This window comes from Panicum virgatum, chromosome 1K (genome assembly GCF_016808335.1).
Source record: "Panicum virgatum strain AP13 chromosome 1K, P.virgatum_v5, whole genome shotgun sequence".
Taxonomy (NCBI): Eukaryota; Viridiplantae; Streptophyta; class Magnoliopsida; order Poales; family Poaceae; genus Panicum; species Panicum virgatum.
The window spans coordinates 27,397,125-27,541,303 of NC_053136.1; the positions used below are offsets into that span (position 1 = coordinate 27,397,125).

The 144,179-nt window shown below is 46.1% G+C and overlaps 2 protein-coding genes and 2 long non-coding RNA genes across 22 annotated transcripts; 1 reads left to right on the forward strand and 3 right to left on the reverse strand.

Moving 5' to 3' along the window:
- Positions 1-15,756: 15,756 nt before the first annotated feature.
- On the reverse strand, positions 15,757-23,279 carry LOC120700602 (alpha-terpineol synthase, chloroplastic-like). Of its 10 annotated transcripts, none has more exons than XM_039984865.1 (9): positions 22,933-23,269; positions 19,465-19,723; positions 18,394-18,757; positions 18,011-18,229; positions 17,345-17,480; positions 16,951-17,202; positions 16,494-16,859; positions 16,303-16,375; positions 15,757-15,938 (listed from the first exon to the last, which is right to left on the reverse strand). In XM_039984865.1, exons 1-8 carry the CDS (start codon positions 23,203-23,205, stop codon positions 16,334-16,336), a joined length of 1,911 nt encoding a protein of 636 aa, XP_039840799.1. In that variant the 5' UTR covers positions 23,206-23,269; the 3' UTR covers positions 15,757-15,938; positions 16,303-16,333. The 10 variants fall into 10 exon arrangements, 9 of the variants coding, with proteins under 9 accessions (XP_039840799.1, XP_039840804.1, XP_039840812.1 ...); XM_039984870.1 differs by having other exon boundaries at positions 15,757-15,933; positions 16,298-16,375; XR_005685935.1 differs by lacking the exon at positions 16,303-16,375 and adding an exon at positions 16,128-16,240 and having other exon boundaries at positions 15,761-16,011; positions 16,608-16,859; positions 22,933-23,278.
- A 1,371-nt stretch (positions 23,280-24,650) lies between these two features.
- LOC120700664 lies at positions 24,651-68,759 on the forward strand. 4 transcript variants are annotated; one of them, XR_005685937.1, is made up of 3 exons: positions 24,651-25,242; positions 47,626-47,731; positions 47,806-48,205. It is a non-coding gene; the product is annotated as an uncharacterized LOC120700664 (long non-coding RNA). The 4 variants fall into 4 exon arrangements; XR_005685938.1 differs by having other exon boundaries at positions 47,626-47,712; XR_005685939.1 differs by lacking the exons at positions 47,626-47,731; positions 47,806-48,205 and adding an exon at positions 68,532-68,759 and having other exon boundaries at positions 24,657-25,242.
- Positions 33,794-34,289, reverse strand: LOC120700681. The gene is made up of 2 exons (XR_005685940.1): positions 34,216-34,289; positions 33,794-34,135 (listed from the first exon to the last, which is right to left on the reverse strand). It is a non-coding gene; the product is annotated as an uncharacterized LOC120700681 (long non-coding RNA).
- Positions 68,760-121,343: 52,584 nt separating the features above from the next.
- Positions 121,344-138,615, reverse strand: LOC120700688 (serine carboxypeptidase 1-like). 7 transcript variants are annotated; one of them, XR_005685941.1, is made up of 15 exons: positions 138,293-138,615; positions 136,464-136,612; positions 136,106-136,185; positions 135,794-135,916; positions 135,607-135,709; positions 135,415-135,452; positions 132,867-132,968; positions 132,697-132,774; positions 132,472-132,615; positions 132,265-132,333; positions 129,264-129,385; positions 125,676-125,726; positions 122,767-122,821; positions 121,917-122,520; positions 121,344-121,660 (listed from the first exon to the last, which is right to left on the reverse strand). XR_005685941.1 is itself a non-coding variant. In XM_039984935.1 (14 exons), exons 1-14 carry the CDS (start codon positions 138,439-138,441, stop codon positions 126,642-126,644), a joined length of 1,404 nt encoding a protein of 467 aa, XP_039840869.1. In that variant the 5' UTR covers positions 138,442-138,615; the 3' UTR covers positions 126,416-126,641. The 7 variants fall into 7 exon arrangements, 1 of the variants encoding a protein (XP_039840869.1); XM_039984935.1 differs by lacking the exons at positions 121,344-121,660; positions 121,917-122,520; positions 122,767-122,821; positions 125,676-125,726 and adding exons at positions 126,416-126,728; positions 126,835-126,880; positions 127,229-127,342; XR_005685945.1 differs by lacking the exons at positions 125,676-125,726; positions 129,264-129,385; positions 132,265-132,333; ... (7 more) ...; positions 136,464-136,612; positions 138,293-138,615 and adding an exon at positions 124,417-124,971.
- Between the last annotated feature and the right edge of the window lie 5,564 nt (positions 138,616-144,179).

The window sequence follows — 144,179 nt, forward strand, 5'->3', positions numbered from 1 at the left end:
TTAAAATCCTTGTCAATAAATGTTTTTCTCCAAATCGTCCCAACCCCTTCAAACCTTCCAAAAAAGCGAGGAACGGGCAGACCAATGGATACTTTATCATTTAGGTAACCAAGGCAACACTCGATGACTTCCTCAGTACTATATCCCTCAATCATAGAACCCTCAGGATAAGCATGATTTAGTACGTACCGGTTTAGAATGGACATGAAATGCTCGTACGTCCACATTTTTTGTAGGTAAAGTGGACCCACTGCACGTATTTGGTCAACCATGTGAATCATTATGTGCTCTATTATATCAAAATAACCAGGAGGGAAGCACATCTCGAGTTGTGCCATAGTCTCCCCAATAAATTCTTGAAGATCGTTCAATTCATCTTCGTTGATCACCTTTTGAGAAATCTTGTTGAAGAAATAGCAAAGCCGAGTGATTACCATCTTCATGTATACTGGCTTGATCGCTCTAATTGCAATAGGGAGGAACACCGTCAACAACACATGACAATCGTGACAGTTATATCCGCATAGCGAGAGGTCTTTCATCGAGACTAGTTTCTTTATGTTGGATGAAAAATGACAAGGCACTCTGATCCCCCGTAAGCTCTCGCACATTGCCTTTTTCTCATCATGTGTCAAGTTGTAGGAAGCCGGAGGATATTCATATCTTCCATTTCCTTTTTCAATAGGGTGAAGATCCTTTCTTATCTCCATGACTACCAGGTCTTGACGTGACTTTAAGGTATTCTTTGTCTTTGATGATGTCTCTAAAAGGAGCCCAATCGTGTTACCAAACACATTCTTCTTCAGGTGCATCCCATCGATTGCATGGCGGACCTCAAGATCACACCAATACGGCAAGTACTTGTAGAATATAGACTATTTCTTAAATGGTATGCCTGCGATTGGTGCCTTATCTCTATTTTTCTTCTTCCCATCTTTTGTCACCTTCCCATAACTGACCTGGATGGCCCTCACCATTTTGAAAACATAGTGCCATCTCTTTTTCCTGGAGCAGAATGTAATTCAGGCTTGCCATCAAAAAAGTTGTGGAACTTCTTACTTCGGTAACGATGTCCTTCCACCAAGAAATGTCTATATCCAAGGTAAACTAACTTTCTAGAACCTTCCAGAAAAGATGATACAGTCTCATCCACGCAGACCGTGCAGCCCATCCTACCTTTGATCTATCCCGAAAGGACAAATAGAGCCTGGTAATCATGGATGGTGGTGAAGATAATAGCTCTGAGATTAAAGGTCTGCCGTGTAAAACCGCCAAACATATCGATACCCTCCTTCCATAGTGTTTCCACCTCTTGCATCAAAGGTTCAAGGAAAACATCAATATCGATGCCAAGATGCTTGGGTCCTTGTATAAGGATGGACAACAGAAGATATTTTCTCTTCTGGCACAACCATGTAGGCAGGTTTTACATCGTCAAGATCACCAGCCATGTGCTGTGCGTGCTAGTCCTTTCACCAAATGGATTCTATCCGTCCATACTCAACGCAAATCTAATGTTCCTCGGGTCCTTTCCAAATTCTAGATAATACTGCTCATCAAACTTCTTCCACTGGCGAGCATCAGCTGGATGTCGAAGCTTTCCGTCGCCCTTCTTGCGCTTATCTGAATCCCACCAGCGCATCAATTCAACATCCTTTGGGTTCGAGAAGAAGCATCTTAGACGGTCGGCAACCGGGAGGTACCACATAACCATAGCAGGAATTCACCTCTTCTTCTCGGATATGCCTAAAGTAGTGTCTGGTGGCTCCACTGAGGTGCCCTGCCTCTTCCTTTTGTTCCTGTCTGGTGGACCTTTGTTATCGCCACCACAATAACCAGCATTGTTTTTGTATCTATTTGTAGAACATACAGGGCATTTGTCCAAGTATTTGAAAGTATCCCCACGATACAAAATACAATGATTTGGGTATGCATGAATTCTTTCCACACCCCTTGTGAATGGGCTGACAAGCTTCTTTGCTCGATATGTGTTTGCAGGCACTTTATTTGGCTTCAGAAGCAACCAGGCCAACATAGCCAGGAGATCATTGAAACTACAATCTGACCAGCTGTGCTTAGCCTTTAGGGTCAATAGCTCAAGTACAAAACGAAGAACGGTCCTGTGTTTCGAACATCCTTTAGATCGCTCGTATATATTTTTCTCTGCTGATTTCTTCACCATCTTGAAATTTTCTATCCCCTTTGCACTACCGACCAACAGCTCTGCTTTGGTGTGCTGCAACAACTGGCTCAGGAAATCACCATCATCAATTTCATCGCTATCATCATCACTGCCAATATCGATTTGCCCCCCATCGAAACCATCACTATAGCCACCACCAATATCTTCATCATCACCGCACGCATCATCATAACCATCAAACAATATATTAAACTGGGGGTCTTGAAATATTTTTTCGAATTGATTTTCTCTCGGAGGTGGTGCTTCTTCACCATGTTTATTCCAGATCATGTAGTTGTCTATGAAACCACTAATCAAGACATGCGATCTAATTATAGTTGTATCGCTAAATACTCTCGTATTTTTGTAGGGCTTGCACGGGCAATGTATCAGATGTGCCTTCTCAATTCTTGCATGAGTTTCCGCAGCTTGAATAAATTTATTAAGTTGTTCACGGAAATATGCATCCGTCCTGCGTGTTGTGTACATCCATGTCCTATCCATCTCTAAATGCCAACAACATAAAATCAATACATAATTTCAACGGATTAAAACAAGCTCTTAAATAATATTGGAAATAAATGCTAAACAACTCAACAGCTAAGAGTAGATATTGGAAACAAATAAAAGGGGAAAAATTCAAACCCCAACCCATTACATTATGTGAAAAAAGGGGAAATCAACTCTTTTTCTCTCTCCTTTATATATCTAGTAATTTGTTTTCCTAGAAATGAGGCTAAAACAAGAAGATTGGTTACAAATAATTACATAATTATGCTCTCCATCTAATTTAGCATAACTTTATCTGAAAACATAAGGCAAATCGTGGCTTAGATGGTATATCCATCCAATGGAGATCTAGATCTAGCTAGGGAATGTGAGAGCAATTTAAGCCTTCAAATTAACCCTTAGGAAAACCATAGAGTTAGCATCTACTTACCTCCTAGAGCCCCCAACTCCAAGGAAATCAAGTTCAAAACCTTCCCTCCTCTATTTTTGATTTATGGCATTTTCGGACAGCACCTCCCCGAGAAGAGAGAGTTCTGTCACGAGGAAGAAGAAGGTCTCGCGCCTAGATATTTATGGTTTTTTCAGGAGCGTGTGACCCCACAAGCCGCCCCTAAGAACATATTTCCAAGGGCGGCTGATAGCACCAGCTGCCCCTGGAAATTAGATCTTTAGGGGCGGATGATGGCATCAGCCGCCCCTAAAGACCTGTTTCTAGGGGCAGTTCACCTACTACAGTACCCCCGCTCCTTTTGTAGGAGCGGGGTACATTTACACCCACCCCTGAAAAAAAGGGGGCGTTGCTAAAAATTATTTCTGTAGTAGTGTGTCCGAATACTCCGGACAGTCGTTCGAACATCCGAACGACAATTCGGAGACTTCGGGTATAAGCACGGATACTTTGGACTTTGTGCCCGAACATTCTGGATAGTGATCCGGACACTTTGGATTTCCGAGCCCACACCGCCGAGCCCGCTCCGGCAGCAGCGATTTGAGCTGAGGCGCTATTGCTACCACGGCCGCTGCTCCCGCACCGCTGGATCCGGCCCAGGCGCACCCACCCTGAGGGAGGTTGGGGAGGGGGCCACTGCCGAGGATGAAGTGGAGGGGGGTGCCTCCTGCCGCTGAGGATGATAGGGAGGGGAGGGAGCCACCGCGCCTGCCGGTGTGGATGAAGGTGAGGGGAGGGAGCCGTGATGCTTGCCGGCATCGTCCGCTGCTGCTGTGGAGAGAGAGTGGAGTGAGGGAGAGGGAGGGGAAGCTCGGAGAGGGAGGAGAGATATAAGGAGACATATCTGGCCGTGGAGCAGTGGTCGAAATATCTGGCCGAAATGGGCTGTCTGGGCTTCGAGATGGGCCAGTATTATCCGAGGCAGGCCTTATAGCATGTCCGCCTCGGTTAATGTATTAACTGAAGTGTTTACATTAAAACAACCACCTCGGTTAAAACGACTGAGGCGGATAATTTGAGACGCCCGCCTCAATTAATCGATTTTGCGAGGCGGTTTAAAATTTTTTGTATCCGCCTAATCGATTTTGCGAGGTGGTTTAAAATTTTTTTCTATCCACCTCATTTAATAAAAAATGACTGTCTCAGTTAATCGCAGGCAATAACCAAGGCGGTTAAATATCATGCCTGCCTCCGAGGTGGTTTTCAAAAGTCATGGTTAATCTATTTTTGTAGTAGTGATAAATTTTACCCAACTTACATGAGACCACCAATTTTGTACTTTTTCACTCCGTGTACAAACTATGCCATAACCGCGTGTGGTATTGATAATTGTCCAGGTTCCGAGTGGGATTCAGATTAATTTGTTCGAATTTCGATTAGGATTCTAATTAAGATTACGATTGACGGACCGTGGAAATTGCTTGCTTAAGAAATAGTAGAGATTTCCTCAACCGCTCAAACATAGAGTAGTTCTGTGAAATTTAGATTAATAATATGCCAGCTGCTATTGTTTTCCTTGGTCTTGAAAACTATGTTCCATCAAATTTTTGGTCAAACTAAAAAAAACACAATAAAACTTCCTTGTAGGTATAAAGATTACAATGAATGCAAATAAAATGGAAACCAACTTATTGGGGAAACTCTCCTGTTTCCAACTGCATGTTCATCAGTTCATTTGCAGCATGATGCAGTGGTGTCGGAACTTGCTCAATCTAGGACACATAATGGTATACCAACCATTTAATAAAATGTATATTCTTGTGAATAAATAAAGATGAAGCAGTTTTTACCTGTCCTGCTTATTAGGTTAAAGCGAGCATTGCCCAAGCAGTATTGACAGCATGAGCAGTCACCTTTGAAATTTACATAAACCTGCTTAGTCTTAAAAAAACTAAGATGTAAGTCTATATATGCAAATATATTTAAAGTTCCATGAAAACTAAGTTTTTTTGTTGCAAATAAGTAAATACATTTAATAATCGAGAGAAAAAATAAATTTTGCATTGCATCAATTTAATTGCAGCTGGAGCAAATCTTCTTGTGAATTAAACTCCATGAGATAGTTGACGAAAAAAAAGCTCCAAACATATACAATAAATCCAATTAGAAAGATATGATTCAAATCTAGGCTAACTATATGTCAACTTGTTGAAGAATTTTTAATATTAGTGGAGATGCACGTGCCCCAGGCACATGTTTAAAGTGGAGATGTTTAAAACTGATTGGATTGCATCGAACTACTACTGAAAAGTCTCATTTGTTATGCGATGGAATAACCAAGGAGGCGGCCGGCGAGATTTGAAACGGGCTGGCGCGGAGGTTGGCCTTATATAGAAAGCGATTAACCAAAGCGGGCAATTTACAATAACCGCCTCGGTTAATATTAACCGAGGCGGTCATCTTAAGTTGCCCGCCTCAATTAATATTAACCGAGGCGGTTACAATATGTTGCCCGCCTCGGTTAAGTTTCCCAGAATTTGATCCCAAGGCTTTGTTGCCTTGCATTTTTCTCCAAATTCTTGCACTGCACTTCATAATCCCCCAAAAGTAAAGCTGTAGGTTTCAAAATTCTTGACAACTTTTGTTTCAGTAACTTTTGCTGATTTGGCCTCTAACATTTTCAAACCTTATTTTGAAAAAATAGTGTTAAGTATGTTTTGATGATTATGTCCAGAATTGTTTCAATAACCTCTAATATTCAACGTTTAAACAAATAAACATGTCATTCTCGAGTCCAATTATCTCCGGAATTGATTACTTAACTTTGAATTCATCCATAATAATAATATGTTAGAAAAATCGACGGCTGGGAACCTCTAGTTCAATAACTCAGTACATTTATTACATTAATTATTAAATCAAACTCATTTTGGCTTAGACGATAGCATTGTCCTCTTCTCACCATCCGGGCAGCACCATGTCTTCATCTTGGTCTTGTTGACGCCGGACTCAACTTGCTTGATCTTGTGTGGATGATCGGTAAAGAGCGAGAACTCCGCGTAGTTGTTGTATTCCTCGGGGATCTGTACTCCATCAGCTCCCACTATCCTCCGCTTTTCTGATACAACCACATGTTTATTTGAATCTCTAGGCTTCGGGTAGTAGGCTACCTGAGCGACGCGATTTGCTAGTACCCACTGATCATGTTTATACCCGACACTTCCAAGTTCCACGGTGGTTAGCCCATACTCGTCTACGACAACCGCATTTGGATTGACCCACTGGCACTGGAAGATGGGTATCTGTAGTTCACCACTGTAGTCAAGTTCCCATGTCTGCTCAATCTGCCCAAAGTATGCCTTGGTGTCTCCAGTGGCCTCGTCGATGCCCCTATATCTAACCCTGTTGTTCTGTGCTTCGCTCTTCTTATCCTTCTCTTTCATGTGAAACGTGTATCCATTGATGTCATACCCTTGCCATGAGGTGATTTGGGAAGACAGGCCGTATGCAAGCCTCGACTCATCAGATTCGCCATAGCGAGGTATGCCCTGATGTTTGATCCACATCATGAAATTGATCTTGTGCTATCTCTGTACCCAAGCCTCTGTGCGTCCGTCACGACCACGACAGAGCTCTTCCATATGCTTCTCAACCCACTTATCCATGACAACTAACTGATTAAGGGCGTTGTGATGGGCTTCTTGCAGCATTTCTCCTTCCGCATCGGTGCGATCTTTCCTCCCCGTGCACCCCATCCCTGAGGTTCTGCCTTCATGCGGATGGACGGGCAACCCAATCGCATTTCCGTCCTGTATATATTTGGTGCAGCAATTAATGGCCTCCTCCGTTGTGTATGCTTCGATCATAGAGCCCTCTGGGTAAGCATAGTTATGGATGTATCTATTTAGTGTCGACATGAACCTCTCGTACGTCCACATTTGGTGCAGGTATACAGGCCCGAGGTCCTGAATCTGATCAACCATGTACATCATCAAGTGTGGCATAATATCAAAGTAAGACGGCGGGAAGCACATCTCGAGCTGGCAAATCATCTCTGCGATGAATTGTTTCATGCCTGGTAGCTCAGCTTCATCGATGACCTTTTGTGTGATCCAGTTGAAGAAGTAACTGAGCCGAGTGATGACCATCTTCACATACTCTGGACCAATTGCCCTGATCATAATTGGGAGGAACACCGTGAGCATGATGTGGCAGTCATGTGCGTTGAAGCTGGTTAGTGTGAGGTCCTTCATCGAGACCAGACTCTTGATGTTCGAAGAGAATCCGGTCGGCACCTTGACGGCCCTAAGCCACTGGCACAGAGCCCTCTTATCATCTGTTGTGAGGTTGTTGCTTGCACCTGGAAGGTCCATCTTCCCACTCTACGCCGCTGGGATTGGATGAAGTTCGGGCCTAATGTCCAAGTTCACAAGATCCTGACGTGACTTCAGACCATCCTTCGTCTTAGTCTTCATGTCTAGCAGGATCCCGGCAGTGCTTTCAAAAACATTCTTCGAAAGGTGCATGCAGTCGATGGCATGGGGTGTATCTAACTCCTTCCAGTACGACAGGTTCTTGAAGAAACACGACTGCTTCTTGAAAGGAACTGCGGTGACAGGCGGTTGTTCCTCCTCCATTATATCCCACTTCCTCTTCTTCATCTTTTCTGTGGTCCCATCTTCCTTAGCTTTCTTCTTCTTCCCGAACTCTATGTTTATGCCCTTCACCATTTCAAACACCTTTTGCCCATAACTTGTCTTCTCTGGCTTATCTGTTTGAGGCTCATCCACTTTGTCAAAGAACTGATTCATCGAAGGATGCCGGTACCTGTGCTTTTTGCTGAGGAATCGCTTATGCCTCATGTACACCAATTTGTTCGATCCAGTAAGATAAGTGTAGCAGGTACCATCAATGCAAACTACACAACCTGACTTGCCTTTGATCTGCCCCGATAGTGAAAAAAGACTAGGGTAATCGGTGATGGTGACAAAGATGATGGCTTTTAGAGTGAACTCCTTTACGAACGCATCCATCATTTTTACCCACTCTTCCCATAGCATCTTCATGTCCTCCATGAGTGGCTCCAGAAACACATCTATATCATTGCCTGGCTGCTTCGAGCCAGAAATAAGCATGGTTAGTAAAAGATACCTATGCTTCAAACATAGATAGGGAGGTAGGTTGTAGATGGTCAGGATGACCGGCAAAGTGCTGTGGGAGCTGCTGAGGTCACTGAACGTATTCATCCCATCGGTACTTAGTGCGAACCAGATGTTCCTTGCCTTGTCACCAAACTCCTTTGCGTACTTTGCATCGAATCTTTTCCACTAATTGCCATCGGAGGGGTGTTGTAGCCTGCCATTGCCCCTAATGTGTTTTGCCGATGCATGCCACGACATGTGCTTGGCATCCTCTGGGTTCCTGAATAACGCACGCAGACGATCGATCACAGGGAGGTACCACACTAACAGGGCATGACTTTTTCTCTGCACGTATCCCTCTTCTTCCTCATCCTCAGGAACCGTCAGGATTTGTTTGGTCGTCTTCTTCTTCTGCCTACTCTTGGGTCCCTCGTCATCCACGTCGGCGTGACCACCGACATTTCTCTTGTAGCGACTCGCGCCGCAGTGTGGATAGCTCTGTAAGTTCTCATACTTGCCCCGATACATGATACAAAGATTACTGCACGCATGGAACTTTTTAAGCTTCATCGACACTAGCCGGATCATTTTCTTCGCTCGATACGTGTTGGGCGACACCTTGTTACCCTTTGGGTATGTGTCATACTTGCCCCGATACAGGATATAATGATTACTGCATGCATGGAACTTTTTAAGCTTCATCGACACTGGCCGGATCATTTTTTTCGCTCGATACGTATTGGCCGGTACCTTATTACCCTCTGGGTATATGTTAGCAAGGATACGTAACAGGTTGTTGAAGCTAGTGACGGACCACCCATGGTGAGACTTCAGCATCAGCAATTGGAGATTAAAATGCAATGCCATCCATTGCTTCGGACAATCCTTATACAACGGATCAATTGCCTCCAGCTTCATCTCCTTAAAATTCTCGAGCCACTTTGGATTCCCAAACAAAACATCGTCTTGGTCCATTTAGCTAGGTTCTCGAAAATCTCTGCATCTTCGAGCCCCAAAAATCACTCTTCTCATCACAATCCCCATCACCATCATTGGCTGCCATGTCTTGGAGAAGTTCATTGATCTTGACTTAATCACAATTTCCCAGTATCGCCGCCCGCTCTTGCTGCCGGTGATGATGAGGGCTGTTGTCCTCATTCATTCACCGACGAGGTCGTTGTTGACGAGTTTCGTTCTGATGCACTGGTGGTGCTCGAATCCACTTTGCAATGAAACTTCCAGACGGTGTAATTGTCGACAAAACCATAGCGGATCAGGTGAGATTTCACCACGCTATCTTCGTAGACAAGATTGTTCTTGCATCTATTGCACGGACAAATGGTGCCCTCCCGACCCAGACTTGTACGATGCTTTTTCACAACGGCAACAAATTTTGTCACATGATGCAGGAAAGTCAGATCGTTGCCAGCCCTCAGTACCTTATACATCCACTCTGCCCTGTACATGAAGAGATCCTGCACACAGCGAGAAATAAGAGTCAGATCGATTGGGATCTAGTTTTCTCTCTCCTGCATTTAGAACTAGATCTAGATCCAAAACAAATAGAAAGAGAGGAGATGAGAGGGTGAGGAGTTAGAAATCAACCTTTTGCGGTGTCCTCCCCCACCAAATCCAAGTGTGAAACTTGCCCCCTCTAGAATGCTCAAGTTTGGGTGTTTTGACCTCAAAATACCTAAAAATGGAGGAGGAGCCATGGGGAGGAAGAAGAGGAGTGGCTGCTATATATAACAAACTTAACCGAGGTGGGCACTGTAACAGAAATGCCTCGGTTAATGACACTTAACCGAGATGGTTAAGTTATAAACAAACGCCTCGGTTAATCATTTAACCGAGGCGGTTGTCTTTACTCAACCGCCTCGGTTAAGTTTCTGTAACCGAGGCGGTTTTTCTTAAGCTACCGCCTCGGTTAATAGTAACCGAGGCGGATGTACGGCCGGCGGCCCGGCGTCTATTAACCGAGGTGGTCCGGGAGCCTGCCCGCCTCCGACGCCATTTGTAAGTGCCTCACAAAATAGAATTTTGTAGTAGTGAGAATTATAACTATAGAATCCGTGCCAGCAAACAACTCTAAATTATAGTAAACAATATTAACGCTTATTTGTTCAAATAAATTTATTATGAAAATATATTCAATAACTAATCTAATAATATTTATTTTGTGTTAGAATATTATAACTTTTTATATAACTTTAGTCAAAGTTCAACCCATTTAACTCATTGAAAATGAGAATTGAATTGTTTTATCATAATTTCTTATATATTATGAATAAAATTTGGCCACCACTTAGTTCTTGTTGGCATTTTAATATTATGACCAAAACCATAAGCAAATTTCTAGAAACTTCTTAAACTTTATAAAAAGGAAAATTATCAATTGTTGTAAAAGTATCAATTTTTATATTTTGGCACTAAATCAAATGAAAAATATCAATTGTTATAAAAGTATCAATTTTTATATTTTGACACTAAATCAAATGAGTAGCTAAATCATTTATCCATACATTGGAATACTCTAATTTTGGCATGTCAATATATTGGCTAGCTTTGATTTTGCCATAGTAAAACCAGGAAGCCAACCAATTAGGCTCAACAAGCCAGATCGGCCATCTTATTAAGATTTCGAGCTACTTTGTTAGAAAACAACAAAAACAAACGATTCAGCTCGGATTCTGAAAAGCTCGAGCTAACTCCGCCGGTACCACTGGCCTGCTTTTCTTTTTTTAATGAAAAGTGTACCTATATTAAGAGTTAAGGAACATGTACAAAGCCAGTGTAACTATAGATACACCATACAAGGATATAGAGGCCAGCTGTCCTACCCAACTTGCACCAAGGGCTCAACAAAATAAAAACTACAACTAGAACCTGAGACCCTTTGCAGGCCGAGAACTCTAGAAATCCCCGCCGCTAGAGACCGCCGGCTCCGGCCGTCGCCGCCCAGCTATAGATCTAAGGAATCTCCATCGCATGAACGCTTTGAAATTAATGAGCCACAGCAGATGAGGCCATCGCCAAAGTCCTTCAGTTAGGGTGGTACCCTCAATATTGGACTGAAACTCGTTGCCCGTAATGACCGCCGCTATGGGATCCCCGAGCTCGATCCAACCTCCCGGATTCCGCTACACCAGCAGCCCCTGATGAAGACCCCTGGGGGAATCTCAATCTTTTGGTGACGGCAAACTGGATAGCTTGATTAGGGGGAGGAAAGTTACATTCACGGCCTGACTACAACTTCCAGTGACGTTGCAATACACCACCATCCAAGGTCGCCACAACTTGTAGAGCGCGACCACAGCCACAAGGGAATAAGTCTTGCATGCAATCGAAGAACTAGTAAGAGCAAGTAAACAACCATGATCACTATGGTGGGGTTCCTGATGAGGACATCCTCCACTATTACCCGCTAGCAAAGACGCAACAAAAAAAATGGGCCAAGTGGCCCAGTTGTAGTCGGGCGGCGACAGTGTGAGCCTCTGAATAATCTCACCTTGCTTAGCTTGGGAGGAGGAAGCCACCTTAAAAGAGAGAGCCACCCTTCCTCTATTGGACTAGTCTTTTGGGGCGATTGGACCTTTTTCTGAGTGGGTGCGCCGGAGTGCGGTTCTAAGATTGCCGAGGCACAACACAAGAGGCCCTAGTGGTGTTGTAGGCCAGATCGGTGCGTCGTAATTTTGGATACCGGTGCTAAGGCCCTTATTTAAGGAGGTGGGAATGATGAGGACATCCTCCACTATTACCCAGTGGCAAAGACATAACAAAAAAAATGGGCGAAGTGGCCCAGTTGTAGTCGGGCGGTGACCGTGTGAGCCTCTGAATAATCCCATCTTGCTTAGCTTGGAAGGAGGAAGCCACCTTAAAAGGTAGAGCCACCCTTCCTCTATTGGACTAGTCTTTTGGGGTGATTGGGCATTTTCCTGAATGGGTGCGCCGGAGTGCGGTGCTAAGATTGCCAAGGCACAACGAGAGGCCCTAGTGGCGTTGTAGGCCGGATCGGTGCGTCGTAATTTCGGATGCCGGTGCTAAGATTGCGGGATTCAGGGAATCCGGATCGGTGTGTCGGGCTTTTCATCCAACCCCACCTGGGCTGGATGCATCAGTTCCGAAAGCAAGAAGACAAGCGGCTGGATCAGCATGCGCGCTTCATGGAAGTAGTGATAGATATCTTGCAAAAACAAAACCCAACCACTCAGTTGCGGTTGCTGATGGTTTATATATGTGGGAGAGTAGATAAGAGGCATGGAGGGGTGTAAAACTTAATTTAGGAAGGCCCCTAGTGGATTGAACAAGATACAAAGGCCTCAACCCAAGACTGAAGTTCCGAATATCTTTCTGCAGTTTCTGGTCGGCCCCGATGGGTATCCCTTATATTTATACCCGACAAAAAGAATAACATTAAGGTTAGCAGGAGCATAGGCATAGAACAGTATCTATTCAAGTTAGCAAGGGCTATACTACACACAAGGTTAGGGCTACAGGTGCCACGAATTCTAGACATCATGGTGAATGTCCTGTGCTAGGTCCTACTAGGCCCATTACATCTTTGAGAACTCCTACATAGTACCTGAATGTGGGTGACTTCGCAAGACCTGCTGAAGTGTGTTGGACGGATAGGGCTATCACCACCTATTGCCCACCCGTTACCTGGACAAGTAAAGAGTTAGAGCAAACCTGAAAGCACAACGAACCGATATTCTTACCTGGATCGTCTAGCCTAACCACATAACCCATAATAAAACAAGGAATGGTATGATAAACTATCGAGATAGCATATCAACCACGGATAAACTTATATTATGAGGTTGGTTCCTGCCATCTCTTCATAAGGAAACTTGTCAAACCGACCTTGGGAGGGTAAGATTGAATCACCAGCCAAAGTTCACCTGGACGGGACGCTGTCTAGGTTCGGCCGAGCCCCAAGTGGTCCCTCTAGCCACCGATTTTCACCAGTGATTGACATGTTGGTCTTGATCTTATCCATTGGGTGATGCTCTCTTGGAACGTTGGTTTTTTCTGACATATGGGCCCTCTTTATATGTGTGATGCAGGACAAGATCTTTGTGTGTTTTAGCTGCATCTTCTGTGTGTTCTCTTGATATTCTGTACTTGTGAACCTAAAATGGCTAGATGGCATACAATTGTGGAGCTAGGTTATAGTGATAAAAATATGTGAGTAAGGTGTATATAGTTTTCCTTTATCATGAGTATATAGTTAACGGTCGGATTTCGCACTTAAGGACCATCAATAGAGGCCTACTGATAAGAAATCTTGAGCTTGTCAATAAAGGTATGCTCATCAACACTCCTTGGCGCTTGGTCCATAATTGAAATTCTTTTGTTGCAATGATAATCATATCTAAGTATTATCCTCATGCTTCTTTATGGACTGCTGCAACTTATGTTCCTAAATCAACCTTTTGGAGCTCTATTCTTAGCATTAGGTATCATCTTGAACAAAATGTCACCATCCAATTCATTGATGTGGCAACATATTTATTTGGAATCAGCCTTGGAGTCCTTTTTGGAGGCAAATGCATGAAAAACCAAACCTTGAGCAAGAAGTTTATCAAATATGGGATAGGGTTTCTCATCTATGGCGGTCAAACATGAAAACTTGGGATTCTGATAAAATTATCACCATATTTGGACAATGAACTTGGGACGCCCTTGTGTATGTTCCTATCATTGCAGGTACATGACTAGATAAGTTTTGCTGGGAGCTAACCTCTAATGGACAATGCACTTCCAAGAGTCCCTATAAGATGCTAGCAGTGGATGAGGCAACAAATTCACCACCCACTAATATTCCCATGCGGGTTCTGCAGATCTTACATCAAGTATGGGCAGACAAAATAATCTAGCCTCGGGTTTAAACGTTTGCTTGGAGGTTGCATAGATTAGCCTTGGTGGTTGCTTATATATGCCCATGTTGTGGATGCACTCAAAAAACTTGCTCATGTTGTGGAGGCGTAGAAAATGAGATTCACATGTTTTTTTAGTGTAGTTATATATGCCAAGATAGTGTGGTTTTCTTCCGTGATTGGAATTCAAGCTCATGCTCTGTCTTCTTCAAGTCATGGGCTTCACATGCAAGTTATGACAATATTGCAATAAGGACTATCACAAGCAACTACATGTATGATTTTTCCAGCTTGTGGTGCCTTTGGAAATCTTGTAATGATAGGTTCAACAATATTCATTGGTCGCCTGCAAGAGTGCTCCATGAGACCAGAGCTATAGATATGTCTTACAACGTGGCTCTGGTAAAAGATATGACTCCTCCGGATCCTTTAATACAGTCCAGTCACCATCACCCAAATTCACAAGGTACGTTACAAAGCTGATCCAATGTAGGTACATGATTGTCCAAGAGTGATGAGCACATGACACCTTCGGATATGAACATTGATTATAAAGTGAGTTTGTTCTTACATTTGCATAATGATTTCATATACAATTCACTTGGTTCCACATGTACATGTCATTATTTGCTTGTAGGTACAATCCACACATGGGAGCTAGGCACATGTTGGAGGATGTCTCGAACATGTGAAGAGGACTTCAAAGATGGCCAAGGACGTCCTTCCCCTTGGCCACCACCTTTGGAGACCAGCAAGGGCGCCCCAGCCAAGGTGGAGGGCCAAACCGATTCAACTTCGAGTCTGATTCGGAGTCCAAGAGCATTCAGTAATAAAACAGATGCCCAGGTCGTAAATGGAGTCGGATTTGGACGTTCTTTATATGGCTGGAAAGATAATTTGAAGTCGCTTCCAATGGCACCAGTTTTAGGCCCAAATTCATCTGGAGTTGATAGGAATCGTTCGAGGAATTCGATGTCCAGTTTCTGTCCCGGCGCTGCGACGCCGTCTTTCGGTCTTTGGGCCTTGTATCATGTTGGAGCCCATTAGGGGTGCGTCCAAGGGTCTCGCACGACCCTACGGAGTTTCTTAGCAGCCGCCACACCCTTGTTAGGGTTTGGGTATTGTTTAAGTTATTCTGTACAGAACAGTTCGCTGCTAGATCGGTTTGTGAGACCCCAACTCGTGAGTTTAATCATTCATCTGCAATTTGGTTGTGTTCTTCCTTGTTCTTGCTTGTGTTCTTCGATTCGCAGGCAAGGATTAGCCTTCGTGGCAAGGTCAACCGGGCAGTGCACGGTTGATAACCAAGAGACGACATGGTGGTTCGATTGCGGGCTCGGGTCTTGTTGATCTGAAGCCGGATCGCTTGTGTCGGATTGTCGACAAATCGATAGTTATCCTCCTGACGGAAGATTGGGACCCCTGTTCCCATCAAAGAGCGTGATTCTTCAGAACCAAACTGGGATCGGAGTCTTCATACTTTCTTCTCGGAGGCATACACTATCGTCTGGATACTTTTTTCAGGTTGCAATAACTCCATGCATCTTAGAACCATTGGAAGCAGAAGATTGGGCATTACTACTAGGTGCAAGGCTTGCTGCAGCACTAAACTTGTAGGTGCTGAACTTCCTCACAGACAACGAAATACATTAGGTGTAGCTAAAAGGAGATCATCACGCCATTACCCTCGTCATTGGTCATTGCAACCAATTCTTTCTAAGTTTGCACAAATCACTAAAGGGATGCAACATTCGATCATCAAAATCAACAGGGACTCAAACAATGTGGCTGACTGGCTCGCAAAGCAGGCAAGACAGGCAACAATTCCTAGTCCTTGCCTTTTCTCTTGCATAGCAAATGTGCATTCTACTAATCAATGTACTGTGCAAAGTGCCCATATTTATATTGTGCCTCTAAGTAATGCAATATACCATTTTTAAAAAAAATAGTTTCAAATACTAGTACACACCAAACACGCAATGACTAAAATAACAAAATATTGTACACGAAAGTGCGGAACATGGTGCCGGTTGATATGGGCTTCCTTCCCTCGGCATTAGACAACACACTTTATTTGTTGGAATTGTCTGTACTAGAAGGAGATAGCAAAGGGCTCCACAAACAACAAATGGATGGTATCCTTGAGGTTCCGACAGTTAGTGAAATTATCATCCTGGTTGTACATGAATTCCTAGTCCTTGCCTTTTCTCTTGCATAGCAAATGTGCATTCTACTAATCAATGTACTGTGCAAAGTGCCCATATTTATATTGTGCCTCTAAGTAATGCAATATACCATTTTTAAAAAAAAAATAGTTTCAAATACTAGTACACACCAAACACGCAATGACTAAAATAACAAAATATTGTACACGAAAGTGCGGAACATGGTGCCGGTTGATATGGGCTTCCTTCCCTCGGCATTAGACAACACACTTTATTTGTTGGAATTGTCTGTACTAGAAGGAGATAGCAAAGGGCTCCACAAAACAACAAATGGATGGTATCCTTGAGGTTCTGACAGTTAGTGAAATTATCATCCTGGTTGTACATGAATTCCATCGTCCTGGTCATGTTGAATATGCTCTCCAGTAGCTGCCTGGGCACTCCATTATCAGGGTTCAACCACTCATGGTTAAAATCTTTCCATGTATCCTCTTTAAGTTCCTCTATCTTCTTGCGTGCAATCTGAATTGAGACATTGTGCTCTTTCATGTAGCTTTTGATGGTTGAAGCAACATGAGGCGTCAGTTGCTCTCGCTGCATGCACAAGTTTGAATTTGTAGCCATATTGTTTGAGAATCTCATAAGCACCTGCTAGAAGAGCATAGACCCAAGAAATTAGCATTACCTCATATGACTGGAGATCATCCAATAGTCTCAATATTATGCAAAGATCCTTTACAATTTTAGGCATGGTAGAAACCCAATCAAAAGAGTCCTTCGTTGCTATGTCGTCCATTCCAACAAAGGAAGCGCATGCCAACAGGTGACATGCACCAGTCCTTAGTGAAACCTGTAGATGCTCATTGACCGTTCTTGGAATATATCCTTCTTCACGCATTTTTACCTCCTTGTTGTAGCCTCTAATCAGATCTATTGTCTGCAGATATATACCAGTTAGTACATAAGGAAATTCACATATATATATATATCATAATATCAAAATATACATTTTTTGTATAACTTTTAGTTGAAGATGTATATATAGATTTAATAGTAAGAAGGGAAATGTAATAACATACAAAGTTTTTCAGGTAGGCCATGCGATATTTCTCATCCCGCGCTAGCTCATGGTCCATGGCTTCATAGCTATCAAAAAATTTTCCAAGCGCATGCTTCATGCACTCCGGGAGTCCATCACCAAATTTTGTATCCCATCTGCGATTTATTATTTCCCACCAAATATATGAATGTTACATACTTACATGTGTCCACAAAACAATAGAAAGAGAGCTAACATACTAACAATGTATCCTTCACGGGATTCAAGTCATCCATAATTATATATTGTGCATGCAAAGTTCTTATTATGAGTACATTTAGAGTCACTCAAAACTGAGGTTGGTGATAATTTTTTTTAGTTATGTGCCTTATAGAAGATATAGGTTAAATGTGTTGCAATTATCTGACATGGAAACCCACTGCATAAAACACATGAGAAATTGATACAAAAATATAAAGATTCAGCAAAAGTTTAGTTCAGAATTTCAGAGAATGGATATCATTTTATTAAATTAGACATAAGCGGGTCCTGATTCATCTTTCATGGATGCAATACTTAAATACCTAAAAATGACATACCAATTTCACTTTAGTGATTCTTTGCATGGAACTTAGAAAATAAATTCAAAATTTTAATTTATTATGTAGCATAGAAAATATTTCTCATCAGGCAAGCAGGCACAAACCTTTCTACGCAGTTGGTGAGTAACTCACACTCTTCCATAGTTCCATAGGAATCAAAGATATCATCAAATATGCCGATTATAGCAATCATCATAGTCAATATGATTCGGCCTCGTGACTGGCATGGTTCAAAATATACTCCTACAATCCAAAAATAGCACTCAACGACTCTATCCCGGGCAAATGGAAGCTTTGACTCAATCTCTAGACCCTTCCACCATCTGCTTCGTTTTGAAAACCTTATTCATTAGTATAGGTGTTTAAGAACTCAAGTAAAAGAATAAAATTAGAATTATATATGAATCCATGTTCTTTATTAGTAATGATTTTCATTCTTTGAAATCGTAATATATGGGACAGATTTTAAACAATGGCAGTACTACACCTTGTAATGATTTCCAATTCCTGCTGATGACGCAACTGCATAATATTAGAATTTAACTTTGCAAGTTGCAGCACTGTGTCATGCACTGTAACATCTTTCTCCAATGTGGAGACATAATACTTTGACTCGTAAATTCTGACCCTTCTAGGGAGGGGAATCTCAAGTGCACATTTGATTTCATGTGCTAATGATCCTTCCAGCGAGGGTAATATTGCTTCTAAATGAGTTCTGGTAAATACTACGGCTTCATCTAGTATTATCTCTCCATGTGTTCCGAGGTGTGCAGCATTATACAGACTCAATAGCTCCACTGGATTGTTCGCAAGAAAGCTCCCCTCTTGATCTTTGAACCTCACAAACACATCTGAAATGATACAACATCAGATTCATGAAACAGTAGTTGTGAAATTAATATTTCACTTAGTCCATCAATATAAGGCTTATTTTATTTTCAGAAAGTAAATCCTATCAAGAATTATTAAAAATGTATCCATGTTTAGTGTACACAACTTGGATCAATGGATTCATATTTGAATTGCTTTTATGATAGCGCTGATTTAGTAGCAATTGAAAACATACTACAAGAGAAGTAAACAATAAAATAATCGAATCTTTCACTACATAGTTTCTCATTTCAAAATTTGCCTTACATGGGTAGACAGAGGAAGTAAGTAAAAATATAATAGAAGACCTAACTTAATGTGGACAAGTATAAAAAAGAACCACTACTACATAACAAATATCGGTATTAAAATTAATGTAATAGATGAATATAAACATTAAAGGAAATTAACAAAATAAACATAATTCCAAGTCGCCCTCATTTTCTATTAACTTTTATGATGAAAGGATTAATATAATTTATTTCATCCATCTATCCAGTAATTAGTGACATGAATTTCTACACAAGTTTATTGATTTTTGGTGACTTGTTTCTTTGACACGGAGATTAATTATCTTCAAATTCTAGATCTAAAACAGCTTGTACAACAACAGATACCTACAAAAGATCTAGAAAATCTATAGTGTTATTTATTTGAAACTTGATCCATACATGTATATCTTAATTACCTGGTGAAACTCTGTGTCCGTGCTTACGAAGCAGATAAAACCACATAGCTACCGTGTGAAGATCACAGTCAGTAAGATTAACTGTCCTAATTTGAGTCAGTGCAGCATTAATGTCATCTTCGAACAAATGATCCAAGCACAGACGCTCCAGCGCATCGATAAGTTGTAGCCTATGATGAAGGTCCCAAGCAACTGAACTTGCTACTATTTTTGCCACGTCTTGCTTCACTTCATCTGCTCGTTCTACCATCCACGTCTGCTAAAATAGTATTTAAACTGAGCATATATAACATATATTATTAATAATGGCTTAGATAGGAACACTATACATATTATTAGCTGTATCAATCATGAAAATGTTTTCAGTTATCTCCATTCGAATGATGCACAGAATGACAGAATCCACATCACTGACTGAAACAGTCACGCACACACATGGGACCCAGTTATGCATCAATAATTTGGAAAGACACCGTTGTGTTCTTGTTTCACTTCTGAAATCAACCAGAAAAATGAGACCACCTGCTCCACCATAGCCAACAGATGCCTATGTTGTCTGATCCTTGTGGGCCACACAATTGAATCCTGCTCTACCCTTCACGTGACACCATGTGCAAGATGTCCAATGCTCTCCAATGATTTATGTCCAATGTATTGCCAATACTGTTGACAAATCATTCTAAAAATAAATTGAACATATTCAGTAAATTTTGATTCTACCTCAAGCATTGAAATGATGTCAATGAGCAGATATTGCACATTACCTTTTTTCAGTTATGTGCTAACACATGCTACTGATTCTCTACGAAAGCTGATTTTCTATAAAGAGAATTGCGCTACAAAAATAATTTGTAGCAACAACCCATTTATTTTAGGGGCCGGTTAAAATATGACCCGCTCTTACAAATGAAATAGACCTACTGTAGCAGTTGATAGGTGATGATGTCATTTATCCCTGGAAATGGCCACTATTTTTAGGGGCAGGTGATGTCACCTGCCCCTAGAAATGACCATTATTTCTAGGGGTGGGTGGTGGAATCACCCACCCATAAAAATCCATTTCTAAGGGCGGGTGACGCCATGACCCGCCACTACAAATGTTCTCATACAAAAAAATTATAACTTTTCATTTGATCTCGGATGAAGATAATATAGAGCTCGACGAGATCTTAAATTTTGTAGTTGACAACTTTTTAATTTAAGATCATTTAATAGTCCAAAAAATTATTATATGTTCTCTACTTTTAAAACCTACATGTTTTGATTTGTTTTCAAACAACCTGGGATGTAGAATATAGAGTAGATCCATATCAAAGTTTTAGATGTAAGATCTAAAATTTTATAGTTAATACATTATTTATTTAACAACATTTAGTATCACAAGATCATTTGCTAGTTGTGCCCTATATATGGCTATGACTATATAGTATCTCATACAACTCAAGTCACATTTACAAGTTTCCACGATCTTAACCTTTATATACACTTAAATATATTTGACATTTTGGCATATTTTTTCTGTATCTATAGTTCACAATAACCATAGTGTAGAAGTTTCACTTTTTTATTTCTTCTACTATATTTTAAAATATTTGAATGAACTTTTGGAATAAAATAAAAAAAATTGTAGGGCGGGCAATGGCATGACCCGCCCAGGAAATAGATTTGTGGGGCCGGGCCATGGGCTCACTCGCTCCTACAAATTAATATTAGAGTTAATATAAAAGAATAGCATATTCCATAGAGTCACAAATGATTGTGTAGTATGATGAAAATGAGGGTACGCGTGAGGCTTCAACTAAGCCTTTCAAACCCAGTTTCTGCAAGCGTGCATATCTCATCAAAGAAATTGTAACGAGTTTTTTTTCTATTTTTTTTCAAATTCTGGAAATCGATTTGTGGGGGTGAGTGATCCTATGACCCGCCCCTACAAATGCATTTGTAGGGGCGGCCATGTTACATGTCCCTACAAATGGACTTTTAGCTACGCAAGCTAGAGGCTGGTATGACCCTCCCCTACAAATGGCGGCCACATTACTTGAATTGATTTTTAGCTACACAAACCAGAGACGGTATCACACCCACCCCTAAAAATTTTTTTACCCGTCCCTAAAAATGCTTTTTATGTGTCTGAAAGTAATTATCTATAATTCTCTACCATAAACTTTATGGGAAGGGGATTCTGTTTGAGATCGTGAATTAGAAGAAGCTAGTTTTTTTTGCTATCAGTTTATTTCAGAGAATTACGTCACATAACTATCATAGAATCACTTCTATCTAAAATACTATTTAACTATTTAGTAGAGGTACTTCTAGGTTCAACTTAGATGCTGCTCTAAGAGCTCTGCCAAATAAACACATAATATATTGAACTTTTAGTTGACTATATGGTTGTATTATGTCTAACTAAAATAATCTAGATATTTCTTTGCATATTACTAACTGAAGGGGGGAAATTTATTTCACATGTACATGTGCTGCGAACATATATTTCATAATAAGGAAGCATATGACTTAACAAACTATTGTATTTTTATTGTCACATGATGCAGATTTAAACTTGTCTGTTGAGGCATATTGCACGTGTAATCAATCTTTTTGACGAAACAGGAGGGGGAATCCCTACTGGTTATCTCTATCTTCACTATTTCTAAAGTAATGTTACTTGGTTCATCAATCGGAATCCTAATCGTAGTCCAGACAAATCAATATCTGAATCCTAAACAAAACTCGGGATTCCAATTGGAACACGGACAATCAATCTCTCACACAATCACGACACAGAGCGAACGAACACAAAGTTGACAGTAATATGTACGTCTATTATATTACCTGTAGCAACGCAAGGGCACTACTAAAAAGAAAGAAAAAACATTTATTTATATGGGAACAAAGAAAAAGGAAAAAGGATATCCATAGTGTTTCGAAAAGAACTATGAAACACTATGGATATCCTTATTTGCCCTATGGATATCCATGGAAAATTCATGAGTCCTTTCGAATTCTGAACCGATGGCTGTATTAGTTGCACCAATCTCGTCAAAATAAAGCAAAAGGAGACAAAAACTGACTTAATTAGCAATGGGTAATGGCCGTATGTGTAGTATTGTGTGAGGTAACATGCATTCAGATGGCCAGGGACATATGTGTTCATGCATGTGTAGAAAGGAGGGATTGTCTTCATGGCCAGGGACATCAAAAGGGATCGTGCAGAATGCGAACCATCACAGTAGCAATAAAACTGTAAAAGAGCATTGTAAACTGGGCTTTCATGGTGGTTGAAACCAGGGAGTTGGCCTGTAGAATGCAGAGGGCAGGAGCGACTGGAATAATGAAAATATAGAGCTACAGGGTCGCAGGGATAGATAACATCCCTGTTGGATTTATATCCAAAGTCAGGTCACTATTGTTCTAGAAAAACAAAGGATCCTGACAGCCCCAATATAAAAGATATGAAAGTCGATGAACCTGCTGTTTGGAGGAAGCTGCTGCGTCGTAGTAGTGTAGGAAGAAATCTCCCCATATAGAAGGATGAAAATTGCATGGATTCTTGCCCAAGCGATCGTCAACCTTATCATTGTGTAATGTTGCCACGGAACACTGTTGCATTTGCTGGCGATGCAGCGTGGTTTGCCTCTGCTGCCGACGCCACCAAGAAATACGTGGTTGCCGTGCTGTGGCAGGTGCGAGCAGGCAGCTTCCATTGCACTGCCCTGCAGGTCTCAGGGATAAGGTGGTCATCGTCACAGTGCCTTGCAACTCCTATCTTAGCGGCGCGGTGGTTCTATGGACTAAGGTAACATGCACCTGAGGTCCTGACCTTTCGTTGTTTATATAGAACTCCAGCATAGTCCATGCACACCCCCCCCCCTCTCCCCGGTCCCCCGGCCCCCTCGTTAGTGCAACATTGTAACTCAGTGAAAAATATAGGTTAAAATTACCTCACTCCCTCTAACTCACCTAGTATTATTCCCCAAATCCTCACAAATTTGCTCCAGCAAATCGTGTGGCCTGTATAATGACCGTGTTGCCTGTACAATTGCATCCCGAGAACTGCATTCAGAGATGCATCCTAAGCTTCAGGGAGCAATTATTAAATGGCAATGATAATTTCATCTACACCACCAAAGGTCCGTACGTGTTAATGACATGTAGGCCTAGACTTCGTGAAGCCAAAATCATCATTCATGAAGCAATGTAAAATCTTAAATTGAGCCCAAGTTTTGAATGGCAATGCTTCAATGAAGATCACTACTGGAAAGGCTCAATGATATGGAGATAGTCATTGGTAACGGGTATGGCCAACATTACCTTTGTTACATTGCTAATGACTCATCATTGATAAGGGGCATAAACCCATTACCAATAAATGACAGTCATAGGTAACGGGCATTATGTTACCAATGACAATCATATTGATGTCTGTTACCATAAGATATTAAAAGTTGCATTTCAAAAAAAAACAAATGGTTACAAAAAAATTGTATACCCAAGAGCAGCACCCCCGCTTGAGCAGCTTTATTTTCCTTCAAGGGACACGATTTTTCCTCCTCTAGGACCGAACTAGGACTTTTTGGTTCATGCGAGTCTCCTCTAACCACTACACCACACAATCACTTGTAGTTGAAAGACGAATGTGGTCATTTTATATTAACATTTTGAATCTTTTTTTAATTCCTATAGCTCACACCTTAAGTCCAATTAGTCCTGTTTTTATCATCATCAACTTATGTGCTCATAGCTCAAGGAAACATATTAGAAAATAATAGGTAAATAAATAAATTTATGTGCACCACATTGGTAACGGGTCAAACACCTGTTACCAATGTGGACCACACAATCACTTTGTTGTTTGTTCCAAATGTTTTGTTATCTATCTATACCATACGAAACTTGGGTCTATTCTTGGAAGATAAGATGGCCACGTAGCTCGCAAAAAAGGAACCATAGGATAGTATTTGAACGGTGCATCGTCACTCGTCAGCTTCTCTGGAATTTTCTCGGTGCCAAAGGATCTCTCTTCTCAGACTCCACCGTCCACCGATACTCGCTCTCCTCCACATAAAATCCGCATCAGTGTGATTTTCCACCGATACTCGCTCTCCTCCACATAAAATAATTTAGGGTCTATTCTTTGGAGGAGATGATGGCCACGTAGCTCGCAAAAAAAAGGAACAGTAGGATAGTGCTTGAACGATGCCTCGTCAGCTTCTCTGGAATTTTCTCGGTGCCAGAGGATCTCTGTTATCAGACTCCACCGTCCACCGATACTCGCTCTCCTCCACATAAAATCCGCATCAGCGTGATTTTCCACCGATACTCGCTCTCCTCTACACAGCCGGTCCGACCTCCACAACGCACAGAACAGCATTCATCGATCCTTCCGCAGGAAGACCTTCACAACGCACAAAGTAGTATCGATCCTTCCAGAACAGGAGAAGCTAGCGGCTCATTGCAGGTATGAATCACTTCCTCATCCTTCGATCAATCAGCTCCTCTGATTCTCCTCAGATCCCGCTTGGCTCTGTTGATCCCAAAATCTCAGATCCCGCTTGGCTCTGTTGATCCCAAAATCTCATCACAAACCAGCGCCAACTCCCCCCTCCAGATCCAGTCAGTCCAAACTCCCCTCCTCAAATCCGAAGATCAAAAATTGTCTGTTCTCATCCTCCGATCACTCACCTGCTCCGATCTTCCCTAAATCCTGCTTGGCTCTGCTCCTGCCAGCTCAAACGCCCCTCATCAAATCTGAAGAACGCCCCTCCTGAATTCTGAAAGGTATGTGGATTTTATGTTTCGTCAACCAGATTTCTTCTCTGATGTTCTATTCCTGTCCAGCGTAAACTGTTGCTTGCTTCCCATTATTTTTGATATGCACTGTTGCTTGCCCCTCCTCATCTTTCAGTATGCACTGTTGCTTGCTCCTTGTTTCAAGATGTGCCGGGTTCAGAATGTAAAACAAAATCACTTGAGCGTAGATGTAAGCGTTAGCCAGATAGACATTGGGAAAAGTATCTATGAAATATAACTCTTTTATGTGCAGTTCCAACTTGCTGCTTCATATTTTTCTCAAGCATTTCTCCCTACTCTATCTGCCTACTTGCGACATGATTATGATTTCCTTCTATCCCGAAATTGGTGGAATCTCACACCCCATTCTCATCCTCCGATCAATCAGCTCCTCTGATCCTCCCCAATTCCCACTTGGCTCTTGCTTTTTTTTTGAACGAATCTACTCTGATCCTCCTCAAATCCCACTTGGCTCTTTTTTTTCTCGCACGAATCTACTGCTTCAGATTTTTCTTAAACACTATGTGTATGCCCGTGCGTTGCTATGGAGTAAACATATTATGATATGATACATTGAGATGCAAAAGCATTAATTGTCGTCCTATGCTCTTGTTAGCATCTTTTAAAGGTTAGGAATGTTTACATACCTTAAAAGATGTATACTCCGCCATAAAAAGAAAACTATCACGAAACGTTTTTATGGATTTTATCTTCATTGATGTGCTTTAAGTATTAGGCTGTCTCCAACAGCTTACACATCCTATCACCTATCCAATCTCCCATTTCAAATTCCACTCTGTGAACGGTGCAAAACAGTGCTTTGCGCGACCAAATGCACGATCGACTGGAGATAGTCTTACAATATTAACTAATGTCGGCAGGGGGCAACGCGGTTGAGCTCCCCTTCCACTCCCTGCTATTCGCAAGTTCGCAGGGCCCCTTTCTCTCGCACGTCAACGAATGGGGAAGAAAGGAAGAGCAACAAATAGGCTGCCTATGCCATGGTCACTGCTAGCCTGTGCGGGAGACATGGACGCGACGTCAGTGCTCATCATGGCTAGTGTTATGCTTATGCGGTTTTGTTCTCAACAAAGATACATTGTTCAATTGTCTCACCATAATACATACTTTTACAAACATTCTCAACAAAGATACATTGCTTAGTCGTCTCACCATATTATATATTTCTACAAATATCAGCTCCTCCATAAGTGAACATACATAGCATAACTCGCGTTTTTTTATAATTCATAAGCCGATTGAAGCAAGAACCCCTACGCATCAAGGAAGAAATGCACAAAAAATCTTCCATGAACTGAACACTGACTCATATCATAAGCAGCCTTTCGAAAAGTCATTACCTCAAATATGAGTTCCTTCACCAGCGACGACGTCCATCGCGGCGTTCGTCAAGCTCACGTCCTGACAAATACATCGGCGGCCAAGGGCTGTTACAAACCAGTGACCAATCATTAGCCATGCACGCCCCTTATGTTCAACCCCGACCAGCAAAGACTCAAATGGCATTGAACAACTGAGCAGCGAGCAAGGCAGTGACCTACCCCGACGAGCAAAGACTCTCCCTAGCATGTGCGGGTTGTTTTGTGCTTTCATGACCTACCCCATCTATACCATTTCAAAAGTTTAAAATGCAGAACCTGGATTTGACAAATCTTGTGCAACAAGGACATGTATTACCTGACTCGGAGATCATCTGAGCCTCTCCTTGGAGATGAACCGACAAATCATAGGCAACTAAACAAATCTTATATTTCATTGCATAATAGTAGTAGTAGTAATAATAATGATGATGGTATGATCTTATACTCCATATTTTAGCAATAAGCAATTAAGCATTGGCATAGTACTATCCCAAATCTCTGGACATGATAATCAATGCACTTGGAACAAAATCCCTCACAAAAACCTACAAAAATTAATAATAAGGGAGCAGTCAACAGTAGCACGTCATGAGGCTTTAATTCTTTAAGGAGAAGTAATCAACAAGAAAAAAAACAAGAAAACTCCAGTTATATACCATACTGCTAATGTTCCACGATAACATATTACAAGAAGGCATTTTGATCAATTAATCTCAGAAAATACAGAGCAGAATGCAGTAACCTTGTTGCAAGTGCTAGTGAAGACAATGGAAGTCTTATTAATGATAAAACAAAGAAGATATAGTATGCAGTGTTTTCAAGGCGTCGCCTAGGCGTCGAGGCGCTCGGTTAATTCTAGACGCCTTGCTCGCCTTGCCCGCCTAGGCGTCGCCTAGGCGTTAAGGTGGTGGCCATGTTTACTTGCTCGCCTTACCGCCTTAAGAACACTGATAGTATGAGAAACAATGTTGAGCCTAAATAACTTATGATATATGTATCAAATTATAGGCTGAAAAGGACCAAAAATATAGTGGAAATAAGTAGAAACAGAGGAATAAAAATCACAATGTAAGAGCCAAGTAAACAAATTATGGGCTATTAGAAATTAATGTTTGATTTAGATAGTAGGGCCTACCATTACTTAAAAGAAGACATGTATTGATAAATACAAAAGTATCTCATTCCTGGATGTGAAGATGAGTTTTGACAAGTGCATTAATTAAATAAGTAACTCAAGAAATGAATTTTTAAGTAGAGTGAGCAATGGACTTGACTACAAGAGGGTGTCCAATGTATGCAAGGTGCATCCGTATTTAGTGAGGTTGTCCTAAATGAATTTCAACCTACATAAATGAAGAAAAGGAAACATCAAATATTAAAATGCCCAAGGCAGCAAAAGAAAACTTGCTATCATAGATATTCGCCATTCAAAAGCAAGTGATGCTGTTCAAATTTGTGAACATGTAAGAGCAGGAGCTAAAACATATATCTTGTTTATAGTCAATAGTCAACACACTCTACCTGGACCAGTGTGTGATTTTGGTGTGCAAGTCTCTCAAGAACACATACTTTGCTCATTGCTGGCTTTCCTGAAAATCGATGACACAAGATAATATAACAAACAAAGAGAACCAATGATAAAAATTTAATCAATATGAATAATACCAACAGTACTGTGATTACTCGACCCCAAGGACCTTCACCAGTTCCATGTTACAGTACTGAAATTGCCGAAATTGCAATACCTGAGGATCATGCTGCATAAAGTCCCTCTGCAGCTCCAGGATAATGAAGTAATGAACTAACCCTATGGGTTGCGTAACCACAACCTAATGTGTGATAGGGATAAATTACATGAGAGAGAGATGATGCATACAAAAAGATTACACACTGGTCCAGGTACAGTGGCTTTGGTCTGAGGTGAGTGCAAAGCGTCCATACCTTGTGAATACCTGATTATTTATTAAAAACCTAAGTGCTCCAAGGGAACTGAAATAATGCAAGATAATTAACCATCCTCTCATAGCAATCTTGCCAGATCCTTCAATGATCTAAACAAGTAAACATCTGCACGTCAATACTTGGTGTTGGCAGACATCTAAGTGGATACATTTTTTGTAAGTTTCATATTTCAGATTTCAGGTGACAGAAATAACTGCAGATGAAGTAAACATTATAAACTCTTGGCAAATAAATTGTGTAAGTAGCAGCTGTCCTCTCAGTTATCTTAGATAATTCATTTTTGATGGCAGAGGCATCAGTTAGGACTTGATACATCAGTCACTTATTTAGGTATGAAGAGATAAAGATATATATATGCTTCTAAATTTCTATTTTCTACCATATTTGTTGTAGTCTCCATAAAATGATTCTAAATTTCAATTTTGTGCATTCTTACTTGAGGTATGGCAGAGCCATTATCTTCATCAAGGAAGGATTTCTTGTTTTTGTTATTAAAATTTAGTACATTCCACGTTATAGCAAGTGCCCCTCCTAATTAATTCTTCCGAGGATGATAAATAGCATTTGTTCTAAAGGTTCTTTTTGCTATTGTAACAGGAAGTACTAGTTCAATTAAAGTTACATTCTAGATGCTGCGCCCATGTCCAAAATGTCAATTATTTTGTAAGTGGAGTGAATAATTCAAAGAAGTTTAGGCAAAGGTCATTTCACCAAATGGTTTCCTGATTGAATATCCCATTTGTTCCTAAATATGATGTTTCGGGACATCAACATGGTATCAAATACGAAACTTCAACCATAATATTTTACAGAACTACTCCATGCTTTATAACTTACGACGTAATTGTTGGCGCACAATCCGGGCCAACACGCGATCGCAGTAGCGCGTGCGACGTAAGGAGGAGTTTGATGCAGCACCTTCTGCACTGACCGGTCAGAGTAACCAGTCAGACCGGTTCGCCGGAGTTGACCAACGAATCTGACGAACGCTCGCCCGGGAGGGACCCCATTAGGGCAGGCACACGTAGGAGTGTTCTATGGTCGGCAGGCCACCTAGAACGCCTTCAAACGTCGCGGAGACGAAGGAAGAACAATGGATATGGGATAGGAGGAGCTAGGGTTTGGAGAATACAAAAAGTATTGCAAAATAAAGAAAAGTATGTATTAATATGTTTTTTGATCGATTGGATGTCTCAATTGGCCCTGGCCCTTTATATTTGTAGGGTGGGGAGGACTTGACCTACAAGAAATTCTAATACAGATCTAAATCTATGAAAAATCCTTAATTTCACTCGGACTCCTCGGTGGATCGGTCAGACCAGTTGGATCCACCAGTCAGACCGGTGGGTCATGCCAAACCGGCTATAAACACCTCGACCGGTCAGACTGCCTTCCTGCTCTCCAATTTCGAGTAGTTCATCCAAATCCTTTTCCAATTCCTGGGTAGATTTGGATTGGATTGGGTTTTCGATGTGGACGGGGAGTGGAACTTTGTCGAGTTGATCGACGAAGTCGTCGACACTGTTGCGTCGGGCCAGTGTTGGCGCCTCCAGTTCCTCGGGGTTGGCAAGGCGCCTAGTGAAGCCACCCGATACGTTGGCAGTGTAGACCCAGGAACCAATGACAATGGTTGTGCCGTCTGGCACGATGTTAGAGTCATCAAGTTCTCTTGGTGATCTTTGGCAGTAAAACACCGGCATACCGGCTGTCGGTGTTTTACTGCCAAGCCTACTACGGGTATCCCTAGAGTATTTGATTGTAGGCAGGGACTCGCCGAGATCAGAAACGTGATGGTGCAAGGAACACAAAGATCTATACAAGTTCGAGTTGCCGAGAGTATAATACCATACGTCCTGTGTGGTTGTCTATATTGCCTCTAGGATTGATGGTGAATCGTGTGTTTTGGAGGGGTCCTTGCCCGCCCTTATATAGTCCGGGGGGACAGGGTTACATGAAAAGTCCTAGTTGAGTATTATTGGAGTCCTTCCCATTTACTATCGGATAGTTTCCTTCAATTGACTAGTTCTACTTTTGTATAAGTAGTTACAATATGGTAAGGCATATCCCATGCGATACTCCTTATTCCAGAACATTCTACGCCTATAAGCTAACCCGTCGCCCCAGGTCTGACAGTCGCGGGCCTGGGACGAGACGACCGGCGGGTGCATAGGGCCTGCAGTGGCCCCAGATGATCCTGACCAGCTCGCCACCGGGGCGAGGCATGCACGCGGGAGTGGCCGGCCGTGGCGGAGTGGTTTGAGCCAGTGGCCGGCCGGCTGGCAATGAGCAGCTCCCACAATGGACACCCGTGAGGGCGGCACTGGTGTACACTGCCGGCCGACCAAAGATCGAGCGGCGGCGGACGTGTGGGGGCGTGAGGCGGGCGCACGGTAGCAGCACGGACATGGAAAGCAGCTGAAGCAGAAAGTGATCTGTCCGAGAGGAAAGGCTATAGGAGACACACAAGGTCAAGCAACATCTCGTTTCAACAAAATTATAGGAGATGGGTATTCCAAAGCCACGACACCTTTGATCTGAGTATATAGGAGACGGGGACAATAAACCGGGGTCTCATATTAAAAGAGGTACAGGAGACACGGATTATTATAGAAGACGTGGCTTCTATAGACGCACCTCCTTTAGTAGACATAAAGAAGACACGTGTTCCCAAAATGCATCTCCTTTATCACTGGAGATGCGGCTTATATACCTGCGTCCATTAGCGCTGGGAGCACAAATATAGGATACGTTTTGTGTCTGAACGCGTCTCCTAATATGCATAGGAGACGCTTTTTAATTCTGTGTCTTCGAATGTTGTGTCTCTTTTGTTTGTTTCTTACATAGTGAATAGTGATGTGAAGGCTGCTGCCTCCATGCATGATGAAAAACCCGGCCCGGAGGCACCAGTCGAACCAGCAGCATTTGCTTGCCGGTGATGCCCCAACGCCGGAGGCAGAGGCGCCAGCAGGAGGACAGCAGCCAAGGCTGTAGCGTTCACTCTGACTGCTAGCACCATGGTGGGGCGGAAGGCTGTGGACGTGGTGCATGTCATTTTCCAGCAACGTGTAGTGCTTGGAATCTGATCTGGTGGCGGGTTCAATAAGTTGGGCCACAATCCATGCCATGCACATGCCTTGTGTCAGTCATGTTCTCTGATAGTAGTTTTTTTTTGAATAACTCCAACAGTAGTTCAATGCATGTGCACATGCCATGCACTGATGCACATATGGTTTGTGGGAAAAGGCCGCATTCACGTGAACCACGAGCAGCTGGGGTTTCATAGATTTAACATGAGCTCGCCGGCGGCGGGCAGGCGGGCCTCCTCCTCCCCCCTCGCCCCTCCTCGTGGCCCAAGCTCCGGCGGAGGCCCAACCAATCCAGGCCCCGCAGCGGAGGCCCGACCAATCCGACTCCCCGCTGGGCCCCACTGGAAGGCGAGTGAAGGCAGTGCAGCAAAACCACGGCTCACGTCGCGCGTCTCTCGGGGGTGGGGCACGTAGCGTACTGTGGACATCGGGTGCCTCTCAGCGCCCCTTCTCTAGGGCCGATAGTATATACAGTATATCAGTGGTTAGGATGATCATGCTAACTAGGCCGACAAGTGATCTGGTCAAATCTTTGAAGCAAAAGACAGATAGATGATACTATAGCAGGCCAGAAGAGGGAATCACTACTGTTCTTGTACCCAAAAGGTGTTTTTGCTAGCAGACACTCAAGCCCATGAAATTTATTTTTGTCCATAAAGTTTTGTATTTTTTGACGAATGCCGTTGTGTTCTTAGCTTGTTGGAGGAACTTGGATGACCTCTAGTGCTTATGCAGACAACAATCTAGAATTGCTTTTGTTTTTCTGAATATTTAAACCCCACATGCCACCAGCAATTTGCGGTGGTGAATGTGATGGCAAACGTATATTACTGGTGGCATATTGCTGATCACTATGGAGAATATATATTTACATTGGCTGTTGGTCCCGTATGGTTAATTCACAGGATTCAGTAGAGTTAGCCACAATAATATCTTGAACACCCTGTTTCCTCTAGACACCTTATATGCATTCATATACCATGAAGATGGTTGTTTCATTCCTTCAATACGAATAGAGTAATTCTAAAAGCTACACTTATTATTTTATTTTTGTTCGGGGGGGGGGGGCCTTGAATCACGACTAATTTTTTGCAAAAAAACAACACTTCTATGGCCATTCTAAATCAGAAAACGACACTTCCAAGAACCAACATGCATAAGTAAAAGTTTTTTGCTTTGTGTCACAAACTACACTTTCTATGGCTAGACGGAATTGGAGTTTTGCGATGTGAGACAACAATAAATGCAGTTTTATGAGCGGTGATAGAATGTATTTTTAAGAATAAAAAAGTATTGTTTTGTGATTCTTATATCATTGTGAAACTATTTCTAAAAGCTTTTTACTTTTGCAATAACTTAACTAGCATAGTGCCCGTGCGCGTGGCTACAATAAACTATTATAATAATCTTTACCGAGGCGGTCTAAAAGCATTAACAACCGTTTTGGAGCCAAGGTCATGGTTAATCATGGCATTTACCGATGCAGTTGGACAACCGCCTCGATTAATATTTTAATTGAGGCGGGTGCTTTAGAGTAAATGCCTTGGTTAATACTTATTAACGGAGACGGATGCCCTGACATGCCCGCCTCGGTTAACCGATTTCCAAAATAAAAAAAACTTATTTCATTCTGGACACTCTGAATTTAGTGTCACTACTACAGAAACGGTTTGTAGGGGTGGGTAGAATAGCATTTTAAGGGCAGGCACGATACCCGCCCCTGTCTCTCGCTGCTACAAATCGAGATTTCTAGGGGTAGGTAAAGGGCCCGCCCCTGTAAATGAGTTTTCAGGGGGCGGGTCAAGGCATTAGCCGCCCTTGAAAAAGGATTTTCAGGGGCGGGCAATGCCCTGACCTGCCCATGAAAATGAGTTTTCCAGGGGCGACTTGTCCCTTTAGCCGCTCTTGAAAATCCTTTTCCAGGGGCAGCTTGTGGCACAACCCGCCCCTGGAAATTGGTTCCCGCCCACCCGTTTTTAAAATTTGTTTCCCGCCAATTTTTATAACTTTGTTTCCTACCAATTTTTACCAAATCTGTTTTCCACTTCTGGTTCGCGTGAATTTTCACATATCAAGCTAGTGCGCAATTGAGGATTTTCTGATCGATGATGCTTAAATATAACTAATTACAAATTCGAAACAAAATTATAAGGAAAGTATCAGTACAATGTATCATTATAGTACATACATTCATCATGAAATTGCACATAGAATTAATTGCATAGTTTTGTCCTATTTCTTCTAAATAATGCTACTATAGCCGGCTCGGAGTTGCTGATTGTCCCACTGATGGAGGCTTCTATATTTTGAGTCAGTTGATAGTTCATGGTCCGGGTGAACAAAATATCCATCTATATGGACCACTTCATGCAATATGAAACGACATAAATCATCAACTACATTGAGAAGTTGCCGCTCATGGAGTGGACCTTGGTGTTTTTCCCGTGAAGCCTGCAAATAAAACAACCATTAGATGCAAGCAGAATAATATGCAATTATGCTTCTATTCCAAGCAAAATGAAGACCCTTACACGTTGGGGATCTGTTGTGTATCTATCGAGCTCCCTCATGTGCTCGCACATGTAGTATCCACAGTACACAGAACCTGCAGGTTGCTTGTGGCATGGAAAGCATGTGCGTATCACCATTTCTTCTTGTCTATCTGGGGATGAATTCCTCCTTTGAAAATGCAGTGGTTGTAAGCCTTGTTATTTTATGGAAAAAATAAATAAGAAGTTATTTATATATGGAAGATTTAGTATGATGATCAATACAATATATGAAAAAAATAAATGTAGAGGATAACAATTTTGCTAATATTTTTAGGATGGATAGGAATTCTGCGTATATTTTTTTCTCAAAATCAGCAGAGTCAAATACAAGCATTTTTCCGAACTTCGGCTGTAACATAATTGCAATCCAGTAATTTCTGCAAAAATATCATATAGGCAATTAGTCGAAGCAAGTACATATTATATCAAATGATTGAAATTACACATACCGGAAGTGGAATGGTGCCCATATGACATCCCTGTCCTGCCACCGTTGCATCTGAAGCGATATGTATGCACCAACTTTCCTTACAATATCTTTGTGGAACTCTCTTCACTTTTCAGCTTTTGCTTTGTGCATTGAACACTTGTTCAGCTCATTGTGGTCGTCCTTCCACGACATTGGCCCGTAATGCCTTGCCTCACAAATAGTGAATTGGTAAAGGAACGCAACCTTACGATTTATAGCATCCGCTTGTCGTTGTTGCATCCTGGAGAATGAAATGTCCCAACTAATTAGATATGTATGCATATATAATTATAGGTCATTGCATATAAGGTATCAGTTTGGATGCAACACTTACATGCACCAGATTCTGACCATTTCTATATTGAGTTATTTGAGGCGGAACAAGTCATGGATATCTTCAAAATCGAACATGATATCATTGATACCCTCAGTTTTGTCTCCAAAAATATCGAGATCATACCGAGCCCAAATGGTTTTGAGCCCAAGTCTACATGCTCTCGTGTACCAACTATGCATCCTCTTCATAAAAGGAGGAACCCCTTCCATCGAAGAGTCGGGTAGAAATGGCTTACCATATTCAAATTTTAGCGGACATTCTGGTAAATCTGCTATGTCACCGACCCCAACATAATGATGGAAGTCGTAGTCAGTCCGGGGCAAGGAAAAGCCCGGTCGTCTGGTGACACTAGAATCCGAAATATCCTTTGATTTATCCTTGGACTTATCCTTTGAGCTCTGCTTGGTGTTTGCTACGTGCCATCTATTTACAATCTCTGAGTCATCCTTCTCATAAGACCGTATCACTCGTGGCCAAGTTGTGGTGGTGGAGTCGAGCCCTTGTGCGCTCATGGTGATTCTTGCCTAGGTGCTGTAACACCCGGTTTATAAAAGGACATAAACCGAGCAATCATATACGTGCTAGGATCAAGTCACACGTATATACCACAGAATGAATAGTATATCACAGCACATATCACGTAAAAAGATATAATAAAGCAAGTACGAATGTTATTTATTACAATAATGACAAAAATGTCTGATACAGCGGAAGCGAAGTACAAATACAATAAAAACTCTCCGAAGCTGAGCAGGGCGCCACAGGGACGTCGACTGGGAGACGAATGCCTAGAAGTCCTCGTAGTCCTGGTAGCGCTGAGCGAACTCCCTCGTGTCGGCAGGAACTGAGCAGTAGTAAAGTATCCAAGAGGAAAAAGTAGAGAAGAGGCAAGAGTGAGTACACAACTTGTACTCAACAAGTATAACACAAACTATGAGGCTCTAAGGTTGGCTGACTCAACTGCATTAGCTTTTAAGTCTTGGCAAAATTTTATTAAAGCTATTTACTACGAGTTGATGAATTACCATAAACCCAGTTACATAATAATTAATCAAAATTAATCATGTTACTACAGAGAACCAAACCGAAACCACCAAGGTAACCTCGAGAGGCACCTCCCTCGTCGGAAGGAGATAACCCCACTAATCAAAAGGAGGATCTGGGTCGCTCATGACCATGAGCACGGCTAGTATACTAGTTTTACACTCTGCAGAGGTTGCACATCTTTACCCACAAGTCGTGAGCTATGCTAGTTGTTCATCACACTTCCTTAGGTGAGATGACTAGCAAACTCACTACGAGGCCTTTACAAAGAATCTCGTTGGTAGGGAGTAACCGCGAGGGTGGCTCGGCGACTATGGAGCAGGTCTAGTGGGCGTCAAGACACGAAGCACAGACGAGGCCACTCAGCACGAGGGCCATAGAAGCTTACCGCCCCTGCCCCGCAGGTAAGTTACTCCAAACCAAAAAGATCTAATTATTACGCCAAGTCTATCCCATTCTAGCCTTGTGATAGCGCTGTTGTCCCAGGTTGTCGCTCTATGAACCGGTCCTTATGGAGAGTGGCCAACCAAGCACTAAGCACCGTGCTGGCCCCCTAAACCATGTTTCTAACAAAACATATTTTAACGAGACGTGAGCCACCCAAGCACGAAGCACAGAGGGCCACTCCCAGAATTAAGTTGCATAAACCATTAATCAAATTAATTAAAAAGGACCATTATGTGTTATAGCGCGGCACCTAGCACAACTAACCAAAATGCAACCCAAAGGATATATATAAAGGATATAAAGTGGCTAGGAAATCCTTATAGGCATACAATATTAAAATGCAGTATGAAAGTGTATTTAAAGTGATAGGTTGTTCATGTTATACTTGCCTTCCTCGTACTGCTCCTGCTGCTCAAACTGCTTAGAAGACGGCTGCTCCGGGTACTGGTACTGGGGCTCCTCGGATGGATCAACGTCTACTCACGAACACATGGCCAAAAACAATACACAACAATAAGCATACAAGCAAACACTAACAAAAACTAAGAAACAGTGCATCAATACATAAAAACAGCACACTAAACTAATCTAAAGCTATTCTACGCGTTACAACAATCGCGTGGACATAAAGAACGCTTAAAACGGAGTTAGAACGCAAAATCTAGGCAAAAAACAAGTTCTAGGGGCTTATCTGCGATAAAAACTAAGTTCCACGGGGTTTTCTGCAAAAACCGAGGGCCTAAACATAATTAAACCTTAACTCTGGGGTCTAACTCGTAAAAACAGCAGCCAAGGATAGCGGGTTCTATTCTGGGAAAGCTCAGGGGGGTCTGCGTAAAAGTATGGGCAGATCTGCAAATATTTTTACACTGCCATGGAGTGCGGGTTGATTACAAGGAAACGCAGGGTCTCTTTTGCAAAAACAACAGGGCGAAGGGGTATCTTCTAATCTGGACCGATGGTTTTGGATCGGATGGTTCAGATCTAACGAGATCCCGATCTAATCTAGAACGTGGGTTCCAGATCGGACGGTCGGGGTAACTCGCGGGCGGCGGCGGCGGCGGGACACACGGAGCGCGGCGGTGCGCGAGGGAGCTCGCCGGAGTTCGCCAAATCCGGCACTCAGGGGTTCAGTTTGAGCCGGAGATAGGCTGTGGAGCGCACCTGCGGTATGGGTAAGCCACTGGAGGCAACATCTGGGCACGGGGATGGCTGGAGCGTGAAGCTCGACGGTGGAAGCGGCTCGGCGTGGCGAGGTCTCGCCGGAGCAAGCCGTCCCGGGCTTTCCAGGGGACTACGGCATACCAAACCGAGTGCAAATGTGCGGGTGAAGGTGCTGAAACTCACCAGGAGTTCGTGGTGGCCGAAACTGTTGTGCAAGGTGGACGCCGGCGTGGTCGTGCGGCGGCGGTGGGGCGGAACTAGCGGTCCGGGCGATGCTGGGCTCTTCTGGGCTCCTGGGCCGCACGGATCGACGAGTGGTGGTGCTGCGAAGCCGAGCAAGCGGTTAGGAAGGGCCGTGGACCACAGGTGGCGAGAAATTTCAACGGCGGCCCAAAACTCACCGGAGTTGAAGTCCAATTCGATCCCGGCGATGGCGGGGTCCGGAATCGGGGCAACAAGTTCGAAGAGTATCCTGGGCTAGGGGCGAAGCTCTTGCGCGGCTCCGATGGAGCTTGGGCTCGGTAGAGTGTCGTGTCCGCGGCGGCGCAGGGTTCTAGCGCAGCGGAGCGGGGTGGTGGCATTGTGCTAGGGTTAGGGCGGCTAGGGCGTGGAGGATGGGGTACGGGAGAGGCTGGGGATCCCGTTTATAGGGCGGCTAAGGCCTAGGCGTGCGTGCCTGGGAAGGAAAGCCCGTCGGAAATCTCGGCGTGCCAGGCGCGGCCATTGCGCGAGGATGGGGACGAGGGCGAGCAGCGCGGGCGCTGATGCCTTTGGCCCAGGTGGCAGGGAGCGCGCGCGGGCTGAGGAGAGCGGAGGGGTGAGCAGAGCCGATGTGGGCCTGGGCCAGCGGAGGCGAGGGTCGCGCTCGGGAGTCGGATGACGTGCGGGGCGCGGGGAACTGGGCCAGCGCGGGACTGGACTGCGGGCCGAGCTGGGGTGTGGGAGCTGGGCTGAGGGTGAGAGTGGGTTGGGCTGCTCGCGAGCGGGCCCGGGGAGGGAAGGGAGCTGGGCCAGGAGGGGAGAGGGTGGGGCGACCAATAGGCTTTGGGTTGTGTTTGGATTTCCTCCTTCCTATTTCTATTCTATTTTCTATTTCTAAAACTAACAAACATGTTTGGATTCAAATTCAAATTTGAATCCAAACCACACTCACTCAACTAAAAACTATGCATCAGCATGAATGCAACAACAAAATTAAACCTATGATAAAATTTTAATTACTTAAGGAACAAAATTTTAGATTAAATGCAAGTCTAACACAATAAACCTTAGAAAATTAAATAAAGCCAATTAAATTTATTAGAAATTGCTGAAATTAAAATTAGGGTGTTACAGACCCTACCCCCTTAAAGAAATCTCGTCCCCGAGATTTAGCTGGGCTGGCTAGCAAAGAGATCTGGATATGTCTTCTTTAGCTCATCTTCTCGCTCCCAAGTAGCCTCAGCTTCACTGTGGTGACTCCACTGAACTCTGCACATCTTGATGCGCTTGTTCCGGGTAACCCTTTCTGATGTCTCCAGAATCTTCACCGGATGCTCAGTATAAGTCAGATCTTCCTGCACATCTACTCCATCCAGTGGTGCCTGGTCCTCGGGTACTCGCAGACACCTCTTCAGCTGAGATATATGGAAGACATCGTGAACTCCTGAGAGGCTGGTGGGCAACTCCAGGCGATAAGCAACTTCGCCTTTCCTCTCTAGCACCTTGAATGGACCAACATACCGAGGTGCTAACTTCCCCTTGACATTAAACCTGCGGATTCCTCTCATCGGAGACACCTTCAGGTATACATGATCACCAACACTGAAAGTCAAGTCTCTCCGTTTGCCATCTGCATAGCTCTTTTGCCTGCCCTGTGCAATCCCCAGATTTTCTCGCACAGCCTGAACCATCTGCTCTGCATCATCTATGATCTCAGGGCCAAAGAGCTGCTTCTCACCAATCTGATCCCAATAGAGAGGAGTCCTGCACTTTCTGCCATACAATGCCTCGAAGGGGGACTTCTTCAGACTGGCCTGATAGTTGTTGTTATATGAGAACTCAGCATAAGACAGGCACTTATCCCAACTAGTACCGTACTGAATGGCACAAGCTCTCAGCATATCCTCCAACACTTGGTTGGTTCTCTCTGTCTGCCCATCTGTCTGAGGGTGATAAGCCGTACTGAAATGCAGCTTCGTATCCAACGAATCATGGAGCTGCTCCCAGAACCGAGAAGTGAACTGAGACCCTCTGTCGGATATGATCTTCTTGGGCACACCATGCAAGCAGACAATCCGAGAGATGTACAACTCTGCAAGTCTAGCACCGGAGTAAGTAGTGTTCACTGCTATGAAGTGAGCAACTTTCGTCAGACGATCCACTACTACCCATATAGAGTTGTACCCCTTCTGAGTACGAGGCAATCCAACAATGAAGTCCATAATAATTTCCTCCCATTTCCACTCTGGAATCTTCAAAGGCTGTAACAGACCTGCTGGCCTCTGATGCTCAGCCTTGACACGCTGACAGGTGTCACAAATAGCCACGTACTCTGCCACCGAACGCTTCATCCCATACCACCAGAAATGTTCCTTGAGATCATAATCCATCTTCGTGCTGCCCGGATGAATAGAATAAGTTGTATCATGGGCCTCACTCAGAATCAACTTCCGGAGATCCTTCACATCTGGCACACAGATCCGGTTCTTGTACCACAAGGTACCCTGATCATCCTCTCTAAAGTGTGGAGCCTTGCCCTTCTTGAGCAACTCCCGGATCTCCTGTAACTTCTCATCTTCTTTCTGATGCTGCCTGATCTCTGCCTCTAGAGTGGGTACTGCCTCGAATGCTGCACTCGAAGTATGATGCAAGAAGCCCAGACTCAACCGCTCGAACTCCTCGCATAACTCTGGAGGCATCTGGAAAGCCACAGTGTGACACCCCGGCCTACAACTAGTACAAGAGAAGTTGAGAATCTCTCAGACGAAACCGAAGAGTTATGCTCTAGTTCCTAGTTCCCGGATTTATGTGACATTTATCTGGAGTTATCAGTAGTAATGCCTGAGCAGTGTTATCTAAATAGGATAGAACCTTAAATAATGGAGTTTTTCTCTCTTCCTTGACCTTACCCATCTGTGTTTCCTTTTGCCCCAGCTCAGATGTCGGCAGAACAAAAAGACCTTGGAGACAGTGCAATGGGTGATGGTGAGAAGACTTGCCAGTGTTGCCAATTCTATGGCGTCCCTTGTCGTCAAGTTCGTGCAACTGAAGATGAAGCCACAACTAGGAGGAACCAGAGGTTGTTCTCCGGTACAAAGAGAAAGAGGTCTCATCAAGAGCAGCTGGTAGAGAATTCCCTTTTCCTCGATAATCCATCGGTCGATGAGCTACAGACCATCCAGAAGAGAAAGGATCATGAATGCTCTAGAGATACACAGGTCAGGAACCAAGCACTCTATGATTATGTTGATGGGTTGACTATCACTATGAATGTGATCCAGCCACGCGGTCGCAAGGAGTCCAAGGAGCAAGCAGCAGAAATAATGCAAGATGTGAAGATAAGTTCACAGGGAGGTCAACGAAGTAGCGCCATTCACCGCCACCGCATGTGCTACAAATGCGGGCAAAAAGGCCATTATGCTAAAAGTTGTCCAGCACCTCAGGCTCCACGGCAGGCAGGACAGCAGGGGCGCCCAGCTCAAACCAGGGCGCCACGACAGGGGAAGGTGAACCACGTGACGGCCGAGTCAGCGGCCGAGGCTCCCAACGTGGTTATTGGTACATTCATGGTCAACTCTTATCCAGCTACAGTGCTTTTCGATACTGGTGCTACTCATTCATTCATCACCAAGTCATATGTTGAGCAGCATAGTTTCTTTACCACCCCATTAAAGAAGTATATGCTAGTCTCTTCACCAGGAGGGGAGTTGAGATCCCATATTGTTTGCCCTCGAGTCAGTATAGCCATAAGGAGGGCAACGTTCAGTGTTGCTCTGAGGGTGCTAGACACCAAGGGTATCGATGTGATTCTGGGAATGGATACTCTTGCCAAGTGGGGAGTCATAATTGATGGTGCTCATCAGGCAGTTCACTTGACAGCATCTGATGGCCAAGAGGTGATAGTCAGTGCTACAGAACCTTCTGGTTTTCTTCATCAGATGGAGGCTATACCACGGATGGTATTCGCGTGGTGTCTGAATTCCCGGATGTCTTTTCGGAGGACTTGCCAGAAAAAGGAAGAGTTGATGAAGACCTATCCTGATCTCTTTGCTAGCCAGCCCAGAATCTCGGGACGAGATTCCTGTAAGGGGGTAGGATTTGTAACACCCTAATTCAAATTTCAGTATTTAATAATAAATTTAATTGGTTTATTTAATTTTCTAAGGATTTAATTTGCTTAGCTTGCATCTAATCTAATTTTGTTGTATAAGTGATTAAAATTTATTTTAGGGCTAACTGTTTGTGCATTCATGCCGTTGCATAGTTTTACTTGTTTGAGTGCATAGGAGTTTGAATTCAAATTTGGTTTGAATTCAAATAGATAGTTTGAGTGAGTAAAAAAAAAGGAAAAGAAAAGGAAAAGAAACCCAAACCCAAACCCACTTCCTCACCCCGCCTTGGCCCAGTCCGTTCCCTCCTTCTCTCTCACCCCGCGGCCCGCTCCCCAGCTCAGCCCAGCCTCCCATCCCGTGCTCGGCGCAAGCGCGTTAAGCGCTCAGTCCCGGCCCACCTGCCAGCGCCCCGCCCTCGCTGACAGGGATGGCCTGCTTGCCAGGTCCGTTCCCCATCGCCCGCGCAGCGGCCCACAAGCCAGCGGCAGCAGCGGCTCACTGCACGCGCTCTCCTCTGCCGTTCACCCCGGTCCCACCTGCCAGCGTCGCGCTCGCCCCGTCTCGCTGCGCCGGGACCCCACCTGTCGGCCCCTTCTCCCTCCTCCCGCACCCTCCGCGTGCGCGTAACGCCCCGCCGTGATCTCCGGCCGAGATCCCCGGCGAGCCCCCGCGCCAGAACCCCGCCCGAGATCCCTGGCTTCCCCTTCTTTAAACCATCCCCAACCTCCTGCGCCCCATTCCAATCTCCACCCCCACCCCAGAACCCTAGGGCGCCGTCTCCCTCTCGCTCTGCTTTTCGCCGCCGAACAGAGCTTCCTGCGCCGCCGAGGAACCTCCGCCTCGCCATCCCCCTGCCCCTGAACTCCTCCGAAGGAGCTTTGCCGCGCACCCAGGCACCTTCTCGGGCCACTGCCGTCGACCCAGGCCTCTTCACGCCCCGGAATTGCCGCGAACTCGCCGCCGCAGGTGAACTCGGCTCCGATCGATTTCTCACCGTCGGCGACCCCCGAGTCTCCCTAATCCCCGTGTGTACCACCGCAGGAGCACAACGAACCGACCCGCGGAGTCCAGGCGCTCGGAGGCCAGCCACAGAACCCCGCCCGCGAGCACTGCCCCCGCTCCGCCGCCGGTCGGCGTCGCCATCGATTTCGCCCTGCCGTCCAGCCGCGCTGCACCTCGGTGAGCCACGCCTCAGTTCCGCTCTCCCTTTAGCGCTACATCTTGGAGCTGTAGTCCACCCCGTGGCCCCTGCACGCCGCACGCCGGCCATGCGCCGCCGCGCAGACCGCCCCTCGCCGTGGCGAGCTCGGTCCGAGCTCTAACTCTCTCCCCTGCGTGGCCAGGTGGATCACTCTTGACGCGTGGATCACCTCAGACTCAAGCGTGAGTCGATTTGACCCCCAGAGGGCCCAAAACGGCGAACTCCGGTGAGTTCTCCCCACGCGCCGCCGCGGGAACTCCAACTCCGGCGACTAGCGCCGCCGACCCGCGCTCTGCTGAATCCCAGCCACCCGATCTTCCTTGGACGCTTAGGATTAGATCAGCTTACCTCTTAGATCTGAACCGCTAGAACAGGATCCAACGGCCGAGATCTGGAGATACCGCTTCACCTGGCCATTTTGCTAAAGAGTCCCTGGACTCTCTGCTAATCAACCCGCAGTCCATGTGCTTTCAAAAATAATTACAATTGGGCCCAGTTTTTAGCAGATAACCCCCTGGCTTTTCTCAGAATAGAACCCGCAGTCCAGGTCTGTTGTTTAAATACTGAAATTTGAATTAGGGTGTTACACACAGCCATGTTGACATAGCTTCTTCTGCTCAAAGCATCTGCTACAACATTGGCCTTGCCGGATGATAGTGAATCTCCAGGTCATAGTCTTTGACCAACTCCAACCATCTTCTCTGCCGCATGTTCAGCTCATTCTGCGTGAAAATGTACTTGAGGCTCTTGTGATCAGTGTAGATATCACAATGTTGCCCATACAAGTAGTGCCTCCAAATCTTCAGAGCATGCACAACTGCGGCTAACTCAAGATCATGAGTGGGATAATTCAGCTCATGCCGATGTAACTGCCGTGAAGCATAAGCAATCACTCTGCCCTCCTGCATCAGAACACAACCAAGACTATCCTTCGAAGCATCACAGTACACCGTGAACCTCTTCGTCTGGTCTGGCAGAGTCAGGACTGGCGCCGTAGTCAACCTTTTCTTCAGCTCATCAAAGGCCCTCTGACGCTCATCAGTCCAAACGAAAGCCACATTTTTCTCCAGCAAAGAAGTCAAAGGCTTCGCGATCTTGGAGAAATTCTCAATGAACCTCCGATAATATCCAGCTAAGCTCAAGAATGACCTGACTTCCTTTACTGTCTGCGGTGTCTCCCACTCGAGCACATCCTTCACCTTGCTCGGATCAACAGCAATGCCTCCCTGAGAGATAACATGACCGAGGAATGGAACCTCGTCAATCCAGAACTCACACTTGCTGAACTTAGCATACAACTGATGCTCTCTCAATCTCTGCAACACGAGTCTCAGATGCTCCTCATGCTCTTCCTCTGTCTTGGAGAAGATCAGAATATCATCAATGAAAATCACCACGAAGACATCCAGATAATCCATGAAAACCATGTTCATCAAGTGCATGAAGAAGGCCGGGGCATTAGTCAAACCGAAGGACATGACCGTGTACTCATACAGGCCATACTTGCAAGTGAATGCCGTCTTCGGAATATCCCCAGGACGAAGATCAATCTTCGAGAATATACGAGCACCTCGAAGCAGATCGAAGAGATCCTCAATACGGGGCAGTGGATGCTTGTTCTTGATGGTAACTGCATTTAGCTCCCGATAATCGACACACATTCTCTTCGAGCCATCCTTCTTATCTACTAGCAACAATGGAAAAGCCCAAGGAAAGAAGCTGCGATGGATATAGCCCTTGGCTAGCAACTCATCAATAGTCTTCTTGACTTCTTCATGCTCTATAGGTGCCATGCGGTAGGGCCGCTTTGCAATAGGGGCTGTGCCAGGCAAGAGATCAATAGAAAACTCGATGTCGCGTTCAGGCGGCATACATGGCAAATCATCCGGAAAGACATCCGGGAATTCAGACACCACGCGAATAACATCCGTGGGTCTAGCCTCCATCTGATGAAGAAATCCAGAAGGCTCTGAAGCACTAACTGTCACCTCTTGGCCATCAGATGCTGACAAGTGAACTGTCCGCTGAGCACAATCAATACGGACTCCCCATCTGGTAAGGGTCTCCATGCCCAAAATCACATCTATCCCCGAGGAATCAATGACGATCAAACCAGTGCGGAATTCTACCCCCTTTATGACCATACTAACTCTGGAGCATATAGAACATGTATGTATCTGGCCCCCAGGTGAGGTAACTACCATAGCTGTCCTCATACAAGAAACTGGTATACCATGCTTCTCGGCAAATGACTTGGAAATGAAAGAATGAGTAGCACCGGTATCAAAAAGCACTGTAGCGGGGTGAGAGTTGACCATGAACGTACCAATAACCACGTTAGGAGCCTCAGCCGCTGACTCGGCCGTCACGTGGTTCACCCGACCCTGTGCTGGCGCCCTGGGCTGAGCTGGGCGCCCCTGCTGTCCCGCCTGCGCCTTCCGGGGGCAAGTGTTGGCGTAGTGCCCCGGCTGCCCGCAGTGATAGCACACGCGAGGAGGTGCTGGAGCCTGCTGTCCGGCAGGAGGAGCTGCCTCCGTGGAGCCTGGGGTGCTGGCGGAGCTGGTGGAGCAGCACGAGCCGGAGGTGGCTTCCCGCGGCGGGGCTCGCCGGACTTGGCCCAAATCGGCCGCTCCGGGGCTCAAATCGACGCGGCTTCGGGTCTAAGTCATCCTTCTCATAAGACCGTATCACTCGTGGCCAAGTTGTGGTGGTGGAGTCGAGCCCTTGTGCGCTTGTGGTGATTCTTGCCTAGGTGCTGATGATGCTTGAACTAGTAGACAAGCTGGTCCGGAAGCAGGAGCTGGTGGGGAAGGTGGAGCTGGAGGAGCTGGTGGCGATGGTGGAGCTGGTGGAGATGCTGGAGCTGGTGGCGAAGATGGAGCCGCAGGAGCTGGTGGCGATGGTGGAGCTGGTGGAGATGCTGGAGCTTGTGGTGATGTTGGCGGGGCCGGTATATATGGTAGAGCTGGTAGAGACTGTTGTGGTGATGGCGTGGTAAGATCTGCTGAAACAAGCAGAATAATATCTCGCTTGTGCCATAGTATGGTGATGCCAACACATTGTCCAAGCGTGGTCTTCCCATCTACATTGGGGATGTCTATATCGTTGTCTTGATAGCTTGATTTTAGGAGCTCCTGCACTCGCACACATGCATATAGGGGCGGGATTGGTTTTCCCTCAAATAAAGCCCCAGCAGGATCCACGTGGGCCTTGGCAACTTCTTTCGTCTTCTCAGCTCTACCGATCGGATACAGGAGCATGCATGGAGTAGTACTTGTTACAGAATCCACTGGGTATGGTTGTGCTGTCGTTGACGCAACACCGCTCTGAGCACATGTCGAATTCGATTCGGCTAATACCGGAGGGGGCATCGTCACAATCTGGCCGGACTGCTGCTCTACAATTTGTGCAAACATTTCCCTAAATTTTGATTCTGCTGCTTGCTCTGCCGCTTGTATAATCTATTCCTTGTAGCGGTCATGCCTCTTGTAGGTTGACCGGTGCTCTTGGAACCCATCCTTAAATGACAACTTAGAGGACATGTCTCTGACGCGACCTCCATGCTCTTTGGACCCAAGGGCTGTACTAAGCACATCCTTGTCCCTCTTGGCTTTGAACTTTCCTTGACTCTAAAGGTCGGTAAGTTCATAAATTTTTTGTGCGACGGCTTCGGTCTGTGGTTCGTCAAAATGTGGCTTGTCATCCACTATCTTAGGCTTCCTTGCTTCAAGCCAGAACCAGCCACGATCAGTAAGGCCTTGAAAAGGGTCAGGTAGCCCTGTGGTTATTATAGCTACTCTTTCACGCCGCCACTGATCGGCCTTTCTTTGGTATTCCCCCGGGCCAAGACAGACTTTTTGTACGTTGCTCAATGCTAGATCTCTATTTCTCTTGCTCAGAGCTAGAGATTCCTTAGAGTTTTTTTGCCGAACAAACTCTTCCCATTGTTGTGGTGTGATGTCCCCATAATCTGCAAAAGGTGTTAGGCCCTTCTGCACATACTTGGTATTTAGTTCACTCTTCCATCGGCGGAAAGTTTCACCCAACATCTTCTTAGCATAATGCTTCACTTTATCTTGAGTTCCTCTTGGCAAAATAAAAGTTCGGCTCAATAGTTGCCACATCGCCTCCTTCCTATCCTCTGCAACTGTTGGCCAATCGGGGATCATTGGATCCAAAACCATCTTTGTTCTTATTATAGAACCGATTGCGTTCCGAAATTTTGCACTTACATCAAGAGGCTCCATTGGCTCTCCTGCTGGACTAACTACATTGACCGTCCATTGGCCTTCGGGGTATTTGTTTCTTCCACGCTGACCCCGTTTCCTTTAATTTTGGCTGCCAGAGGAAATCGATTGAGGTTCTGGACTAGAGCTTTCATTCCCTTCAAGTTCTTCGTCTGTTGCGTTTGCAGGTTGGCGTCGGCGATCACCTCTTACTGTCGGAGGCTCCTACATGGACCATACAATTCGGCAACTCAGTATGCGTAGTCGTTGAAAATGTATATTTAATGCTCGCTAGTAAGTCTTTACCCGAATTGGACTCAGAACGTAATCCGGATCAAACTCCGACCTTGAACGTCTTTCTCTTTCAGGGAACAGATGTGGATCAAGAGGATCCTGCCACACTCCGCCTACGTAAGCCCCTCGTCCTATCTGCGGACCTTCGTCATCCCCAGATTTATCGGAGCATCGCCATGATCGTTCCAGTCCATCTGGGATACAATTTGCTCAATTTCCTTGTCTTGCGTCATCGCATTTTCCCCTTGTGGGGAAGGGGACAACGGATGAGACATTTACGACTTCTGAAAACATAAGCATAAATGTAGATGAGATATTTGTTTCTCTCTATATTATCACTCTCTCTATGTTTCTCTATATAAATGTGTCTATGTATTTGTCTCTCGCGAATGAGAGAGAGAAATAATGGAGACATTGCCGATTCCTTCTTATAATCAAATCAAGGACACATCATATGTTATCTTTAATAAACAAGACACATGTAATCCATTTTGACATCTACATCTAACAAAAAAATTATCTTCTGCCTAATAATTCATATAACAATAGTAATACATTTTTCAATATTTTTCATTGTTCTAAATAAAACTAGTTCCACACATTCAATAAAACAACTCCATAAATAATGTTTATGAAATTTATTTAACCTAGGAAATTACAAGCTCTAAATAAAACTAGTTCCACACATTCAATAAAACTAATCCATAAATAATAAACATTTATGAAATTTATTTAACCTAGGAAATTACAAGCTCTAAATAAAACTAGTTCCACAAATTCAATTCAGGCAAGAAATGGAACCTTGTTTCCATTGTTTCAAACACATTCAAACCAAGTTCATTGTTTTTTCATCTAGCAATTTTGGTATGAATTTTTTCTGCTATTTTTAATTATTTAAACAAATTTACAAGTTAACTGCTTAAAAAAATAACAAATTTACAGGGTTGACCTGCGGCGCCCACTGGTCAGTCGGCCCACAAGAAAAAAAAAGAAAAAACCTTTTACAGGGGCGGCCGGCTGGAGGAGGTGGCCAGGCAGGGAGGAGGTGCCGGCCCGCGGGCGCCGCTCTTGCCCGGAGGAGGGGCGTGTCGGAGGAGCTCGGCGCACTGTCCCAGGTCCCGGCGGTGCGGATCGACCGGGGGCGGCGGCGCTAGGACACCGGTGGAGTGGGGCACGGCGCACGGCGGAGAGGATGGCGCCAGTTGAGATGACGGCGCCGGCGTCGATCTGCGTGGACCCAGAGAGCTTGAGCACAGCGCCGGCGGCATGGGTCCCGACGGCACGGGGCTTGCACGAGCACTGGCGGCACGGTGCGCGGGGACGGTGGCGGCGCTTGTGCAGCTTGCGGCGGAGGACGCAGCGGCTCTCATGTGGGCGGAGGAGGGACAGGAGGCAGCTGCACGTGCGCGGGTAGCGAAGGACGCGGCGGCGCTGGCGTGGGCAGAGGAGAGGACGACGGCGGTGCGGGAGGAGGACTGTGGCGCCGAGATCCAGCAGCCTGGCGGCGTCGGATGCAGTCAATCGAAAAAATGGCTAAGTCCTAAACGCTACCCATATTTATAGCAGAGGGATTTTTAGGAGCGGGTGACATCACTACCCGCCCCTGAAAATGATTACTAAGGACGGGTGACATCACCACCCATCCCTGAAAACGATTACTAGGGGCGGGTGACATCACCACTCACACCTATAAATATTTTTCAAAATATCCTAAAACTTGTTTTATATCCAAAAAAATAGCAAATCATATAAAAAAACTCAAAACTTGACCCTAGCATTGTTGAGAGCCATTAAAAAAGGAAAATAATATTAGAATTAAATTTTTAGGATGTATTACATTTCATTGTGGGTAAATCACATTATAACCCTATCCTACTATATCACATAACTATATGGTTTTAGATTTTCACACCCTCAAGGCAAATATACAACGATTTTTTATTTTCATATATTTTTTCCTTGTTATATGTGTCACAATAATGGCAGGTGTAAAGTTTCACCTTTTTTTAGTTATTCTACTATTTTTCTAGAATTAATTGAATTTCAGAAGGTAATTGGAAATTATTAGCAGGGGCGGGTGGAGTTACCAGCCGCCCCTAAAAATTCTTTTGTAGGGGCGGTTTATGTTTTAACCCGCCCCTAAAAGATGATTTTATAGGGGCGGGGTGATATTATGACCCGGCTCTAGTAATATTTTTCAAAATATTCTAAAAATTACATTATGTCCAAAAAAATAGCAAATCATATTCAGAAAAATTGAAAATTTAACCCTACCATTGTGGAGACCCATAGAACAAGGGAAAAATAGGATAACTATATTTCAGTGTGTTTTATATTAGATAGTGTGCAAACTCCATTATACAGTCTCTCACTGCTATCTCATTACCCTATACTTGTAGATTTCCACTATCTCATTACCCTATACTAGTTTTCAAATTATAGTTTTATGTTATGGGTCAAAATAGGTTCAGGGTTAAATTTTGGCTTTTTTGGGGTCCTTTCCTATTTTTTATCAATTAATTGAATTTTTGAAGTTAATTGAAAAATGTTAGTAGGGGCGATTGACATCACCACCCGCCCCCACTAATGCATTTGGAGGGGCAGGTATTGATGTCACCCGCCCCTATTAATATTTTTAAAAGTTTTCTGAAAATGAGTTATATCATAAAAAATGCCAAATCATAGCAAAAAAATTTGAAAATTTAACCCTACCATTGTGGAGACCCATAGAACAAGGGAAAATTAGGAGAACTATATTTCATTGTGTTTTCTATTATATAGTGTGCAAATCGGAATATATTTTAGGTTCCCTATTTTTTAGAATTAATATTTTTAAAAATCTTTTGAAAATGAGTTATATCCTAAAAAATGGCAAATCATATCCAAAAAATTTGAAAATTTAACCCTACCATTGTGGAGACCCATAGAACAAGCGAAAATTAGAAGAACTATATTTCAGTGTGTTTTCTATTTTATAGTGTGCAAACCGGAATATATTTTATGTTCCCTATTTTTTAGAATTAATATTTTTAAAAGTCTTTTGAAAATGAGTTATATCCTAAAAAAATAGCAAATCATATCCAAAACATTTGAAAATTTAACCCTACCATTGTGGAGACCCATATAACAAGGGAAAATTAGGAGGCGGCGCGGCTGTGACGAGAAAGAAAGATATGAAACTCCATCAAATTTTCATCGCAATAAACGTTACAATCATTCCATCATTCAGAATGCAATGCCATACTGAACGCAAGGGAAATACAACGCAAGGGAAATGATATGAGTCCATACATTACATTAAATATCACAAGCAATCCATACAACTAGCTAGTAATCCATATTACCACAAGTCCATAGAGAAAGCAAGGGAAATGATACAAGCACACATAGCGCAACGAGTATTTCATGACGACGACGTTGCTCCAGTGGGCTGAATAGACTGGTACTCCGTGGGCAAGCCTGACGACACGTGCTCCTAGCATCTAGCACAGTTTTCTTAAGTGCTTGCCGCTTCCAGTGTCTCCTCATCTTTCGAATTATTATTCTTTGTCACTGTAAAGGAGTTGTGTTAGCAAACAAACGACTGGACAAGGTCTTCTGTTTTAGTTGGATAGTTGTATACATAAGGATTGAAGCTCAACTAAAAGTACCCTTGTGTGGAGACCATTTGGGTGGGACCTTCGTAGTTGCCGGTATCTTCGTCGTCGCCATATGCTTTGAGATCTAGTTCAGTGCCCTCCGATGGTGAGTCCGGTGGTGTCTCTTCCACAATGGTGGATCCACTTCCATGTTCACATGGAGAGGGGCTGCCTTCATATTCCTCAATCTGACATGCATGAGAATCCACATGAGGTAGCACAGTTTATGGATTGTTTGGGTGCTCAAGTATGTAATTAGGATGATGTATTGACTAGTTGAACCGTACATAATTGCACACGTTGTTGTCCTTGTTCACCTCCTTGTCCAGAAGGCCCCGCACCCTGGCAAGGGGCGGGTTTAGGGTAAAGACGTAATCGGACTCGAACTTCTCTCATATCTGCAATAAGAGCGACAATTGTTAGAAGGAATAGTGTATCATAAATGAAGCAAGGTTTTGTTATTACTGCAATTACCATTCTCGTGTTGCTCGACTGCCTGTGGGTCCGCCGGTGGCAGATGAAATGGTTGAATCCAAACTGCCCACAGCTGCACGTAGGGACCACTTTGTCCAACTTTCCGGACTCCTACATATACGAGTCTAGGTATAGATTCCAATTCTGCAAATGTGTTCGCCCAGAGTGAGTTATCACTTGTATCCCTCCCAACGTCGACGAGCTGACATATGTTTGCGAAGATTCTAGGTAATACCAATTGCGACTACGCAAATAGATGCAGTGGTAATCCAGATATGACCAGGTGCAGTCGTATGTGATTTTGTGGTGATCGTGGGCGTCTAGCTGGTGTCAAGGGTTGTTGTGGTAGTTGCTCATCACAGGGTATTTCAGTGGAACCAAAACCGGGTGTCCAGGGTGCGAGGGCAAGGACATGTTCCCCAATACGGATGAATGGTGCCGACAAGATGCGATTGTCCTCCTCGGGTGAAGGGCATAGCAGCAAGTAACCTATCATGTAACATGAGACACTCTCTAGCGGAAGCTCTACCCCAATGTTCTGTAACACTACATCACGTAGCGCACTGCAATGGATCTAACCGGGGGACTGTAGAGGAGCTTCTAGAGATGGAGCCGGGGTGACAAGTACTGCTCGGCTGAAAAAATGCCGGATATTGTACCCGACCTCTAGTTCGTCAATGACTATTAAGTGTTCACAGTAGACTACTCACTCTAGTGCCAGGCTAGCAGAGTTATATATGTCAGGAATCGTGTTTTTGCGTGGTGTGCCTAAGAATATAGTCTTTGATCGAGGTACTCAACTCCCTTCTCTCTTTTGACAGAAATCACATGAGAATTTGGATACACGGCTGAATTTCAACTCAGCTTATCACCCTTAGATTGATGGTCAGACAGAGAGGACAAAACAGATATTGGAAGACATGTTGAGAGCTTGTGCTCTGAAGTATGGTACTAGTTGGGACAAGGGTCTGCCGTATGTGGAGTTCTCATACAACAATAGTTATCAGGCCAGTCTGAAGATGTCAGCTTTTGAGGCTCTATATGGCAGAAAATGCAGAACACGATTGCATTGGAGTGAAACTTGTGAAAGTCAGTTATTTGGGCCAGAAAGTCTAAAAGATGTAGAGCAACAAGTTCAGATCATCAGAGAGAACTTGAGGACAGCACAGTCTAAACAAAAGAGTTATGCAGACACCAGACGTAGAGAACTAGAGTTTGAAGTTGGTGACTATGTCTGTTTGAAGGTTTCACCCATTCGAGGTCTCCGCAGGTTCAAAGTCAAGGGAAAACTGTCACCAAGGTATATTGGACCATTTCAGGTGCTTGAGAGGAGAGGTGTTAGTTGGAGTTGCTAGCTCGCCTTTTAGATGTGCATAATGTATTTCACATCTCTCAGTTGAAGAAGTGTTTGTGTTTACCTAAAGACCAGTTGCCTTTGGATGAACTCAATGTGGAGGATGATCTTACCTATATATAGTATCCAACTAGAATCATAGAGATAGCAGAGAGAATCACAAGGAATAAGGTTCTTAACATGTGTAAAGTTCAATGGAGGCAACTTGGGAAAGAGAGGATGAATTGAAGGCCGAATTTCCCGACTCTTCTCAAATCCATCCGAATATCGAGGACAACATTCACTTTAAGGGGGTAGGTTTGTAACACCCTAAAATTTACATTAGAAGAGTCTAGCTTAGTTCCACAATTTTCTAGCTTCAAAAAACATTATTTTTGCACTCATGAAAACTCACCGTAGGCTCTAAGTTGAATTCTTGCATTCATGCTGGTGCATATTTTATTTTTGTTTGATTGTGCTCGAGTTTCTAAACCTCCTAGAACTTTTCTAGATTTTTCTAGGCATTTCTTCTATTTTTCTATGAATTTCTTTAAATTTCTAGGCAATGGAAATACCTTTTTATTTTTGTTTCTTTTTTTTCCTTTTTTCTCTTTTTCTTTGCTAACAGGGCTGCCGGCCACCCTTTTCTTTTTCCGCCAGCCCGAACTCCCTTCCATCTACTCTTTCCGGCCCAAACCGGCCTAGCCAGCGCCCCTTCTTTTCTTTTTCCTTTTCTCCTACTGACGGGTGGGACCGAATGTTGGGTATTTTAGCGTCACGAATAAATCCACAAGTGCATAGATACTGTTGTGCTTTCACCTCAGAGTATTCCAAGGTTTATCGAATCCACAGGGAATGTGTGTGCACTAACTCCTATTCTAGTCGGTCTAAAGACCCACCAAGATAGGTTGAAAAGAAGAAAGGATTCCTAAGATAGCGCTATAGGTGAGTTAAAGGTCAATCTCTCGGACACAGGCTCACAACTGGTCTGCCAGTCGACTCCGGCCAACAGCTCTACACTACATTCGAACATGGAGGATTACGAAGGACCAATAGGGCTGTCACCACCTACGGCCTACCTCTAATAAACTGTGAGATATAAGGCAAACAAAGGATAACCCTTAGCCTAGATACCACGCTTACGCTAATGATTACTACTACAGTCTAACTATGTATGATATCTCACAGCAAACTACAGCACTCTGTATGAATATAGAGCGACGACCCCGCGAGTAAGAGAACTAATCTCACTCAACTACAAGCACTACTAGCATATACTATACCAAGTAGAATACTAGAGATAGGAACTACGAATACTTAGTAAACTCGAAGAATGTAGCAGCATCCGTAGAGGTACAAGCTGAGAGCAGAGTATCGACACCCCGGCACTTCCCAAACTACTCTTTCACTCTCGTAGAGGTACAAAATGGAGAAGAGCGCCGAAGATTGGCGCCCCTCCTGAGTACCTCTACCCTCTCCCTAGGCTACGACAACTCTAAACTCAAGAGAAGGCTTGGAGTTGCACGTGGTGGATGTCTTGATTCTTACCCCCCTCCTCTCATATATATAAGGGGTGCCATGGCCTCTTCAGCCTCGGGATTGGGCCCATGCCTCCTGGAACTGACCTTGGCATTGAATGAGGAGTTAACATGTGGAAGATAGCACCCAGGACGAACTGACCTATGGTCGGCCGACCATGTTGGTCGGCCGACCAGAAAAGGTGGCCGAACAGCCCAATTCTTGGTTTGGACACTGCTAGGTGGGGCCCCATGTCATGTATGTGGGTCATGGCTTGTCTTAAGGTAGTTTGGTAGCTATGGTGGGCCCGTGGATCCTCGTGAACGCGTCTGATTCATCGAGAAGGTGTTGCCTCAGATCAATGACGTGTCACCTTGCTTTTGGGCTGCATTCCTGCTCATGTGAGGCTGTCTAGTGGGCCATTTGATCTTTGTATGTAGTTGGACATTTGTACCTTGGATCATACTTCCTAGTTTCCTGCATTTTTGGCCCAAATTCATCTGCACATATTCTCAGACCAGCATCTATGGAATTTGTCAATAAATTACTCTACGCTGACATTTATTCCTTTCGACGCTCAACTTTTGCACGATAGTTGACGCTTGAAATGAGTCATTAGCGAGTGTCAAGAAGATCCCCCACACTTAGTTCTTTGCTCATCCTCGAGTAAAGGCTAGAACTAAGGCAGACCCAGCTTCTATATGATATGACACCTGCATACAGATTATTCTAAGCCTTATCTTCGCCTGTGAATTTTGATGTGTCTACCATAAATGTTTGGGAAGTTGAAGAGTGGAACTATGCTGACTTCAGTTTCCTCCACTTTCCTGCCATATGATTGGGATTTTGAAAATATTTTTTGCAAATACCAACCATAGGTTTACTTCTCCATAGGATCTCTCATGTCGCTCATTGTGTATATATATCCTCACCAAGGCTTATATGGAGCTCATGGTAGGTGAAAGTGGAGGTATGCACTTGTGTCACAAATATTGCAACTCAAATAATGCATCCATGGAGATGACAAATCATACAAGTTGATCAAGATTGTGCACGTGTGTGGAAGGTGGATGGTGGGAATGAAATACTCCTTATGGATCTCTCTCCCTTTTATTCGGATAATATGAGGTCATGGCTATACTATTATTTTCCTTTTTTTCTTTGGGCCTTCATGAGTCTAATTTTTTCCTTGTTTTGGGTCATGCTTATGGGGCACGCCATCTTTTTTCTTTTTTTTTGATAGCCCATGTCTCTTTTGGGGGATACTGATCATTAAACATGGAGTTTTAATTTTGTGGATGGATGAAAATGGTGTTGACGCCTACCAATGTCACCACTGAGAGTCAACGGTGACGCCCTATTGACACTCCTTAGAGCCCCAATTTACGTACCGCAAGCGCACAGATCGTGGTAGCTTTTCCCTTAGAGTACTCTCCCAAGGTTTATCAATCCGTGGATAAGAAGCGAACCGACTAGAGTTTACCATCTAATCTATCGAACCTATCCTAAACATGAAGCGAAGATTGCATATAAACTGAACACTTGATAGATATGAATGAAGCATAAGTGTTCATCACACCCACAACCGTAGATGAGATAACACAACCAAGGAGCTAGGGCCTATCATCTCTAGGTACAGTTCTAGTCAAAAAGATGATCAAAACATAGATTGCATCTCAACTAACGGTACACGAAATCATCTCTCAGAAAGGCGTCTCGCAAGCGGCCTACTTTCCCAAGGTCGCCGGTGCGAGGTGCATGTCGACGCCTAAGGTTTCCCAAAGCTTTACCCCAAATGCCCACCAAGTGCTCTTACTCGAAGCTCCTCCTCTTGGTGGCCGCGCAACGACTCCCATGGTACTCGCCATCGATCCTATTCTACATCATGCCGTCGCTAGAATTTTTCCATCCCCCATGCTGTCACCACACCGGGGTAATCAACCAACTACTAAAACACGCTACCTCAACGTATCCGCAAGATATAGACTAATCACCACGAATAGATCTAATCTTACTATGAACATATGGATGCATCACATATGAGAAAGAAAGCATGCATTGAAGTAGACCAAAGTCGAGACAACTAGAATAAAGAGTAGATTGATATCACCATCGTGTGTGTACATACCCCGATGAATGATGGGGATGACTCCCGAACTCCACCATGGCACAACCTCGCAAGGAGGCCATGGAGGCTAGGGGTGGCCTAAGCCATCTCCTAGGTACCTTCGAAGACTTGCGGTGGCCGTCGTCTCCCTCCGGCCTTGGCCCTAGGTTTTCGTCGAGTTCTGGGTGGATTGATTCCGCGAGTTGAATAAGGTGCGAGCTATTTATAAGCCGAGGAAGCCACCGGTCGAAGGGGAGGCCGAACCGCCTCGGAAACGGGCTAGGCCGGCCGGCCTCATGGGCCTAGGCCAGCCGGCCTACCCACTTTCGGGCCCGCCTCGGTCTCATCTTTCGCGTGTAGACTCCTCGCATCTTCTAGAGTTTATGTCCTTCACGATTGCACCCCTTTGGACGTCGTTATCTTGGAGATATCTTCAAGGAAAGGATAGGATAGGGAATCCTTCCTTAAATCTTTATTTGCTTTGCTTAATCCCGAAGTATCTTGATCTCATCTTTGTGGGCTTGGTCCATTGGGCTCTCTTGGAGGATGGATGTGCATGAATGGGCTTCGAATCAATATGGGCTTTGGTCCTTCCTTTGGGCTTTGGCCTTCGTCTTTCTCCGTGTTAGCGCTCGATCACGGGCCTTATCATTTCACGCTCCAAAATAGGCCAAAAACCTGCAAAAACGAAGTTCCTCCAAAATATATGTGCCAGTGTAAAAATGACCAATAATTAGGCCGGGGTTAGGATGGTTAGTGATTTTGATATTAAATTCATGCCATTATTAAGGATAAACAAGGGATAAAATGGGTACTTAAGGAGCGCCAACACGCCCACAGACGCCAAGGGGTGGCAGGTATTTCATGAACCACAAATAAATACGCAAGCACACGGAATACCGCTGCAGCATTTTACCCGAGAGTATACCGGGGTGTCATTTATATTTCTGTAGGGAAGATGGCGAATGAAGATACATAGGCTAGTTAATAAACTTAATCTAGATTGGATATTCAATTACATAAATAGGGGTAGGATAGATAACATGGTAGGAGGTAGTGCAACACACACACACACACAAACTACCTTCGAGATAAGTAAACAAAAGAATTGCTATAGGCAGGGAGAAAGGCAGAAGCTAGAGCTCAAGTCAGATGTGCTAAGCTAGCTATATCAATGCTATCTTATGGTTAGATTGTCAGATATTAAACAACACAACTGGTAGACCTGTATCTAAATGACGGGGGGAGCCCGCGCACCCTGGCAGCTTTATGTTCCACCTACCCCCCAATCCGAACGTGGAGGATTACTAGGGCTTGAATAGGGCTGTCACCACCTGCCGGCTACCACTACAAACTGTGGGAAAGGTTGATAGCCAGCAACACTTATCTAGTCTAGACACCATGTCTACACTAGTAAATGATACTCTAGTAACCCGCGCGGAGCCACCACCCTCCGGGTGGACAGACATCATACTAGAGAAAACATACGAATACTGGAGTAGTTGATAGAGTTCTAAGCCCAATATGTTAACCATCGCAAGCACAGGGCGATCATGCAATGCAAGCATCAAATGATAATGCAACCAGATCACGAAGCATATATCCGATAACTCAGAACATACTTCAAACAGATATCGGTAACCATAGTCTAATTCTATTACAAACGACCGAATATTACAAGAGAGAACTAGAGATGAACCCATACCAGAACTCCCAAGCAACTCCGGGGACTCGATGACTCCTAGACTTCTCCTAAACTCCACTAAGCCTATAGACTAAGCAAGAATGCCTTGAGATGAGAGGTGACGTGAGTGTCTGTGTGTGTTCATTCTCTACCCCGCACCCTTGTATTTATAGGAGGGAGCCACGGCCTGAAACCTGCAGAACCGACCTATGGGACCAGTGAGGAGGCGACACATGGCGAAGTTGAGGCGGTGGAGCCCACAGGCCTGGTCGGCCGACCAGGGTGGTCGGCCGATGGCCCAAGGGCGCCAACCACCCCAGCTTCGTCCAGGAGACTATCCTGCTCTCCTCTTGTCCTAGCTCTGGGGTATGGCTTGTCCTAAGCCAGTCTGGCGTAGTCTTTGGGCTTCACTTGGTCCATTTGAGCCTGAATCAACGCTCTGATATTTTCTGTGATCTTATATTGGGCCATAGTGTGCTTGCAACCTGCATATTAGCTGAAAAATACATCTTGCATATTCTAGAAGTAAAGTGTGATTTAGTTATTTATTTGGATAAAGATGCGTGTAAGAAATGCAAATTCTCATGATTTTCTGATCAAGTTGACGCCCAGAAATGGTCATTAGAACAAGGTTTGTTCGTACGACTTTATTTACCATATCTATACTCGCAACAACTTAGACTTAGATCAAGCATATGCAACCCACGAAACTTTTAGGTTCATGGCAAAGCGTTTGCATAGCCGGCAGACTTAAACTTAAGGGAACTCTTCTAGTCAAAAACTAGACACAACAGACAAGGTAGAACAAAGCAAAACTTATCTTTTCAACTTCCATAGGAAGTTAAAACATTCTTACCGCACATGATAAAGGAAAATAAAGCAGTAAATATTTATTTTGTTATGAAAGTTTTTTATCAAATTTATTCAAAAATAAATAAAGGGATACAGTTGACTTAGGGGAGGGGACCTCCCCCAAGCTAGCTCTTGGTTTAGGGTCTAAAAAGCAGGACCTTTCTCCATACCTGATTAGGTTGAGGTCGTTTCGTCCGTTCCTGGAGAAGTAGTAGCGGGCGATGACGTCTTCTTCTTGTGCCACACATTCTTGGTCTTCTTTAGTGGCGTAGATGGTGCAGGTGATGAAGAATAGGCCCGATCTTCCGAGATGTAGGGGTAACTTCGATTGGTGGAGACTCGACGTTGGCGATCCGGCTTCTAATCAGACACGATTCGAAGTCCTGCAACTGTTACACCACTACTCCGTTGGTTATCAACCAAAAACAATTTGATTGACCTCGCCAAGAAGGCTTTTCTTGCAAGCAAATCAAAGAACACATGCAAGAAAGGGTAAACACGCAATCTGAAATTGCAGATGTGTATGAAGCAAAGATCAAGATGGGTTTCAAGCTCTGATCACAAAAGGACTAATCGCCACAGAGGTGTATAAATAGAACGAGGGCCCTGGATCACTGTCAAAGGACTTGTCGCCACAGTTACAACGAATCAATCTCAGTTTCACGAGGAAAACTAGAACTAAACAAAATCTTAACCCTAATATGGCGGCAGCTGCTGATTATATGATGGTTGGGGCGTGCATAACCCCATAGCCACGTCCATAATGGACCCCAACATGATACATGGGCCAACAGCCCAAAAGATGGTGTTGCAGCACTATGACAGATTCTGGACGTCTTATTGTTTCGATGATTCCCGTCGAATCCAAATGAATTTGGGCCTGAGACCAGTTCCATTGGAAGAACCTTCAAATTATCTTTCCATCCATATAAAGAACATCCAAAACGGACTCTGTATGCGACCTGGGCATTGATTTTTGTGCGGGTTGCTCTTGGACTCCGAGATGAACTCAAACTTGATTTGGGCCTCCACCTTGGCGACTCAAATCGGATAAGTTTCGGGCCTCCATCTCTATTTGGATATCCATGCTGGTCTCTTGGGTCTCTATGCCATTCTCCAATTGTGGTCGTACCTATGGAGGACATGTCCTCATCATCCTTCCCTTCTTGAAAAAAAGCCATCCTCAGCATCGAGTGTGCTTGAAAGTGATTCTGCACAAAACAAAGGAGAGCAGGGTTGCAAAAATAAAGGGAACCAAAATTATTGTGAAGAGGGATGTGACCATGTTTCCAATTTGTTGGTGTGTCATCATGCACAAAAATTGCAGCAAGCATGTAGGCTCCTTGGTCGTAATGTACACAATGTTTGTCAATACTATCTTGCAAAACATTAGTACTAACAAGCAGTAGCATAGGAGTAGATGGCATATGAATATTAGCAGTGACTTTGGATCCATAGTTGATTACAAACTTGTACATCAAAAGAAGAATCCATATTGCTACTAATCTAAACGCGTTGAATTATGTATTGTCCGTTGTTATTATATTTGCCAATAGCATGATATGTATGTCGAGAAAACCATGGAAAATCAGCATATCCAAAAAGTTTCTCCTCCAAATAACTAAGATTACACAAAACATCAAGTTCAATGTAAGCCAAAGTACTTAAAGAAGATAACAATTTCGGCTCATCAACATCACTAGCAATGTGAAGAAAATGTCTATTTTCAGCACAAGTATTCGATCCCAATAAACATATTGCATGTTCTTGGATTAATGGTTGCATGGGTATAACATAAGTAGCATCACATACATCAAGAGAAGTCTCACCTTCCGTGAGTGTAGCACCATGGGCATTACCTATGTTCATATTTTCAGCATGAGTGATTGGTGCATTGTGAGATGATGGTTCTAAATTTGCGCATGAGGTTGTGAGCTCCTCATTTTGTTTTGCATCATCCTTGTCCACTTGCGTTTGTCCAGAATCCTACATAAGGTTAGGGATAGCAGGAGATACAACAATAGAATGATCCTCTAACTGAAACACCTTATCATAAGAGTTAACTATATGATATGGATTAGCAAAAGTTTCTCTCATAAGAAATTTCATGTCATCCCAAGTTTGAGGTTTATCTAATGGAGTTAAGCTCTCCCACCAAGTTAAAGCAGAAAGTCGTAAAACACTAGCTGCATTGTTTACCTTCCTCCTTGGACACATAAAGCGATTAGCAAATATGTTGTCTACTGCAATTTCCCATGCAATGTACTCATCAGCACTGATGCCATCATAAGTTGGTGGATACGAAGAACCTGACATTGAAGATAGCAAAAGACAACACGAAAGTATTATCCGTATCTACTAGAAACTACTGGGATGGGAAGATAGGAAAATGGACTACAATATCTCAAGCGACTTATCACTGTCTTGCAAGTATTCTTACCAAAGCTAACAAGATGGTACAATCTGCTGTCAAGCTTGAGTGTAACAGTTGCAAGATGAACCTGTGCGAACAGAAGTATTTGTGGAGCTTTAGGTTGGCACAATATGGTAGCAAGGAATATCAAAATTTCAATTCAGAATTGTAAAACTGAAAAGTAGTCCCAATCTAGTCTATGTCGCCGGCCTAAATGTGTCCTGGACTTATTTCAAGCAAGAAACAATATAACTCTGCACAGGGATACAAGGGTGCAAGCACTTCTGATTTTTTTTCTTCTTCTTTGCCTTTTCTTTTGTTCTTCTTGTTGGTGCTGCTTTTTTCTTTTTTTAGCACCTCTTTGCCTCTTTGTTTAGGTTTTTTTTCAGAATTGCAGCAATCAAATCTGGTGGTTGAAGAAATTCTTTTGTCTCTCACTTTATAACTTATGATGTGCGGAACAATCACATGCACCAGCAAAACTAAAAACAAGAGTTGACACTAAAGACCACGAACTAGATCTAGACACGACGAACACAACGACACAATGAGGGACTAAAATTCAGCAAAGCAAATTGAACTAAAAAATTATTGGGCACAAGGGGTTATAGGACAGCGGAATTATTTTTTATGGGGCTTTTTTTGGACTATAGGTAATGAAAATAAGATGAATCTAAAGGGCACATGATAATATACCTCACGATTAACCTGAATCTTGATACCACATGATGAAAGCTAGGCTCGATCTTCCGAGAAGTAGGGGTAAATTTGATTGATGGAGACTCGACGTTGGCGATCCGGCTTCTAATCAGACACGATTCGAAGTCCTGCAACCATTACACCACTGCTTCGTTGGTTATCAACCAAGCATAACTTGATTGACCTCGCCAAGAAGACTTTTCCTGTAAGCGAATCGAAACACAAGCAAGAAAGGGTAAACACGCAATTTGAAATTGCAGATGTATATGAAGCAAAGATCAAGATGGGGTTCAAGCTCTGATCACAAAAGGACTAATCACCACAGTGGTCTAGAACAAGAACGAGGGCCCTGGATCACTGTAAAAGGACTTGTTGCCACAGTTACAACGAATCAATCTCAGTTTCACGAGGAAAACTAGAACTAAATAAAACCCTAACCATAATATGGTGACGACTGCTGATTATATGATAGTTGGGGCGTGCATAACCCCTAGCCACGTCCATAATGGATCCCAACACGATACATGGGCCAACACCCCAAAAGATGGTCTCACAGCACCATGATAGATTCTAGATGTCCTATTGTTAAGATGATTCCTATTGACTCCCAATGAATTTGGGCCAGAGAGTGGTGCCATTGGAAGCTCCTTGAAATTATCTTTCCATCCATATAAAGAACGTCCAAAATAGACTCTGTATGCGACCTGGGCATTGATTTTTGTGCGTTCTACTCTTGGACTCCGAGATGAACTCGAACTTGATTTGGGCCTCCACCTTGGCGACTCAAATCGGATAAGCTTCGGGCCTCCATCTCTATTTGGATATCCATGCTGGTCTCTTGGGTCTCTATGCCATTCTCCAATTGTGGTTGTACCCATGGAGGACATGTCCTCATTAGCAGGAGTAGGATCCTTGGGTGTAGGGTAGGCGATCTTCTGATGTTCCCATACAGTATTGATGATGAAATCAGGAATCTTCTGGTCGTCTTTTACTGGCTCAGTTGGGGGATCATGAATCTCCCAATCTTCCCAGGCAAACTCGGAAGGAGAGTGATGAATATCCCAATTTTACCAACCGGACTCAACTCATAACCCTTGCTTCTCGCTATCTTCATGAATCAGAAACAATTCCCTCTTGTTCTGAAACTTGAATTTCATGCTTTTCCCATGATGCGAAGGCCGACTTTCCCCGATCCAACATCAATTCTGGCACTTGCATCTCTCAGGAATGGTCGCCCAAGTATGAGCGGAATCCCAAAATCTCCTTCCATATCGAGGACCACGAAGTCCGTGAATATGAAGGTGTTCCTGAATTTTACCAAGTGATTTTCCACGACTCCCTCAAAAAACCTCACGGTAGAGTCTACCAGTTGCACACAGATAGTGGTAGGGGAAAGTGCCGGATAGCTGAGTTTTTCAAATGTTACCTTGGGCATGATGTTGACACTATCTCAAAGGTCGCACAGAGCGTCATAAAAGTCGCAATCAAAGATTGAGCAACTGATCACTAGGGTTCCAGGATCCTCTTGTACTGTGGCTGCTAGTTCGCCCCATGCGCTTCGTCTTGGTCGCATGAGCTTCTCTGCATAGCTGGTGAAGGGTGTTCTGCTAAGTGGCTTTTCCCACTTGGCAGTCACGGCGTTGACACTCTCTAGAGTAGATTCGGTTTGCCCAGGAACATTCCCTAACTCAGCAGTAGGGGTAGCAGTAGCCAGCTGAGCTAATTAAGTTTCAAGCATCTTCTTGAAACTCAGCTGGTTCTTGATGGCGGTGGAGAAGCTGTCCATCTTGGCATGGATGGTCTCCACGGATTTGTCATTAGCGGTCAACTTCTTCTGAATGGACTCGTTGATCTTCGCTTGGCCATAGACAAGATCCCTCAAGGTAGGTTGGTTAGAATTAAAAAAAATTGAATTCCCGTTACCTCCTTGATAATATGGGCATGGTTGATTCCACCCCTGACCTCCTTGTGGACGAAACCCATTGTTGTTGTCATTGAGATATAAGGCTTCTTCTTGGGTTTCTGGGCAATTATCACCGGAATGGCCAACATTCCCAAAAACCTCGCATGTCATGCGAGCTTCCAAGGCTTAAAGTGTCTGCATTTAAGCCTTTGTCTTGGGAATAATCCTCGAACATCTTGAGGAGGAGATCAATTTTGCATGGTTGGAGACAATCATCGCTCCAACCTTGGTTGGACACCATCTTCTCGATTAATGCTGCAGCTCTTTCAATGGTTAGCGAGAAGAAAGCTCTACTCGCAGCGGCATCCACATGATCACGGGAAGATTGACTCAACCCGTTGTAGAAGTTCTGAAGAATGAGCCAATTGTCCAGCCCATGGTGCGGAAACACAAGAATGTATTCATGAAGTCTCTCCCAAGCTTCAGAAATTGACTCATTTGATGCCTGCTGAAAGCTCAAAATTCTTCAACGAAGAGCATTGGTCTTGCCCGTCGTGAAAAAATTTGCTTGGAACACCATGGCACATCTATCCTAGGTGTGCATAGCGGTCTCTTGTTACCATGGAACCATTGCTTCACTCTCTCCAGAAGAGATAATGGGAACAAATGGAGCTAGATCGCATCCTGAGATAGTTCCTTGATAACAAAGGTACTATGGAGTTCCAAGAACTGCTGGAGATGAGCACTGGCATCCTCATTGGCCTTGCCACAGAAATGGCTAGCCTACACCATCGTGATAAGACCCATCTTGATCTCAAAATTCTCCCCTCCGGTGTTAACCTCGGGCCCGGTGGGGATCTGGTTAGCAAACGGAGTGGAGTAATCGCGGAGTGTCTTCTGGGCCAAAACTTGAGAAGATGAGAGTGATTGATTCGACTGCCGAGAGTGATATCCGAGGAGGTACGACATGAGGACGAACTCTTCTCAATAGTGACTCTAGATTGGGCATGAAATTTTGCGACAAGTTGAAACCGGTCATACACTACGCTATTTTCATATCAACAAAAGATAGAAAACAAAGCCAAGTTAAGCGAATACCAATTTCTATTTTATTCATAACTTTTGCCTATGTAACTTCACTCTATGCCTTCCCCGGCAACAGTGCCAAAAATGCTTGTTGGAGCCAACCAATGTCACCACTAAGCAAGCAGCGATGATGCTTGCAGACGCCAAGAGGGTGGCAGGTATTTCATGAACCGTGAATAAATCCGCAAGCGCATGGAATACTATTGTAGCATTTTACCCGGGAGTATACCAGGGTGTCATTTATATTTTCGCAGAGAAGGCGGCGAATGGAAATACATAGGCTAGTTAATGAACTTGATCTAGATTGGATATTCAATTGCATAAACAGGGGTAAGATAGATAACATGGTAGGAGGTAGTGTGACACACACACACACACACACAAACTACCCTTAGAGATAAATAAACAAAATATGCTATACTCTAGGAGAAAGGCAGAAGCTAGAACTTGAGTCAGATGTACTACGCTAGCTATATCTATCCTATGTTATGGTTAGATTATTAAAGATTAAACTAAAACAACAGGGAGACCTCTTCTGTAGCTGACGGGAGAAGCCCGTTCATCTAGACAGCTTTATGTACCTCCTACCCCCCAATCTGAATGTGGAGGATTACTTGGGCTCAAACAAGGATGTCACCACCTGCCGGCTACCTCACAATCCGTGGGAAAGGGTGACATCCAGCAACACTTATCTAGTATAGACACTATGTCTACATTAGTAAGCGATACTCTAGCATCCCGCGCGGTGCCCCCACCCTTCGGATGGACAGACATCACACTAGAGCAAACATACGAATACTGGAGCAGTTGATAGAGTTCTAAGGCCAATATGTTAATCTTGGCAAGCACAGGGCAATCATGCAATGCAAGCATCGAATGTTCACTACTACAAATTCTGTAGCATCATATGCAATGCAACCGCCTCAGAGATACCGTCACGGTTAATCGGACATTAACCGAGGCAGTTTTGCTGCCCGCCTCAGTTCATCAAATTTTTTTTAAAAAAACGAAAAAGCCCGGCAGGCCCATCCTGGGCCTGCCAAGCCCGTCGCCGATGTGTCCCCGCTACTGCCACCACGAGCATCATGGGCTGCGGGTGCCCCCGCCTCGTGCTCCGCCTCGGGCCACGTGCTCCACCGCAATAGGCCGCAGGCGCCGCTGACCCGAAGAGCTCCACCACCACCGCCGGCACTGACCCCGCAGGCCACCGCTTCCACGAGCCGTAGCCGCTCCGGCCGCTGCCGACCCGGCGAGTTCCGCCTCTGCCGCCGGTGCTCCACCCTCATGGGCTCTGCTGCCGCGAGCCATGAGTGCCGCCCCTGCAAGCCGTGGCCGGCGGATCCGGGCGCCGCTACGAATCCGGCCAGAGCCTAGGATTGCCTGGAATCCACCGCATCAGGATCTGGGAGGGAGGGAGTAGAGAGAGATAGAGAGAGAGGGGGAGGAGAGAGATGGTGGCTGTGGGAGTGAGAGAGGGATTGAAGTAATTTAGGGTTTGATGTTGCTTTTATACATTGGAGGTGTTAGTGGGCTGATGTGGGCTTGGGCATTTGGGCCTGATTTATTGAGGCGGTTGTGTTGTAAAACAACCGTCTCGGTTAATCAATATTAACTGAGGCATTTATTTCTAAGCTGACAGACTCGGTTAATCTATTTTGCGAGGTGGTATTTCATAACCATCTCGATTAACAAAAAGTGAAAGCTTCAGTTAATCGATGGCATTAACCGAGGCGGTTTTTTATGTGCCCGCCTCCGAGGCAATTTTAAAGCGCCTCGATTAATAGAATTTTATAGTAGTGGATAACACAACCAGATCACGAAGCATATATCTGATAACTCAGAACATACTTCAAGCAGATATCGGTAACCATAGTCTAATTTTATTACAAATGACCGAATATTACAAGAGAGAACTAGAGATGAACCCATACCAGAACTCCCGAGCAACTCTAGGGACTCGATGACTCCTAGACTTCTCCTAAACTCCACTAAGCCTATATAATATACAAGAATGCTGAACTCCCGAGCAACCAGGGTGGTCGGCTGACGGCCCATGGTAGAGCCTGTCCTAGGTCGGTTTGGGTTGGTCGTTGGGCTTCACTTGGTCCATTTGAGCCTAAATCAGTGCTCTGATATTTTCTGTGATTTTATGTTGGGCCAAAATATGCTTGCAACCTACATATTAGGTCAAAAACACATCTTGCATATTCTAAAAATAAAGTGAGGTTTAGGGATTTATTTGGATAAAGATGTGTGTAAGAAATGCAAACTCATGATTTTCTGATCAAGTTGACGCTTAAAAATGATCGTTAGTGAGCCTCAACAGTGCCTCCACCTCCAGGCAATACTGTTCTTGCTGTCATATATATACTTGTTGTTCATTTTGTTCACGAAAATAATGTGCTTGCTAGAAATTTTACTGATACTTGTTGGAAAAGGATGATATTGGAGAGTGAAACATCTCAACCTCAACCTTTGCCAAATAACATCCACCTCAACCTCAACCTCAACCTCAACCTCAGTGTTCACTAGATAGATTGAGAGATCGATACGAGAGTACAAATGAAAGTAGATAGTTCTTATACAGTATTGTGTACTTGCCATGAACAGGTCGGCCTCGAAAGGTATGAAGCATATGGCATGTACACTCGCTGGAGTGCGCCATGTGCTTCTACCTTTCGAGGTTGAGGTCTTCATGAATTCTTGAGAGTGAGAGATTGAGAGATCGATACGAGAGTACAAATTAAACCAGATTGTTCTTATAAACTAGTGCGTACTTGCACATAAAAATATCAGCCTCAAAAGGCATGGACCACATGCGCCACATAGCGAGGCTGAGGTGTTTATGGCAAGTATACAGTAGCTTATTATGCCTTTGGAGGCCGAGGTCTTCATTGATTGTTATAATCCAAAGCCAACTCTCCCAGTTTTGTTGCTTTTTTTTGAAATGCTAAATATTGTTCCTACTGTCATATGTATTCTTGTTGTTCATGTTAAAATTTGCAAATAATGATTTAATTTGCTGCCTATTTTTTCACCTTTGTTTTCATATGCATTAATAATTTGACTCCTACTTCTTGGTAGGATATGCAGGATAATTAGGAAGAGATTGGAGAAGAAGCAGCTCTTTGCTATTACAGAAAAGGTTGCCTCCTTGCTGGTAGACGTTGAACTGATTCCTTTCATAGACTTTTTTATTTGTGCGATTATTGTACAGTTTGTTGTGGAAAGATACAATATATAGTTTATCATGTACAATTGGTGATTGTTTATGATCGATGTAACATTTGTGATATATGAATTGAGTTTTAATTGGTGGTTGTTTCTGATGTAACCTTTGTGATATATGAATTGAGTTCTATTTTGTGTGTTTGCTGGATCAAAGACGGCTGTCAAATCCTAGCGGTGCTCTAGGATGCAACCAGAACCAAAAATGAGCCTGCAAGGGGTCTAGCTCCAAGATGACGAGCAACAACCAAAGCCTGTCAGCTTTTCCTATTCATCAGGTGACGGCGCCTAGAAGCATAGCCCGTCTCCTTTAAAAACTACGAGTGACGGCATTGCCCTAAGCCCGTCACTCATGCATGAATCATAGATGATGAGCGCTGTCTTTTGCCTGTCACTTATCCTTCAATCACAGGTGACGGGTGTTGTTCTCAGCCCGTTACCTTTATAGGACAAATGTGACTATCTTAGATCTCATAAGGGGGCCCGTCATCAAGAAAGGTGACGTCCTGTGATGTCCGTCACCTTTTAAATAATTAAAGGTGACGGATGTTATGTTGTGCCAGTCACCTACATTGAACAAAGGTGACGGGCCTAGACCTCATAGGGGGGCCTCATCACCAACTAAGGTGACGGTTTTCTAGTGAAGACTATTACCTTTAACTAACATAGGTGACAGGCAAAGCCGGTCACCTTTTTCTGTTCTAAACAGTAACGTAGAAGAAGTGACGGGCGCGATGCCCGTCACTTTAGGGAGGTGACGCCCGTCACTATTGGCTTTTTCTTACATAGTGACCATTACCTATACGATAAAAGCTAACGGTCTTTAAGTAAAGTGCGTTACAGTAGCTGACCAGTGAGCCCGGATGGAAGCCTGGTAACAAATATCGGTAATGGTCGTCATTGGACGACCGTTACGAAATATGGGCTTTTGTAACAGTCTGTGGTCTGTGCCCATTACGAAATCTCTCCATGGGCCCACAGAAAAAGCAAGTTTAGGTTACTGGTTATTGCTTTTCATAATGGGCACAACTAAGTGCTCATTACAAATGTGTGCAATGGTTAACGGGCTTACGCCCGTTACCTTTATACTGTCATTAGTAACTCGATAATAGTAACGGTTGCTATGCCCATTACTAAAAGGCCACATGTGCTTGTTATAAATCTGTGGCTCCCACATAGTGGAATTCTTAGATTATCTAAGTCAAATTATAAGACCCTTTATGACATCTACATACAACACATATCTCCCACTTGATGAATTTATGCAGAGAAAAGAAAAAAAAAGTAGAGGGGTGAGGGAGAGGGAGAGGGAGACAAGAGAGTCGCTTGTTGTTGCCGGCCGACGTATATTATTGTTTCGACATCCCTATGGCTAACACACCTACACACTCCAAGACAGAGATATGAAGTCGCCATCAATACAAGCATATCCATTATGAATAAAGAGACTCGCACTTAGTTGGACAGGTTTCACCGCAATAAATAAAGAACACTAGGGAGGTTAGCGCGCTATGCTGCTCTCGGGATGTTCACGCGAAGAGGACGGCCTGCGGGTAGCTTGGCGGAGCGGCGGGAAGCAGGCTCGAGGCGGCGCCAGCGGCGGCAGACGAGCGCGCAGGCGTCGAGGTCGCGCTTGCTGGCGCCGGGCCCCGAGCCGACGCGGCCGAGCACGTCTTCAAGGAGCTCGTCCGGGAGCGCGACGTTGACGGCGCCGCCTTCAGAGCACAAGGGGCAGAGGTGCGTGGAACCCTAGCGCCTGCCCCTTGAAACGCTTCAGCATTAACTGGCGCAGCAGTAACCGACGCGGGAGGGACGCCGACGGACGGCGGAATCATCGCGGGATGCAATCCGACGGACGGGAACGATGATGCCACAGGTAGGCCGGGCTGCCGCTGTGACGCAGGCTGGGCCGATCCATCGCGGAGGAAGCTCGGGCCAAGTAATTGATGGCCGCGAGCCGACGAAAGAAGGCCACCGTAAGCCCAAAACCAGGCGATGGTGGACACGTGGCGCCTCCAGGTTTCCCCCGCGGGCGCGTTAAGCACGGAGGAGGTGCTTAGGCGCTTGACCGATAGGAGCTTTAGTATATAACTTGGTAGGCAAGGACATTTTTTTTGCATCCGGCTATTATTGCTTTTTTCTTTTACGAAACACAAATAAAGGACCTGGGTGGATGTGTGGGGGAAACATGACGTTGCCACACCTAGCATGCCCGTACGTGAGGCAAAAGGACACGCACATGGATATTGAACAGCTAGCTCAGCTCAATGAAACCTTTCACACAAAGAGCATCCACATTCTGCCGGCAGGGAGATGACGATGCCATGCTTAATTCACTGTCCCTGCCGGCATTGGTGCCGCATGAAGCCCATTACACAGGGCAACATTGGTAACAGGCTTGAAACAATGCCCAGTACCAATTAGCCTGGTAGGATTGAGCCCGACCTCGCCACCATAAAGCCCGTTACTGATAAGGTATCCCTGGTAACGGGTGATGTAAAGGGCCGTTACTAGTGTTATTCGTAACGGACGTTAAATACAGCCGTTACAAATGACACACTTATCTGTAACTGTCACTTAAAGACCGTTACTGATAGGGCATCCTGGTAACGGGAATTATGTGTGGCCATTTAACGAATGTTACTAGAGTCGGAGCTCAATAATTGAAGCTAGCAAGTGCTAGTAGTGTAGCAGCATCGTCGCCTCCCGAGCTGATTGCTGCAGGTGGAGAGCAGCAGCCGGCGAGTGTCCACCCGGCACCGCTGCCGCCTTTCCCCCTTCTTCCGCGCCGTCGCCGCGGATGCGACCGCTGCCTCCTCGGTGATTTTGGACCATTCCTTCGTCTCCGCCTAGTGACGTGTGTTGGCGCCTACCAACGTCACCACCAGAAAAGCAGCGATGACGCACGCAGATGCCAATTTTGGGTGGCAGTATTTCTTGAACCACGAATGAATCCGCAAGCGTATGGAATACCGCTGTAGCATTTTACTCGGAAGTATAACGGGGTGTCATTTATATTTCTGCAGGGATGGCGGTGACTGAAGAGATATAGACTAGTTGATGAACTTTAACTAGATTGGATATTCTCATGCATAAACAGGGTTAAGATATATAACATGGTAGGAGGTAGTGTGATACACACACAAACTACCCTCTAGATAAATAAAAGAAAGATAAAAGATGCTCTAGGCCGGGAGCAAGGCAGAAGTTAGAGCTCGAGTCAACTGTGCTAGGCTAGCTATATCAATACTATCTCATTGGTTAGATCGTCAGAGACTAAACTACACAACAGGGAGACCGCTATCAAAACAACGAGAGGAGCCCGTACACCCCGGCGGCTTTATGCATCTCCTACCCCCCATACCAAACGTGGAGGATTACTCGGGCTCGGACAGGGCTGTCACCACCTGCCGGCTACCTCTACAAACCGTGGGTATAGTCGATATCCAGTAACTCTTAGCTAATCTAGACACCACATATATACTAGTAAGGGATACTCTAGTGTCCCGCACGGAACCCCCACCCTCCGGATGGACAGACATCACACTAGAGCAAATATACGAATACTGGAGCAGTTGTTAGAGTTCTAAGCACGATACGATAACCATCTCAAGCACAGGGCGATCATGCAATGCAAGCATTGAACAATAATGCAACCATATCAAGAAGCATATATCAGATAACTCAGAACATACTTCGAGCAGATATCGGTAACCATAGTCTAATTCTATTACAAACAACCGAGTATTACAAGAGAGAGCTAGAGATGAACCCATACTAGACTCTCGAGCAGATCCAGCGACTCGAAGACTCCTAGACTTCTCCTAAACTCCACTAAGTCTAAAGACTATGCAAGATGAGTAAGAGAGGAGAGGAAATGTGGGGTGTGTGTGTGTGTGTGTGTGTGTCATAATCTCTACTCCCCTTGTATTTATAGCAGGGAGCCACGGGGTGAGACCCTTGCAACCGACCTAAGCAACCAGTGAGGAGGCGACACGTGGCGAAGTTGAGGCGGTGGGGCCCACGGGCCAGGTCGGTCGGCCAGCCCGGGCCGCCAACCGCCCCCAGCTTCTTCTAGCAGGCTGTCGTGGGCCTCCTTGTTTCGTCCACATTGGGTTTGGCCTGTCTTAGCTTGTCTGAATTGGGTTCTTGCATCACTTTTTTGGCCCATCTGAGCCTAAATTGGTGCTCTGATATTTTCTGTGATTTTATGTCAGGCCAAAGTGTGCTTGTAACCTGCATATTAGCTCTAAAATACAACTTGCATTTTCTAAAAGGTAAAGTGTGGTTTAGGGACTTTATTGGATAAGGATGCGTGTAAGAAATGCAAACTCTCATAATTTTCTGATCAAGTTGACTCCTGGAAATGATCGTTAGTGAGCGTCAACAAGATCCCCCAAGCTGTCATTTGCTCGTCCCGAGCAAAGTAGGACAAATCAGATTGTTGATCAGAAAATCACTTTGACTCGTACCTTACCTGTCATGTCATAGTCTAAAGCAGAGAGATTCATCTATAAGCATAAATAAGCTGGGTATCATACCTTTGCACAATTACCTTACTCCTTCATAGGGCTTTTTAGCTGTCTCCTTGTCTTGGGCTATTGAGAGTTAGAACGGTGAATAGAGTAGTACTTACTTGATCATAGATCCGCAATCCATCTGGATATACTTTAGGAAAGATTTTTGAAAACATGGCAAAGTTCTCAGGATAACTCTCTCGAGGCACTCAACTTGTATTTCCTTACCAGGGCAGTATTTGCCTTTGATCTTTCCTACTACTACAAAGCTTTTGTGGAGCTCAAAGTAGGATAAGAACAGGGCATACTTGCATTCCATATATTGTAAAGTCAAAGAGCTGATCCATGGAGAAACAAGTCATGCAATCTCGATCAAAAGGTGCAAGTGTATGAGTGGATGGATGGATGGATGGATGGATGGATGGATGTGGCTTACTCCTTGAGGCAATGGTTTTCTCTCTCGAATCATCCCTTGTCTCTTTTTTTTTTGAGACATGGCTACCCCTTTTCTCTTTCTCTTTTTTTTGGGGTCATGCTTCTTTGGCATGCCATCTTTTCTCTTTTGGGGCAACTATAATCTGACTTTATTTCATTGCAGGGATGTTCTATGAGAGAGATCACCAAGACATGGAGCATTTATTAATGTGGAATGGATGGATGGTGGTGCTAATTCCCAGTGTAGGAATGTAGCAAATGGATGGGACGTGTACGTGCTTATGATCGAGAAAGCATGAAGAGTATCGCACTAGGGTCACACAATTTGACAAAACTCAACAGAACGTCAAGCAGCGTATGTGTAAGGTTTTTCATGGAATATGACATATGGCTCTGGTAGGACATTGCATATCACTAGAGAACTTGCCTTTTTGAATTTTTTTGAAAACAACTCCAGATTTCAAGCATCACTAGATGTTGGGTATTTTATGGTCACGAATAAATCCGCAAGCGCACGGATACCATTGTAGCTTTCACCTCAGAGTATTCCAAGTTTTATCGAATCCACAGGGAACGTGTGTGCACTCTCTTCTATTCTAATCGGTCCAAGGACACACCAAAATAGGTAGAAGGATAGAGAGGATTCCTAAGATAGCACTACTGCTGAGTTAAAGGTCGATCTCTCGGGCACAATACTCGCTTCAGGCACCAGCTTACAACTGGTCTGCCAGTCGACTCCGGCCAACAGCTCTACGCTATATCCGAACGTGGAGGATTACGAAGGACCAATAGGGCTGTCACCACCTACGGCCTACCTCTAACAAACCGTGGGATATAAGGCGAACAAAGGATAACCCCTAGTCTAGACACCACGTCTATGCTATTGATTACTACTGCAGTCTAACTATGTATGTCGACCCGTAGCAAACTACAACACTCTGTATGAATACAAAGCGATGAACCAGCGAGTAAGAGAACTGATCTCACTCAACTACAAGCACTACTAGCATCTACTATACCAAGTAAAATACTAGAGATAGGAACCACGAATACTTACTAAATACCGAAGAATGTAGCAGCATCCGTAGAGGTACAAGCTGGGAGCAGAGAGCCGACACCCCGACACTTCTCCCGAACTAATCTCTCACTCTCGTAGAGGTACAAAATGGAGAAGAGCGCCGATTACCGGCGCCCCTTCTGAGTACCTCTACCCTCTCCCTATTCTAAGACAACTCTAAATGCAAGAGAAAGTGTGAAGCTCCAACTTGGTGGTGTGTCCCTATTCTCACCCCCTCCCCTTGTATTTATAGGAGGGAGCCACCAGCCATTCGTCTAAGAACTGCAGCTCTACCCCCTGGAACCAACCTTGGGAGCTAGTGAGGAGCTGCCACGCGTCAAAGATGAGGCTGTGGGACCCATGGGCTAGGTCGGCCGACCTTGCTGGTCGGCCGACCTGGCCGGGGCTCCAACCGCCCCCTAACTTGATATTTGGGCTATCCTGGTGTCCCTTGTCCTATGCCCATGGGGCATGGCCTATCCTATGCTTGTTTGCTTGGGTATTTGGGCTTGTTTTGATCCGTTTCAGCCTGAATCTCATGCTCTAATTGGTTGCGCCTTTTGCCTTGATCTATGGAGTGTGTTTTCCTGCTCATGTAGTGTATTTTCAGCCTTATTTCTCCTACATACAAATATTTACCAACACTCGTGGAAATGGTCAGTAATAAACCCCTACCACTATGTTGATGTTTACATTTTATGTATTTATGCAGGAGTTGACGGCCTAGATTTGGTACTTAAGAGTCATTAACAACTCCCCCACACTTATCCTTTGCTCGTCCTCTAGTAAAGCAGGAAGGACTAAGGTGAAACATGAATTCCAAAGGTATGAAGCGAGCATAAGTGATATTTCAAACCATACCTTGCACTTGTGAACTTTGAAGTGTCTATCATGCCATCTTGGGTAGTTGAGGAATAGAATGGTCGCGAATCAAATCACTTCTACTCCTCATGTCAAGTAGCTTGGGATTTTTCAATAAGTTTTCAAAATAAACCTTGCTTAGCTCCTCATTTGATTCTCTCAGATCACTCAATGTGTATATGTCCTTACCAAGGCATTTGACTTGCCTTTTCTTCATCCTACTTCTAGTGATGGCTATATGTGGAGCTCAAGGTAGGGTATGAAGGATAAGGCATACTTGTATCACATGTATTGCAAAGTCAAAAACCGGATCCAAAGAGAAAAACAAATCATACAATCAGATCAAGATGTGAACGTGTATGGATTGTGGTGGATGGACCGGAAACTCATTTTGTATGATCTCTCTCCCTATATAAATTCTTTTGAGATCATGGCTATCTTTTTTTTCCTTTTTTTCATGGACCTTCATGTGCCCACATTTTTTTTTCTTTCTTTTTTTCAATGCTTGGACCTTCATGTGTCCATTTTTTTTTGATAGCCCATGCCTCTCTTCTTCTTTTTTTAACAAAAACTGGAGAGAGAGAGAGAGAGAGACCAATACATCTAGTGGAGCATTTATTTTGTGGAATGAGTGGATGGTACAATGCTAACTTCTCAAAGAAGCATAGCAAGGGGGTATGAGGCGTGCACGTGAATCTTGATCACGAAAGCATGAAAAGAATTCTCTCAAGGGTCACAACAATTTGACAAAGCTCAATGCAAAAACAAGCAGCATATGTGTATATGGTTTTCAAGAAGTATCATCATATGGCTTTGGTAGGACTTTAGCAAATCAAAGAGGAGCTTCGCAAAGGGTTTTACTAATTTTTCAAATAAATTTTCCAAGCACTTAAACAATAAAGAGCGAAAATCATATCATCCAAACCATATCTCAAACATCAACTACTTAGATAAGCATGTTTTTCTAAGGATTTTTGTTCACAAGCATCAAGGTGATAAGCATGGAATAAAACATATGCAAGCCAACCATAGAAAACATGTAGAGCAGGCAGACACACTGATTCATTTTGAGTTTGATTTTACTAAGTCAGATTTACAAACCATTCAAACTCATGAATCAAAGAGAGTTGAGAGGTAGAGGATGCACATACTATCGCTCCCTAAGAAGGTGTGAATTAAGGCAATGGTGATTCTGCCAAACCATTAGGTGGCTAGCTGAATTTGGTGTCCATGCCTTGTCTCTTGTCATGTTGGTGCAGACGATGTTGTGCGATGCATCTGCGGGAGATCTCGAATGTGTATGACAATGATGATCTTGAGAGATCTCCCCAACACTTGTACTTGTACCTGGTGCTGTATTCAACAAGATGGTGGAAACAAAATAATGGCTCTGCTGGTTTTAAGAACCAGGGAGCTCTAGAATTTATTCAAACTAAGCTTTACTCTCACCATGAGACTTACTCTGGTGATCCTCGGGCAACCTCCCGGCAGGACTTTGTTTAATGTCAAAAACAGGACATTGAGAGTACTTACCATGGTGTTTTGTTGATGGGGACTCGATATTGCCACCATGGCAATTCTTCTCCTTTTTTTAATTTTTTTAGAGAGCAAGATGCAGGAACTAACACCAATTCAAAGACAAGATATGGATTGAGAGAGAACTTACTTCGGACACTCATATACCTCCTCCTTGTTTGCGAAACTTCAAGTGTATGGAATTCAAGTTTCCTTCTGTAGTTGTTTCTTCATCAAGGCATATTGAAGGGTTGTAGTGGTGTATCTCTCATGTTCGTAGGTGTTACATGTCCGTCATTCTTCTTGATCTTCCCCTGGAAAGGTTAGTGACCAAAAATACCCGAAGGAAAAACACATCCTAGAACATGCTCTTGCTTTTATTGAAGGGAAATAACTAAGTAAATAAATAAATGATAATCCGGGCTATCTCCCGGCAGTGCTTTGTTTTTGGTCATAAGCTCGACCATGGGGACATCCTCTTGCATCTATTGTTGATGGTGTGTTCCCTTTTTCATCACCAATTGTTGATGTGTCATGAAGGTCATAAGCTCGACCATGGGAACATCCTCTTGCAGCTATTGTTGATGATGTGTTCCCCTTTTCATCACCAATTGTTGATGTGTCATGAAGGTTTAGCTGCAAGGTCAGCACCACAGAGCATCCACGAAATTTGCAATGTTTACGGTAAACATATGTATCTACAACTAGCCTTCTAAAGGTTTTGCGAGAGAGGACCTTAAGGTAGTTATAGTTCTCGTGTGTGCTCTGGGCACAATGCGTCCCTGACTCTGGAGAGGCATGGAAAGAGCATGGTTTTTGAGGTATCACTAGTATGAAGCTCCCATGCTCATATATGGAATCCTTTTCTATGGACTCCAGAGTCAGCACCTCATAACATTCCGTGGCCCGTCGGTTCTTCATGTCAAGAGATTCATCATGGGAAATCATAGTTGAATCTTGATCGTGGTCGAGAACAACTTCCTTGGGGCCAGAGGAAAGAGGCTCAAACTCGCTCAAGTGGGATAATGATCGTTCATCTTCACAAAAGCGAAGGATTTCTTCCGAGTTGTTCTCTTCGGAAGTGGCAGATTTTGCAACCTCGAAGTGAATGAACTCAGATGGTATGAACGGAGATTCATGCATCATTTCCTCAAGAGGGTTTGGCTCGGGAAAATACTTTGCCATAGAATTTTCTAAGCAAGAGGTAGCAGTGGCAGAAGCGTTTTCCTAAGCGTTACATCTAGGCTTCCTTGAGATGCGAGAAGTTTTTCAAGCGGGAAGCCTAGGAGTAGATCAAAATCGAGGATATCGAAGATATGAAAATCTAAGTTAACCTCGATTTTGTCTATTATGAGCGGCACGGCACTTGCGACCCCCCCGACATTTAAGGATGTGTCCCGAGGGACAACTCTTTAAGAGTGTGTCGGATGGTCTTAGCATAACATTGCCCAGAAGAGTGTACGCTAAGTACCATGGCAAAACATTAACCTCCATGATGGGGTTAATGTGGGCTTCTACGGTGGTTCCCCTTATTAAGCAAGGAGTGATCGTGGAGGGTGAGCTAATCCAAATTGCTTCAGAAAAGTGTTTCTCTCCATCTGACCAATCCTCCTTCATGGCTTCCTTGAGAGGTGCTTCATTACGGGAATTAGGAGGAGAAGGAGGTACCGTAGACCTAAGCGAAGGTTCTGTCAAGAGATCTCTAGATTGATCGGTGTGGACAGAGGAAGTTTCCTTCCCTGAATGGGCATCTATGAGATTCGAGGTGTTTCTATGGTTTCCCGTTGATTCATCCTCGAATCTAGAAGAGAACTTCGGGGGGTGAATCTCTTCTCCCTCCGATGTTCCTGGTTCGGGTGAGGTTTCTAGAGCTGAATCAAAGGATGTGGAAGATGAAAGATTGGGTTCAGCCGCTAGAAGATCCTCATGGGTCAACTCACACTCCTCTTGGAGAGGATCAGACTCGGCTGACAAGGAGGTATACTCGGCAATATAATCTAGGATTTTATTAGCCTCAGCCGGGAACATATGGAGGGGTACTCCTCCGGTGATTGAGTTGAGATGATCGGCGGATTCCTTATCGAGACTCCTCTTAAATTTCGAAAGGACTAAAGGATAGAGTGTCGACATGGTAGGGTCGGACTTCGCTAGAAGCGAAAATCTGGCCCAGGCTGCGCTTAAAGTTTCCTTCTCATTCTGCTGAAAGAAGACGATAGAGAAACTCATCTTCAAGGAGTCCCAGCTGTCCTTACCGGTATATGTATAAGATGTGTACCATCGCTCTGCCTTCTCTTTAAGAAAGAAGGGAAACAACTTCCACCGGAGGACATCTTGTTCATGCTTGCAGAGGCAAAGCATGAACAAAGCTGCTCAAACTCTCGCAGATGGTGGTCTGGGTTCTCGCTACTTAACCCAGAGAAGGAAAGCTCCCGAACCATAGCGATAAGGTCGGGACAAGGTTCATAGCCGGATGTGGAAGAGGATGGTGGCTCATTGAACTCGCCCCTTGAGGCAGAGAGGCTGTGAAAGGATGGCTTCTCCATGGGTAGCAGGGTAAAGATAGCAGAAAGAAAATTGAAAATGATACGGGATAAATCCCGTGGGGTAGAGAAGCTTTTCAAGGATAGCTCCTCTATGGGTAGCGAGGGTCAAGGTAGAAGGAAAGAAAAGCAAAAGATACGAGGACGACTAGATTCGAAGAAAGATACAGCAACCGTTCCCCGGCAACGGCGTCAGAAAGCTTGTTGGGTATTTTAGCGTCATGAATAAATCCGCAAGCGCATGGATACCATTGTAGCTTTCACCTCAGAGTATTCCAAGGGTTATCGAATCCACAGGGAATGTGTGTGCACTCTCTTCTATTCTAATCGGTCCAAGGACACACCAAGATAGGTAGAAGGGTAGAGATGATTCCTAAGATAGCGCTACTGCTGAGTTAAAGGTCGATCTCTCGGGCACAATACTCACTTCGGGCACCGGCTTACAACAGGTCTGCCAGTCGACTCCGGCCAACAGCTCTACGCTATATCCGAATGTGGAGGATTACGAAGGACCAATAGGGCTGTCACCACCTACGGCCTACCTCTAACAAACCGTGGGATATAAGGCAAACGAAGGATAACCCCTAGTCTAGACACCACGTCTACGCTATTGATTACTACTGCAGTCTAACTACGTATGTCGACCCGTAGCAAACTACAGCACTCTGTATGAATACAGAGCGACGAACCCGCGAGTAAGAGAACTGATCTCACTCAACTACAAGCACTACTAGCATCTATTATACCAAGTAAAATACTAGAGATAGGAATGTTGGCGCTCCTTAAGTACACCTTTTATCCCTTGTTTAACCTTGATAATGGCATGAATTTAATATCAAAATCACTAACCGTCCTAACCCCGGCCTAATTATTGGTCATTTTCACACTTGCACATATATTTTGGAGGAACTTCGTTTTTGCAGGTTTTTGGCCTAATTTGAAGCATGAAATGACGAGGCCCGTGATCGAGTACTAACACGGAGAAAGACGAAGGCCAAAGCCCAAAGGAAGGACCAAGCCCACGAAGATGAGATCAAGATACTTTGGGATTAAGCAAAGCAAATGAAGATTTAAGGAAGGATTCCCTATCCTATCCTTTCCTCGAAGATATCTCCAAGATAATGACGTCCAAAGGGTGCAATTGTGAAGGACAGAAACTCTAGAAGATGCGAGGAGTCTACACGTGAAAAATGAGACCCAGGCGAGCCCGAAAAGGGGTAGGCCGGCCGGCCTAGGCCTATGGGGCCGGCTGGCCCAGCCCGTTTTCGAGTCGGTTTGGCCTCCCCTTCGACCGGTGGCTTCCTCGGCTTATAAATAGCTCCCACCTTATTCAACTCGAAACATCCATCCAACCAGAACTCGACGAAAACCTAGGCTTAGGCCATCCCTAGCCGCCATGGCCTCCCTGCGTGGTTGTGTCATGGTGGAGTTCATGAGCTAGTTGGAGTCGTCAATGGTGTATACGCGGTGGTGGCGATCCAAACAAATCTATTATGTGAGTAATGTCTTCATGTCATCCGATCTATTTAGCGATCATGTCTCTCCTCTTTCGATTTCGTTCTTGCTTTGGGTGCGCTTATTCCTAGATCTATTCTCGAGATAGATTGCATGGGGTGTTCTTGTAGCTATGGTGGCTAGGAGTTCATACCGGATCTACCCAAAGGGGGTTCGACTTGCTTCAGGGTATCCCGTTGAAAAGGGGGGCGTCGTGACATGCCGTCTCCACAGAGTAGGTTGGGTATCGAGGGATCGGATTGGAGGTTTTGATTTAAAGAGGCTTTGGATGAGATGCATGTTGATCTTACTCGTTTAGCTAGAACTACAACTAGAATGCGTGTGATAGGTTTAGTCATGCCTTCGGTCATGCTTTATCCTTACCGATGTTCATGGATGAGATCAACCTTCGTACATTACTCATATCTATCAAAGGTTCACCTTTTATATGCAATTAATGCTTCATGTTAGGATAGATCCGTTAGATTAGATGGAAAACCCTAGTAAGTTCATTGTCGATCCACGGATTGATAAACCTTGGGGGAATACTCTAAGGGAAAAGCTACCACGAACCGTGCGCTTGCGGTATACAAATCGGGGGCGTTAGTGAATGTCAACAAGCATTTCTGGCGCCGTTGCCGGGGATCGGCAACTCGAACCCTAGGGCGATCTATCTAATTTTTTGGGCTAACCCTAAATTTTATTATTGCATATACCCTTTTTTCTTGTTCGTGTCCTTGAAAGCAGTTGGAAAAAGCTAGACGCCAAACTTGGGCTTCGAGAAGTCCACAACGCTCCAACAAACTTCGACAATCGACGACAAGACGATCGAGGAGTTCTCGACATCAACATCAAAAACCCTAGATCCACTTCGACAAGATGTGAATAACATCAAGTTTCGCTCTTTAGTGGTAGGTGCTAACTTTTGTTAGTGGCCCAGCATCCGCTATCGAGTCCCCACTCCCTAAAGCAAAAGATGATAAATAAGGTATGCTGCCATATCAATTGATTTTAAAGACAAATGTTTTTGGGAAGATTTGTTTGCTCAAGCAATAGGTATGAAGCATGTCCGAAAAGAAAATCGTGCGATTGGATCATCATCATCTATGAAGTGTCGCTGTTGTGATGAGGTTTTCATCCAAGATCAGATATGTGCCATGAGGAAATAATAGATTATTATGTAGTTCCCTCAAGTCTTCTTTCCAACGCATCAAAAATCGTTAATTTTGGAGATCGGTGTGAAGAGTTATGGAAAGATCTTTCAATGCTGCGCGTTCTGAAATCTCTCGGGACGAAGCGTAGCGCCGGAGTAAAACAAGCATAACTTTTTCATCCGAGGTCCAATTTGGGTAAATGACCACTTGTTGGAAACATGATTTGATACACCTCACAATGAGCTTGGAGTTTGGTACATGTTCTGCACTGGACAAAGGAGCAATTCAACGAAGAAAGGTGCAGCAGCAAACAACGGAGAAAGTGATGACGATGTCAAAGGATGATTGGAAGGCCGAGTGCACAAAAGATGATGATTTGAAGTTGACCAAAGCTGGAGGCAACAAGATTAGAGGAATCATTACACCACCTATCTTCTCCAGTGGGATGCTCGATATACTTCTAGTCGAGTGATGCTATCAAGGAAGAAAACCGCTCAGATCATCAACACAAAGCACGGGAGCCTCCACTAATCCCGATACCTTGGGTAAAGCAAGAATCATGGAGAAGACACATCATTGAAGCCATGCTATGTGCTGGTAAATCAATGGTGATGACCTTGAAGCCAAGGACGCACGACAAGACGCTCCAAAGACCACATGATTGAGATCATTGACATCTTCGGATGAATTCACAAGAAGATACTGTTCTCATCAATATTCTGCTCGACCTCAGAAGAAAATTGCAGTATATTTTTGGATATTCAAAAGCTCCACGAAGTTCCCGTCCCAACGAATCAAGAACCAAGTCAATCGGAGATTCCTACAAGTAGGTATGGCCAAAATATTGAAGGTTGTGCACTCTGAAAATTTTCTGGACAGCACGCAGCGCTAAAGTAAAACGGTCATAACTCTCTCGTTTGGACTCCGTTTAAAGTGAATGACCACTCGTTGGAAAGGTAATTTCATATACATTTCAATAGATCTATATTTTGGTATATGTTTTGTTGAGTATACAGGAGAGATTCCACAAAGAAGAGGCAGGAGAAACATGATGAGAACAAGATAGAGAAGATGACGATGATAACAATGAAGGCGAGCTTGGGCAATGTTTTCATCAAGCGTACATGATAAAATTCAGAGGCTTGGAGTAGAGGAAGAACCCCAATGACATTGGCAAATGAAGACACAAGCGGTCGACTTTCGACAAACAAGGATGTTGCAAACAAACCACGTCAGATTACAAGAGTGCAACATTCAACACATGGAGACGTGAGAAGCAAATCACGACGGACCACGAGGAGTGCATCAAGATGACATCTCGCACAAAGCACCACGACTCCAATGAGTATGAAAAAGCTCCGAGGCTAAGGTATACAGTGAATTCTCAAGCTTCTATTGGTTTTGTTGATAATCGTTAAAAATCTCATGCTCGAACCAATAGTCGGAATGAAAGTTTAAATTCTATGCCTTGTTCTTTTCATGATGATAGGCTAGAGTTTCTTGAGAAGGTTGATTTCATGCTTAAAGAACCTCTGCCTAATAATGAGCTCCGCGCTATGCAAGAAACACATGCTGCATTTAATTACACCATGCCTTGTTGATGAAATTTAATTGAGGATGTGATTATGTTGCATATGTTTACAAATAATTGCAAATCTCGATCTTGCTTTGCGCTTGGTCAAGCTCATGACCCTAAAAGAGCACATGTCGGGAGAAGCCCCGAATTTCACTAACCATGTAGGACAAGAAACTCAAATGATGAGGAGGGAAACTGTGCCCAAAATTTTGAACACCATCATCAACATCTTCAAGTTTCAAGAACGGAGGTCGCTAAGCCTCATCAATTTTGTGCACAAGTCCAGAGATTTGCGATGCAAGAAAGTTGAATATTCAGGATCTCCATCAAGTCCTCGGTTCAACGCATCGATGATCAATACAATTGAAGACCCACGGGAGGAGCTATGTCTCAAATATCGGAGATGCACGTGCTGAAATCAGCACGGGGCAGATTGCAGTGACGGGAAAAAGGGGCATAACTCCCTCAATTGGAATGCGTTTTGGGTAAATGAAGACTTGTTGGAAAAAAAGATTTTGTGCACCTTGCATTTGACCAATTGGTTGGCGCAACTCCCAATCTGGACAGAGAGGAAAATTCATGAAAAGAAAGGTAGCGACGAAGGACAACAAAGAAGGAGGTGACGATGATGTGAGAGACGATTGGGCAAGTTTTCCATTAAGCGTGATTGATCATGTCCAACATGGGAAATGGAATAAGAGCTGCATGGAACACCTTCACCTCTTGCATGAAGGACCATGGCTTCGCATCAATGAGAAGGTATGTGAGAAAGTCGAGCTCTATGACTCTAAATGAAGCGCTTTGCGGGAGGCAACCCGATCTTTTATTTTGTATATTAATATGACCGTCTACATTGCACTCTTTAATCGGAATATCAAGTAACATTGTACCATTGCTCTAATAAAAACCACAACTTCATGTTGTTCATTCTAAATGTTATTGAGGGAGCACTTTGTTATTTGATCTTGGGAAACTTGTAGACCTTTTTGTGTGCCTATTAGTGTTTAGAGTCTTTTTTTATTTGTGTCTTTTTAGAGAGATTTATGAAACATTGCACCACCCTTTGATTCTAAACTTGTGGCTAGTTAACTTAGGCTAACTTTTTGTTTTGTTTTAGACCACCTCATCATGTCATATCATTTTGTTCACCCACCCCGTGTTGCATTGCATACCATGTTGTTCGTCTCACCCTTGCATTGCATTGCATTGCATGTTGCATTTTAAAAAAAAACATTTTCTAAAAAACATTGACTAGCCTCGTTTTTGAGATCCTAAACCCCTTAGAAAAACCACTCATAGAGCAATCCTAAAACCATAGGGTATGTTTTTCATTCAAAAAAAAACTTAACTTTTGTTTCTCTCTAGTTTTTTTGAAACCACCTTAGATAGAATTTCTATACCCAACACTCTCTCTCTTCAAAATTTTTGTTTTAAGCCAAAAATATAGGAAACCCATAAACCTACTTCTAAAACCTTGTTAGCTCGGTTGCTTGATCCTTTTTCGATAAATAACCTTTTCATTGATAAAAGCCTCACTTCTTATGAAGTGTCGCGAAGGCTTTTTGTCACTCTTAGCAATTGTTTTTGAATAAACTAGTTGCGGAACAACATCGAAAGGTCCTTTCAACCTTGCTAACACTTGTTTTTCCTAACTTTGCATTTGCACTTTGCGTCCATTCCATTGTTCATGCACTCATTTTGCTAGCTTGGTCTCAACTTTATTGATGAAAGCTTTCATATCCATGTTAATGCTTCACATGAGCATTTTCCTTTTTGCAATCTTGTGTAAACATGGTGTTTAAACATGATTGAAGACCATCATCATTTAGTTACCAAGCTATGAGGTTGCATTTGGTTGGTTTATAAGCTTTGCAATGTGCTTTATTTTTTTTCTTGTGCTATGAAGGCCTATTGATCTTGGGATAGACATGGTGTTTTGACCTTGGTTAAATAAGTCTTTGTGGCTATGGAGAAGTTCGGCAATCTAGTTGTAAACATGGTGTTTAGAACTAGGTGTAAACATTGTCTTTGTTTATATACCTTCCTCTCATTTGCATTTACACTAGCGAACACGTACACTCACTAGTTTCGCTAAGCTAACTTTGCCACAATTTGAGATTTTAGGAATGGTAGGTTTGTTGGCATTTGTTTCTACTCCCGACCATCACCCCGGGGGGTAGTGTGTGTTTAAAATGTTTTGCAGGCATGAAGAAGCGCTCCCATGAGTTCAAGACCAAAAGAATTTCAATCAAGATCGTCAACATCGTCGAAATCCGAGAAGGACGCAGCTATTTTCATCAATTTGAGAACATGTTCAGAGCTGTACAAGAAGCAAAAAATTGATATTCAGAAGCTCCATCAAATTCCCATTCCAACGCATTTAAGATCAATGAATTTGAAGACCCGTACAAGGAGATATGGCAAGAACATTGGACGTTGCGCGTTTTGAAATTCGTCGGGACAGATTGCAGCGCTGGGATAAATTTGAGTATTGATTATCATTTCGACGGAATCAAAAGAATCAAGGGCACCATATAAAGAAAAGTTTTGAGAGACAAGGCTCCCCGGAGATACTTTGATGCCTAATAGAATCGCGACTTGGCTTTGGGTTTGCTTTGCTCTTACATGGTTTACCTAGAGTACATCAACTATCGTGTTCTTGTTGTTCGTTACCGATTATCCTCGTGTAGTGACAGTATGCGGGAGGGAAAGGTTTTGATCCTGGAACACACCTTCAAGCGGTTTTACGAAGAAGAAGGTGAATTTGAGATACTTACCCTAGCTAGTTGGTTCTCCCACTATTCATACTCGAGGATGAGCATTCGTTCAAGCATGGGGGGATGGCTGGGTAAGTATTCTATGTTATCAAAAGTTCTAAGGAGCAAAAAGAAAGAAAAAAAGAAAAATGAAAAAAAGGGGAAAAAAAGAGAAGAATAAAATGCTCCTTAGTTTCTTTTGGTTTCATTAATTTTCCAAGTTACTTTGAAGAATTATTCCATACTCAAATCTTCCAACCATGTGCAATCCGATAACGAGAACTTCATTTGTATCTCGGGATCATCCATTTGGCACTTGCACATGTCCACCTATCTAAATGTGTGTGTTTCATCTGTCCCCCTCTCCAATATTATTTTCCAATGGCCTTTTTGACTAGTCTCGGTAATCCCATTAGATCTCTCTCTTAGTTTGACAATATTTCAGATATAATGTTTTGCTAGGATTGTTTTTACCTACCAAGCTCCACATAAGCCTTCCACTTTTATATATGAGTAGAATAGGTTGAAAACAATCTAATGTAGGCTTGAGAGACTTGATGAGATGAGTATTTCCATGATCTTTTGCAAGAGAACCTCACTTATGTTTGATATGCATTCTTTTGAAAACTCTTCACGATAAAACAAGGTAAAGGTTTGAAGTTCGCTTAAGTTTGAGAGCATTGCATTTATTTATTATTGTGGCTTGTTCTTTAATTGCTAGTCTATCTTCCATAATGAAGAAGTAGCCGGTCACAACATGAACTTAAATGCTAAATACTTGAGAGAGCAATATGTCTTGTTATGTATGACAAAGTGCAGAGAGGACATTGAGGGGCAACGCTGATTTCTTTATAAGCAAAGCTCCTGGACTTGCTCGAGGACGAGCAAGGTTTAAGCATGGGGGGAATGTTGGCGCTCCTTAAGTACACCTTTTATCCCTTGTTTAACCTTGATAATGGCATGAATTTAATATCAAAATCACTAACCGTCCTAACCCCAGCCTAATTATTGGTCATTTTCACACTTGCACATATATTTTGGAGGAACTTCGTTTTTGCAGGTTTTTGGCCTATTTTGAAGCATGAAATGACGAGCCTCGTGATCGAGTATTAACACGGAGAAAGACGAAGGCCAAAGCCCAAAGGAAGGACCAAGCCCACGAAGATGAGATCAAGATACTTCGGGATTAAGCAAAGCAAATGAAGATTTAAGGAAGGATTCCCTATCCTATCCTTTCCTCGAAGATATCTCCAAGATAACGACGTCCAAAGGGGTGCAATTGTGAAGGACAGAAACTCTAGAAGATGCGAGGAGTCTACACGTGAAAAATGAGACCCAGGCGAGCCCGAAAAGGGGTAGGCCGGCCGGCCTAGGCCTATGGGGCCGGCCGGCCCAGCCCGTTTTCGAGTCGGTTTGGCCTCCCCTTCGACCGGTGGCTTCCTCGGCTTATAAATAGCTCCCACCTTATTCAACTCGAAACATCCATCCAACCAGAACTCGACGAAAACCTAGGGCCAAGACCGGAGGGAGACGACGGCCGCCGCAAGTCTTTGAAGTTGTCTAGGAGATGGCTTAGGCCATCCCTAGCAGCCATGGCCTCCCTACGTGGTTGTGTCATGGTGGAGTTCATGAGCTAGTTGGAGTCGTCAATGGTGTATACGCGGTGGTGGCGATCCAAACGAATCTATTATGTGAGTAATGTCTTCATGTCATCCAATCTATTTAGCGATCATGTCTCTCCTCTTTCAATTTCGTTCTTGCTTTGGGTGCACTTATTCCTAGATCTATTCTCGAGATAGATTGCATGGGGTGTTCTTGTAGCTATGGTGGCTAGGAGTTCATACCGGATCTACCCAAAGGGGGTTCGACTTGCTTCAAGGTATCCCGTTGAAAAGGGGGGCGTCGTGACATGCCGTCTCCACAGAGTAGGTTGGGTATCGAGGGATCGGATTGGAGGTTTTGATTTAAAGAGGCTTTGGATGAGATGCATGTTGATCTTACTCGTTTAGCTAGAACTACAACTAGAATGCGTGTGATAGGTTTAGTCATGCCTTCAGTCATGCTTTATCCTTACCGATGTTCATGGATGAGATCAACCTTCGTACATTACTCATATCTATCAAAGGTTCACCTTTTATATGCAATTAATGCTTCATGTTAGGATAGATCCGTTAGATTAGATGGAAAACCCTAGTAAGTTCATTGTCGATCCACGGATTGATAAACCTTGTGGGAATACTCTAAGGGAAAAGCTACCATGAACCGTGCGCTTGCGGTATACAAATCGGGGGCGTTAGTGAATGTTAACAAGGAACCACGAATACTTACTAAATACCGAAGAATGTAGCAGCAGCCGTAGAGGTACAAGCTGGGAGCAGAGAGCCGACACCCCGGCACTTCTCCCGAACCAATCTCTCACTCTCGTAGAGGTACAAAATGGAGAAGAGCGCCGATTACCGGCACCCCTCCTGAGTACCTCTACCCTCTCCCTATTCTAAGACAACTCTAAATGCAAGAGAAAGTGTGAAGCTCCAACTTGGTGGTGTGTGCCTATTCTCACCCCTCCCATTTTGTATTTATAGGAGGGAGCCACCAGCCATTCGTCCGAGAACTGCAGCTCTACCCCCTGGAACCGACCTTGGGAGCCAGTGAGGAGCTGCCATGCATCAAAGATGAGGCGGTGGGGCCCATGGGCTAGGTGGGCCGACCTAGCTAGTCGGCCGGCCAGGCCGGGGCTCGAACCGCCCCAAACTTGATATTTGGGCTATCCTGGTGTCCCTTGTCCTAAGCCCATGGGGCATGACCTGTCCTATGCTTGTTTGCTTGGGTATTTGGGCTTGTTTTGATCCATTTCAGCCTGAATCTATGCTCTGATTGGTTGCGCCTTTTGCCTTGATCTGTGGAGTGTGTTTTCCTGCTCATGTAGTGTATTTTCAGCCTTATTTCTCCTGCATACAAATATTTACCAACACTCGTGGAAATGGTCAGTAATAAACCCCTACCACTATGTTGATGTTTACATTTTATGTATTTATGCAGGAGTTGACGGCCTAGATTTGGTACTTAAGATCCGTCAACACTACAACAAACTTGCACAACCTTATTTATCATATCTATACTCACAACAACTTAGACTTGGATCAAGCACATGCAACCCACGGAACTTTCAGGTTCATTGGCAAGATATTTACATAACCAACAGATTTAAACTCAAGAGAACTCTTATTTCCAAACTTGGCACAACAGACATGGCAGAGCAAAGCAAAACTCATCCTTTCAACTTATCATAAGGGGTTAAAACATTCTTACCGCACATGATGGAAAAGGGAAATAAAGCAGTAAATTTTTATTTTGTTTTTGAAAGTTTTTATCAAATTTTATTCAAAAGCAAATAAAGGGATACAGTTGACTTAGGGGAGGGAACCTCTCCCAAGCTAGCTCTTGGTTTAGGGTCCGAAAAGCAGGACCTTTCTCCATACCTGATCAAGTTGAGGTCGTTTCGTCCATACCTGGAGAAGCAGTAGCGGTTGATGATGCCTTATTCTTCTTGCGCCATACCTTCTTGGTCTTCTTTGATGCCGTAGACGGCACAGGAATAGTGTCGGTGTCCCGACCCGGGGGCCTGGATCCCAACTAGTAAATGCTGCGTGTTTCCTCGTCCCAGATGATGGTGCAAGAGGCAATCACAATAACGCACAGTTTATCCTGGTTCCGGCCGTGGGGCCGTACGTCCAGCAGAGGGGGTGTGCGAGGGCACTGTATTATCTTGCACCCGGGGTGCTTGCAGTAGGGGATACAAGCGGGGCGAGAGTGGGAGGAAAGCTCCCAAGTCTCTGCTAGAAGTGGAGTCAGTTGAGAGGAGTGCTCAGTCGTGCTGAGAGTCCTGAAAGGGGGCAGTTCAGGGAGCCTGCTTCCACCCTTCGATTGGAGAGATCCGATCAGCCTCTCCAAAAGGAAGCCCACCCTCTCCTTTTATAGTTGTAAGGAGGGGCGGCGTACATGAGTGTAGGGGCGCGAAAGTCGTCGTTTTCCCCTGAATCGCGGGTACAGTGGTCGAGCACTGTAGAAAGTGTACTGTGGGAAGGCGGCGCGCGTCGCTGTCGTCCTGGGCTCCGTCCCTGGCCCTGCGAAGATTGTGCCGGTCGTCCCACAGTGTCCCAGCGGTAGTAATGGCGTGGGACGATCCCGGACCCCCTGGTCGGGGTGCGAGCGTGCGCACTAGAAGGTCCGGGGGCGCGTGGAAGTCCCGGACCCCACAAGAGAGAGGTCCGGGGCCCTGCCCACGCATGCAAAGTGCCCCTCTCGGGAGGACACGTGCCATCGCCAGACTCCTTCCCCTGCGGGAGGTGAGTTCAGATGGTTGATGTCGGCGGAACAGTAACGGGGGCGGCGCCAACTTGCCTCGTGCCGCATTGAATGCCCACAGTACTGCTACAGCGACTGGGGTGGCAGAGCGGTGACCGGGGTCGGTGGACGGGACGCCGGTCACATCCACTGCGGGAGTGGCAGTCTGACGCCGCCCGTCCTTTGAGCCGTGGCGGAGTAGCTGGCCTTTAATGCCTTCGTACGGCGGTCGGTTGGGCGGCGGGGCCATTTGTCTCTTGTGCCGAGAGATGGCCTCGAGCGAGGCGGAGATTGGCCACCCGCTCGAGGGTAGGTCCGCTGTCCTCGGGCGAGGCGGAGATTGGCCACCCGCTCGAGGGCAGGTCCGCTGTCCTCGAGCGAGGCGGAAATACGATTGCGCGGTCGAGGGTCTCGAGGGGAGCCCTCGAGCGAGGCGGAGATGAGTGACCCGCCTGAGGGTAGATCCGCTACCCTCGAGCGGGGCGGAGTTTTGTTTGGTGGGCCTGAGAGGGGCCCTCGAGCGAGGCGGAGATGAGTGACCCGCCCGAGGGGGATGTGGCTGGGCCACATGCTGGACTTCTTTGAGTCCTTTCCTTTCCTCTGAGGGAGAAATAGGCCATGGGCCTTCGTGGGCCCAGTTGCCTTAACATGTGTTTGTGTTTTTGAAAGTGGTTTTAGTACCTCAATTAGGGTGTCCCTAATTGTGGCACCCGACAGTAGCCCCCGAGGCTTTGGTCGAGTCATGGGATTCGTCCAAAGGGTAATTCGGCAGTTTCTCCCTTGACGTGTCTAGTCAAAGTCGTGCACCCACTGGGCGTGCCTGAGCGCGGGCCCGGCAGGTGTGACAACACGTCGGTTGGGATAGTACACCCGTGGGGGGTGTGCTTCGAGGCGCGCGCCTCTTTGTCTGTTTGTTTGAAGGACAAGACGTGTCTGCGCGCTGAGGGGGGCCAGGGCAACGATGGCGCCTGCTGCTCGGCAGCTGGTGCTTTTGTCATGCTGTCCCGCGCTTCAGGGCATAGGCCCTGGCTTCCCTGGCTGCTTTGTGGCGCGCCGTTCGAGGGCGGTTGGCCTGAGCCGATGCTGCGCCGCTCAGCGTCCAGGGGCTCAGCTCCGCTTTATTTTGTCCGGTCGCGTCTCGGCGTGGTGACCGAGGATATCTTTTGCTCGTGGTGCGCTGTGTTGTCACGGGCGATACAAGCCACCGCTCTTCGACAGGCTTGAAGCTTTATGCCCGGCGCAGCTATAAATAGGGATCGTGGGGTTCCCTTTCCTCTCCAACCTCCCAGCCCTTTCTTCCAGCATTGCCCAATTCTTGTAATGTTTCCTTTGCCTTTTTGTGACCGCCCCCCCAGATGGGGTGGCCTGGCTTTTTTAGGCTTTTGGTGCTAGAAGAATGCTTGCGAGCGGCTGGGGAAGACTGGAGTGGGCGTGCGCACCATCCCTCAGCTTCAGTGGGATCAGCGGAAGAGCATTGGGCCCGTGGGGTCCTGCTCCTGCGATGTCCCCTAGCCTGAAGGGGGATGGAGATGCCTGACCGGGGCGCTGGCGCCAGGTCCGGCGGCTGTTTTTCGCTTCGTCCCCCCCGGCGACAAGGTTGCTCTCGGGGAGACGGTGCGGAGGGCGCTGTCCGCCAGCTTGACCCCCCGCGTGGTCTTCGGTGGAGGAGACGCTAGAAGAAGGCTTGCGAGGAGAGCGTCCCGCTGGACCCGTGAGGTCTGGGGGCCGCTTCTCGCATCCCTAGCAGCCTCGCCGCTGCGTCAACTAGGGGCTCGGTGCCTTTCTTCGTCGCTCGCTCCTCCCCAAGACAGGGAAAATTGCCACATAGGTGGCAAGGTGTTTGTATCTTTCGATGGCTTCGCGCCGGTGACCCTTTGTAATCTTTACTTGCATTGAGCAATAAAGTCCCCCTTTTCCTCTGCGGGGAGGATTCCCGAGGGTATAGGGGTGTACATAGAGTTACGACCCTCGAATATATGTGAAGTCTCCTTCGCGGGGGCGCGTCAGCGCACCCGCGGGTGTAGCCCCCGAGGCCTTGGAGGAGCGTTTGTGCTCGTCCAAGGGCTACAAACGTCGTCCCACTGGGTAGCTTTACTGGGATGGCCGTCCCGCGTCTTTTTCAGCCGGCATCGGTACTTTTTCAGCCGGCCTCGGCACTCTTACTGCTGGTACGGCGATCTAGTGTTCAGCTTTAGCCGTTAGGGGGACGTACGCTAATAGCGGTGGGTTCGGTTTACGCGTGGAGCTTCATAAGTGATGGTTGTCGATTTATTCGAGGGTGTGGTTTCGAACCATGGTGTGCGAGGAGCCCCCGAGCCTAGGCCCGTGTGAAGGCGTCCAGGGGAAACCCTCGACTTTAATTACGACCCTCGTCGCCCTTCCGCAGGGAGGAGGGGTGAAGCGCACCATGCTACCCATGCCCGGGCCGCGAGCTATGGCTGCTTCAGTGAGCTATTAGCGGGTTGTTCAAGTGGACGTCCGTGCCCCGTTCGATAGGGGTCGGCTCGTGGTCCGTAGACACGTCTCATAAAGCGCTCGCGAGGGTTCGCTAGGCGGGGCTCGAACCCATTCGGTAGGGTTCGAGGGCTCGACGCTCTCCCTCGATGGGATCCCCCTTCTAGGCACCCTCGACTGGCCTTGAACACTGTGTAGGATGTCTCGAACTCCGCGTTCGAGGGTAGCTTGTACGGCACATCCCAGCAGTCCCTGACTCTGGTGATCTGGGGCGCCTGTCGAACCCCCTGAAGGGCCAGGCTTCGACCCCCTGATCAGTAAGGCCTCGAAATGCGATTCCTTCAAGGGTAAAGAGACCTCATGGTGGAATATTCCGTCGTGATCTGAAAACGTCGCAGAGTCCTGAGCCACGCGTGTGCGCGGGTTTTCCGCCGGTAGCGGGCGGCGTGGCCCGATTTGTGCGGCACGGTGTGGGCGCGCCCTTTCAGGCGACAGCCTCGGGCAGACGAAGCGGCGTGGGCGGCGGCTGACGGATGGGATAGCGCAACAGTCGCGCCGCGCCCGCCGGTTACCGTGCCGCATTTATTGCTGCGTGCGCGCGTGGGAGACTCCGCGGCCATGGGGCCCACCCGTCAGTGATAGCAAAATCTACCGCACTGAATGCGGTAGATTTAGGCCGTGGCGGTGGGTGCGCCCCCCGTGGTAAATAAATATGAAGAGAAAGGGGGCGTTTTGGGTTCACCTGTCCATTTGCCTCCATCCAGCTTCGCCTTCGCCTTCGCCTTTTCTGCCTCCATTGCTTCCTGAACCCGTAGCCAAGAGCGAGAAGGAGAAAGGAGAAAGAGGGAGAGAGAGACTTAGCCACTTCGGAGCCTTCCTTTTCCCATCCCCCCTTGACTTTCGGAGATGTCGGACATCCAGGAGCCCTTGCCATGGGGGAAGTCCTCCGCCACCGTGGCCGTGTTGGAGCAGCTGGTCGCCGACAGGCTGTTGCCACGGAACCAGGACTTGGGGGCGCCGGCGTGGATTTCCCTGCACCCGGATGAGACCGAGCCGAAGCCCCCGCAAGGCTATGTCGTGAGCTTCGTGTGCCTCCACGAGCGAGGCTTCGGCGTTCCCGCCAGCAGGTTCATGCGGGCCTTATGCGACTACTACGAGGTGGAGCTGCATAATTTCAGCCCGAATGCCATCTCGCAGGCGGCGGTCTTCGTCGCCGTCTGCGAGGGGTACCTCGGCATCGAGGTCCACTGGGACCTCTGGATTCATCTGTTCCGCGGCGAGCTCTTCGTCGAGAACGCGCGGAACCAGCCGAAGCGGTACGCGCGCGCCGGCGGCCTGACGTTCCACATCCGCCCGACCCGGAGGAACTTTTATATCACAAGCAAGATGACGACGAACAACTCCGGGTGGAGCCGAGGGTGGTTCTACCTCCGGAACCACAAGGGCGCGCTTCCGGAGTTCACCAACAAAGTTCTCCGGGAGCGACCGCCGAAGTGGGACTGGGGGGTGTCGCCTCCAGCGCAACAAGCCAGGCTCGAGGTCCTTACCGACGCGCTGGCGCGCTTGGCGAGGAAGGGGCTGACAGCGGCGGCCGTCATTGCGAATTTTCACCAGCAGAGGGTGATCCCCCTCGTGGAGAGGGCCCTGCCGATTTACGAGCTCACCCCCGGGAGCAAGGTCGAAGGCTCAAGGACGTCGAGCAAGCTTCTCTCCCACACCAACGCCGCCCGGAGGGCTAAGTACGCGGTGGCAGAGTTTCCCCAAGATCCCGCGGATCTTTGGAGGATCAAGATGCGCCCCGAGCCGGGGTATATTTCCTTGGTAAGTTTTGGCTTCGAACTCGTCGTGCGTCGTGTAGTTCCCTTTTTCCTGACCCCCTCTTCGGGTGTGTTTTACAGGGCTTGAGGTGCGGCGCCTCGAGGCCCCCGGTCCCAGAGCAGTGCCTGATCAATCGCCTCCACGCGGAGAAGATGAAGAGGCGGAAGGACGCGGCGGAGGCGAAGGTCGAAAGGAAAAGGAAGAGAAAGGCGGGGCACGACAAGGCGTGCAAGCTTGCTCGCGCGGAGGGGAAGGCACAGCCCGCCACACCCGAGTCCTCGGAGGAGGATGAGGAGGAAGCCTCGGACGCCGAGGACCACGTTCCGAGGGGGGACGGGGAGGGCGCGAGCCCCCCACCGTTCTACCTGTGGGACGAAGAAGAGGAAGCGACCGTGGCGCCAGAGGAGCCGAGGGCCGCAGGGGGGTCGTTGGCGAACCTCTCCCTCGAGGGTGTGGCGTGGGAGTCATCCTTGCCGGCGGCCGGCGAGGAGTCGCCTGCGCCCCAGGTGCTGATCCGCGGCCGTGCGGGAGAGGAGTCGTCCGTGCTGGCGGCCTCGAGCCATCGGGCCGATACGAGGGGGGCGCCCTCGGGGCAGTCTTCGAGGGACAGCCCGATGCCCTAGGCTCGAAAGAGCGCCACGAGGAAGAGGAGCATGAGCGCTCGATCTGGGTAAGCATTTTGGATTTCGTTTTTTGTTATGTACTTGGTAAATTTCTCGATCCCGCTCAACTCGTGCTTCTTGACTTCCAGCCCCGGGGCCGTTCCCAAGGATGCAGTGCGGCTTGCCCCGGCCAAGGCTCTCAAGACCGGGGCTCGCAGCACTCCGCACACGGCGCCGCAGCCCCCGCCCGCCTTGGATCTCGAGGCGGCGGCCGCTAGGCTATGGGAGGCAGTGGCCCGAGGGGCCCAGGCGGCGCAGCAAGCCCGGGAGAAGGAGGGTGACGCTGGTCAGAGTGACGCCGGCCACCATGGCACCGAGGCGGCTGCTCAAGCGGCCGACGCCGAGGAGACCGGCCAGGGCGGTGCCGGTGGCGCCGCCCAAGCGGTCATTGATGTTGAGGCCGGTCAGGGCGACGCAGATATCGCCGCACGGCCGGACATAGGAGGAGAAACTGGCGGGGGCGCGCAGGAGCACCCTGCCAGCCAAACTGCGGAGGAGACCCCCGTCTTCGAGCCTTCGAGGGCCGAGGGCGAGGGTCTCGCAGAAGAAATGGCGCAAGAGGCGCCAGTGGTAGAAGGAGCCCCCATCTCGGAGCCCACCGAGGCCCGAGACGAGGGTACCGCCGCGATAGTGCCCGTGCCCACGGCGCAGGGGGGCGTAACGGCGGTGGTGGAGCTGCCAGACAGCAGCGAGGAGTACGGGGATTCGATGGATATCGACCCCGCTGCTGCGGCAAGCGCCGCCGCACATATTGCCGAGTTCGCGTCGGCCAGCGCGGGCGTGCTCGAAGCGGGGGCGTCGGAGGGGAGCCACCTCGGGGCTATCGTCCCGTCCGGTGTCCCCTCAGAGTTCCTTCGCAAGGAGCAGGAGGAGGAGGAGGCCTGGAACAAGCAGATGGGCGTTGGGCGCGAGATCTTGCAAGCCCTCGACCGCGCCTATCAGCTTCATCAGAATGCAGATTACCAGGTCAGCCAGGTAAGTATTTCCCCCGGAAATTGCTTCGGATTGGTTTTAAATTTTCGCGCGTCTTCACCCACGCCGTCCCCCTTTGCAGAAGCTGAGGGAATTCTCGCGTGAGAAGAGCGCCGAGATGAACCGGCTGTACTCCCAGATAGGCCAGCTCGGGCAACACAATGCCGAGCTGGTGCTCAAAAACATCGATGCCAACACAAAAATGGCCGATCTGGGAGCGCGTCAGCGGGCGCTGGAGGAGGAGCTAGCTCGGGTGGCTGGTGAGCGGGACGTCCAGAGGGTGGCAGCGGAGGAGAAGGCCCAAGAGGCCGAGGCATAGGCTGCCGAGCTGCAGCGCCTTCGGACGGCGCTCGAGGATAGGGCTCGTGAGGCGGAGGGGCAGAGCGCTGAGCTGCAGCGCCTCAGTGCCACGCTCGAGCAACAGAAGGCCGAGCTCCTCCACAAAGAGGTGGCCATGGTTGCGCTCGCCGGGACCCTCCAGGAACAGGGTGTGGACCTTGAAGAGAGGGAGGTGGCCCTCCAGAACATGGGGGCTAGCCTTAAGGAAAAGGAAGCCTCCATTTCCTCGCTCAAGGAGGCCGCCCGTACCCAGAGGGAGGAGGCGCAAAAGAACATGGCGGGTGAGTACCTTTGATTTTCCGTTGATTTGTTACTTTTTGTAACTGACGTTGATTTCCTTTGCTCAGAGCTGAGGCAGAAGGTGGCGGACGAGACCACGGCGAAGGAAGCGGTCCATACCGCGCTCGCGGCGGCACAAATGGAGTTTGCTGAGCTGGAGCAGACCGCCGTGAGCGTGTGTCAAGAGCTCGAGGGGGAGGGTGCCATCTCGGGCAGTTCGGTGATCAGCCGCCTGCGCGCGCTAGGCGGCCGGATTGCCGAACATGCCAAGAGCACCTTCCGCCTCGGTGTCCTGCGGGCTCTCGCCGTGGCCTCGACGCATTACCTCATGGATCTCCAGAGGGTGTCGTCGAGGTACGTCGTCCCGGATGATGCTGACGCGGACGCCGCGTCGGCCATCATGGATGAAGCCGACGCAGCCGCAGAGGAGTTCGCCACCGTCCTCACCGAGAAGCTCGAGGCGGACATCCCTCCCATCGCCGAATTCGACACTCCTGAAGACCCGCAAGGGGGGGATGGTAGCCTGTAGGACAATTGGGCCTCGATGCCCATGTAAATAGATTAGTGTTTATCATGGTCATGCCTTGTAATCGCACTTTATGAATATAAAGGATTTTGTTTCGTAATTTGAATGTGTGGCCCGTCGAGGCCTTGTGTGATCGAGCCTGTGTTCCTCTACTTTATTTCCGTGTTCTTCGTACGCGACTTAGATAAACATCTGCGAGGAAGTTCGCGTTCATAAGCAACGTAGGCGTAGGGTGGTGAGGGGGGTGCCGTATCCCGGAGGCGTAGGCGGCCCCGCGACTCGGCCAACCCCGTACCGTGGTTGCTTACGCCTCACGTCCGTTTTTTCCAAGGATACGAGAAGCTCAGGATCGAGACGGAAATATTTCGAAAAAACACTGGCGACTTTTTGGGGACGTTCGGGGGTTCCCCCCGTAGTAGCCCCCGAGGGAGGCTCGTCTTTGCCGAGGGTAAAGCTGAGCGTACCTCTATGTTCGTGTGCGCCCGAGCCCTCGAGGGTCGGGAAGGTTCCCAAAAAGCGATAAGTGAAGGGTGCTTCCTTATTATTTCGGGGAATCGAAAATGCGATTACGAACAATATAGAAATTGCTTGAAATGCTTAAGGATAGAAACGACGTAGCTGTTGTATATTCCAAGCGTTGGTGAGGACTTCGCCTTTTTCGTTGGCCAGCTTGTACGTGCCGGGCTTGAGTACCTCGGCGATTATGTACGGTCCTTCCCATGGAGGTGAGAGCTTGTGGCGGCCCTTGTTGTCCTGCCGAAGCCTTAGCACCAAGTCCCCTTTGTTGAGGTCTCGGCGCCGGACCTTCTGCGCTTGGTACCTTCGTAGGGACTGTTGGTAGCGCGCGGAATGCAGGAGTGCCATGTCTCGAGCCTCGTCCACTTGGTCCAGCGAGTCTTTGCGAGCTCGCTGGTTTCGTTGCTCTTGATATGCCATGAGCCTTGGCGATCCGTATTCCAAGTCGGTGGGGAGGATGGCCTCGGCGCCATAGACGAGGAAGAACGGAGAGAAACCCGTAGCTCTGCTCGGGGTCGTCCTCAGACTCCAGATGACCGAGGGTAGCTCTGTGAGCCACCTTCGGCCGAACTTGTTCAGCTTGTTAAAGATCCTCGGCTTTAGTCCTTGGAGGATCATGCCATTGGCACGCTCCACTTGCCCGTTCGTTTGTGGGTGAGCCACAGCTGACCAGTCCACACGTATGTGGAAGCTGTCACAGAACGCCAAGAACTTCTTGCCTGTGAACTGGGTGCCGTTGTCAGTGATAATCGAGTTCGGGACCCCGAACCTGAAGACGATGTCGGTGAAGAATTGGACTGCTTGCTCGGATTTGATCTTGCCGATGGGTCGAGCCTCGATCCATTTGGAGAACTTGTCGACCGCCACCAGCATGTGGGTGAAGCCCCCGGGCGCCCTCCTCAACGGACCGACAAGGTCCAGTCCCCACACGGCGAACGGCCACGTGACGGGGATGGTCTGCAGGGCATGGGCCGGGAGGTGTGTTTTTCGGGCATAGAACTGGCATCCCTCGCAAGTCCGCACGACGTCAGTGGCGTCGGCGACCGCGGTGGGCCAGTAAAAGCCTTGCCGAAACGCGTTACCCACGAGGGTGCGTGGCGCGGCGTGGTGGCCGCAGACGCCAGCATGGATGTCGCGGATCAGCTCCTTGCCCTCGGGGATGGGGATGCAGCGTTGCAGGACACCCGAGGGGCTACGCTTGTATAGCCCGTTGTCGATTAGAACGAAGGACTTGGCCCGCCTGGCAAGGCGTCGCGCTTGAGCGCGGTCCGAGGGTAGGAGCCCTCGAACCATCCATTCGAGGTACTGAACGCGCCAGTCTCGCGAAGCGGGGGCCTCGTCAACTTCCATTGCTTCGGCCTCGTCCGCGGAGGTTGTCCCGAAGTTAGTATCCATGGGCCCGACCCCGTCCGCCGGGGGGTTCCCGTCGGAGGGTCCGGCGGACGAGGGGCCTGCCTCCGTCGGTTGCTTGAACTCGACGGTGGGCCTGGAGATGTCGTGAGCGAAGATGTTCGGGGGCACGGTGGTCCGCCCCGAAGCTATCTTGGCCAGTTCATCCGCGTCCTCATTGTACTTGCGTGGGACGTGATTGAGCTCGAGGCCGTCGAATTTGTCCTCGAGGCGGCATACTGCGTTGCAATACGCCTCCATCTTTGGGTCGTGACAGCTGGACTCCTTCATTACTTGGTCGACGACGAGCTGAGAGTCACCGCGCGCATCGAGGCGTTTGACGCCGAGCTCGATGGCGATGCGGAGGCCGCCGAGGAGGGCCTCATACTCCGCCATATTGTTCGAAGCAGGGAAATGCAAGCGGATTACATATCGCATGTGTTCTCCGAGAGGTGAGATGAAGAGGAGGCCGGCTCCGGCTCCAGTTTTCATCACCGACCCGTCGAAGTACATAGTCCAGCATTCGCCCCGGATTTGTGATGGGGGTAGCTGAATGTCCGTCCATTCAGCCACGAAGTCAGCCAAGATTTGGGACTTAATTGCCTTGCGGGGGGCGTAAGTAAGTGTCTCTCCCATTAGCTCCACAGACCATTTGGCGATTCTGCCCTCGGCTTCCCGGTTGCGGGCTATCTCTCCCAAGGGGAAAGACGAGACCACGGTGACGGGGTGAGCCTCGAAGTAGTGGCGCAGCTTGCGTCGAGCTAGCACTACTGCGTAGAGCAGCTTCTGAATCTGAGGATAGCGCGTCTTGGTCTCAGACAACACCTCGCTGATATAGTACACCGGCCGCTGGACGGGCAGAGCTTGACCCTCCTCTTGTCTTTCCACAACGATCACCGCGCTGACCACTTGGGTCGTCGCGGCCACGTATAGATAGAGGGGCTCGCCGTCTGTAGGTGGTGTAAGAATGGGAGCACGGGTGAGCGATGCCTTCAGCCTTTCGAGGGCCTCTTGAGCTTCGGGGGTCCACGTGAAGCGCTCGGTTTTCCTCAAGAGTCGATACAGGGGCAAGCCTTTCTCGCCGAGACGCGAGATAAAACGGCTAAGGGACGCTAGGCATCCCATGACCCTCTGTACCCCCTTTAGGTCTCGGATCGGTCCCATCCGAGTGATGGCCGAGACTTTGTCAGGGTTGGGTTCGATGCCCCGCTGGGAGACAATGAAGCCCAAGAGCATGCCTCGAGGGACCCCGAACACGCACTTCTCGGGGTTAAGTTCTACCCCTTTGGCTCGTAGGCAATCGAATGCGATCCTGAGATAAGCAACCAGGTCGTCCGCCTTCCTGGTTTTGACAACGATGTCGTCGACATATGCCTCTACGCTCCGCCCGAGCTGGTCTCCGAAAACGTGGAGCATACACCGTTGATAGGTGGCTCCTGCATTTCTGAGGCCAAAGGGCATCGTAACGTAGCAGTACATGCCGAAAGGTGTGATAAAAGAAGTCGCGAGCTGGTCGGACTCTTTCATCTTGATTTGATGGTAACCGGAGTAAGCATCAAGAAAGGATAAGAGCTCACATCCCGCAGTAGTATCTACAATCTGATCGATTCGTGGCAAAGGAAAGGGAACCTTCGGACATGCCTTATTTAGACTAGTGTAATCTACGCACATCCTCCTATTTCCACTCTTTTTCTTTACTAATACTGGATTAGCGAGCCACTCGGGATGGAATACCTCTTTGATGAACCCGGCCGCCAGAAGTTTCTGCAACTCCTCGCCGATTGCCCGGCGCTTGAGCTCGTCGAAGCGTCGCAGGCATTGCTTCACCGGCTTGGAGTTGGGTCGGACATCAAGAGAGTGCTCGGCAACCTCCCTCGGTATGCCAGGCATGTCCGAGGGGCTCCACGCAAAGATATCAGCGTTGGCGCGGAGGAAATCGACGAGCACCACTTCCTATTTGTCATCGAGGGTGGCGCTGATCTGCAACGCCTTGTTGTCGGAGTGGCTCGGGTCGAGGGGCACCTTTTTGATACCCTCGGTGGGTTCGAAGCTCCCGGCATGTCGGTGTGTGGAATCCAAGGCCTCGCTTGCCATTTTGTCGAGGGTGGCTGCGAGGGCCTCGTCTTCCGCTTGAGCTTCCGCGCGCTCAACGCACTCGACGTCGCACTCGTAGGCGTGCTCGAACGAAGAGCCGATGGTGATGACGCCCTTTGGTCCCGGCATTTTGAGCTTGAGGTAGGTGTAGTTGGGGACGGCCATGAACTTGGCGTAGCAAGGACGACCGAGGATGGCATGGTAGGATCCTCGAAACCCCACCACCTCAAAGGTGAGTACCTCCTTGCGGAAGTTGGCTGCCGTGCCGAAGCAGACCGGCAGATCGATCTAGCCGAGGGGTTGGACCCGCTTCCCCGGCGCGACGCCGTGGAATGGCGACTTGCTGGGGCGTAGCTTGTCCAATCCGATCCCCATGAGCTCCAAGGTGGGGGCGTACATGATGTTGAGGCTGCTGCCTCCGTCCATGAGCACCTTGGAGAAGCGAGTGTTGCCGATGATGGGGTCGACAACGAGCGGGTAACGTCCCGGATGCGGGACGTAGTCGGGGTGGTCCTCGCGGCCAAAGGCAATGGTGTCCTTCGACCAGTCGAGGTAGAATGGCGTGGCCTTGGTGACGGAAAAGACTTCGTGGCGCTCACGCTTGCGCTGCCGAGAAGTCATATTCGTCGTCGTTCCTCCAAAGATGAAGAAGGCGTTCTCCACTGGGGGGAACTCGTCATCTCCACCTTTGTCGCTAGCATCCTTCTTCTTGTCCTCATCGCGATGCGCGACGCGGTTGTAGTATTTCTTGAGCATCTCGCACTGCTCGAGAGTATGCTTGACCGGGCCCTTGTGGTAAGGGCACGGTTTCTAAAGCATGTCGTCGAACTGGCCACCACCGCCTCGAGGGGGACCTCGAGGCCCTTTGCGGTCCGGGGCGGCTGCGAAGGCCTCCTCGGAGTCTTCTACCTGCCCCGTCCCGCGCTGGTCCGGCGGGACCGGCTTTCTTCCCTTCCTCCCCCGCTTTTGTTTCTTGGCGGGGGCGTTGGGCTTGACATTGCTGCCCTCCGCGGGCGCATCGTCCTTGCGCTTGCTCGATTTGTCGTCGAAGATGGCACCAACAGCCTCCTCGCCGGCGGCGAAGTTGGTGGCAGCGTCGAACAACTCGTTGGTATTAACGGGTCGGCTTCTCGCGAGCTCATGCACCAGATTCCTGCACGTCGTACCCTCGAGGAAAGCGTTAATGACCTCGACGTGGGTGACGCTGGGGAGCTCGGTGCACTGCTTGGAGAAGCGCCGCACGTAGTCACGCAGGGATTCGCGGGGCTTCTGGCGACACCCTTTGAGGTCCCAGGAGTTCCCAGGGCGCACGTACGTGCCCTGGAAATTGCCTACGAAGACATGGACCAAGTCGGCCCAGCTGTAGATCTGATCCGCAGGCAAGTGCTCGAGCCACGTTCGTGTGGCGTCAGTAAGATGAAGGGGGAGGTTGCGGATGATGACCGCGTCTTCTGTCGCGCCGCCTAGCTGGCACGCTAGGCGGTAGTCGTTGAGCCAGACTGCAGGATCAGTCTCGCCCGAGTATTTGACGAGGGTGTTGGGTTGTCGGAAGCGCGGGGGAAAAGGCGCGGTCCGGATCTCCCGACTGAACACCCGGGTGCCCGGAGGCTCCGGTGACTCACCCCTGTCGTGCTCAGGGTCGAAGCGTCCACCCCGTCGAGGGGTGTACCTCCTGCCGTTGATGACGTTACGGGCGCCGCCGTCGCCAGCGTGCCCGCGAGTATCGCGGATTCGCTCCCTTACGGGAACTCTTCCGATGCGCTCGTGTACCGGGGGTGCCCTCGCACCGGGTGCTATGGCTGCCTTGCCCTTCCCTGCTGGGGGTGTGTGCACAGAAACCTCACGGTCCTGGTGCGCAGTCCCAGCGCACTGCTCCAGGGCCTTCGAGCGCATGCGAGACGCAGAACTCTCGGCCTGCTGCACGGCAGCTTGCTCGATGAGTTCCTGTGCCTCGCGGCGCAGGTTGCGGCCCGAAGGTGTCGATGGCTCAGGCATAGCTTGAAGTAGATAAGCCGCAGCGACGAGTTTCTCGCCGGCCGTTTGCAGTTCCGGAGATTTGTCGACGTTGTCGTCAGCCAGGATGCGCTCCCGGGCCACGCGTCCCGCCGTCCGGGCGTGCGCACCAGGCACGGTACGCTGCTGCTCGAGTGCGGCGCGTAGCTCCTGGGTTTGCCGACGCTGCTCGTCGAGCTTGGCTTGAAGCTCGTTGAGCTGCACCAGCTGGGCTTGACGCGCCGCTGAACTTGACGAGGAAGGGGCTGCGGGCGGGACCACCGGTTGCTTTGCCCGTACGTCTGCCCCGCCGTCCTCGTCGTTGGCTAGAGTATTGTCGTCTTGCTCGTTCGCGAGGTCCGCCATGAAGCATTCCCTGGAAGGATCGAAATCCCCCTCGCTGGAGTCTTCGGAGCAGGTGAGGCAGTAGGCCGTCGCCAGCTAGAACGCGCGGAGAGCGTCGGGGTCGAGGACCCCGGAGTAGTCCTCGGCCTCCTCGGCCGTGAAGTTGTTCATGAAGAAGTCGACGTCGTCGGCGATTGAGCTCGCCGTCTCGGGGTAGGGTTCGTCAGGGGACGACGCGCTGAGGCTGCGGATCGGCAGAAGATGATGACCCGGCGTATCCTCATGCTCGATGAGGTCAGCGACGGTTGACAAGGCGCGGGTGGCGGCGTTGCGCATCCCGAAGGGGAAAGAAGACACCGAAGTCGGGTCCCCCCTGGGAGGCACTAGTGCTGCCGCAGGCGATGGTGCCGGCGCGGATGACGCCGAGGCACGCGATGATGAGACGGTTGCCCCACTGGCCGCGATGTTGAGTTGCGACATGCCAGCCTCGACCCACGTGGGGGAGCTGTGGCGGGCCGCACGACGCCGCTCCGTGCGTGCTTGTCGTGAACGCTGACCCAAGCGCCTGTTGCGTCGGGCTGGCGGAGTCGGAGCGATGAGGTTGTGTTCGGAGGAGAGGAGCTGCATGAGGTAACCGTTGCCGGTTGCTCTGAACTCAAGACTCCCGAACAAGACCGCGCGTCCCGCTGGAAACGGATCCGAAACGCCCATAGGGTATGGGTTGGATCTGCTCGCCATTCCGGGAGATCAAATGGGAGAAAGAGAGAAAATGTCACGCAGCGCCCCCTACCTGGCGCGCCAACTGTCGGTGTCCCGACCCAGGGGCCTGGATCCCAACTAGTAAATGCTGCGTGTTTCCTCGTCCCAGATGATGGTGCAAGAGGCAATCACAATAACGCACAGTTTATCCTGGTTCCGGCCGTGGGGCCGTACGTCCAGCAGAGGGGGTGTGCGAGGGCACTGTATTATCTTGCACCCGGGGTGCTTGCAGTAGGGGATACAAGCGGGGCGAGAGTGGGAGGAAAGCTCCCAAGTCTCTGCTAGAAGTGGAGTCAGTTGAGAGGAGTGCTCAGTCGTGCTGAGAGTCCTGAAAGGGGGCAGTTCAGGGAGCCTGCTTCCACCCTTCGATTGGAGAGATCCGATCAGCCTCTCCAAAAGGAAGCCCACCCTCTCCTTTTATAGTTGTAAGGAGGGGCGGCGTACATGAGTGTAGGGGCACGAAAGTCGTCGTTTTCCCCTGAATCGCGGGTACAGTGGTCGAGCACTGTAGAAAGTGTACTGTGGGAAGGCGGCGCGCGTCGCTGTCGTCCTGGGCTCCGTCCCTGGCCCTGCGAAGATTGTGCCGGTCGTCCCACAGTGTCCCAGCGGTAGTAATGGCGTGGGACGGTCCCGGACCCCCTGGTCGGGGTGCGAGCGTGCGCACTAGAAGGTCCGGGGGCGCGTGGAAGTCCTGGACCCCACAAGAGAGAGGTCCGGGGCCCTGCCCACGCATGCAGAGTGCCCCTCTCGGGAGGACACGTGCCATCGCCAGACTCCTTCCCCTGCAGGAGGTGAGTTCAGATGGTTGATGTCGGCGGAACAGTAACGGGGGCGGCGCCAACTTGCCTCGTGCCGCATTGAATGCCCACAGTACTGCTACAGCGACTGGGGTGGCAGAGCGGTGACCGGGGTCGGTGGACGGGACGCCGGTCACATCCACTGCGGGAGTGGCAGTCTGACGCCGCCCGTCCTTTGAGCCGTGGCGGTGTAGCTGGCCTTTAATGCCTTCGTACGGCGGTTGGTTGGGCGGCGGGGCCATTTGTCTCTTGTGCCGAGAGATGGCCTCGAGCGAGGCGGAGATTGGCCACCCGCTCGAGGGCAGGTCCGCTGTCCTCGGGCGAGGCGGAGATTGGCCACCCGCTCGAGGGCAGGTCCGCTGTCCTTGAGCGAGGCGGAAATACGATTGCGCGGTCGAGGGTCTCGAGGGGAGCCCTCGAGCGAGGCGGAGATGAGTGACCCGCCTGAGGGTAGATCCGCTACCCTCGAGCGGGGCGGAGTTTTGTTTGGTGGGCCTGAGAGGGGCCCTCGAGCGAGGCGGAGATGAGTGACCCGCCCGAGGGGGATGTGGCTGGGCCACATGCTGGACTTCTTTGAGTCCTTTCCTTTCCTCTGAGGGAGAAATAGGTCGTGGGCCTTCGTGGGCCCAGTTGCCTTAACATGTGTTTGTGTTTTTGAAAGTGGTTTTAGTACCTCAATTAGGGTGTCCCTAATTGTGGCACCCGACAAATAGGATCCTCGGATGTTGGATAGACGATTTCCAGATCTTCACATACTGTATTGGTGATGAAGTCAGGGATCTTTTGGTCGTCTTCCACTGGCTCGGTTGGTGGAGTATGAATCTCCCAATCCTCCCAAGCTGGCTTGAAAGGGGAGTGATAGTCTTGATCATCCCAACTGGGTTCTGCCCATAACCCCTGTTTCTCACTATCCTCATAAATCAGGAATACCTCCCTCTTGTTTTGAAATTTGAATTTCCTAGTCTTCCCCATGATGTGGAGGCTGGTTCTTCATGTCCCCACATCAATTCTGGCGTTTGTATCCTTTCCCAAGTATGAGCGGGATTCCAAGATCTCCTTCCATATCGAGGACTACGAAGTCCACTAATATGTAGGTATTCTTGACTTTTACCATAAGCCATTCCACAACTCTTTCGGGATATCTTATCGTGGAATCCGCTAGCTGAACACACATTGTGGTAGGGGAAATTCATGGATAGCCTAGCTTTTTGAATGTTACCTTGGGCATGATGTTGACGCTGGCTCCAAGGTCACACAGGGCGTGATCAAATTCACAATCAAAGATTGAGAAACTGATCACTGGGGTTCCAGGATCTTCTCTTATTATAGCTGCTAACTCGCCCCACGCACCTCTTTTTGGGTGTGTGAGCTTTTCTGCATAATTAAGGGGTGTCCTGCTAAGTGGCTCTTTCCACATAGCATTGATGACATTGACGCTCTCTAGAGTTGATTCGGGCTGCCCTGAAATCTTCCCTAGTTCAGCAGCAGCTAGCTGAGCCAATTGAGTTTCTAGCATCTTGTTGAAACACAGCTGGTTCTTCATGGTAGTGGAGAATCCTTCCATCTTGGCTTGGATGGTCTCAATTGATTTGTCTATAACGGCCAACTTCTTCTGAAGGGACTCATTGATCTTCGCTTGGCCATAGACAAGATCTCTCAAGGTAGGCTGGTTAGAACTGAAAGAATTTGAATTTCCATTACCTCCATGGTAGTATGGGCGTGGTTGATTCAACCCCTGACCACCTTGTGGACAAAACACAATATTGTTGCTATTGTGGAATAAAGCTTCTTCTTGGGTTTCTGGGCGATTATCGCCCGAAAATGTCCGACATTCCCACAGACCTCGCACGTCATGCGAGTTTCCAAGGCTTGGGTTGTTTGTATTTGAGCCTTATCTTGGGAATAATCCTCAAATTATTTGAGGAGGAGATCAATCTTCATAGCGAGCATGTCGGCCTCCTTGACGGAGTGCATAACTCACTGGCATGGTTGGAGGCGATCATCGCCCCAACCTTGGTTGGAAACCATCTTCTCGATCAATGATGTAGCTCTTTCAATGGTCAGCGAGAAGAAAGCTCCACCCGCAGCGGCATCCACATGATCACGGGATGACGGAGTCAACCCGTTATAGAAGTTCTGTAGAATGAGCCAATTATCCATTCCATGGTTCGGACACACTAGAATGTACTCCCGAAGTCTCTTCCAAGCTTCAAGAATTGACTCATTTGATGCCTGCTGAAAGTTCGAAATTCGACCACGAAGAGCATTGGTTTTGCCCGTCGGGAAGAACTTCGAGAGGAATGCCTTGGCACATTTGTCCCAAGTGTCCACAGTAGCCTTGTTAGCATAAAACCAGTGCTTCGCACTCCCCAAGAGAGAGAACAGAAACAGATGGAGCCGGATTGCATCTTGGGATACACCCTTGATAACAAAAGTACTGCAGAGCTCCAGAAACTACTGGAGATGAGCGCTGGCATCCTCATTGGCCTTGCCACAGAAAGGGCTGGCCTGCACCATCGTAATGAGACCCATCTTGATCTCAAAATTTTCTCCTCCGGTGTTAACCTCGGGCCCAGTAGGGACGTGGTTAGCAGACGGAACAGAGTAATCACAGAGCTTCTTCTAGGCCATAGCTTGAGAAGCTGATGATGATACAATGACTAGTTCGGCTGCCGAAAGTGAGATTTGAGGAGGTACGATACGAGGTCGAACTCTTCTCAAAAGTGACTCTAGATCGGAATGAAAGTTTTGCGGCAAGTCGAAACCGGTCATACACTACCCTATTTTCATATCAACAAAGACAAGAAAACAAAGCCAAGTTAGCCTGTTTAGCAAGCGAATACCAATTTCGATTTTGTTCACAACTTTGTCTATATACTTCAATCTGTGCCTTCCCCGGCAACAGCGCCAAAAATGATTGTTGGCGCCTACCAACGTCACCACCGGGAAAGCAGCGATAACACATGCAGACGCCGATTATGGGGTGGCAATATTTCATGAACCATGAATAAATTCGCAAGCGCACGGAATACCGCTGTAGAATTTTACCCGGCAGTATACCAGGGTGTCATTTATATTTCTGCAGGGAAGGCGGTGAGTGAAGAGATATAGACAACTTGATGAACTTTATCTAGACATACATAAACAAGGGTAAGATATATAATATGGTAGGAGGTAGTGTGACACACACACAAACTACCCTCTAGATAAATAAAAGAAAGATAAAAGATGCTCTAGGCCGGGAGCAAGATAGAAGTTAGAGCTCGAGTCAACTGTGCTAGGCTAGCTATATCTATACTATCTCATTTGTTAGATCGTTAGAGATTAAACTACACAACAAGGAGACCGCTATCGAAGCAATGGGAGGAGCCCGTACACCCCGGCGGCTTTATGCACCTCCTACCCCCCATACCAAACGTGGAGGATTACTCAGGCTCGGATAGAGCTGTCACCACCAGCCGACTACCTCTACAAACCGTCGGTATTGTTGATATCCGGCAACTCTTAGCTAATTTAGACACCACGTCTACACTAGTAAGGGATACTCTAGTGTCCCGTGCGGAGCCCCCACCCTCCGAAAGGACAGACATCACACTAGAGCAAACATACGAATACTGGAGCAGTTTATAGAGTTCTAAGCACGATACGATAACCATCTCAAGCACAGGGCGATCATGAAATGCAAGCATTGAACAATAACACAACCATATCAAGAAGCATCTATCCGATAACTCAGAACATACTTCAAGCAGATATCGGTAACCATAGTCTAATTCTATTACAAACAACATAATATTACAAGAGAGAGCTAGAGATGAACCCATACCAGACTCTCGAGCAGATCCGGCGACTCGAAAACTCCTAGACTTCTCCTAAACTCCACTAAGCCTAAAGACTATACAAGATGAGCAAGAGAGAAGAGGAAGTGTGGTGTGTGTGTGTGTGTCATAATCTCTACCCCCCCCCCCCCCCTTGTATTTATAGCAAGGAGCCATGGGGTGAGACCCTTGCAACCGACCTAAGCAACCAGTGAGGAGGCGACACGTGGCGAAGTTGAGGTGGTGGGGTCCACGGGCCAGGTTGGCCGACCAGGTAGGTCGGTCGGTCTGCCTGGGCCGCCAACCGCCCCCAGCTTCTTCTGGCAGGCTGTCCTGGGCCTCCTTGTTTGGTCCACATTGGGTTTGGCATGTCTTGGCATGTCTGAATTGGGTTCTTGCATCACTTTTGGTCCATCAGAGCCTGAATCGGTGCTCTGATATTTTCTGTGATTTGATGTCAGGCCAAAGTGTGCTTGTAACCTGCATATTAGCTCCAAAATACAACTTGCATTTTCTAAAAGGTAAAGTGTGGTTTAGGGACTTTATTCGATAAGGATGCGTGTAAGAAATGCAAACTCTCATGATTTTCTGATCAAGTTGACGCCTAGAAATGATCGTTAGTGAGTGTAAACAACGTGCCTCCGCTCGCCTCCACCCTCAAGCACGAGTTTGGTAACCGCCTCCACCCTCCACCCTCCGCCTCTACCTACTTCGGCGCATGGTCATCATCGGCGCTGGTCACTAGCACTGTCGCCGCCTCCTCACTGGCCTCTCTCCGTCCACCGCAGCGCCACCCATCTCCTTCAGTATTTACTTCTCCTCAAGGTATGGAATTTACCCCTCCTAATCCTCCTAATCACTTGCCCCTCCTCATCCCTTCTCCTCTTTAGATTTTGATATATAATTTAATAAAAAAATATTTATTTTTTGAACTTGAAGAGGGCGGCTGATCGGGCTTGGATGTACAGACAGCCCCAAGTTTGGGATATGTTTCTAAATAGGGTCAATGATTTTCTTACTCAAGCAGAGGTGGACATGAGAAGCCAGGGAGTGCCTACAATGTATTGTCCCTATTTTGATTGTCTCGACCAGAAGAAATTCGGACAACAAAATAACATTTTTCCATCATTTGATCACATGTGGATTCACAAAGAATTACACGTGCTGGAACAAGCATGGTGAGGAATGCCTTAATGAAGGCGAAGAAGGATGCCTTAGTGCAGATGAAGTGCGGCGTCATGCTCAAGGCCTTAATGAAGGAGTAGCGCGACACCATGCTGAAGCCCTTAATGAAGGTGAAACGAGTGCATAATGACTTAACTCTCATTATTATAGGGTAAAGCAAAATGTCTTAACCCCCCGATTTCTCACTATTATTGGGAAGAAGAATGCGGAAATAATTTTAAGGAAGATGAAGCATTCCCACTCATTGTGGTGCGGCCTGAGGATATGACTGACCAAGAAGTTATGGGTTTCAATGATGATGATGTGCTGCCTCGTGTGAACAATGTTGATCAAATGGTGAGAGATGTTTAGTTTCAAGGCATGTACACAACTTCTGAATTAGCGAGGCTCAAACAATTCATTGAAGATCCAAAGAAACCCCTCTACTCTGGTTGTCATAAGTACTCTCGCCTTTCTTGTGATCTCAAACTTCTATAGCTTAAGGCAGGTCATGGTTCGACCGACAAAAGTTTCAAACAACTATTGGATCTGCTAAAAGACATGCTACCAGAGGGAAACTAAGTGGCCAAGTCTGTCTATGAGGCTAAGAAGATAATTTTTCCTTTAGGTCTAGAGGTTGAAAAAATCCATGCATTTGAGAACAGCTATGTGTTGACCTGTGGAGAGTATGAGGACATTTACAATTGCCCTAGCGGAGATAATGCCGATGACGGGAACGAGCCTGTGAAGATCAGAGGCAGGAAGGGTAATAGAGGGGTCATGTGAGGGTGGCATGGTATTTTCCCATCATTCCCCACTTGAAATGCAGGTTTTCCACACGAAAGGAGGCCCAACTCTTGTGTTGGCATAGGGAAGGCCGAAAGAAGATGGGTGATGGCAAGCTTAGGCATCCCGCTGATGCAGCACAGTGGGGTAACATTGATACCCACTATCGTTGGTTTGCCAAAGATTGTAGGAACAGTCGGTTTGCTATGAGCACAAACAGAGTGAATCCATAACCAGAGTTCAACGCAAAGCACCTGGCTTGTCGTGCTATCAGTGCTGAACCTTTCATCTTGGCTATGTAAGAAACGGAAATACATGATGTTGTCAATCTTGGTCTTCGGGCCAAAGTAACCCGGTGACCATATTGATGTCTACTTGAGGCCATTGGTTGATGACTTAAGGTCGCTGGTGGCCAGTGGAACATCCTTACAAGCTTCAAGTCTTCAAGGTTACCTTTGTCATCACATGAGAAATGTGATTCAGTAGAAGTAGACAATTTGTAAACTCTCAGCCTTAGAAATGCCCATTAGATCAGAAGATACTTTGAATATTCCGAGCAGGAAGTAGCATTTGACAATCATATAATGGAGGTCGAGAGCATAAATAACCCTCCTTTCACTTATGGCTGGGCAGAAAGCCGGATACCCAAAATCCAAACTCGAAAAACCTGAGCCCGAATCCGAAAAACCCGAGCCTGAAAAACTCGAAGCCTAATCCGGGTTCCAACCCACGGTACCCGAAATTAATACGGGTAGTTCGAGTATTGGGCCACGGTACCCGAAATATCCAAGAATCAACCCAGCCCAAGTACTTTAAGTCAGCCCAGCCCACCATCCACCAAGCCTATTTACCTTAGCCCACCATCCACCATCCCATCTAGGGTTGAAACGGGATGGGAAAATCCCGTCCCGACCGGCATCGTATATCGATTTTCCCGCACGAATATCGTTTTGACAGGAAAAACAGGAAACTGGGAAAAAACCGGGAAAAACCGACAAAATCAGGATAAAAAACGGTTCAGGTTGTTTCCTGACTGTTTTTGCGGATCTTGTATTTTCACGGGAAAATTTCCGCAACATTCCCGTATTGCGGGCTACCAAATCACTATTTCAGCCCACACCAGGTCTCGGCCTAGTATCCTAGCCCACCACGACACCCACCACCACCACTCCACCAGCCTACCCCTAATCCTCTGGAATCCCTAACCGGCTAACCCCCAGCCCGCAGCCGCCATTTTCCCATGGCACTGTGGCAGGCATGCGCGACTCCCTCCCTCTCTCCTGCATCGGCTGCTTGACGCCGCCGCCTCCCCGTCTCTCTCTCTCTCTCTCTCTCTCTCTCTCTCTCTCTCTCTCTCTCTCTCTCTGTTCTCCGCTCGACTGCAGGCAGCCGCAGCCCCGAGCGGCCGCCGCCCAGGCAGCACCGTGCGATCCGGCGTAGCAGACGAGCCGAAGAAGTGAAGATAAAGCGCTCGACTCCAACCGGAGGTGCAGGGGCTTCTACATCTGCTTCATCGATGCAGTCGCAGCGTCATTTCTTCCTCGAGCCTCCCCCTCCGGCACCCATGAACTTACTAGTTGTGCCTAAAAGGCTAAGACTACCGTGGAGTTGGGGATGGTCATCCTTCTGCTGCTCGTTGTGGCATTTATTTTTAAATTTGGACTTGTAATATGGTGGTGTTGCTTTCTGTTGGATCAGATCATGGATGATTGGATGTTGCATTGTTGATTGTTGCTTGCGAATGGAATTTTGTTGCTTGCGAGTAGAATTCTGCTGCTTGCAAATGGAATTTGGTTGGTGCATGTCTCTTGTTTGAATATAACTTATGCATAGCTGTAACTATTTTCTTGATCTTAATGTTTGAAGTGGTTACATCTATTTTCCCGTCATGAGTTTCCGATTCCCTATCGTAATCGGCATGTTCCCGATCAAACTATTCATTTCCCGATATCCCGTAATACCGATTTCATTTTCCCGTCCGGCATTCCCATTCCCGGTCCCGTTCCCGGTCCAAAACTATGGTTGCAGGAATGGTTGAGGGGTTTTCCCGACCATTCCCGACCATTTTCAACCCTAATCCCATCCCACCATAGCACTACCCCAACCCTAGCCTGCCCCCCCCCCCCCCCCCCACTTACCCACGCAGCGCAGCCGGCCACCCGCCACCAATAAGCACGAAACACCCCCCCCCCCCCCACACACACACACACACCAGTTCCCCATACCCAGGCACTCGTCCATCTGGATCAGGCTCCAGCCGCCACCCGCCATGCTCCAGCGCTCGTGGCTGTGTGCAGTGACTATCTGCTTGAGCTCGCGCTTCCTGACGACGACCATGACGCGCACCACGCCGGCGATGTCCTCGCGCGATAGGAGGCGGCAGCCGTGGTGTAGCTGCTCGAGCGCCGCCCCTGCCGCCTTGGAATGGTGTCGGGCGTCCTTGGCCGCGTCCCTGGGGAAGAAGCACCTGGACGCCATCCCCCTCACCCCGGTGGCCGCCCACCTTGTCCTCAGGGTGGCGCGGCCAGCGAGCAAGCTCTGTTCTTATACAACCCCTCCTCGTCCGTGCGTGCAGATCTGCCTCCACCTCCGCACTACAACAAAAAATATTTTTCGAGGCGGTCGAAAAGAATTTTCCGAGGTGGGCAGGCCTAACCACCTCGAAGGCACCACCACGGTTAATCGGGCCTTAACCGAGGCGGAAACCGCCTCGGTAAATAAAAAAATAAAAAAAAAGAAAAAAGCCCGCCAAGCACATCACGGGCCCGGCGAGCCCATCGGTCGCCGCCGCCGCATCTCGCCGCCAGTGCGTCTGGCTGCCATCTCCTCCCGCGTTCGGCGCGTCCCGCCGCCACTGGATTCGGCTCTGACGCCACCGGATCCGGCCCCGGACTGGAGGGGCGCTCCGGCCTAGGGAGGACAGAGGAGGACTGCCGCGGCCAGCTACCGCCAGATCCGGGCCCGATGCCACCGGATTCGACCTCCCCCATCCCCTCGCGCCGCCGCCACCGGAGGTACCGCTCCACACTGCCGCCTGCCGAAGGGGCTCCACGCCGCCGCCAGAGGTGGAGGTGCCGCTCCACACCGCCTCCACCATGCCACCGGCCGGAGGAGCCCCTCCCCGCCCCGCCGCCGCCGGTGGCGCACCGGGGAGCGCGGCGCCCACCCCGCCCCACCGCCGCCGAGGCGCACGGTGCCCTGCCACTGCCGTCAAGGGAGGGAGGGAGTAGAGAGCAAGGAGGAGGAAAGGGAGGGGCACCTGGAAGAGGAAAGGGAGGGGCACCTGGATGGTTGCGCGGGGGGGAGGGAGCTGTGATTTAGGGTTTGCATCTTTGTTTTATATGCCAGATTTTTAGTGGGTTCTAGTCACTATTACAAAAATCCATTAACCGAGGCGTTTTAAAATTGCCTCAGAGGCGGGCACACTAAAAAACCACCTCGGTTAATGCCTTCGATTAACCGAGGCGGTCATTTTTTATTAACCGAGGTGGTCATTTTTTATTAACCGAGGCGGTCAAAAAAACTTCCTCGCAAAATCGATTAACAGAGACGGTCATCATTAAAATAACCGCCTCGGTTAATAGTCCTATTTTCGAAGGCGGTCACCTTATAACGGTCCACCTCAGTTAAAAGACTAAGCCCAGACGAGGCCCATCTAAGCCCAATTGTTGAGATGGAGTATATAAGAGAGCAAAACCCTAACTCCCTCGCACTCCTTTCCCTCTCCCAGCCACAACTCTCTCTCTCTCTCTCTCTCTCTCTCTCTCTCACGGCGGCAACCCTGCACTCCGCCTTGCACGCGGCGGCCTCCGTCCCTTCCCTTCCCTCCCTCCATCCATCGTTCCTCGGCAGCGGCCCTCCCTCCAACGCTCCCTCCCTCCCCCACCCTCGCAGATCTGGCGGCCCCCTCCCCACCCTCGGCGGCAGCCCGGAGCGGGTTTGCGGTGCGGCAGCGGCCCCGAGCGGGGGCACCGAGCGGGGGCTTAGTGCGGCGGCGGCAGCCCCAAGCAGCGGGCTGCCCCTGCGTGGCGGTCGGCGTGGCGGGTTGCCCCGACGCTGGCCCTCGGACTCGGCGGTGGCAGAGGGCAGGGCAAACCCAGCAACGACGAGGATGGCGGCGGCTCCACGACGGTGGCTCCACACCGAGGACGCAGCGACGGCGACCTCGCCGGTGGTGAGGCTGGATCCAGCTTCGGGGCTCGCGAATCTAGCCCCCGAGCTCGTGGATCCAGCCTTGGGGAGGCGGACCTCGACGGAGCAGAGGAGCGGCGGCGGCCTCCCCGTGGATGGGCTCGGTGGGCCTATCCACGGGCTTTCTATTTTTTTGTTTTTTTATTTGACTAACCGAGGTGGGCAGGCAATCGCCTCAGAAAATGAGTTGTTTACCATGGCGGTGTGTCGGAGGCGGTTGCCCAAAACGCCTTGGTTAAGCATTTTTGCCCTCCTCGGTTAGTGTTTTCTGTAGTAGTGAGTGGGCTAATATGGGCTGGATGTTTGGGCCCAATTAACCGAGGCAGTTGATTTATGATGTCTGCCTCGGTTAATATATTAATCAAGATGTTTATTTTAAAACAACCGCTTCGGTTAATATCTATTAACCGAGACGATCATTTTAAAGTTGACCGTCTCAATTAATTTATTTTGTGAGGTGATTTTCTATAACCGCATCGGTTAATAAAATGTAACCGTCTCCGAGGCGGTTATTTTTTCTGCCCGCCTCTGAGCTGTTTTCAAAGCGCCTCGTAAAATCATTTTTTGTAGCAGTGCCGCCTCCCATGCTCTTCAGTGCCACACCCTCCTCCTCACCTCTGGACTCCGGCCTCCTCGTCGGCTGCCCGCTCCAGGCTCCGCCTTCCAAGTTCCAGCCTCCTCCTTCTTTCCCTCGGCAATTTGGGTAGTTCGGGTAAACCCGAATCCGAAATGCCGGGTACCCGAAATTTCGGGTTTTGTTTTTTCCCTGCAAGTGTCGGGCTGCAGTTTTGGAAACCTGAAATATTGAAAACCCGAAAAACTCGACCCGAACTTTTCGGGTAACCCGAACAGCCAGCCATACTTTCACTATACCAGGATGATTTATTTTTTTTTGAAATCATGGTGCACATTTTTTAGACCTTGGCTAATATTTAGCCCACCCCATTAGCACTCACATTTTTTGGGGCACTAGCTCATGGATCCAAACACGCCCTAAAAGTCTTTAATTAGGAGTGGGAATGAGCTCTAAATCCAACTGGTTCAGGGCCCATTTGGATCCAACTACTAACATGTGAAAGTACTAATAAACATTAGCATTAACGGAAGTGCTAATGGAATAGGCTAAACTTTAGCTAAAATTTAAAAACTTTTAGATGTGTATGCGTGCTAATATATATGTGCTAAAATTTAGTACTCAACTTTAGGCACATCCAAGACCCTTATTTGCCGCCTGCCTCCGGCCGTCAGGTACGTCTTTCAGCAGCGAGCTCGGTCACGAGGATGACAACGGTAAATGAGAATGTATGTGATCCACCATAGATGGCACCAAAGTTGATGCCTTCACTACTGGATCGATCTATCGCCGTTGCTGGGAAACTTCTCAGCGGAAAAGATGCCATTTTGAAATTTGAAGGATATTTTTTGCTGCCGTACGTGAGATCCTATTTGGTTCTCCCGAGACACGACAAAAAACGGTCTCTCTGGCTGACTAGCACATACTCAGCTCCATATATTAAAAGAAAGTCGTTTTAAATTTGTTTTAAGTCAAATATTTTAAACTGATAAATAAATTTTTTTGTGTTGAGCTTGAAAATATGAAAGTGTTGTAAGTAGATTCATCTCGAAATGTAGTTTCGTACATTGCTACAAAAAGTAATTTTAGGGGCAAGTAAAAACCTATTTTTAGAATCGAGTGTGATACCCACCCCTAGTTCTCGCAGCTAAAAGGCGAACTTGTAGGGACGGGTAACATGTCCATGAAGGGACGGGTGAGCCCATGATCCACCCTCTACAAATCATTTTCCAGAATATGAAAAAATTAGAAAAAACTCAAAAACAGCAAAAAAAAATATCCCTGCTAACTGGCCACCATCACAAGCCCCTATCCTATCGAAGTACAACTTTTTGATGAGATATGCACATTTGCGTAAACCGAAATTTGAACCACCTACTTAAACTTCGCACGCACTTTTCTTACTACCACACTACACAGTCACTTGTGACTCTATATAGTATGCTATTCTTTTATATTAACTCTGAAATTGATTTGTATGGGCGGGTGATGCTATCACTCGCCCCAAAAATATTTTTGAATTTTATTTAAAATTTTATTTAATTATTTACATATAGCAAAACAAAACAAAAATGTGAAATTTCTATACCCCGAATATTCCGGGTATATGCCCGGATACTCCGGAATATGTTCGACTTCCGATCTATATACCGAATACTCTAGGAACAAGCCCGGATACTACGAAAACTGATTCGGACATCCGATCTATATCCCGAATATTCCTGCTATTTGTCATGATACTCCAACAAGTTTTCAAATTTATTCTGAAAATTTATTTAATTCAAATAAAATAGAATAACACTTCAAAAAACGTGATTTTTTATAATAAGCATATAATGACATGTAGAACTAGTGAAAATACGAAAAATACAATTCAACATGTTTAGTCTTTAATACTATGGAAAAAAAAGTTAGTTTTGAGTTGTATGAGATAGTAGTGTGACTTAGGTACTCATTTTGGTTTCAACACTTTTATTGATAACATACACTACAATGTGATTTTGATATTTTTTTATAATCTACTTATCACAATATGCTTCTGGTAAAAATTTCACCATTTTTTGATGTCTTTTACAATTTACTATGAATTAAATTAATTTCCAGCGAAATTTGGAAAAAGATTTGTAGGGACAGGTAGGAGCCTCACCCACCCCTACAAATAGATTTTCAGGGGCGGGAGAGGCCCCCACCCGCCCCTAAAAGTATTTTTGTATTTTATTTGAAAATTCACTAATTGTTTACATATAGAAAAACTAATTAAATAAAGTGAAACTTCTACACTATGGTTATTGTGAACTATAGAAACAAAAAATATGACAATTATATTTCAGTGTATATAAAAATTAAGATTGTGAAAATCACAAAGTATGACTTGAGTTATATGACATACTATATAGTTATAGCTATTAGAAAAATTATAATAGTTTTTTGGACCACTTAAAGATTTTAAATTAAAAAATTATCAACTACAAAGATTTAGATATGGTCATTCTCTACAATTTTGATATAAAATTTGACTCATTCGAGATCATATGAAAAAGTTATCAATCTTTTTGCGTAGAACCATTTCTACGGGCCGGCCATGACATCACCTGTCCTAAAATTGCATTTTTTAGGGATGGGTGAGATCATAACCCGCCGCTACAAATGCTACCATTTTTAGGGGTGGGTCAAGGTGTCATCCGCCCCAAGAAATGCTCTTTTTAGGGACTAATGAGGCCGTTAACTGCCCCTGAAAATGGCGCTTTTAGGAGGCCTAAAAATGCTTTTTTAATAAGGACGGGTCGGATGCTACAGTATACCTGCTCTATTTGTAGCAACGTGTGAATTTTGGTCCGGCCCTGAAATAAATTGGGCCGTTCATAGAAATCGTTTTTGTAGTAATTGTAAAAGTGTATATTGACTATGTTTTATAATTTTTTTATAAATTAAAAGATAGTGATTAAAGTTATTTTTGAATATCGTGTCGATGTCTGAAACGATTTTCTTCACCAACTTGGAGGGAGTATATACATTGCTCCATATAAATGCTAAGTGGGGACACATGCAAGCGCACACACCTCACTGGCTGTTATCGTTGCGCCATGGAACACTTCTTTGGCCTGCCAAACTTTTACTGCTGTGGCGTCTGCCTCCTCCTTGCTCCCCTCCTCGTTCGTGTCCTCTGCAGAGCCCGCCACAAGCCTGGCCCGCGGCTGCCTCCCGGCCCATGTCAGCTGCCGGTGATCGGCAGCCTCCACCACCTGATGCTGCGCCGCGGGCTCCCGCACCACACCATGCGCGACCTCTCCCTCCGCCACGGCCCCCTGATGCTGCTGTGTCTTTTCAATTCTTGCATGGTTTTTCGCAGCTTAAATAAATTTATCAAGTTCATAGAAATATGCATCCGTCCTTTGTACTTTGTACACATATGTCATATCCATCTCTAAACACCAACAACAGAAAATCAATAGATAATATCAACAGATTAAAACAAGCTCTTAAATAATATTAGAAATAAATGCTAAATAACTCAACAGCTAAGAGTAGATATTGGAAACAAATAAAAGGGGAAAAAATTCAAACCCCAACCCATTATTGCACCATTACATTATGTGGAAAAAAATAAAGGGGGAAATTAACTTTTTCTCTCTCTCCTCTATATATCTAGTAATTTGTTTTCTTATAAATGGGGCTAAAACATGAAGATTGGGCCCAAATAATTACATAATTATGTTCTCCAACTAATTTAGCATAACTTTATCCAAAAACTTATGACAAATCGTGGCTTAAATGGTAAATCCACCCAATTGAGATTTAGATCTAGCTAAGGAATGTGAGAGCAATTTAAGACTTCAAATTAACCCAAAAACTTAGAGAAAACATAGAATTAGTATCTACTTACCTCCTAGAGCTCCAACTCCAAGAAAATCAAGTTCAAAACCTTCCCTCTTCTATTTTTGATTTATGGCATTTTCGAACAGCACCTCTGGGGCTGGCTGACGCAACATGACGTGATGAATCTCCGCGACTCGACTGGCTATCCTACAGGGATCGTTAGGAGCTATGCAAACCATTTGTGATGCTCAGGCGTTCCGAGTACAAGAAAAAGAGCTCGACTTAATGACTCTCGAAACGCTTCTCCGAAACTTTCCGAGGCTCTAGGGCTACACCCAATGGGTGCGCCCATGCGTGCATTTTTCGATGAAGACTTTGAATCCAAAAAGGTGTATCATGAGCACCGAAGAGCTTCGCATGAAGACATCAAGATTCAGCTCAACCCTCCGGTGCTTGGGGGCTTGACGGAGGTAGACCTTGGTACCTCCCTGCCAAGTGGAGTCCCTGAGTCCAAGTGCTTGCCCTGCTCGACTATCCTGCTCAGACTATCCGGCGGACATGCACTCAGCTGGACGACAGGAGAGTCCTCAGCGGATCAGGATGGAGGCTCTACATAGACACTCAGATATCTAGAGATCATAACCGACCTGCTTCCATGTAAACAACCCAATTAGATCTAAACCCTTACTTGTAACCCAAGACTCCTGGACTATATAAAAGAGTCATGGGGGTACCCATAGAATCCATCCACGACACATCATACCACACCAGCCTCGACGGCCCCGGCCTCGGCAGCTCCACATCTCGAATACAAGGCAATACAGATCCACCCCAAACAGAACATAGGGTATTACGCTTCCGAGTGACCCGAATCTGTCTAAATCGTTGTCTTGTGTTACCATCAAATCCATGGTTCTGTGGTCTCCCTTCACCTACAAATCTACCGCCGGGCATACCCCTGATGGACTTGCCGGATAAGCAATCCGATAATAGAAAACACGTTTTTCCGCATCTCCTATGAGAAAGGTCATTGGAGCCGCGTTTTGACAACCCACGCCAATGACCCTCACATAGGGGACGCAGGTTCTTAACCCACATCTCCTATGACGAATTAAAAAAACAAAAAAAAAGAAAAAATAGGTGACGAAAATTAACAAAAAAATAGGCCACATATACATCATAGTGCCTCCTCTTATCACACATACATACATCTATCCATACATTTGTGCTCATATATACATCGTCTCCTCTAATCTGCTACCTTATTTTCAATAGATCCTAACACTACTAATCTGAATTAGTACATAAGATGGACCTCATGCCATTCTAAACTAAACCTTGACTTTTCACTTTGAGCCATGCTGGTGAATACTACTTACTGGATCATCTGATAGTTTGATCCAGAAGTCCAGTAGCATATGTCACATAATCATCTCTGCAAAGAGCACCACAGCCTGAAAGATAGAAAAGGGAGTAGCACTTAAACATCATTGTTCAACCTAAATAAAAAGAATATAGATTATCAGTCAAGTGGAGAGGTCAACAAGATTTAACAAAAAAAAAAGAGCTTCCTAGAATATCTTTTTTTACTATGCAAATAAATAGGTAAAAGACAGATCTTAATGAAATAAAAAGGCATAAGTGTCCAACTCAAACAACATTTATCACAATGCATTCACTTGTTTTCCTGTTGTTGAATCAATCACTTACAAATGGGATCTTGGAGGCCTTGTCATTCACAGTGACGGGCACACTGAGAGCAGCAAAGAACTCGAGTCCTCCTTATAGCCACGCCAACACCTCATACTATCCTACAGATTTCAACAAGAGAGATTCAGAAACAAAAATTAGCATCCATGATCCTAAACCTAGCTAATTCTGGAACTGATTCCGACTACTAGTTCAAATATTTAGTTATGAATAGGTAAGTTGAAACTTCAGAATAACATGATGCAGTGCTAAAAATAACAATGATATCCAAATTATGAAAAGAGGTAAGTTTATCTTCAAGTGTTGGAACCTACCACATCCAAGATAATGCCGTGCTAAAAATAACAAGGATATCCAAATTATGAAAAGAGGTAAGTGAAAAAAAAAACAGATCCCAACAGGGGAAAGAACTTCTAATGCAGCTTAAACATGATTCTACTCAAACTGATTGAAAAACTGAATAAATGTATAATAATTACAATGCCTTGGAATGAATTGGAAACTTATCTGAATGATAGGCTCAAAAGGCACTTCTGAATGATAGGCTCAAAGGCACTTCTCCACTTGTAAGTCACGAACAAACAATAATTGATGCACATGAGTTCTACACATTGTACAAGGAGTTAATAGGCACAAAAATTAGCAGCATTCATGTAAGTAATCTGTACATGCAACTAGCCACAGGAAAATACTATTCAGCTATTGATATGGACAAACAAGGACCAATCCAGATGTATGTAGCACAAAATATTATGCATGTAGGGGCAGCATATTATATAGTTTGATACAATTCAGCATAATATATTCAATGTACGGAATGAAATGTACACTAGTGCTTGAAAAATCAAACCTGACAATTTCCACCCCCCTCTATTTGCGATTCAGCCAAACCATAAGTGCCCAACCTGTCAAAAAACCCCATAATGGTAAATGAACTTAACATTAAAAAAGAAAGCACACCAACACTTGTAGCTATTTTTAAGAAAGACATGTATAATTCCACAAGACCAATTCCAACAGTGTAGGTTCTTGTGTTGTTCTTATGAACTAAAACTGATAGATGCCGGATACGGATACTGGTACGCGATACGGGGATACTCCGATACGCCATTTTTTCAAAAACAAGGATACGGGGATACGCCAATATATATAAAAAATAAAAATAAATAAAAATTTTAGAAACTAGAATGTGAGAAAATAGAAGTTCCAGGACTATAATGCGTCATAAACTCATATATTCATATGTTCTATAATTATTAGAGAAGAGAAGGGGCAACGAAAAAAAACCAATCTTATCTTACCTGTTCGTCTGTTCCACGAATGGATGTCGATCGTCTTCTTCCCTAACCTCCGGCACTCACTCTCTCTCTCTCTCTCTCTTTCTCTGTGTAGCGGCCAACTCCGGCGGCCGCGGCTCCTCCTCTCCCTCTCCGGAGGCCGCGGCTCATCCTCTCCCTCTCTAGCGGCCGCGCGGGCCGTCCAGAGGCGCACTCCGGCGGCCGTGGCGGCCCGCCAGCGGCAAGCTCCAGCAGCGCAGCACCACCCCTAAATAGTGCTTTAACAGATGTGCGGGCCTCTGTCTGGACAGGCCGCGCAGCCGCTGGAGCAGTAGGAGGCACGGACGGGTGGGCGGAGGTGACGGCAAGGGAGCGACGAGCGATGGGGAAGGAGCAGGAGGAGGCACGAGCGGGTGGCCGGGCGGCGGTGACGGCAAGGGAGCGATGAGCAGCGAGGAAGGAGCAGGAGGAGGCGTGGGTGGGTGGTCGAGCAGAGGTGACAGCAAGGGAGCCGTGCGAGGCTGCTGCGGGCCTGCGGCTGCGCGAGTGGGGATGAGAGGGTGGCACAGCTGAACGAAGGACCTTTATACGAAGCGATTGAATGGTGATGTTAGGGTTTGAAAGTATCGGACATGTATCCACAGGTATCCCACGAGTATCCGATTTATTTTTATTATTTGAAAATACCTAAATAGTCTGATACTTACGGGATACGTATCCGGGAGTATCAGTGGTGTACGGATATCCGATACAGTATCCGATACCAGTACGTGAGTTTTGCGAAGTATCCGCGTATCTTTTTTTTCTGAATGTTGCACATATGTGAAAATAAATTGAATAAAAAATACCAGAGATCAATTTCAGTGGTGCTATCTACTCCAGCAGAGACAAAGGCAGACAAAGGGGCTCATATGTGCTGTATATGTATCCGACTTATAACTGAACAATGTCTATTATAATATAAAATTTTCGTTCAGTTAGACTAACAGCAAGCATCAGATATTAACCTCACCAAAAAAATCTATCCTGCACCTAATGAAATTAGATGGATCGAGCACCCATCCCAGCAAGAAAGGTTCAGAATAGATCACTCCTAGCCACACACCTTCTTCAAGTCGAAAAGCCCTAGCTAGAGAACGTGAATTCAATCAATCTGAACAATGCAAGTTCGGATGTTTCCTTCCCACCGATCTGAAGAGGAAGCCGAAATCAACCACCAATACCCAGAGAGCACGGAGAAGAAGCGAAGGCACCATCGATCTGCTCCCCAGCCGTCCTTGGGGAGATCGCTCCACCCGCCGCCAACATTCGTCGCGTGAACCGGGTGGTGCTAGATGTGTGGAGGACGGCACCAGTGTTCGAGGGAAGGAGGGCTGGGGCGTCGGCCTTCCTCGCAGGGGATGGGGCCATGGGGAAGAAGCCCGGCAACTTGCGCTTCCCCTACCTCTGCTCCTGTGGATGCGAGGGTTGGGGATGACGCCATGACCGTGTGCGCCTCCTCGACGAGGCGGGTTGGGCCTCCAGCATGGTGCGTGCCCGGCAGCCAGGGTTTGGGCCAGCAATGCGGGCGAGGGAGGTGAGGAGTAGGAGTCGGGGAGTCGGGGGCGGGTGAGCGTGAGGAGCCCCGTGAGAGGTACGCGCGCCGCGGGTGGGTAGGGTAGGAGGAAGTGGAGGCGCGGCCGGGGCCGGGGCCGGAGCCGGAGCCGGAGCCGTCGCCCGTCGACGTCTCTGGATCTGGGAGAGGAGAGGAAAGGGAGAGGAGAGGGGAGGAGTGAAGGACCCGAAAGGGGGAGGAACGAGGAGTGAAGAACCGGATCCGACCGACGGACGCACGCGTGATTGATAACTGGGTTGAATGAAAATTTCGGGGTCCGGAAATAGTTTTTGGTGACGCGGCAGAGAAACGCGTCTCCAAAAGTATAGTATATGGGAGACGTGTTTAAATTTATCCACATCTCTTTTTACATGCAACATTGGAGACGTGAATTGTTAACCCGTGTCTCCTGTAGCATGTATGTTATAGGAGACACGAGTTAAACTTGTAAAGGAGACGCGGGTCATTCTCGGCTGTTGGCAATAAATTCATAAAAAATATGGCTTAATAATTCGCGTCTCTTATATATTATTGGAGACGCGGTTTAATTTCGCATCTCTTGTAATAGTATATCCTTTGATAGTTTCTTACATAGTGTTCGACTTCAAGGGATTCGATTTTGAGTTCACTCCGTTCGGGGTTGGACGAAGAATGTGCCCCGGCATAAATTTCTCGCATGCGAATGTCGAGATTGCTCTGGCTAGCCTCCTGTACCACTTTGACTGGAAGCTGCCAAATGGAGGGAAACCGGAGGAGATGGACATGACAGAAGTTTGGGGAGTGACCGTAACAAGAAAGGCTAAGCTACTTTTACATCCCATTCCTTGCATTCCACTTGAAGATCAATCATGAATTCATGGGGGGAGAGCATGCATGTAAAGAACTTACCTGCCCATCTGAAAATATGCAGGTGGGTGGTCCAAAACGTAAACTTGTATCCTGTAGATGAAAGATTAATCATGGTGCAGCTGTTAGTGTTTGTACGTAAGTATTTCAATACATGAATAAGCACTGAAGCCGGTTTTTATTCTGACACAATCAGCACCACATCATTATATTGTTGACTCGGTCATATTTTGGCCTTGTTTAGTTGCATAATTCAAAATTTCAAAACTACCACATGCATGAAGTATTAAATCTAGACAAAATAAAAAACTAATTGCATAGTTTGCTTGTAATAAATTGCGAGATGAATTTAATGAACCTAATTAGGTCCTGACTAGACACCAAAATTCTACATTAATTGCTACAGTAAACATGTGCTAATTCAAAATCGTAGTTTACAGACGAGTTCCATAATTAGTTTTGTGATTAGTCTATATTTAATATTTCAAATGTCAAAAGATTCATTTTCAAAAATTTTACGTGAGTCATCTGAACAAGGATTGTGACTGTCTGTCCTTTATGTTCACATATGTGATTTCTGCAAACACTGATAATCTTTTATGGAAGTTAGATTGCTCAGATCACATTATTTCCTGTGGTTTTTGTTGGATTCCCTGCCTAGTGCTGGTTAATCTGTGAACACGCTGTGGCACATCTTATTGTTTCCTTCTGTATGTACGAAGCCGCCAGCAATGTTGTGCATAAAGAGACGCAGTTTTTGAACTTGTGTAAGTCTTGCCTGTTCTGCAAGATGACAATTGCATCCAGTCTGTAGCTGTAAAGTAAAGAATCATACATAGAAGAGATTGACTATCAGATACTCAGATGACTTAACCTCCATTTGTCATGCACAGTAGTTCCAAGGAAACTAACATAGGCCTGTATCGAACCAGGAAGGCTCTCACAATCCTTGGTACTGAACTCAGATTATTATCGAGCGGCGATATATACAATTTAAGAGTCATGCTATCACAAGGAAGTAGCTCCATCTATCCACCTCTGATAGGCAACAAACGCTTCAAATGGCAAATAGTCCGATGGAACATGGCCAGCCCCCTACGCGATTTAACAAAATTAAACTGATTAGTTCACGATGGTCATAAAGTTTAACAGAATGCCGTTTTCATAATCAATCAATAAGAAGTACTAGAGATGAACATGCCTTTATTGTCGCAAACAATATATTGCTCCCGTACCTCATCGAATACCTATATAAAACAGTAAAAATAAACAAAATATTACCTTAAATGTACAAAATTCTAAAATATTACCATATAAATCAATTTAAGAGATATTACAGGTTCGCATGTTGTTTTTTTTTAAAAAAAAGATGCATGTTGTTTAAGTAATAACTAATTTAACTTTAGCAGCAGCATGGCTTGATGCAGTTAATTATTCCAAGGCATTTGCTGTGCTAACCAACCAATGGATTGAGAATCTGGATTCATTTTTCAAAATAGTGAAGAATAAGCATTACAGCTTTATGACTTCAAAGTTCAGATCAACAGAGTTTGTATTTATTTTCTACTATCTAGTTAGCAAGTATATATGCTTACCCAGCAATCTGATTCTCCACAAACCAAGGGTGCCATTTCTCGGTTTCCTTGAAGTTTAATTTCTTCAGCCACTCCATAGTTGCAGTAAATGGAACAAGCAAAGAATGATCACCGCTGCAATGTAGTAATGACTAAGTTTACACAAGGTAAATAATGGAAGTTGATCTAGAATATAATAAGACTAGGTTCACCTTGTTGCCTGGATGGCGCTTATCATAGTTTATTGTTTAAGTAGTTTTTTTTTATGTAGTATCGTCAATTGCTTATATTCTTGAAATTAAATAGGGTAGAAATTGTTGTTAATTGTGATTTATATCATGATTTAACTGAGTACTCACATTCCTATATTATTGTGATAGCAACAGAATTACAGGAACATAATTAATAGTTTATTACATTGATAGTCACAAAAGTAAGCTACATAAATGCTGTGGAGATGTATGTAGAATGGATCAATAACATATATGTTGATAATCTTTAGTGGAGCGAAGGTCAAGATGTGAAGTCATTACTGTTATTATGTAATTACTAGCATTTTGCCCGTGGGTTGTTACGGATAATATAAATTTTACCCATAAATATATGGGCTCAATAATTTTTTCGGTGAAAACTCCATATACAATACGTACCGTGACCGCGTGAGGTATTAATTGTCCGGTTTTCAATTGTATTGGGATTCGTATTGATTTATTCGGGTTCCTATTAGGATTCCGATTGATGGACCATGAGCCCACCTGTCAATAACATAGGTGGAGCAAACCAACACACCAAATCAAAAATTTGGGTGGAAACCTTACTCGCTTTAGTAATAGGTATAGATATAGATTACACAAGAGTGGGCACATTTACAGATTACTATGTTTCTATCATGCTACAGATAGAAAGCGAGTTGCACATTTACATATTGCTATTGCTATGGGCATATTAGAGTGCACACATTAAAAAAGAGTTAGAATTTTGTTTCTTCGCTTTCCTTCAATTTTATTTTTCCATTTCTTCTCCTTTTATTTTATTTCCTTTTCTTTAGATTTTATATCATTGATTTTTAGTAATAAAAATCCATTTTATTTATTTATTCAGTTTGTAGATAGAATTGTTAACATGTAAGAATAATTTATTTATCCTGCAGATTTTTTATTTTCATCGTGTAATTATTTGTTCATAAGGTAAATTATTTGTTCATTTTGTAGAGCAAATTGTTCTGTGGCGAAGACCTATTTGTTCATGATATTTATTTTTTATATTTTATTTTATATAATTAAATTTTTGGGATGTATAATATTTTTGTTTATTGTACATTATTATATGTTCCTTTTGTTTAACTTTTTATTCTCAAAAAATAATTACTTTTTCATGTTCTTAAAATATTTGTTTCCAGTTTTCAAATTAAGTATTTTGTATTAAAAAATTCTTTAAAAAAATATTGTGCAAGCATAGGCTAGTGTGGTCTTGTTTTGAAGGTCTTGTGTCATAAGAAAGATAATGGTGCAATCCAAATTTGTTTTGTATGGTCGATTTGATAGTTATAATTTTTTAGATTCAGATTTGCAAAGCATGTAGGTGATGTCAGTACTTTTGTCTACTAATACATGCATGCGCAGATTTTCCTATTTAACTAGCAACTTGCACGCGGAACCCTTCAACAAAAAAATTAACTCACAGAAAAAATGCTAACAGATCTAAGATACGATCCAACACACCGTCTGTACCAAGAAGGAATTAATCACACGCGCTTCAGACGATGGTTGCCGAAATCATCACCCGAAGTGATGAAATTTACCTTGGGTGGGGAGTTAGTATTTTTTATGTTTTATATGCTCTTATTATTGGATTGGCCTGGCTGTTGGGCTAAATGGGCTGCAAATTAACCAGTCTTTTCAATATTTTAGTTGGATCCGTTAAATCACTTAACCGAGGAATGAAACTCGTTACCCTTATTAAATTCGGTTTGTTGCTAATCGGACCAAAAACAGCACGCATATTACTGCCACATAATTAAGAATAAGAATAAAATTTACCAATATAATTTTCTTACCTATAGAAGAACACCCTATAACCTTGTGATGTTACATTCAAGTGATACTCCGTTAATGTTAGGATATCCCTCGTGTATCGAATATGGTTGGGGCACCTCTTCCACGTTCCCGATACTTCAGTCTAAGAAAATGGACACAATGTTCAAACTTTAGCAACGGAGCACTATTGGAAAAACGCACATTCGTCCGTGGCCGTTAGTACCGATCACGGCTTTGCCTAGTACTAACGTGCAAATTTAGTAACGGGCCAAAGGAACAGTGGCCCTGGGAGCTTCTATTTCCACTAAAGAAAAAACTGAAAGTAGTCGCTCACGGGGTTGCTGAAGTCCCTATTCAAGGCGGGACAATCTATGGCATGACGATTCCAGAAGGATATGCTAGGGTCATGGTTGACCGTGTCGAGAAAGGATGGGAAGACCTCAACCTCGAGATCCCTGGAGGCGATGGAGAAGAGGAACTAGGACAGACCCTCCACACTTGGATCTGCTGGAAAAAACAGTACATAAAAATTGCAGGACGGAATCCTAGCCCGTCTCCGAGGTCACCACCAGCTGCTCAAGGGTCTCCGAGGCCCAGTGTGGATCCACCGTCACCGCCCGCAGCCCAGGACCCCAGCATTAGTCCATCGCCGTCACCGGCCGCTTCCGGGGAGCCTAGTGTTAGTCCGCCTCCGCCATCTCCTCGCCCCGCAAAGAAGAAGAAATCTGCTTGGGTGCCGCCACCGCCACCGCCACCTCCAAGATATAAGAAGACCCGAGAACGAAAGAAGAAAGAGAAGCTCGCGCCAGAGAAGTCAGGTTACGAAATGACTCCAGAGGAATTGGATGCTTGGGTGCAAGAAGACGTGCGCAAGCAGTTGAAGCAAAAGAAGCCTCCGCCAAAGGAACCAGTGGATCCAGCAGCGAAGAAATTCTATCTACCCATGATGTGCCAACCAAAGCCTCCACTGATGTCGGACTACGACCGCTTGATTACAAAATCTTGGGAGAAGAAGCGTAATCGGAGGTACAACCAAGTCCCCCAGCTCGGCGAACAACCCAAACAAAGCGTACCCCCTCTAGTAGTGCTTTCAAAAGAGGATGAAGCTACTGCTGAGTTTGTCAAGGAAACGAACCTCACAAAAGCTCAGCTCCTAGGTCAGGAAAAAATCCCGGTTCACCAAGGGGCAGGAAGAAAGCCATTTGTACTGTGGGGAACCTCTGATGTGGCCAAAGTTGATTGACACCCTACCAACAAGAATTTGTGAGTTACATCAGTGGTACTTGAAAGCATGTGCAGAGGGGTATATAATGCTAGCTGCTCGAATTACACATACCCATTTCTATCGGGGAATGGATGACATTTGGATTTATTTTGACCATTTTTTGTTTCTATTCCATCAAGATGCCCTAGACAAGTCCCTCGTCAGTGTATGGTCTATGTAAGTGTTTTCTATCAATTGTATACTCTAGCTCTACTAAGTCGTTTAGATTTCTCATTCCCTCCTTTTATTTGTAATCGTGCAGGATGAAAATGTAAGAATGCCGGAAGAGCGGGATTTACAACGTTGGCTTCATAGATCCGAATGTTATACATGAGGAGTGTGTACGCCAATATCCTAATCGGACCGAGAATAATTTAGTCATGTCCTTGGAAGGGCAGCACGATCGCACATTCATTCTGTTGCCGTACAACTTCAAGTGAGTCCTTTCACTTTTTGGGTCACTTCAACTAGCCAATAAGTGTATATATATAACATTTCTTGTATCCATATGTATGTATCAACAGTTTCCACTGGATTCTACTTGTGATCGAAATCGATCGGTCCCGAGTTACTGTGTAGGACTCCTTGAATAAGCCACCAGAATTATATCAAAATCTTGTAGACATCATGCAAAGGGCATGGTCTCGGTTCCTCAAAACACAATTAGGAGTCACGTCAACACCGACTGAGCTTGAATTCAACTATAACAAGCCGGTACGAATATCGCACATCTACTTTCATTTATTCAAACAGCATGAATATTTCATAACATGTATATATGTATATAGTGTTTGAAACATAAACAAGGAACCAACCTCTGCGGATAGTACGTATGTGAGCACATGCACTTTTTTTGCAGAGATACCAAGAGGGTGACACAAGAAAACTTCGAAGTACGTATAACATTAATAACAATTTCTTGTATCTAATTCCATGCAGGTACTAAATTAAACTATTGGTATTTATTTGTTGTTGACAGATTTGGAGACTGAAAGAGAATCTCATCGAACCAGAAAGAATCAGGGCAATTCAAGAAGCACTCTGTGGATTCCTGTTGGATTAGGTGATAAATCCAAAAGGTGAATTTCATTCCGATCCAAGGATAAGTGTGGCTCGAGCTGATAAACTCAACAAGCGCCGCAAGAAGGATGCCGGTGCCGATGACGATGCAGATGATTAGAATTATTGAAGAATTTGTCGGAAAAAAACTTATGAGAATTCATACTTGTAAATATTATTGTCTTTTATCCATGTATGTATATAATTTCTAACATTTCTTTTATCCATGTATGTATATAATTTTTTTATTTGCTTTGCTCCATATACAAATACAAATTCTAGATAAGAGTACGAGTATGAATACACAAACCGCTGCGAGTACGACTACTAATACTAATTAATTGAAATTGAAAGGAAAAGAGAACAAATATAAAACATCAAAAAGAAAAAAAATTGTTGTATTACCAACCGGTACTAAACTGCTCGGCCTAGCTGCTGGCGTGGCCAGCAGTTTCGTACCGGTTGGCCACGCCAGCAGCTAGGCCGAGCAGTTTAGTACCGGTTGGTGTTACCAACCGGTACTAAACGGGCCGTTTAGTACCGGGCCAGCTGACCGATACTAAGTGCGCGTGCACTTAATACTGGAGGAGGGGTACCGGTCGGGAAACCGGTACAAACCGGGGGTTCCCGACCGGTATTAATGAGAGATTTTCTAGGAGTGGAGTCCACCTAGTCTATTGCCCAAATCCAGCAATTACCTGTTTTGCGTGCAGTTTTTCTCTACCCAATTTTGGATCAAAAAGTTTCTGGAGAGCTTCTTCTTGATCCTGGATTCAAACGCCATATATTAATTAAAAATTATTAAAAGTAATGTCTTTCGTTAAGCTAAAGTATGTACTAATAAGTACTACACAAATAACTCAAAGAAGTGAAATTGAGGATTAATACGTAGATCAATTACTAACATGGCACTCTAAACCATGCTCGGAGGTTTTAGAAATCCGCTCAAACATTTGACCAGAATCATATTCCATAAATTCTTTGGTTATTCCCATCTTGTATCGACATGGTGGGCACAGAATATGCTCCATGTTTATGCCTTTGATTTGCTGCATCTCACATTATTTGAATTGTTAGAACTGATGTAGTAAAAGTTATATGTACATTGGATAAACAGATATCCAAATTACCATATAAAATTGCTCCATGTTCCCTTGGCATGGACTAGAGATATTCCAATACTTTCCATTACAGGTAGTAACCAAGCTCTGTATCAAAGGTTGTATCGGAGAGAAATTATAATAATATCAAATAAAAAAAGAAATACAAATCAGCCATGTTATTTTTTGAACATTAGTACCTCAAACAATTCATCCGAAATCAATCCCATTGGAAATGCATATGGAACATGGGCATTGTTCTCTATATCTATATCAACAGCAGGATTACACAATGAATACCCCTGCAAAAAATATTGAAAATTGATTTTATTTGGAAACCACAATGACTTTACAATGTCTTTCGGTCTATATAATGCATATTGTATATATGAAACGGTATATGCAAATTGATTAAGGGAAAAATAATATGGCAACAAAGAAATAAAATAAACTTGTTTATGGAATACCCAAATTGAGTTGCACATTTATGGTGGAGATGCTCTGGGGCTAGGCGCCAAATCATCTTGTGATTTTTATTAACACAGTTTGAGTTTTTAAGTTGACACTACAAAAGATACTGTAGAATTCAATAACCGGATCTATAATTTTTTAGTGTCGTTTTCCAATTACTGTGTACTAACTACCAATGAATGTACAAAGGAATGTATACATATTTGGAAGCATAGAACGAAAAGCGTCGTACCGGTCATTGAACTGTCAGAATTACTTGTTTGGTGGTTCAACCTATGGGCTGAACCAGCTTAAGTGTATATTTTCAACTCAAACGAACAATGCTTTGCTCTGGTAGCTAAGTGAAGCAAGGGACCAGGGTTCGAATCCCCACCCGGCACGCCCACTACCTTTTCTTCAATTTATCACAGATTTAGATGCCCAAGGGTTTCTTCATTTATCAATGATTTAGATGCCTAAGGGTTTCTTCAATTTCACTACTACAAAAACAATTTGTAAAAACATGGGTCAAAAAGTAACCCACTCCTGCAAATGGAGCGGAGCAACTACAATAGTTGACCCGCCCCTGATAATGCATTTCTAGGGTAGGTAATTGTGTTATCCGTCCCTAAAAATGGCCACCATTTTAGGGGCGGGTGACGCCATCACCCACCCCTAAAAATAATTTTCGGAGGTGGGTGATGGCATAACCCGCCCTACAAATGTTCTCACGCAAAAAAAAAAAATCATAATTTTTCATATGATCTCGGAAAAAGACAAACTTTGTACCAAAATTGTACAGCTTGATGAGATCTAAATTTTTGTAGCCGAGAACCTTTTAATTTAAGGTCATTTAATAGTCCAAAAATAATTATAAGTTCTCTAGTTAAAATTTACAAGTTTTAATTTGTTTTCAAACAACCTCGGATATAGAACGTATAGTAGTTCCATACCAAAGTTTTAGTGGTAAGATCTAAAATTTTATAGTTTATACATTATTCATTTAATAACGTTTAGTTCCACAAAGATCACTGCTAGTTGTGCCCTACATATAGCTAAAACTATACAATTCTCATACAACTTAAGTAATATTTTCATCTTACCGCAATCTTAATCTTCATATAAAATGAAATATATTTGCCATATTGTTTCATGTATCTATAGTTCCAATAACCATAGTGTAGAAGTTTTACTTTTTTATTTTCTCTATAATATTTAATGATTTAAATGAATTTTTCAAATAAAGTAGAAAAATATTTTTAGGGCAGGCGCTCACCTGTGGAAAACCACTTTTATGTGCGGACGACGGCGTCACCCGCCTCTGAAAACCATTTTAGGGCGGGTCATGATTTTATCGGTCCCTACAAATTGATTTCAGTGTTACTATAAAAAAAATAGCATATCCCCATAGAGTCAGAAGTGATTGTGTAGTGTGATTGAGAGGAAGGTACGCGCCAGCCTTGAGGTAAGCGGTTAGGAGTTTACACTCCTAAAAATTCTTGTTTAGTAGTCCTTATCAATGACTTACATGCCCTATGGGTCTTAGAATGGGTATTGGGCTAGCCGCTGGCCCATGTGTCGTTGCTGGAATATTCCTCGCAAGATCCCATTTTTAGGCCAACGGTTCTTCAACGGAAGAACAGGTTAAGTTGCCGGTTAACAGTTTTTTTGGTTCAACCAGTGAACCGCGTCAGTTTTTTGTACTATGTTTGGAAGGATTGCTAAATGGTAAAACTAGCAAACATGCATCATAGTGATTGATGTCCTAAAATGACATTGGAACGCAACGAGATCTAGCAACTTTAAGGCTTGATGCGATCAAGTTGCCAAGTTTCATCTTGTGATGGGCTAGGTGCAGGATTGTCTATTTTCTGTAGGCTTTCCACATGAAACAACTTAAGGGTATGCTTCCTATTATCTCTTGAATATTAAGCATATTATAACCAACTATTTTACCTGTTACGCCTGCAATATATTGAAAAAAAACCCCAAAAATTGTTGATTCAATTTTAGGCTTTCGATATAATCACCGAGCTGGATTTCAACATTAGCATGCTAACCTGTATATTCTTCTTTTGCTTTTAGGACCTTCAATGGGAAAAAGTCCATAATGTTGGCAGTGTATTAAGTGGAATATACTAGCACCCTCTTTGTCATTTTGAGGGCACCACTGAAAAGTTTGCTTACATTACATTACACAGACATTGTAAATATGGCCAAAGAATAATGTTCCAAGTTTCCAGAGTGTTTCATGTTTGGACATAAGTAACACAAAATAGTCAATTATATATGAATTACCTTGAAGTTTATCTTCATTCCTTCGGACTCTTCATTTCCTAAATATTGCATTATGCCATGTCAATAAAAAGAGAACCATTACAGGATTTGAGACACAACTAAAAAGATCACAATCTCCATAATTTTTTTGTTAAAACACATCACATGACTATGCTGTCCAATAAATGGATTAAAAACTGTGTTGCAACTTACTCTTTAGAATTTCCTGTGCAAGTACCGGTACTAGCACTCCACTGTAAGAGCATCCAGCTACGTAGAAAGGATTTGACTGAAATTCAGTATACTCAGCGAACCACTAGGATAAGATCGAAGTACCTCATCAGAACAGAAGAAATTTAATTGTATTACAATATAGAGGTTATTATAAAACCACTCTGACCTTTGACAGGAAGTCATACAAGTCCACAACTCTTTTTGAATCATTTGTTATGTAGTCATCTTCATTCTCAGCATAAGAGTAGCCCACACCTGCTGGCGAGTCAACCAAAGGGAGGCTAGCCATCTGTGGTTGTACAACAAAGACATCAGTTGCATATTTTTGGCGCAAGTACGGAGAGATATCGTTATACATACTTCTGGAGAATGAGCCTCTTATTAGATTATTGGACTTCCTGAAGTTAGTAAGTAAAAAAAAAAGATATTTCCTATTTACACTAGCCGATGTTATGCTAAATTTGGTGCATATATATACCTTAGTCCATGAGTAAGGATTCGTAGTAACTAGTGGGTTGTCTTTGATATGAACCTGGGAGTACTCAATTTTGAATGGTCCTGCAAAACAGAAAGTAGTATATAGTTGTGGTAGACTGGTAGTCTTTCATTTCTTTTTGCGCAATACAAAACAAGTTGTAGTTAACATGAGTCGACAATGAATTGTATCCAACACTCATGGCTAACACGTGAATTGCATAAAAAATAACATAATAGATAGTGTACTGCATATAAACTTTTATAAAGACAGAGAAGAGCATAGCCCTTTTCATAACTTGAATAGCATTATAGCACTATAGTGTATACAAATGATAAATCACTGAAAAGCATGTGCGTACCGATTGAATGATGAAACGCACTAAACCCTGAACATGCTGGACCACCATTTATCCATATGACCACGGGATCTAAACTGGGGTTCCTCTCAGAAGTGGCAAGATAGTAATATAGATGTCTATTTTGTTGCTCATGCCCAACTGTTATATACCTGCAAAACAGGAACGAGAAAACCAAAAATCTTCACCATATTGTAAAAAAACTTTTGCAAAATACTACTATAAAAATCTTAACCAAGACGGGCAAAAAGATTAATCGAGGTGTTTTTCGCAACCGTCTCGGATGCAAGGTCACAGTAAATAACCTATTTTTCGAGGCGGTTTGCTGCCTGCATCGGTTAATCAAATAAAAATTGTAATAAAAAAGAAAAGCCCGACGAGACCGCCAAGACCATCTGAGCCGCTGTGCCGCTCGCTGCCTGCCACGCTGCCGCTTCGCACCCCCGCTCGATGCAGCCGCCGGCCTCCTACGCGGGAGGGAGAGAGAGAAAAGGAGAGGAGTGAGGGAGGGAGGGAGAGAGAGAGAGGGAGAGGAGGGAGGGAGGGAGAGGAGGCAGGGAGGCTGACCGGGTGAGAGACGAATAGGAGTGAGAGTCCCAAACCCAACCCGAGTATATATATGGAACTCTTGTAACGGGTATACATATATAGAACTCTGGTACATACCTTCTGGGCCTCCATATTTTTTGAGGCGGCCTCTATAGGGTGCCCGCCTCAGTTAGTCGATTAACCGAGGTTTTTGGTTTAGAACAACCGCCTTAGTTAATTGATTTTGAAAGACTACTTTTTAACCGTCTTGGTTAATAAAAAATGACCGCCTCAGTTAATCGATACCATTAACCGAGGCAGTTGAAGTTTTTGCCTCCTTGGAGGTGTTTTAAAAAGATTAAGGTAAATCATTCTTTTGTAGAAGTGAAATGTTTTGGCTCGACCTCCGGAGTCGTTGTCGCTCCCTCGGGGTGTGCGACGCCGTCGCCGGGAGCTCGCCCACCGGTACTGGGCGGAAAACCGGTACTAACCCGAGCTTTCCATCCGGTACTAGTGTACATATTTCTAGCAGTGACCGCTGCTCTCTCCAGGGAGAGTGCCACCGCCATCGTGGAGCTCGCCCATGGGAGGTTTGCTGGCCCTCGGAGCACGCCGCTGCTACTGCAGCAGGCAAGCGCGCCGCCGCCGCCTGGGAGCTCTCCCGCTGCTGCTGGCTCGCCGACACCGCTTCCCTGCGTGCTCGGGCGCCTACCTCTGGGAAAGAGAAAAAGAAAGAGAAAGAGAAAGGATGCTGGGATCTGAATATGAGGAGACCAAGAGAAGAAAATGAACGGGAGAACCGGGCAGACCTGGTGGGATAAAGACGTGGGTAGCAGGCCCCCACCATATGAGGAGCGTTGGGGGAATTGACTGCTCAAGGAAGGTTTTGGGCAACGTAGAATCAGCGTCGGGGCTTTCTCTTGTGCGCAAAGCACAAATGAATTTTGCTAAAACCATCTGAGAGATTGCAAATGACAGACCACAGTGGTTTCGTTCCACTACGTCCGCAATCTCTATTCCAGCGAGGAACTTCACCGGTGAAAAATTAACCCTTGTGAGAAATTCCCGAGAAATCTCACGCTTGGCGGCCGCCAGAACTTACAATCGGACTGTCCCCGGCGTCAGATCACACTGCACTGTGCCACTCCACTCGTTCGGATCAATTTCTCATACAAGTGCGAGGAGCGGATCGAGGAACACGCGGAATAAGTTCTCCTCGGAAACATGAGGCGCAGCAGACAGCGAGGAATCCTAGTAGTGCAAACAATGGCATCCCATCACATAGATCTTATTACGGTTCTTACCCGGCGTAGTGCTTGGAGGGGAGCTCGCCGTGGAACCCAGGGAACTCGGTCACCTCCGCGCCGCCCGCCGCCGCGCGCACCGGGGGCGCGCACAGGCACAGCAGGAACGCCACCACCAGCAGCAGCAGCAGCAGCGCGCCGGCTTCCATGGAGGCACAAGGACGACTCTTCGGCGAGACATGGCGGCGAGGCCGCGATCTTTTGGCCGGATCACCAGCCACTGGCTACGAGGATTATTATAATCAGGAGCAGGACGACGATTGAGCTCCCTCTCGCAGGCCTGTGACCTATGGCGAAGGGAATGGGAATGCCGTAGAGACAGAGATGTGCATTGGCCGGTGGAAGCCAGAAACGTGCAAAAGGTAACGGATGCAATAATGGCCGCAACACATGGTTCAAGCGCGCATGCCCACCCACGGAGTGACGCTTGGCGCGTCGCCTAGTGTTCGAATTGTCGCGGAGTCGGCCGCCGTGCCGATGGCGTGACTACTTTTCACTCTCGATCTGAACGGAAACGCGAGAAACCAGCCAGCCTGCTGGTCTCAAAGCCGAAGGCCCGGCCCATTTCGCGTTAATTTAAATAGAAAGAAGTACACGTCATCGACTGAATTTCAGTAAGGTGTTAAGGCATAAAGTTAATTAGTTTACCGCCAAAGAATGACGTAAGAATATTGGCTGTGTGCGGTCGCATTGGCTGGAAGTTTACCTTTTTCTTAAAAAAAAGTTTACTAAAGTCCGTGTACTTGGGTCTCACCTTGATGGTCAAATATCCGTGGTTGCATTCTTCGTAAAACGAGAGTACGTGTAACATTCCATAATTTTTACAGAATATTAAAATCTCCAAAAATGTAAATTTTCAAAAACTTTTTGTGTGGTTGTGGTAATAGCTAGAAAAATATAAGATTTAATGCTATCTCTCTCAAAATTCCTAGAAATTAAAACCTAATTAACATAAGGACCCTAATGCTAGTGTGCTATATTTGGAGTTTGGAGTTTATTGGATCTACCTTGTTTCAAAGTTTGTTTGAATAATTTTTGGTTGAATTGAGTGGCCAATAATTTGAATTGGGCCATTCAAATTATTTGCAAAATGCTAACAAAACCCAAACCTGCTAACAGGCCTAAACCTGCCCAACCACCTAAGCCAGCCCAAACCCACATGCCTTTTCGGCCTGCCTCATCCGCGAGCCAACCAGCCTGTCCGGCCTGCTAACCCCGCACGCGCTCAGCCCGCTCCATCGGCCCGTTCCGGCTCGGCACACCGCGAACGGCCAAGCTCAGCCCAGCACCGCCACCACCCCTCTCCCTTTCGCCACGCTCGCTGACACCACAGGCCCGCTCGTCAGCGGCGCCCCTGTACCTTTTTCCCTTTCCTCCCGACGCCTCTGCTTTTCATTGCCGCCCGCACCAAGGCTGCCCCGCCAGCGCCTACACCTCCACCTGCTCCCGCGCGACCGCCTCCGCTCCGCGACAAGGCGCGGAGACCACCCGTCCACGCGCCTTGACCGCCCGCGCTCCTTTTCCCCACGCCCCGCGCCGTGAACCCCGACACCGAGCCGCCTGATCGCGCCGCGTGTCCCGCCTGCACGACGCGTCCAATCGACGCCCTTGGCGTTCGTGCTCAGACCCGTGAACCCTAGCTCGGCCGCCTATAAAACCCCCAGCAGCCGCCTCCCAATCCCTAGCCAGGGGAATTTCCCCTTCCTACCGCCGCCGCCAGAGAAACAGAGCAGGGAGGAAGAGAGCCAAGAGGGAGAAGAGGAGCACCTCAAAGAGGAGGAGGAGCTCCACCGGGAGCTCGCCTCCGTGAGGAGGAGCATCACCGCCAGAACAAGACGCTCGCGCCGCACCTGAAGGGGAGGACTAGCGACGTCATCGATGACCCAGCGCCCCGATCGACTCTATCGCCATTGCTGCGCGGCACTGCTCGGCACTGCTCGGCCCCGACCCTTCACGGCCTTGCCTCGCCACCGTCTTCTTCGAGCCACACGGTGAACGCCGCCGCCCGCTGTCGCCGTTTCCTTGTGCTGCCGGCCATGGCCGATGAACCCGCTCCTAGCCAGCCCCTAGGCCACCCCGTCCCTTCGTTCTGCTGCAGGGACCCATCGCCGTCGCCATCGCCTTGACCCTTGCTGTCGTGTTCGCCACGCAGGCCCGGGATGCCGGTGCCCTGCGTGGGTGTCGCGGCCGTGCTGCGAACCTGGATCACTGTTGGCGCCTACCAACGTCACCACCGAGAAAGCAGCGATGACGCCAGCAGACGCAAATTTGGGGTGGAGTATTTCATGAACCACGAATAAATCTGCAAGCGCACGGAATACCGCTGTACTATTTTACCCGGGAGTATACCGGGGTGTCATTTATATTTCCGCAGGGAAGGCGGTTAGTGAAGGGATATAGACTAGTTGATGAACTTTATCTAGATTGGATATTCTCATGCATAAACAGGGGTAAGATATATAACATGGTAGGAGGTAGTGTGGCACACGCAAACTACCCTCTGGATAAATAAATAAAAGAAAAGATAAAAGATGCTCTAGGTCGGGAGGAAGGCAGAAGTTAGAGCTCGAGTCAACTGTGCTAGGCTAGCTATATCTATGCCATCTTATGGTTAGATCGTCAGAGATTAAACTACACAACAGGGAGACCACTATCGAAGCAACGGGAGGAGCCCGTACACCCCGACGGCTTTATGCACCTCCTACCCCCATACCGAACGTGGAGGATTACAAGGGCTCGAACATGGCTATCATCACCTGCCGGCTACCTCTACAAACCGTGGGTATAGTTGACATCCAGCAACTCTTAGCTAATCTAGACACCATGTTTACACTAGTAAGTGATACTCTAGTATCCCGCGCGGAGCCCCCACCCACCGGATGGACAGACATCACACTAGAGCAAACATATGAATACTGGAGCAGCTGATAGAGTTCTAAGGCCGATATGTTAACCATCACAAGCACAGGGCGATCATCTAATGCAAGCATTGAACAATAATGCAACCATATCAAGAAACATATATCCAATAACTCAGAACATACTTCAAGCAGATATCGGTAACTATAGTCTAATTCTATAACAAACGATCGAATATTACAAGAGAGAGCTAGAGATGAACCCATACCAGAACACCATGGTATCATCTGGGCTAGTTCATCTATGAGCTTAAATAAGTTGGCTATCATACCTTTGCACAATTACCTTACTCCTTTATGGGACTTATTAGCTGTCTCTCCTTGTCTTGGGCTGTTGGGAGTTAGAACGGTGCATAGAGTAGTACTTGCTTGCTCATAGATCTACAATCCATCTGAAGATACTTTTTTGAAAGATTTTTTTGAAAACATGGCAAAGTTCCCAGGATGACTCTCTCGAGGCACTCAACTTGTATTGTCCTCACCAGTGCAGTATCTGCCTTCGGTCTTTCCTACTGCTACAAGCCTTTGTGGAGCTCAAGGTAGGATAAGAACAGGGCATACTTGCATTTCATATATTGTAAAGTCAAAGATATGATCCATGGAGAAACAAGTCATGTAGTCTCGATCAAAAAGGTGCAAGTGTATGAGTGGATGGATGTGGCTTACTCCTTAAAGTATTGGTTCTCTCTCTCTCTCTCTCTCTCTTTTTGAGATATGGCTACCTCTTTCTCTCCTTTTTTTGGGTCATGCTTCTTTGGCATGCTATCTTTTCTCTTTTTGGGGCAACCATAATCTGACTTTATTTTGTTTCAGGGATGTTCCACGAGAGAGATCACCAAGACATGGAGCATTTATTAATGGAAGATGGATGGATGATGGTGCTCAATTCCCAATGTAGGAATGTAGCAAATGAATGGGATGTGTACGTGCTTATGATCAAGAAAGCATGAAAAGCATCTCACTAGGTTCACACAATTTGACAAAACTCAATAGAACATCAAGCAGCATATGTGTAAGGTTTTTCAGGGAATATGACATATGGCTCTGGTAGGACTTTGCATATCACCAGGGAACTTGCATTTTTAGATTTTCGAAAACAACTCTAGACTTCAAGTATCACTAGAACAAACTTGCACAACCTTATTTACCATATCTAAACTAACAACAACTTAGACTTGGATCAGGCATATGCAACCCACGAATCTTTCAGGTTCATTGGCAAGGTATTTCCAAACAAATTTAAACTCAAGAGAACTCTTATTTCCAAACTAGGCACAACAGACATGGTAGAGCAAAGCAAAACTCATTCTTTCAACTTATCATAAAGAGTTAAAACATTCTTACCGCGTATGATGAAAAGGGAAATAAAGCAATACATATTTATTTCGTTTTAAAATTTTTTATCAAATTTTATTTGAAAAAAATAGAGGGATACAGTTGACTTAGGGGAGGGAACCTCCCCCAAGCTAGCTCTTGGTTTAGGGTCTGAAAAGCAGTACTTTTCTCCATACCTGATTAGGTTGAGGTCGTTTCGTCCGTACCTGGAAAAGTAATAGCGGTCGATGACGTCTTATTCTTCTTGCGCCATGCCTTCTTGTTCTTTTTTTATGGCGTAGACGGTGCAGGAACAGGATCCTCGGATGTAGGATAGACGATTTCCAGATCTTCCCATACTGTATTGGTGATGAAGTCAGGGGTCTTCTAGTCATCTTCAACTGGCTCGATTGGTGCAGTATGAATCTCCCAATCCTCCCAAGCTGGCTTGGAAGGGGATGATAATCTTGATCATCCCAACCGTGTTCTGCCCATAACCCATGTTTCTCACTATCCTCATGAATTAGGAATACCTCCTTTTGTTTTGAAATTTGAACTCCATGGTCTTTCCCATGATACGGAGGCTGATTCTTCCTGTCCCTACATCAATTATGGCGTTTGTATCCTTGAGGAATGGTCGCCCAAGTATGAGCGGGATCCCAAGATCTCCTACCATATCGAGGACTACGAAGTCCACTAATATGTAGGTATTCTTGACTTTCACCATAAATCTTTCCACGACTCCTTCGGGATATCTTATCGTGGAATCCGCCAGCTGAACACACATAGTGGTAGGGAAAATTGATGGATAGCCTAGCTTTTCGAATGTTACCTTGGGCATGATGTTGACGCTGGCTCCAAGGTCACAAAGGGTGTGATCAAATTCACAATCGAAGATTGAGCAACTGATCACTGGGATTCCAGGATCTTCTTGTACTGTGGCTGCTAACTCGCCCCACGCACCTCTTCTTGGACGTGTGAGCTTCTCTGCATAGCTGAGGGGTGTTCTGCTAAGTGGCTCTTTTCACATAGCATTTATGACATTGACGCTCTTTAGAGTTGATTCGGATTGCCCCGGGATCTTCCCTAGTTCAGCAGTAGGTGTGGCAGTAGCTAGCTGAGCCAATTGAGTTTCTAGCATTTTGCTGAAACTCAGCTGGTTCTTCACGGCGTTGGAGAATCTGTCCATCTTGGCATGGATGGTCTCCATAGATTTGTCTGTAGCGGCCAACTTCTTCTGAAGGGACTCATTGATCTTCGCTTAGCCGTAGACAAGATCTCTCAAGGTAGGTTGGTTATGATTGAAAGAATTTGAATTGTTACTACCTCCTTGATAGTATGGGCGTGGTTGATTCCACCCCTGACATCCTTGTGGACGAAACCCATTATTGCCATTGAGAAATAAAGCTTCCTCTTGGGTTTCGGGCAGTTGTCGCCCGAATGTCCAACATTCCCGCAGACCTCGCACGTCATGCGAGTTTCCAAGGCTTGAAGTGTTTGCATTTGAGCCTTATCTTGGGAATAATCCTCAAATTTCTTGAGGAGGAGGTCAATCTTCATAGCGAGCATGTCGGCCTCCTTGACGGAGTACATGCCTCGCTAGCATGGTTGGAGGCGATCATCGCTCCAACCTTGGTTGGAACCATCTTCTCGAT

What these genes read in the sequence shown, in the direction of transcription:
- LOC120700602 (XM_039984852.1), bottom strand. Translation starts at nt 23,205, where the DNA reads ATGACCACCTTATCCCTGAGACCTGCAGGGCAGTGCAATGGAAGCTGC. An exon ending in GAATTGGAAATCATTACAAG is followed by an intron (nt 18,230 to 18,393) that starts GTGTAGTACTGC and finishes AAAACGAAGCAG; the next exon opens with ATGGTGGAAGGGTCTAGAGA. An exon ending in ATGATCTCCAGTCATATGAG is followed by an intron (nt 16,860 to 16,950) that starts GTAATGCTAATT and finishes TTGTGCATGCAG; the next exon opens with CGAGAGCAACTGACGCCTCA.
- LOC120700688 (XM_039984935.1), bottom strand. Translation starts at nt 138,441, where the DNA reads ATGGAAGCCGGCGCGCTGCTGCTGCTGCTGCTGGTGGTGGCGTTCCTG. An exon ending in ATCCTTACTCATGGACTAAG is followed by an intron (nt 135,917 to 136,105) that starts GTATATATATGC and finishes GTACAACCACAG; the next exon opens with ATGGCTAGCCTCCCTTTGGT. An exon ending in ACATGGAGCAATTTTATATG is followed by an intron (nt 132,616 to 132,696) that starts GTAATTTGGATA and finishes TGTGAGATGCAG; the next exon opens with CAAATCAAAGGCATAAACAT.